The 106652-nt window shown below is 44.9% G+C and overlaps 3 protein-coding genes across 10 annotated transcripts; 2 read left to right on the top strand and 1 right to left on the bottom strand.

Annotated features, from left to right (window-relative positions):
- Window positions 1-26792: 26792 nt before the first annotated feature.
- Window positions 26793-55238, bottom strand: LOC136577246 (golgin subfamily A member 6-like protein 7). Its single transcript, XM_066577062.1, has 7 exons — window positions 55109-55238; window positions 45124-45392; window positions 43349-43579; window positions 40992-41038; window positions 35749-36076; window positions 35459-35665; window positions 26793-29172 (listed from the first exon to the last, which is right to left on the bottom strand). The coding sequence occupies exons 1-7, from the start codon at window positions 55117-55119 to the stop codon at window positions 28010-28012; spliced, it is 2256 nt and encodes a 751-aa protein (XP_066433159.1). The 5' UTR covers window positions 55120-55238; the 3' UTR covers window positions 26793-28009.
- A 217-nt stretch (window positions 55239-55455) lies between these two features.
- LOC136577247 (uncharacterized) lies at window positions 55456-66811 on the top strand. Of its 8 annotated transcripts, XM_066577065.1 has the most exons (7): window positions 55498-55583; window positions 57443-57470; window positions 57597-57884; window positions 59962-60147; window positions 61864-61901; window positions 65079-65143; window positions 66507-66811. In XM_066577065.1, exons 3-7 carry the CDS (start codon window positions 57605-57607, stop codon window positions 66550-66552), a joined length of 615 nt encoding a protein of 204 aa, XP_066433162.1. In that variant the 5' UTR covers window positions 55498-55583; window positions 57443-57470; window positions 57597-57604; the 3' UTR covers window positions 66553-66811. The 8 variants fall into 8 exon arrangements, with proteins under 8 accessions (XP_066433161.1, XP_066433163.1, XP_066433160.1 ...); XM_066577064.1 differs by lacking the exon at window positions 57443-57470 and having other exon boundaries at window positions 55456-55583; XM_066577066.1 differs by having other exon boundaries at window positions 55485-55583; window positions 57443-57884; window positions 66510-66811.
- A 5354-nt stretch (window positions 66812-72165) lies between these two features.
- Window positions 72166-89962, top strand: LOC136577245 (uncharacterized). The gene is made up of 5 exons (XM_066577061.1): window positions 72166-72462; window positions 80744-81004; window positions 81983-82180; window positions 85066-85127; window positions 89631-89962. The coding sequence occupies exons 2-5, from the start codon at window positions 80758-80760 to the stop codon at window positions 89733-89735; spliced, it is 612 nt and encodes a 203-aa protein (XP_066433158.1). The 5' UTR covers window positions 72166-72462; window positions 80744-80757; the 3' UTR covers window positions 89736-89962.
- Window positions 89963-106652: the final 16690 nt, after the last annotated feature.

The raw sequence follows: 106652 nt of genomic DNA, 5'->3' as shown, positions 1-106652 counted from the left end.
CCGGGGATGGTACAAACACTCACCTGGAGTCAATGCCTAAGAGTGAGGCGCATTGTAGAGGAGGAGTGGGCAAATCAACGTCTAACAGAAATGTGCGAAAAATTTACCCAGAGGGGCTATCCCACAGCCACACTGGAGAAATTTAAAAGGAAAGCTCTGGATATGACTAGGGAAGATCTGTTTAAGAAGAAAACAATTGCTGATGATCCTGTACAGATACCTTTCGTTACTACGTTTGGGCCCATCAGCAAGTCCATCAGGAATATACTTTATAAACATTGGCACATAATGTCAAATAGCCATCCAGAGATAAAAGAATTCCAACAGCTACCTTTAATGTCCTTCCGGCGTGGACGCAATCTGAAGGATGAGTTGGTCCACACAGGGCGGACAGAAGGTCCGAGTTCCAGGCAGAGCAGATTGCAACCTCTGAGACGGGGGAATTTCCCCTGTCATAGTTGTAGTAACTGCAACAATCTAATTAGGGGTGAAAGTTTCCCTCATCCACATACGGGAAAGATCTATAATATCAAGAAACATTACTCATGCCGTTCGGTTTTTGTAGTATATGTTATCACTTGTCCGTGTGGTTTGTACTATGTCGGAGAAACTATTAATGAAGTCAAAGATCGAATCATGGCACATAAGAGTACAATCAGAATGGTGAAAAAAGATCTACCGATCCCAAAGCATTTTTTGGAGGCTGGCCATACAATCAGTCAGCTTAGGTACAGAATAATTGACTCTGTAGAAAGAAATATGAGGGGTGGTGATCGGGAAAAACGGCTAAAATCTCTGGAGACGAAGTGGATCTTCGAGTTAGGTCACAGCCTACGTAGATCCGACAGCTGGATCCAATTCCCATCTCTAAGTATTCACCTCCGACACAATTCATTCGGACAGTCTCCTTGAATGAACTTGAATTAATTTCTCCTTTGGACACATTGGATTGTACCTATTAAGGGTTGAATAAATAAAGTATATTTTGTGAACGGTTGAACCTGTGAGTGTGGTCACTATAATAGATATATAAGTTGGAGGGTAGTAAGGAGAGTATACTTGCCATGACAACAAGAGACATCTAGGGATGCCTGCTTGAGTTTATAACTATAACTATTTTTTCTTTTCTTCTCCTTCTATTCCCTTGCTTTTTTTCCCCCCCCTCCTTTCCTTCCCCTCCTCTCCCCTCCTTCCTCCCCCCCCCTTCTTTCTTTCCCTTTTTCCCCTTTTCCTCTTTACTCCTTTTCCGTCTCCCTCCTCTTCTTCCCCCCCTCCACCTCCCTCCTCCCCCCCCCCTTTGTGTAGGTGGTGTTGCACCTTAATATGTGGGACAGTTGTTTTAGTGACATATAATCTTAGGGTTGATGACCCAGAAAAAAGATGAGAGGATATGCAGTCTGCTGGGATTAAGAAATGAGCGATACACAATAACAGGGGACCTTTCATATATAAACATTTAAAAATAAACTTTGGATGTAAAAGCAATATGTGGTGCATATATACTGACTGGCATATAAATGACTGGGGCGCTGCTGTTGCTCCCCACGGAGTAGGAGAGATGTCAGGAGGACAGGGAAACACAGGAGTGACGTCTGACATGGGTTTGCCTGATAGAGGAAGAAACCACGCCTACAGGGACTCCCTATGAGTGATGTAATCAGTAGGGGGAGGTCCAGATCACATGACTACTGGACTTAGGACGAAACCACGCCCAGGGGGCGTGATCACATGAGCCAGGTCTCTCAGTTCACCAGGAAGACGCTGATAAACATAGGACGCAGGTGGATGACATGATAACCACAGGGACGCAAGGCACTGCAATACCCCTCCTGAGTGGATATTAGATTCAGCTGCACGGATCTGGGTCTGACCTATGGAGTGTCAGGTATTACATCTGCAGGCTGTTGATTTTTAAAGTCACTGATTATTGGTGTATGGGGTATGTGTTATACTATTTAAGGGCTGCACTAGTAGATGGTATCATAGATTGGCTTGATAAAGACTGGAGTTTCACCAGTCGAAACGTATTTTACTATGCAAGATGAATTAAAGATGGGATTTTAGTATCCATGAAGATTTTCTACTTATCTTACTGACACCCCTGATGCTGCTGGTTTACTATTTATCTGAAGCAAGTATATTGGATGTGAGGTCCACATCCGAACCCAGCTTTGCATCTAACGCCCGGTTACAGCTCTAGTGAGTATACTTATTTCTCCTATTGTGGAAGTGCCGCAACAACCTGCTTTTTATCTTGAACGGTAACATTAATTGGGACAACATCCTCAAAAATATCAGTACAGAGGAGAAATGGGAAAAGTTTAAAAGGATCCTAATCACCTCATGTGAGCAGTTCATTCCCTTTAAAAATAAAAAAACTTCGAGTAAAATGAAACCAATGTGGCTCAACAAGACGGTAAGAGGGGCAATAAACGAAAAAAAGAAAGCAGCGAAAAAGCGCTAAAATCGTACAGGGAAAAAAACTAAATATGCAAAGATAAGATCAAAATTGCTAAGGAGGAGGCAGAAAGACTGATCGCCAAAGAGCAAAAACAACCCGAAACTATTTTTCAACTATATTAACAGCAAAAGGATTTGCACTGAGGGTGCTGGCCCTTTAACAAATAATGCAGGGGAAATCATTCAAGATGATGGAGGGAAGGCAAATCTATTCAATAGTTTTCTTTCAAGCGTGTTCACAAACGAAAAGGAAATGCCACACGAGATGCAGGGGAATAAAATGAACCCCTCACAAAATATCTCATACCTAACGCAGGAGGAAGTGCAGAATCGGTTAAAGAAGATTAAAATCGATAAATCGCCAGGCCCAGATGGAATACACCCAAGGCTACTAAGGAAACTAAGCGATGTGATAGCTAGGCCGCTATATCTAATATTTGTGGATACTATCAAGACCGGGGTTGTACCATTGGATTGGTGCATTGCCAACGTGGTTCCAATTTACAAAAAAGGGGCCAAAAGTGAACCTGGTAACTACTGGCCAGTAAATCTCACTTCAGTAATGGGAAAAATATTTGAGGGGTTTCTCAGAGACGCCATCGATGAGTACCTCAAGGAGAACAGAATAACTGCTCACCAGCATCGGTTCATGAGGGGTCGATCATGTCAGACTAATCTGATCAGCTTCTACGATGAAGTAAGCTCTAGGCTGGACCTGGGAGAGTCTATTAATCTCGTATATCAGGACTTCTCTAAAGCATTTGATACTGTGCCGATATAGGCGGATATATAAAATGAGGCAGCTCGGACTGGGCGAAAATGCGTATCTGGGTAAAGAATTGGGTCAGAGATAGAAAGCAGAGGGTGGTAATAAATGGTTCATACTCTGATTGGGCCACCGTCGCTAGCAGGGTGCCACAGGGTTCAGTATTGGGCTTCATTCTGTTCAACATATGTATCAATGACCTGGTAGAGGGGCTGCACAGTAAAATATCAATATTTGCAGATGACACAAAATTATACGATATAATGAATGCAACGGAGGACAATGTGCGGCTACAAACGGACATAGATGAGCTGGGGGCTTGGGCAGAAAAATGGCAAATGAAGTTCAATGTTGATAAATGTAAGGTTATGCACATGGGCAGGAGAAACGGGTGTCACCAATATTCACTAAACGGGGTACTGCTAGGAAAAAGTGATATGGAAAAAGACCTGGAGTACTAGTGGATTGTAGACTAAACTGGAGTAACCAATGCCAGTCAGCTGCTGCAAAAGCCAATAAAGTCTTGGGGTGCATTAAAATAGGTTTCCAAAACTATATATAGAGCGGAGAGCAATCCCAAAACTATATATAGAGCAGAGAGCAATCCCAAAACTATATATAGAGGGGAGAGCAATCCCATAACTATATATAGAGAGGAGAGCAATCCCAAAACTATATATAGAGGGGAGAGCAATCCCAAAACTATATATAGAGGGGAGAGCGATCCCAAAACTATATATAGAGGGGAGAGCGATCCCAAAACTATATATAGAGGGGAGAGCGATCCCAAAACTATATATAGAGGGGAGAGCGATCCCAAAACTATATATAGAGGGGAGAGCGATCCCAAAACTATATATAGAGGGGAGAGCGATCCCAAAACTATATATAGAGGGGAGAGCGATCCCAAAACTATATATAGAGGGGAGAGCGATCCCAAAACTATATATAGAGGGGAGAGCGATCCCAAAACTATATATAGAGGGGAGAGCGATCCCAAAACTATATATAGAGGGGAGAGCGATCCCAAAACTATATATAGAGGGGAGAGCGATCCCAAAACTATATATAGAGGGGAGAGCGATCCCAAAACTATATATAGAGGGGAGAGCGATCCCAAAACTATATATAGAGGGGAGAGCGATCCCAAAACTATATATAGAGGGGAGAGCGATCCCAAAACTATATATAGAGGGGAGAGCGATCCCAAAACTATATATAGAGGGGAGAGCGATCCCAAAACTATATATAGAGGGGAGAGCGATCCCAAAACTATATATAGAGGGGAGAGCGATCCCAAAACTATATATAGAGGGGAGAGCGATCCCAAAACTATATATAGAGGGGAGAGCGATCCCAAAACTATATATAGAGGGGAGAGCGATCCCAAAACTATATATAGAGGGGAGAGCGATCCCAAAACTATATATAGAGGGGAGAGCGATCCCAAAACTATATATAGAGGGGAGAGCGATCCCAAAACTATATATAGAGGGGAGAGCGATCCCAAAACTATATATAGAGGGGAGAGCGACCCCAAAACTATATAGAGAGAGGAGAGCGACCCCATAACTATATAGAGAGAGGAGAGCGATCCCAAAACTATATATAGAGGGGAGAGCGATCCCAAAACTATATATAGAGAGGAGAGAGACCCCATAACTATATATAGAGAGGAGAGCGATCCCATAACTATATATAGAGAGGAGAGCGACCCCATAACTATATATAGAGAGGAGAGAGACCCCATAACTATATATAGAGAGGAGAGCGTTCCAATAACTATACATAGAGAGGAGAGCGATCCCATAACTATATATAGAGAGGAGAGCGATCCCATAACTATATATAGAGAGGATAATGTTTTTACAACATTAAATCAAAAGGATAATTTATTGCAGAAAACCGACCCCTTGTAAGGAGGCTCTAGTACCCTGTTGTACCGCCTCTAGCTTGGATATAAGATGTGATGTGGATGGGCATGGAGGCTCTAGTACCCAGTTGTACTGCCTCTAACTTGGATACAAGATGTGCTATGGGTGGGCATGGAGGCTCTAGTATCCTGTTATACCACCTCTAGCTTGGATACAAGATATGATATGGATGGGCATGACGGCTCTAGTACCCTGTTGTACCGCCTCTAACCTGGTTACAAGATGTGCTATGGGTGGGCATGGATGCTCTAGGATACTGTTGTACCACCTCTAGCTTGGATAGAAGATGTGATATGGATGGGCATGGAGGCTCTAATATCTTGTTGTACTGCCTCTAGCTTGGATACAAGATGTGCTATGGGCGGGCATGGAGGCACACAGGTTCCGTATGGTATCCTGTGGCATATTGTTCCACATTTGTGTAGCTGAGTCACTAGATCGTGCAAACTTGGAGGCTGTCAGAGTTGGCATCCCAGATGGTTTCATATATGTCCTATTGGCAATAATCTCTCGACCGGGTAGCCACGGAAGGGTGACAATGTTGTGGGGACATACCTGTGACCCCCTAGTACAGTGATGGTGAACCTTTTAGTGACCGATTGCCCAAACTGCAACCCAAACCCACTTATTTATAGCAAAGTGCCAACGTGTCAGGGGGCGGGGCTTATCGTTTGATTTTACCGCCGTTCTAAAAATGACAAGGCCGCTTCAAAATAGACAGGGTGAAGATTTTGACTGCTTTCTGGATGCGGAAATGCTGCAGAATGTGCTCAGCGGAAAATACTGTGGAAAATTCTACAACATTGCCACATCCAAAAAGCAGTCAAAATCTGCACCTGGTCCATTTTGAAATAACCCTACCATCCCACAGCAGCCCCCAGAATAATAGCATGTAGATAGGATAAAAACGCCCGCGCTCGTCTCAACAATTCACCAGATATGTACAACGCGTTTCGTCGCTGCATGGCGACTTTTTCAAGCAGCTTGAAAAAGTCACCACGCAGCAACGAAACGTGTTGTACATGTCTTTCTGAATAAATTTTAACTATAAGATCGGATCCTACCCTAGTGAATTGTTGAGACGAGCGCGGGCGTTTTTATTCTATCTACATTCCATTATCCGTGTGGGTCTAACCAGACAGTTGGACACAGAAGCTCTGCAGCCGACTCCATATGCCAGAGAGATTGACAAGTACTACTGAAAGATCCGTTGTGATCTTATGAGCCCACTTGGATTTGGAGGTGTTAGTGGGGCTCCTACCCAGGGGTTCTCACTATACACCGGGTGAGTCCTACCATTAATTTCTTTTTTATATTGGTTTTATTCCAATGACTTTTCTAATGCGCCTCCCTTACGTATTCTTATGTTGCCAGAATAATAGCGACATCCTACAGTGGCCCCCAGAGTAAGAGCGGCAATCCACAGCGGTCGCCAGTGTGACAGCGACACCCCAAAGCGGCCCCCCGTGTAAAAGTGACATTCCACAGCAGCCCCAGCGGTAATAGTGACATCCCACAGCGGCCCCAAGTGTAATAGTGACATCCCACAGCGGCCCCAAGTGTAATAGTGACATCCCACAGCGGCCCCAAGTGTAATAGTGACATCCCACAGCGGCCCCAAGTGTAATAGTGACATCCCACAGCGGCCCCAAGTGTAATAGTGACATCCCACAGCAGGCCCCAGTGTAATAGCGACATCCCACAGCAGCCCCCAGTGTAATAGCGACATCCCACAGCAGTCCCCCAGTGTAATAGCGACATCCCACAGCAGCCCCCCATGTAATAGTGACATGCCACAGCAGCCCCCCATGTAATAATGACATCCCACAGCAGCCGCAGTGTAATAGCAACATCCCACAATGGCCCCCAGCGTAATAGTGACATCCCACAGCGGCCCCAGCAGTAATAGTGACATCCCACAGCGGCCCCAGCAGTAATAGTGTCATCCCACAGCGGCCCCCAGTAGTAATAGAGATATCCCAGAGCGGTCCCCAGTGTAATAGTGACACCACAGCGGCCCCAAATGTAATTGTGATACCCCACAGTAGCCTCCAGTGTAATTGTGACACCCCACAGCGGCCCCCAGTGTAATAGTAACATTCCATAGTGGCCCCCCCTCCCCTCCCTCAGTCACAGTTGTGGTGCGCTCTCCTCCTGTGCCTCAGCCTCTCCCGCCGCAGCTCCCAGGGTCGGCGTTGTCCTCTGTCCCAGTGCTTCCAGCCTCGCCACTGTCCTGTATGCAGGGGCCCCTGCCGGTATTCACAAGTGGTGAGCAGCCGATGGCGGCGCGTGCCAGTAGGGAGGGTTCTGCGTGCTGCCTCTGGCACGTGTGCCATAGGTTCGCCACCACTGCCTTAGTGTGTGCGGCTGAGCATTATCCTGCTGCCTCTTGGAAGCCGTCATGAGAGGAACACATGTGGCTGCAGGATGTCCTGAACATATTGCTGAACTATCATTATCCATTATACCACTACTAGGGGTGACCGACTGTCATATGCGATGGCCCCCCAGTCCATCACAAGCATGGGGCAGTGTGCCGCTCCACAGCAAAGGCAGATTTGAGCCGCTCACCCCGAGGACTGCAGACGGGAACCAATTCAGTTCCACTCCATGTAAGTCTAGTTTAGACATTCACAACACCGCTGCAAATGGAGGTGATGCTATTGGGGTATCAAAGGTAGTGCACATAACGGGTACCATGAGGCCAAATGTCATTCAGCCAAGTACCTGGAAATGTTTCTGACAGATGAAGGGGCATGTAAAGATGGTGCCATCTGTGTTTGGATGGCAGATAATGAAACCGTTAAAGCTGCTCATTAAGTGGATGAACAGACGATCCTTTCTACAGGTGGTCAATTGAGGGCATTCTGAGCCCAGTCACCTTCTGTGTGACCTCATGTATTCATTGGTCCCAACACCTCCTAACAGCCCAGGTGGGGGCAATTTTTTGACATGACAATCCAGCTTCTCACATTTCAATAATGCACCCCTTCTTTGAACTAGACAAAATCTCTGATTGCGCCACAGAGGCGCGTCCAGTGGTCAGTAAGGTCTACACAAGCGGAAAAAGAGGTCACTACACACAAGGAGCCTCTGAGAACCTTTTTATGGGCCAAGGGTAGAACCACTTTTAGGATCTCAGGAAGCAAGACCGTTCATCTAATCACACCACATCTCTCATCATTTATACGAGGGGCTGCTGATAAGTTTTTGGCATTGTGTTCTTCTTTTGTTTCTATGGTAACGAATGTTACATCACATGAATACCTTATGTGTCTAATATAGGTTTTCAAAATGTTGTGTTTGTAGCTTATGGCAACAGTGATCTAGGCATGCGGGAACACAGAATCACAGAGTCTAAGGCGATATTCACAGCAAATCAGAGCAGAGGAGTGATAAAGTCCGTGAAGGATATTCATGGTGATATGTCACAGACATTGGGGTATCAATGCCCTTCCTATTCTACAGTTAAGAACTGGGTTGCCAAATTTAAAACAGGCCACTTCAGCACCAATGATGAGGAATGTCCTGGACGACCAAGAGAGGTTGTTGTTCCGGAGATCGTCGATTCTGCGCACAACCTCATACTGGAGAATCGGCCAATGTCAGCTGCAGGAATTGCAGACATCATGGGGATTGTGAACTTGGAATACCGATGTAAGACGTGTGTTGGCATCAGTGGAGTGTATATGGAAGAAATGTAAAGTTTCATCTTCCTATCTCGTTTCTTTCTGGGTAAAGCCAAAGACTTATCAGGACCCCCTCGTATATCTGCCTAAGATGGAACTGTATATCAAGTTTTAAAGAAAGTGACAACTTCTATGTGCTTGATTATTTTGGACAAAAAGTGTATGTCATGAATATAATGCAGGAACAGATAGCTTGTCCGAAGCGAGAAACTATTTTTATAAAGTGTTTTATGGAGCAACCAGTGTCAGGCAGCTGCTGCAAAGGCAAATAGGATCATAGGATGCATCAAAAGAGGTCTAGGGGCCGATGATGAGAACATTGCTCTTCCTTTTGAGGCTGCCTTCACACTTGCATGAAATCATGTGATATTTGTGTGTTGTGAGATGCACAAATCTTACACATATATGAATCCCATTCTTTTGAATAGCAAAGAAATCGCAGCATGTCCTATTTTTCTACGAGAACGTCCATTGTCTTTAACCCCTTAATGACATGGCCTATTTTGGCGTTGAGGACCAAGCGATTTTTTGGTATTTTTCCATCTCCATTTTTCAAAAGCCATAACTTTTTTATTTTTCCGTGGACGCGGCCGTATAAGGGCTTGTTTTTTGCGTGGCGATCTGTAGTTTTTATCGGTGCCACTTTTGGGTACATAGACAATATCGTAAAATTTTTTTTTTTTTTTTTAATGATAACAGGGAGAGAAAACGCATCAATTCTGCCATAGATTTATTTTTTTTTTTTACGGCGTTAATCATGCAGCATAAATGACACACTAATTTTTTTCTGCGGGTCGGTACGGCTACAACAATACCAAAATTGTTATATTTTTTTTAGGTTTTTACACTTTTTTGCAATAAAACCCCCTTTTTTTGGAAATCTTTTTTTTTCTCTATAACTGCATTCAAAGTCCTGTAACTTTTTTATTTTTCTATGTACGGAGCTCTTTAAGGGCTTTTTTTTTTGCGAGACGAGCTGTAGTTTTTATTGGTACCATTTTGGGAAATGTACGGCTTTTTTGATCACTTTTATTGCATTTTTTGTGAGGCAAAATGCTAAAAATTAGCATTTTGCCTCTGTTTTTTAGCGTTTTTTTTTACGCTTTTTGTCGTACAAAATAAAAAGCGTGTTCAACTTTTTGTACACGTCGTTACGGACGCGTCAATATCCAATATGTGGGGTTTTAGTTTTTTTTCCCCTTTTTTATGCTAATATTAGAAAAAGCATAAAAAAGGGGTTTTTTACATTTTTTTTTTTTACATTTTTCTTTTTTTTATACTATTTGAGTCCCTCTGAGGGACTTACATCACTATGCCTATGATCGCTGTCATAAGGCATGGCAGAGCTACTGCTCTGCCATGCCTTATCGCTTGTACAGCGATTATAGGCACAGGCAATACAGGACGCCAGTGTCTGGCGTCCTGTTGCCATGGTGACAGGCCGGGCTCTCGCGATAACATCGCGAGTTCTGGCCGGAGACACACAGGGATCGCGATCCCTCTGTGAACTCTTTCCCTGCCGCGATCTACTTAGATCGCGGCAGGGAAGGGGTTAACAGCGGGGGGCGCATCTCCGATGTCCCCCCGCTGTTGCAGCGGGACGCCGGCTGTGACTGACAGCCGGCTCCCGCTGCGGGATAGCGCGGGATCTTATGTGATCCCGTGCTATCTCCAGGACGTACCAGGTACGTCATGTTGCGGGAAGTACCAGGCTGCCATGACGTACCAGGTACGTCCAGGAGCGGGAAGGAGTTAATGGTGCCTACGGCAGCAGCGCTCGCCCCGCTGCAAGCAATGGGAGAACTCCATGATCCTTCATCCCCAAAGTGATGCAGGGCGGTTTTCACATGAAAATGCCTCGCATCCATGGGGCTTTCACATGTTGGCAAGCTGTGATTCATGGCCCCATATTGCCCTCTCCAGTGTGAAGGAGACCTAACAAGTCAGGGTCAGATTACACATGGAATCATGTGTACAGTTTTGGGCACCGGTACTCAAGAAGGACATATCATAGCTTCAGTGGGTTCAAAGGCGGGCAACCTAAGTAATAAATGAAATGGATAGACTACAAGACCCAGAGGGGTTATCAAAATTGGGGTTTTTAGTTTAGAAAAAAGACGTTTGAGAGGTGACCTAATTATGTATAAATATATCAGAGATCTCTCCCATCATCTATTATACCTAGAACGGTAATAAGGGGGCACTCTAATAACTATGTATAGATATATCAGGGGTCAGTACAGAGATCTCTCTTATCAGCTATTTATACCCAGAACTGTAACATGGGGGCTCTAATTACTATCTAAAGATATATCAGAGGTCAGTACAGAGATCTCTCCCATCATCTATTTATACAGGAGACTAACAAGGTAGCGCTCTAATAACTATGTATAGATATACCAGGGGTCAGTACAGAGATCTCTCCCATCATCTATTATACCCAGAACTGTAACAAGGGGGCGCTTTAATAACTATATAAATATATCAAGGGACAATACAGAGATCTCTCCCATCATCTATTTATACAGGAGACTAACAAGGTAGCGCTCTAATAACTATGTATAGATATATCAGAGGTCAGTACAGAGATCTCTCCCATCATCTATTTATACAGGAGACTAACAAGGTAGCGCTCTAATAACTATGTATAGATATACCAGGGGTCAGTACAGAGATCTCTCCCATCATCTATTATACCCAGAACTGTAACAAGGGGGCGCTTTAATAACTATATAAATATATCAAGGGACAATACAGAGATCTCTCCCATTATCTATTTCCGTGCATTCAGCGTGTTTTTAATGTACCACATCACCCACTACAGTGATGGGGCGCGTTAAAAATGTAGTTCTAAGGCCCCCTGCACACGGGTAGAAATTCCGTGGCGGGATTTCCCACAGAATTCCCACCCGTGCCCGCCTGCATAGCATTGCATTAGATAACGCAATCCTAGGCAGATGGCCATGATTTGTTTGCGTGAAAACTCACGTGGAAAACAAATTGCATCAAGTTCTATTTCAAGGCCCGCACAGAAACGTCAGTGGTGATGGGCCGGCTCCGCTCTGCGCATGCGCCGGCTGGCCGGCAGCCGGCACATAGAGAATGAATATGCCAGGAGCTGGTAAGCCACAGGGCTATGCAGGGGCGCGGGTCCATATCCCGCTGTGAGAATTCTGTCAGCGGGATCCGACCCGGCCGTCTGCAGGCGACCTACAACGTGGTAAAATGCTGTGTTTATAAACGCCTGTGTGGGAGTGGCCTAAGAAATGCTCAGTCTGTCTCTCCCGGCCATGAGGGTCTTTCTCTACTTCCTGCACAGCAACCTCTCCAGTCTTTCCTCAGCCAATCAGTCTTTTCTTTTACATTTACTCCTCTTCCAGAATGAAGAAGATTGCAGAAGCAAGGTGTGCTGGGAATTGTAGTCCAGTGAACATCAAATAAAAGAACCGCTGATGCCCACTATGGTGATTCTCTGCTTAGCTTCATCTGCATACAATGCTCCCTTCCTGGGGTTACATTGGGTTTTATTCATATCCTGCATTCTGATCAAAACATAAACCTGATATCATTTACTTGGAATATAAATGCTTGCGCGTAGCAGGCGGCCCGAGACCCTCATATACGGACAGATGGGATCTGGTCTGTTAAATCTCATAGGTGCAGTTTACTGAACCCCCCATGAAACTTCACACAGACAGCAGAACATCAGTGTACACAACCTCACATAATACCTGATTGGCCATTTACAATGATGTATCCTGGCAGCACATAGCCTGTCTTCCTCTTACATTATGCATCACGGCCCCTTTATGTTATATCAAAGCAGGCAAATATACAGAATGTTAACAAAAGTATTGACCCCCCCGCCACACACACACACACCCAATCATGTGCTGTTTGGTGATGTGTGAGCATTAGATATAAGGGCTTTACCCACTAGCGGGGGTTTTTTTCGCTGCAATTTCGCAGTTTTTTTTTCCAGATGTCAGTGGGACTTTAAATGTTAAAATCGCATCGCACAAAAATCGCAGCAACGCAAACTTGTGATTTTTATGCAATGTGATTTTAACATTAGAAAGTCCTATTGACATTTGGAAAAAAACGCTGCGAAATCGCAGCGAAAAAAAAAACGCTAGTGGGTAAAAGCCCTAAAAGAGTATCACACAGACATATCCCAGGACAGAAACTGCGAAGATATATAAGGTTTCCTTTGTTTTGTCATTCACATTACATGTATAACCTTAGTTGTGATGCATGCGCTCCCTTACTTACACAACACTTCTGTGTGAATGGGTGTGAACGCTTCTTTGCTTTTCTCATTAGGCTGGCCACCTAATGCTTGATCTATCCCTTTCTTTTCCTGGGAACCATGTACTACAGCTAAGGGAATGTTCTGAGTAAAATGTATTATGTTTGTACTTACCTGCACTGGAGTGGCTGCAGCGGGGTGTCTGCTCTGAGGATATAGAGGCAGACCAGCAGCCAATGAATGACTTTATAGGACTCCTGAAAAGGATTGTGGGAGGATTCACTGCTATAAAGGCTCACCTGAGCAATTAGTGTGGAGGTCAGTGCAGTGCTTTTGTTGGTTGTGCCAGGACTGTGTGAGGAACATGGCTATGGACTTTTCTGTTTGCCATGTAAAGATGGACTGCTTTAAGTAAACGCCTATATGCTTTGGAAGAACCGGGTCTATGACTCCTGGAATTATCCATCCTCACAGAAACCATCAGATATTACCAGATGTAGAGCTGACAATGGAGTCTGGTGGTCGGATGTCACCAGATATAGAGCTAACAACGGGGTCTGGTGGGGGATGTCACCAGGTGTAGAGCTGACAACGGGGTCTGGTTGTGAGATGTCACCAGGTGTAGAGCTGACAACAGTATCTGGTGGTAGGATGTCACCAGGTGTAGAGTTAACAATGGGGTCTGGTGGGGAATGTCACCAGGTATAAAGCTGACAGCGGGGTCTGGTGGGGGGCTGTCACCAGGTGTAGAGCTGACAACGGGCTCTGGTGGTGAGATGTCACCAGGTGTAGAGCCAACAACGGGCTCTGGGGGTGAGATGTCACCAGGTGTAGAGCCGACAACGGGCTCTGGGGGTGAGATGTCACCAGGTGTAGAGCCGACAACGGGCTCTGGGGGTGAGATGTCACCAGGTGTAGAGCCGACAACGGGCTCTGGGGGTGAGATGCCACCAGGTGTAGAGCCGACAACGGGCTCTGGGGGTGAGATGTCACCAGGTGTAGAGCCGACAACGGGCTCTGGGGGTGAGATGTCACCAGGTGTAGAGCCGACAACGGGCTCTGGGGGTGAGATGTCACCAGGTGTAGAGCCGACAACGGGCTCTGGGGGTGAGATGTCACCAGGTGTAGAGCCGACAACGGGCTCTGGGGGTGAGATGTCACCAGGTGTAGAGCCGACAACGGGCTCTGGGGGTGAGATGTCACCAGGTGTAGAGCCGACAACGGGCTCTGGGGGTGAGATGTCACCAGGTGTAGAGCCGACAACGGGCTCTGGGGGTGGGATGTCACCAGGTGTAGAGCCGACAACGGGCTCTGGGGGTGGGATGTCACCAGGTGTAGAGCCGACAACGGGCTCTGGGGGTGGGATGTCACCAGGTGTAGAGCCGACAACGGGCTCTGGTGGTGGGATGTCACCAGGTGTAGAGCCGACAACGGGCTCTGGTGGTGGGATGTCACTAACCAATGATTATGGGACATAGCAGTGCTTTAGGACCTTCCAAAGTCTTCTGTTAGAAAATACATGGTGTGTACGGTATAGCCACGTTTGGGGTGACCTTGTAAACTGACAGAACATGGATAACAAAGCCTTGTATGAGCTGTGAAGGCATCACACACATTATCTACCAAAAAACTTGATCTCACCGGCCATTGGAACATCCAATAGCACCAGAACTATCCATAGGAAATTGTAAGTGAAAGGTTATGGACGAGCGGCTGCATGCAAGCCCAACATCACAGCAGTGAATGCACAGAGGGATCTGTGAGAGTGCTTGGAGAGTTGTTCTTGGACTATAAATGAGTGGAAGCAAGTGTTATGGACAATTTAACCACAGTACACCATTTATTGAGCAGATGACTGCACTTGAGTGAGGCAGTTGCCTGGAGAGTGTCTTACCAACAGTGACTGCATCCCAACAGTGAAGTTTGGAGAAGGTTCTGTTCTAGCGTGTGTGTGTGTGGGGGGGGGGGGGGGGGGGGTCTGCTGCAAAAGACTAGGGCCACCCAACACCATTGAAGAAAGAGAAATTCTTGACAATGAGGCATTACTAACCTTGTGGCAATTCTTTGGTACATCTCTGTGTCTCCACCAACATGACTGAGCACCATGTCATACAGCAAGCAGTGTAGAGGCTGGATTTGTGGAGCCGAATATCTGCAAAACTCATTGGCCAGCCGAAAGTCTGCATCTCAATCTAATTGTTCATCTTTGGGACAAACTAGAATGCCATGTCACAATCTGAAGATCTACTCGAGGAATGGAGGCAAAACCCTCCACACATCTATCAGAATTTGGTGGAGAGCAGGCTAAGGGGGTTACTGTGTAGTGGCCCAAAACACCATCCTGGTCCCCTCCATAAGTGTCATATATGTTTGTCTTATGTAGGTGCACTGTGCAAAGCTTGTCCTGTCATATCCAGTGTGTGTTGCACAGCTGTGGCACTTGAGAAGTTAATATTAATAAAATCATTGCCTTCATGTAGATGTATGTTTGTCATGTGAATGTGTATATATAGAAGTGCTTGAGAGTGGCAAGAGGTCTTCAATCTGTGTTTAGAGGGCTCCCATCTTGTCTACCTGAGAGAGTGCTAACACAGAGCCGCATGGAAGCACCTTCAGCTTCCATGTAGGTGAAGATAGAGGAAGAACAGCAACATCTTGGAGTGTTTGGAGAGTGGATGTGAATGGAATGAGTCCCACCATCAGAGAGAGAGCCCTACCAAAAGTTGTACACAGGTACCAGTTCACACTAAAGGCTTTTCCTGTGCGGCCGTCCATAGTTAGGATCACCGCACAGAGGTACTTTACTGAGTCACACCCACACGCCTGCCATGCAGGGTGTTTATTGTTTAAGCCTTGCCTGATAACAGTCTGCCAGAGAGTCTGCGGAGTGACCCCTACCCCCCTTCCTTCTCTGGAGTGTTCCCAATCCATGACCGGTGAAATGCAGATAACATGGACTGTAGAACCGTAGTCATCCTGTGTATCGTCCCTACCTCTAAGCTGCAGCCTGCTGTGCTTAAAGTGAATTTCACCTGCATTACTTGTTGTAAAAGTTATACCGAGCCCTAACCATTCCTGGGGACCCGAGGTACTATACACAAGTCTCTGTGTTCATTTGTCTGCCGCGTAGAATACCGGTGTGTGGGAACGATGGCATCACGAATGATTAGTACTACTACTCCCCCATGCCATTTATTGGCATTACCTATCATGAGTGAAGATATAAATAGGAGTGCTTGAGAGCGGGAAGAGGTCTTCAATCTGTGTCCAGAGGGCTCCCATCTTGTCTACCTGAGAGTGCTAACACAGAGCCGCATGGACCAGGAGTGTCGAAGCCGATCTGCAATCCTGCTCTGGCCTTGACTACGTGTCATCCCTCCAGGACCAGAGCCTGGTAAGTGCCACCGTGACACATCAGCACTTATCCCTACCAGCTCTTCATGTTTGCCAGGTGTCTGGGGTCTCCCCTCTGGGGTGTTGCAACTGCAGTCACGGAGGCCCCACACCAGATTGCAGAAATGTCATCCCAATACGTTTGTCATCATAGTGTACTCCAGGTACGTGAGAGTAGCAACACCTGAGTATTGCATTATAGACAAGAGAATAGTAAGGAAAAAAAGACCAAGAGGCTGATCTTTATTTACAGAAGCTCTAAGACCTTAAGAAAATGCCTTAGTATCTTCTATCTGTTTATACAGATGGGTGATTTTTCTCTCGGTCCAAGAGTTCAAGAAAGAAAAATTGCAGCATGTCTTATTTTTGGGCAATATCTCCCATTATTTTCTATGGGAGTGTGATGTGATTTTTTTTTTTCCTATTGAAACAACATGTCATTTTCACACAAGTGAAAACCATGTGTGAAAATTGAATGTGTATAGTGTTATAGTAATAAGAAATGTGTTTCTAACATCAGCCTAGGCAAACTATATATCTACCTTCAAAGGAAATAGCTAGCAATTAAATGGTTAATTGGTTCAATATTGTACACTGGTGTGTTTTTGGTTCATTCTTATGCGCTATCTCCAACCTCCCCCCGCTACACATTCTTCTGAGCACTGTTTCCAGATGTGATTCTCACAGAAAACTCTGGGGCGCTCATTCCCAGAGGGGTAGCTGCTTCTTATCTCCTCTCCCGCATTCCTATGGTTGAGGCAGGGATATTAATAAAGTTTATGCTACTTGAGTCTTAGAAATTACGTGTTTGGTAGCGGCATACATCATTAGAGTCATTATATACTAAGCCAATCATGAGTTGTTACAATGTTGGGGCGTACATTTGTATTGATGCGTCTTGTCCAACTATTTCTGTATTGTTATGATGTGAATAAACCAGAAGTGTATTAGAGAATGACCAACGACGGGCTCAGACTCAAATACATCTGCATGCATGCAACTTCTCATTATAACCAGTTTGGAGCAGACAGTGAAGTACATGGAATATGATATTATTCCGATAATATCAGGAATTGCAGTCGCAGGTAATATCACATTCTTAGGAGCTCAAAACTCAGTTTGATATCGCACTCACCTGTGTAAATGTGGCCGAAGACTACATGCCACCACTTTGGGACACCGGCTGTAGACATATGTGCGGATGTCTAGTCGTATATTACTTGTTACCTACAGAGATTGCTGTCACCAAGGTCAATGCTTGTCCCCACTGGGGTCGGAATCTAATATCTAAGATCTCAAACTTACACTCACAAGGGATAATTTTGGGGGAAGCAATTTTTTTTTTTTTTCTTTTTTGAGTGTAGGAGGAAATAAGCTCAATAATGGTCTGTTAACGTCTGTGTTTGGGCTCCATTAGGGCTTTCTGTTTCTCTGTTCCATTTTTGCAGCAGAGAAGCTGCAGTTAAACTGAATTTAAACCGATCCGCTTTTTCCTTTTAAATTTAATGATAAAAAATTTTTTAATGCTTCCATTTGACTTCGTTTTTTCCCCAGGCCCAATCGCCAGCAGACTGTAGAAGCACTGTAGATCCAGAACGTCGGTAATATGTTCTGGATGAAGTGAGACGCTCTGCACCTCCATCGTTGTACTCAGAGCTGTAAATTAACCTTATTTTACAATTTCTCTGAAATTTCAGAATTTAATGATTCAACTTCACGGGAAGAGACGGCTGCAGACACGTAACTGAGCGTTAGGATTCTCAGACTGCGCACTTTCAAATCAAGTGTCTTTCTTTGCACTGGAAATGGTCTTACCATCCTGATGGTGACGCCGGACAAGCGTCTCCACACCCCGATGTACTTCTTCTTACACAATCACCATTGAGTTATGTTCTGAAGGTGGTCCAATGGGCACTGGAGAACTTTATGTCAGAGAAGAGGTCTACCTCCTTCACAGACGTAGGTTTACTTCACCTTTACCATTTCGGAGTGGCCATTCGCCACCCATTACAATATATAGGGGTGGACAGCCTACGCAAGGATCCTCTGTCACTCAGCGCACATTTCTGTCCAAGCTGATATTTGTCGGATGCATTTTTCCCAGTCTTACTCTATGCAGTCATAATCTTGGATACTGCACCTCGGGGTACAGAAACAAATTCCGCCCCCACCATACGGCCCCAACAACTTGACTGCATTGGAATTCCGCCAGCTCTGCCACGATACCTTCACAACGGCACGGAACGCTGTCTCAAAGACAAATGACACTTACCACATGTTCCAAATCACACTGCAGAGCAGCACACAGGGATTTTTTTTTAACATTCAGCATCATAAGGGCTTTTACCCGCTAGCGTTTTTTTTTTAACTCTATGAGATTGCTGCCTTTTTTCAATGGGGCTTTCTAATGTTAAAATTGCATCGCACAAAAATCGCAAGTTTGTGCTTTTGCGATTTTTGTGTGATGCTATTTTAACATTAGAAAGCCCCATTGAAAAAAAGGCAGCGATATTGCAGGGTTAAAAAGACCGCTGGTGGGTAAAAGCCCTAAGGTGCCGCCTTTATTATCGCTCCATAAAAATCAGCAGCGTTTCGGCCAAATCAAGGCCATTGTCAAGCACAAACCAATACACAGCAGTGCATATATATATATACTAGCTGATATACCCGTCTTCGCCCGAGTTAATTTGGTACTGGTGTTTATCTGGTGTTCACACGGAAAATCATCTGAAGCCGTGGTTACTTTAGAGATACCGGAAAAACATATGTTCACCATTTTGCATAGTTCTCTGCGTTACCTAGGAAACATCACGGGGAGGTAACCATGCGAAGTTTCCTTTATATAAAATGACATCAGGAAGTGAGAGAATTAGATTTCATACGTAAAATTTGGGTGCTAATTCTTTTGCACTTAGAATTGAATAATCGAGTTGGGACCCATTAATGTTTCCTATTTATGACATAATCAATGCCCGTGCCAAATTTCACATTTCTATGACACCGGAAAGTGAGAAAATTACATTCCGTAGGTAAAATATGGACGCTAATTCTTTTGCGCTTAGAATTGAATAATCGAGGTGGGATCCATTAGCTTTTCCTATTTATGACATAATCAACGCTCGTGCCAAATTTCAAGTTTCTATGACATTGGGAAGTGAGAGAATTAGATTTCGTACATAAAATGTGGACGCTAATTCTTTTGCGCTTAGAATTGAACAATCGAGGTGGGACCCATTAACTTTTCCTATTTATGACATAATCAATGCCCGTTCCAAATTTCATGTTTCTATGACACCAAGAAGTGAGTTAGATTTCGTACGTAAAATTTGGACGCTAGTTCTTTTGCGCTAGAATTGAATAATCGAGTTGGGACCCATAAGCTTTTCCAATTTATGACATAATCAATGCTCGTGCCAAATTTCATGTTTCTATGACACCGGAAAGTGAGAAAATTACATTCCGTAAGTAAAATTTGGACGCTAATTCTTTTGCGCATAGAATTGAATAATCTAATTGGGACCCATTAGCTTTTCCTATTTATGACATAATCAATGCTCTTGCCAAATTTCACGTTTCTATGACACCGGAAAGTGAGAAAAATACATTCTGTACATAAAATTTGGACGCTAATTCTTTTGCGCATAGAATTGAATAATCGAGTTGGGAACCATTAGCTTTTCCTATTTATGACAATCAATGCCTGTGCCAAATTTCACGTTTCTATGACACTGGAAAGTGAGAAAAATACATTCCGTACGTAAAAGTTGGACGCTAATTCTTTTGCGCATAGAATTGAATAATCGAGTTGGGACCCATTAGCTTTTCCTATTTATGACATAATCAATGCTCGTGCCAAATTTCACGTTTCTATGAAACCGGAAAGTGAGAAAATTACATTCCGTGTGTAAAATTTGGACGCTAATTCTTTTGCGCATAGAATTGAATAAACGAGTTGGGACCCATTAGCTTTTCCAATTTATAACATAATCAATGCTCGTGCCAAATTTCACGTTTCTATGACACCGGAAAGTGAGAAAAATACATTCGCACGTAAAATGTGGACGCTAATTCTTTTGCACATAGAATTGAATAATCGAGTTGGGACCCATTAGCTTTTCCTATTTATGACATAATCAATGCTCGTGCCAAATTTCGCGTTTCTATGACACCGGAAAGTGAGAAAAATACATTCCGTACGTAAAATTTGGACGCTAATTCTTTTGCACATAGAATTAAATAATTGAGTTGGGACCCATTAGCTTTTCCTATTTATGACATATTCAATGCCGTGCCAAATTTTAAGTTTCTATGTAAGAAAATTACATTCCGTATGTAAAATTTGGACGCTAATTCTTTTGCACATAGAATTGAATAATAGAGTTGGGACCCATTAGCTTTTCCTATTTATGACATAATCAATGCTCCTGCCAAATTTTGAGTTTCTATGACACCGGGAAGTGAGATAATTAGATTCCGTACGTAACATTTGGACGCTAGTTCTTTTGCGCATAGAATTGAATAATCACATTGGGACCAATTAGCTTTTCCTATTTATGACATAATCAATGCTCCTGCCAAATTTCGAGTTTCTATGACACCGGGAAGTGAGATAATTAGATTCCGTACGTAAAATTTGGACGCTAATTCTTTTGCGCATAGAATTGAATAATCGAGTTTGGACGTATTTACTTTTCCTATTTATGACATATTCAATACCCGTGCCAAATTTTAAGTTTCTATGACATTGGGAAGTGAGAAAATTAGATTCCGTACGTAAAATTTTGACGCTAATTCTTTTGCGCTAGAATTGAATAATCTTGTTGGGACCCAATTACTTTTCCTATTTTGGAGATAATCTATGCTTCTGCCAAAATTCATGTTTCTACGACATCGGGAAGTTGGAGAACTTTTGGCAGTCAGTCAGTGAGTGCGTCAGTGAGTGCGTCAGTGAGTGCGTCAGTGAGTGCGTCAGTGAGTGCGTCAGTGAGTGCGTCAGTGAGTGCGTCAGTGAGTGCGTCAGTGAGTGCGTCAGTGAGTGCTTTCAGCTTTATATATATAGATAAACAACCAATCAGATACACACACACGATTAGAGAAGGAGGAAGCATCTGGTCTGGAGTCCATATATGGAAACAACCTAGCAGCTGTTCATGGCCACTGATCACTTACAGAGGCAGCATCACAAGCCCTCAGAGGTCACATGATCCGTGACTCAGCCCTCCAGCATAGTCACATGATCCGTGACCCAGCCCTCCAGCATAGTCACATGATCCGTGACCCAGCCCTTCAGCATAGTCACATGATCCGTGACTCAGCCCTCCAGCATAGTCACATGATCCGTGACCCAGCCCTCCAGCATAGTCACATGATCCATGACCAAGCCCTCCAGCATAGTCACATGTGTACTAACGCACATAGGTCTGTGTTGCTAGTGTTGTTATAGTAACAGACAGCCAAGCAGAATAGTTGCACATGCGCTACTGATAAAGATGAGCGAGCATACTCACTAAGGGTAATTACTCGAGCGAGTATTGCCCTTAGCGAGTACCTGACCGCTCGGAAGAAAAGATTCGGCTGCCGGAGGCGGACAAGGAGTGGCGGGGGAGAGCGGGGAGGAATGGAGGGGAGATCTCTCTCTCCCTCTCCCCCCCTGCTCCCCTCTGCTTACTGCTGCAACTCACTGCTCACCCGCGCCGGCAGCCGAACCTTTTCTTCTGAGCAGGCAGATACTCGCTAAGGACAATGCTCGCTCGAGTAATTGTCCTTAGCGAGTATGCTCGCTCATCTCTAGCTACTGAGCTATAAATGTTTTATACTTGAGTGCTGTCAGAGCTATGTATATATGCTGATATAGCAGGGCTGTAAGTGAAACTTTACACTTAACTGCATAAAAAGACCACAATAACCCATGAAGAACGGTCCACAAGCTGTTAACCATTAACTCCTCATTGTCTGTGGACAATTAGTCCAACCAGCGAACAATGGTCTATATCAGTGGTGGCGAACCTATGGCCAGAGTCAGCCCTCAGAGCCCTCCCTGTTGGCACGTGCCACCATCGCACACCACAATGTTGGTGAATATTGGCAGGGGCTGCCCTGCCGGTATTCACTCAGCTGCGCTGCTAGCGGCGCTGATCCTGGCGCACACTATAACATCAGTGTGCAGCCGGGATTCTCCTGACGTCTCCTACTTGGTTCCGTGAGAGCAGGGGGAGGAGGCATCCGGCAGCACACTGACATCCCAGTGTGCACCTGGGATCAGCAGCAGCAGCAACTCCAAGCAGAGGAGGAGGGGGTAAGTATATGGGCCTCAGGGGGGCACTATTACTACTGACTGCTGCTGTGGGCTGTCACTGTTACTACTGGGGCAACTGTGGGATGTTACAATTGCCGCTGGGGCCACTGTGGGATGTCACTATTGCCGCTGGGTCCGCTATGGGATGTCACTATTGCCGCTGGGGTCGCTGTGGGTTTTCACTTTTGCCGCTAAGGCCACTGTGGGGGGGGGGGGGGGGTCACTATTAATACTGGGGCCACTGTGGGATGTCACTATTGCCGTTGGGGCCGCTGTGGGATGTCACTATTGCCGCTGGGGCCACTGTGGGATATTACTATTGCCGCTGGGGCTACTGTGGGATGTCACTATTGCCGCTGGGGCCGTTGTGGGATGTCACTATTGCCGCTGGGGCTGCTGTGGGATGTCACTATTGCCGCTCGGGCTGCTGGGGGGGGGTCACTATTGCCACTGGGGCCGCTGTGGGGGGGTCACTATTACCACTGGGGCCGCTGTGGGGGGTCACTATTGCCACTGTGGGAGGTCACTATTACCACAGGGGTATCTTTACATGTGGCGGAAATGCTGCATAACATCCTCAGAGGAAATTTCCATAAATTCTGCAGCATTTCCGCATCCATAAAGCGGTAAAAATCAGCACGCTGCCTATTTTGAAGCGGCCTTGTCCTTTTTACAATGACAGAGGTAAAATCATACGTTGTGATAAGCCCTGCCCCCTGACATGTTGGTACTTTGTGATAAATAAGTGGGTTTGGGGTTGCAGTTTGGGCACTCAGTCTCTATAAAGTTCGCCATCACTGGTCTAGATCATGTGAATGGACCCAGTCTATTCACTTTGCTAATTTAGACTTACGTAATGCAACAACGCCGGAGTGATTGGGTGACATGTGTATTTGGATAAACATATAGTATAAATTGCATCTTGTTAATGGATAGAGATGAGCGAGCACCAAAATGCTCGAGTGCTCGTTACTCGAGTCGAACTTCCTGCAATGCTCGAGGGTTCGTTTCAAGTAACGAACCCCATTGAAGTCAATGGGCGACTCGAGCATTTTTGTATATCGCCGATGCTCGCTAAGGTTTTCATTTGTGCAAATCTGGGAAATTCAAGAAAGTGATGGGAACGACACAGAAACGGAAAGGGCAGGCGAGGGGCTACATGTTGGGCTGCAATCAAGTTCCCAGGTCCCACTATTAAGCAACAATAGTGGCAAGAATGCCCCCCCCCCGCACTGTCAGCATAAAGATCGTTCTCCTCTGCCACAGCTGTAACAGCTGTGGCAGAGAAGAACGATGTTAGCCCATTAAATTCAATGGAGCCGGCAATACAGCCGGCTCCATTGAAAGCAATGGGCTGCTGGCGAGCGCGGGATGAATTTTCAGGAAGGGCTTAAAAATATAAACCCTTACCTGAAAATCATCCTAAAATGTGTAAAAATTAAAAAAAAATGTATACTCACCTTTCCACTGAAGCCGGAGTTCAGCCGCGTCCGGCCGGCAGTTCTCCTGAACTGCTCTGTGTAGTATTCAGCAGCTGGGGATTTAAAATCCCCGCCTGCTGAATGAGCTGCCTCTGATTGGTCACAGCCTCACCAATCAGAGGCAGCTCTCACTCACACCCATTCATGAATGGGTGAGTGCTGCCTCTGATTGACAGCTGAGAGCTGCCCCTGATTGGTCCCTGCGCTGAGCCAATCAGAGGCAGCACTCACCCATTCATGAATTCATGAATGGGTGTGAGTGAGAGCTGCCTCTGATTGGTGAGGCTCTGACCAATCAGAGGCAGCTCATTCAGCAGGCGGGGATTTTAAATCCCCGGCTGCTGAATACTATTTAGAGCAGTTCAGGAGAACTGCCGGCCAGACCCGGCTGAACTCTGGCTGCAGCGGAAGGGTGAGTACACATTTTTTTTTATTATTACACATTTTAGGATGATTTTCAGGTAAGGGCTTATATTTTTAAGCCCTTCCCGAAAATTCATCCTGCGCTCGCCGGCAGCCCATTGCTTTCAATGGAGCCGGCTGTATTGCCGGCTCCATTGAATTCAATGGGCTAACATCGTTCTTCTCTGCCACAGCTGTTACAGCTATGGCAGAGGAGAACGATCTTTATGCTGACATAATTTTTTTTTTTTTTTTTTACACATTTTAGGATGATTTTCAGGTAAGGGCTTATATATTTAAGCTCTTCCCGACAATTCATCCCGCGCTCGCCGGCAGCCCATTGCTTTCAATGGAGACGGCTGTATTGCCGGCTCCATTGAATTCAATGGTCAGTGCTCGTTTAATTGAGACGAGTACCGCGTGGTGCTCATCTCGAGTAACGAGCATCTCGAGCACCCTAATACTCGAACGAGCATCAAGCTCGGACGAGTATGCTCGCTCATCTCTATTAATGGGGAATGGTGTACTCCAAGCCGGCAGATATGGCCACCAAACCACTGCAATTGAATTAAAGCACAATGTGAACGGTCATGCATACTTGCTGCATGCCAACAATCCCCAAAAATACATCTTGTTGTGTATGCGTGCATAATACGTGCCATGACAATGCATGCTGCAAATTTTTCTTTGCGCACATGCTTTTCGTGCTGTGTGAGGCCCAGTTAGTTTATGTGAGATTGGCACTGTGTATTACGCGTGCAAAAATTGCGCCCCTAATACGCAGCAGCCTGCGGTCGTGTGAGAGAGCCCTTAGCGTTCATCATGTGTTGTGCAGCACTGCCTTCTCTCTGCCCCTACACAGGTGCCCCGAGCTCCATCCCCATTGTCGCTCCGGAGGGGGAAGACTTAAAGCTCTATCCATCTGTGCTTAAGTGTTTCCATCTGAAAACAGTGTTATTTTTTGCAGCGTCTTAAGGAGAAATATTTATCTGTAGGAGAACCTCTTCAATGCCCTCATAATGTGAACAGTGATGTAGATGGTGATGTCTCAATGATAGCAATGACCCACTGGAGGCCACGGCAGGAAGTGTTGTCATAGTAACTAAACCTTTATTTGCATCATTAATGCACAAAAACTTTTATAGAACGCCTTCCATCTGCGATGATGGTGGAACATTCTGGAAAAGCCTAAAACTAGAGAGAACAATCAAAGCTTCATGTGGAAAACATCTCCGTCCTACAGCAGATAACAGAGTCATGTCGTAAGCTGGTCAATCATTGGGAGAGTCCAATGGAGGTGCAGTGTGGACCCTTAGCAGGTCACGAACATTAACCCTAAGAGCCTGTTCCGTGTGACCAGATCCCAGCCGATCCCTGCATGATCCTCTCAGACTTTCAGCATTTTTTTTTATATTGAATTTGTGATTAAATGGCCATTTTCTAGTCATTATGTAGCTATCCCCCAAAATATATAAGTGGGCTAGTGTTACCTTAGTTAGTTACTCCTTCCTGTATGTATCTCCCAGCCTCTTTCTTTCCTCAGATGGTCATGTGATCTCTATTCTGACCAGTTCCGATCTACTTGGGGTCATATGTTCAATTTCTAGTTACTTTCTTAGTCTATGTGATGCTATTACATGGACCTACAACAGAAACCTCCTAGAGGGGGACACAGACTCTCTTATCACAGCTACTGATGATAATCACACAGGTATAATAGAGGAGGTCACAGCTCATCCTCCTGACTATACACTTAGGTTATGTAGCTTATTTAGGTGAATATAGAAGGTACTGATAATTAACCCCTTAGTGACCACGCTATAGTGTTTTTACGTCCTGCATCTGCAGGACGTGTATGGAGGGAGGTAGCGCCGCTATCTCCCTCCATACAGCGCGGGCGTCAGCTGTTTATTACAGCTGACACCCACGGGCAATAGCCGCGCTCGGCCATTCGCAGCTATTAACCCTTTAAATGCCCCGAACGCTGTTCGGGGGTCCCGCACGGCCCCCCCACGGTGAGATCGGGGGAGCCGTGCAGGTGTCATGGCAGCCGGGGGCCTAATGAATGGCCCCAGGGCTGCCTTAGCAGGCTGCCTATCAAGCTATCCACACAGGGTGGCTTGATAGACTGCCTGTAAAAAAGCAGTATGACGTAATGCTATAGCATTACGTCATACTGCAGGAGCGATCAAAGCATCGCATGTTAAAGTCCCCCAGGGGGACTTCAAAGTAAAGTAAAAAAAAGATCAATAAAGTTTTTTAAATTGTAAAAAAAAAGTTATAAAAGTTTAAATCACCCCCCTTTTGCCATATCAATTACTAAAAAATCTAAATCATAAAATAAAAATATGTGTTTGGTATCGCCGCGTCCGTAAAAGTCCGATCTATCAAGGTAGTGCATTATTTTTCCTGCAAGGTGAACGTCGTCCGAAAAAAAAAATAAAGAACGCCAGAAATACACTTTTTAGCTACCCTGTCTTCCAGAAAAAATGCAATAAAAAGCGATCAAAAAGTTGTATGTATTCCAAATTGATACTATCGGAAACTACAGGACATCCCGCAAAAATTGAGCCCTTGCACAACTACGTCGACAGAAAAATAACAAAAGTTATTGCGCGCACAAAATGACCGCAGAAAAAAATTGAAAAAAATTAAATATCTTAAAAAAAATACAAGTACTACAGCAAAAAAAACTATATAAGTTTGGTATCGTAGTAATCGTACTGACCCATAGAATAAAAATATCAGGTCGATTTTGTTGCAGTTTGTGCGCCGTAGAAACAGGACGCACCGAAAGATGGTGGAATGTCGTTTTTTTTTCCCATTTCTCTCCGCTAAGAATTTTAAAAAAGTTTTTCAGTACATTATATGGTACAATAAATAGTGCCATTGAAAAGTACAACTCGTCCCGCAAAAAACAAGCCCTCATACAGCGACGTCGATAGATAAATAAAGGAGCTACGATTTTTTAAAAGGGAGGAGGAAAAAACAAAAGTGGAAAAAAGCAAAAAAGCCTGGTCACTAAGGGGTTAAACTGTTCCCCCAGCAGAATATAGCCTCAGCTAATGCTGTCCTGATGCATCATGGAATTGATGGGAAACTGAAAGTAAAAAATCTCAGCCTAAAGATGATGCCTGATAAGTATCAGGAAGGGGGCTGCACTGCAGGAAAGTGACTGCAATATACAAAGGAGAAACCAGAGTGTGTCAGGCAACCATTTGAGGAAAAATGTGTTGTTGCTGAATGGCCCTTCAAAGCATTTGGAGAAAACATCTTCTGTGTACGTGGGGGATATTCAGGTTGTGGTTTCTTCTAGTGAAGACAGTATACAAGAGAAGATTCAGAATTCCGTAATGTGGCGTCCATACAGCTGAGGCTTTGATCCACTTGCTGCTTTCTCTTTTCCGCTCTCTGATGCACTCAGTAGTTCTTCTATAAATTTAGTATTATACTCCAATATAGAGTTTAGCCTCCGGATCTCTTTATCCTTTTTCTGTATTGTACAGTTCAGCTGCTTTATCAGGTTATCCTCTGAGATTGGGCTTTGTATCTCTGTAGGGTTCGGCCACTGATTACACACTGTATCCCGATGCCTTTGGGTTCTGTCCCAATTAGACTCTCCATGCTTCGTGTCTTCACTGCAGCTTCTGTGTTCACATGGGGTCATTTCATCATCTTCAGGCCAGGATATTGGGCTCTTCTCTTCGTATTGTTGTGATTCTTGGTTTTCCATCCCATGTCTCCAGTTCTGTCCAGCTTGTTCTTGCCTGGATTTATCTTCCATTTTTTGAATACAGTTTTTCAGTTGTTGATTTTCTTCTTCCAATTTCTGGATTCTTTCACGGTTTTCCTCTAGGGTCCTGTCATCCAGATCTTTTTGAAATGTATCCCCAGTGAGTGGGGTCTCCTTTCTGGCTTTTCCTTCTTCCTTTTGTAGTTCTTCTTTCTCTCTTAGTTTCTTCTGCAGTTCTTGAATTTCCTGTTCCATTACTTGCATTCTTTCATCTCTCCTTTCTATGATCCTGTCCCTGTCACTCAGATCTTTATGAAGCCTCTCTATAGTGTGCTGTTTCTCTTGTATGGTCTGGCTATTTGCTTCTAGTAACTGATTTTGAGCATCTTCACTTTCTCTTTTCTGCTTCAGCAGGTTGCTATTCGTTCTTTGAAGGTCCTCATTTTGACTTTGCAACTTTTGCATTTCTTGCTCCATCACTCTGTAATCTGCTTGGAATGCTTTCTTATAGTCCTCTAATTTTGTATATGTTGTATTTAATTTCTCAGAAAATGAAAAAAACGAAGAACGTGCATCTTGGAATGTTCTTTCCACCTCAGCAAGAGCTTGGGAGCTACAAGCAGCCAGCATGCTGAGGTCTACAAGAAGCCTTTTGGCTTTTGGTTCCCCTAAATCACTGGAATCACTGCAGGATAAACCTTGAGCACTGTGGAAGTCCTGCTCTTTACTGTATGTGTCAGATTTCCTTTCAGCAGTATCTTGTCGAAAATCTACATGGAAGGAATAAGCATGGAGTTACTTTATGTTGGGTGCTTCTATAAATTAAGGCTAAAACAATTTTTTCTGTCTTTGGGTCAACATCACCCCGAAAAACCAACTGAACCTCAGAAAAGCAAGAGAGAGCACCTCAAGTTAAAAGGGTTGTGCCAAGATAGACAGTCATAGGCTATCCATAGGATCAGGTTAAGTATCTAATCAGTGGGGATCGACCGTTGAGATTCCCATTGATCTCAAGAATGGTGGCCCAGCTCATCAAGGAATTAACAGAGCAATAGTCACATTTGTGAGCTGCCTCTCCATTCATTTCAATGGGAGTGCTGAAGATAGGCAAGCTTAATGGCTTGGTAATCTCCAGTGCTCCCATTAAATGGAGCATGCTCACCCAGTGGTGCTCTATTCATGCAGGTACCCTTCAGATCCCCATTCCTGGGATTCTGGGGTTCCCAGCAGTCAAAGAAGTCTATGTAAATTCCTAAACAGTTCTAGAAACTCCAGTAAGGAGAGCACCTGTTACGGCACTCTGCTCCCCAGAGCGCCAGGTGGGGTGCCCTGATCTTCCCGCACCCCACTGTCCCTGCCTACTTGCCTCGGTCCTGGCTAACCCCAGGCGGACAACTGGGCGGCAGTCCCTGCGCTGGCTAGGGACCTGGCGACTACCTAGATGGAACTACTAACAGGGGACAGAGTGCCGACAGAAGAGGCAGGTGGAACAAACCAACAAACCTTACAAGCAGAGTAAGTCTGGAGATGGAGCTCACAGGTAAACAGACAGGCTACTGACGAGCAACTAGCACAGACTGGGACAGACCTGACTAGAGGCTAGCAGAACCAATAACTGGCAGTGAGCTCAGGTCACTGCCAGCCTTTTAACTAAAAGCCTCCGCCCAGGGGCGGAGAGTGGGAGGAGCCGACTCTCCCACTGTTGCATAAGGAAGGTGGAGGAGAGCGGGCGGCACCCTACGGGCGGACACGCCCATGCCGCTGCACGCTGGCTGCTCCACGCCGCCGGGAGAGCCCCGACAGCAGAGCTCTGGGACGCCGGAGCCGACATCGGAGCGCCGCGCGCCGGCCGTGGGAACCAGCGCCGCCCTGCATGGTAACATTACCCCCCCTCTGACGGGGGACCTCCGGGCCCCCGGAAACTCGACCAGGCTTATACAGAAAACGACGGTGGAACCGCCGTACCAACACGGGAGCGTGAACATCACGTGCGGCCACCCAGGAGTGATCTTTTGGTCGAAACCCCTTCCAGGCCACCAAATATTGTAGGGTTCCTCGACACCGACGAGAATCCAGTATCTCCTGGACCTCGTATTCAACTTCATCCCGGACCAGGGTGGGCGGAGGGGGACCGGAGGTGGGCATCACCGAGGGGACAAAAGGTTTCAATAGCGACTTATGGAATACCCTGTGAACCCTCCATGTGGGTGGCAGCCCCAGCTCGTAGGCGAGAGGGTTCACCACATGTGTGATGGCAAACGGCCCTACGTAACGTGGCGCCAGCTTCAAGGACGGAACCCGCAATTTGAGATTTTTAGAAGACAGGTATACCTTCTGTCCCACCCTGTAAGGTTCAGACACAGACAGACTCTTCCCACTACGCAACTGCATACAGGCCCCCGTTGCCTCCAAGTTCCTCTGTACCTCTTTCCATACCCCCTGAAGCGTATCTGTGGCGACATCCGCTGCAGGACAGACCGACGGGGTAGGGACTGCTGTAAGGAATCGAGGATGCTGACCGTATACACAAAAAAATGGAGACACCCCAGTGGAAGAACAAAGGCGGTTGTTTAGTGCAAACTCTGCCAAGGGCAGGAACTCTGCCCACTGATGAGCCTTTTCGCTAGCAAACAACCGTAAATATTGCACTAAATCTTGGTTCTTCCGCTCAGTCTGACCATTAGTCTGCGGGTGGAACGCTGAAGAGAAGGAAAGCGACGTTCCCAGGTTTCTGCAGAAGGCACGCCAAAACTGCGACACAAACTGAACCCCGCGATCAGATACAATATTTTGGGGAACCCCATGTAGGCGAATTATTTCCTTTACAAAAATCGTGGCGAATTCTTTTGCCGAGGGTAGCTTTTTTAACGCCACAAAATGTGCCATCTTGGAGAAACGGTCGACCACCACTAAGATAGTGGTGCACTTCTGGGATTCTGGAAGGTCAGTGATGAAATCTACTGATAGGTGCGACCATGGGGTGGAAGGAACCGGTAGCGGTCTCAGAGGACCCTCCGGAGGACGCCGCCGACTCTTATTGCGAGCACAGACCGAGCAACCCCTTACAAAGTTGCGGATCTCCTGAGACATGCCTGGCCACCAGAAGTGTCTGGAACAAAGCTCCAGGGTCCCCTGGAACCCTGGATGCCCGGCGAGAACCGACGAGTGAGACTCATCCATGACTCTAGGGCGTAGGGTCTCAGGCACAAACCATCTGCCCTCCGGCACTCCCGAAGGAGCGTCCTGCTGAGCATCCTGTAGTTGAGGGACGAAGTTAGACTCCACAACTGCCACCACCACGCCGGGGGCTAAGATATTCTCGGGAGTCATGGTCTCACTATCCGGTACCCCGAAACTCCGTGACAGGGCGTCCGCCTTCACGTTCTTCTCTCCTGGGATATATGTCACGACGAAATTAAACCTGGCGAAGAACAGCGCCCACCTGGCTTGACGAGCTGTGAGTCTTTTAGCATTGGCGAGATATACCAGATTCTTGTGATCAGTATATACGGTAATTGGGTGTCTAGCACCCTCAAGATGGTGTCGCCACTCTTCCAGGGCCCATTTGATAGCCAATAGTTCGCGGTTACCCACGTCGTAGTTGCGCTCTGCTGAATTGAACTTCCGCGAAAAGAACGCACATGGGCTATACCCAGACCTCCCACTGACTTCCTGCGACAATACTGCTCCTGTCCCCACTTCAGACGCGTCTACCTCAATAAAAAAGGGTAGTTGTGCGTCCGGCTGTATTAGCACCGGGGCAGTCGTGAATGCCTTTTTTAGACGGCTAAAGGCCTCAAGGGCTGCAGGCGACCACTTACCCAAGTTGGCCCCCTTCTTAGTCAGGTCGGTCAGAGGTTGAGCAATAACTGAGTAATTCCTAATGAATTTGCGGTAAAAATTTGCAAAACCTAAGAACCGCTGAAGAGCCTTGAGGTTGTCTGGTCTGACCCATTGGGAGATTGCTGCTACTTTATCAGACTCCATCTGAATCTCTGTGGGTGAGATTACATAACCAAGGAAGGATATTTGTTTAGAACCAAACGTACATTTCTCTAACTTGACGAAAAGTTGATACTCGCGCAAACGGGTCAGGACCAACCTCAGGTGCCGCACATGTGAGTCCCAGTCAGGCGAGTACACCAGAATGTCGTCAAGATAGATGACCAGAAATACCCCCAGAAAGTCGTGGAAGACCGCGTTCATAAAACCCTGAAACACAGCGGGGGCATTACAAAGTCCAAAAGGCATGACCAGACATTCAAAATGTCCTAACGGGGTGTTGAACGCCGTCTTCCATTCATCTCCCTCTCTAATGCGAATTAAATTGTAAGCCCCCCGCAAGTCCAGTTTGGAGAACCAGTGGGCCCCTACCACCTGATTATACAAGTCAGGAATTAGGGGCAAGGAGCACTGGTTCTTCACAGTGATTTTATTCAGGGCCCGATAATCCACACAAGGCCTTAGTGTCCCGTCCTTCTTCTCTACAAAGAAGAGACCCGCCCCGGCAGGGGACCTGGACGGCCGGATATGCCGGTTGGCCAGAGCCTCCGAGACATAGGACTTGAGGGCTTCATGCTCACGGCCTGACAAATTGAAAATGGCTCCCTTAGGGATGGGGCTGTCGGGAATCAGATCAATACCACAGTCCCACTCCCTATGAGGAGGCAGAGCCTTAGACAGTTTTTTGGAGAATACATCCTGAAAGTCTGACAAATACTCCGGAATGAGCACCGTATCTGCGGAGCACACAGCTATAGTAGACAGGTGGTCATGACAGGATGATCCCCAATGAGTCAATTCCCGGGTGGACCAATCAAATTGGGGATTGTGCAGTGCCAACCAGGGCATACCAAGCACCACATCAACCGACATTTTCTCCATAACCAGGAAGGACAGTTCTTCCGAGTGGAGGATCCCCACCGTGAACTGTAATCTTGGGGTCCTCCATCGTACCAGGCCTGTAGAGAGGGGGGTAGCATCAATACTGGTAAAATGAATTGGCGTCTTCAGCGCCACAAATTCCGCCATCAGAGTACGGACAAAACACAGACTTATCAAGTTGGCGGCTGCTCCAGAATCAATAAACGCCCGCCCTGATCGGGAAAAATCCCGGAATTTAACATGACACGGTACCAAAAGTTTAGGAAGTACCTGAAGTCCTAGGCGATCCTCCCTGCAATCGCCTAGGACTCGGAGTTTTCCGCCGGTTCCGGCTGCGAGCGTTGAGCCCTCAGTGGGCAGGTTATCACCCGGTGTCCAGCTTTCCCGCAGTAGAGGCAGAGACGGTGCAACAAACGGATCCGGCGTCGCTCTTTGGGGTCCAGCGGATCCACCTCCATCGGCTCGGACACAGGGACTGGTAAGGAGGAAGAGGGACCGGGATAACCGACCTCCCTGACTCTACGGGTTTGCCTGTCCTGCTTCCTAGACCTGAGCCTCCTGTCTGCCTTCACTGCTAGCTCCATAGCCTCCCTTAAGGACCCAGGAACGGGATGGGAAATTAACAGGTCTTTAACTGCGTCCGAGAGGCCCTGCAGAAAAACGTCTTTCAGCGCGCTATCGTTCCATGCCGTATCCCCCGCGTAGCGTCTGAAGTTGGAGCAATAATCCTCCACATAAGCCGACCCCTGCCGCAGCGCCAACAACCGCGAAACCGCCAACCCCACTCGGTCCGGTTCATCAAAGATACCCCCGAGTTCCTGAAAAAAGGAGTCCACAGACTGCAGGCAGGGGGAACCCTCGGGGATGGAAAAGGCCCATGTCTGGGCAGAGCCCCGCAGCAGGGACATTATCAGCCCGACCCTCTGAGCCTCTGACCCGGAAGAACGGGGACGCATCCGAAAAAACAGGCGGCACGCCTGTCGGAAAACAAAAAACTTGTTCCTCTCCCCAGAAAACGCCTCGGGAAGAGGGCACTTGGGTTCGGGGCTGGTTGCGGTGTCCAATCCCTGCAACACCCCCCGCTGCTCCTGGGCCACCATGCGGGCAGATAAATCCTGGATCACAGGCACCAGGGCCTGCAGCTGGTTTGTGAGGGAACTGATCGCCTCCATGACAAACGGTTTTTAAGGGCCAGTTATTATGTTACGGCACTCTGCCCCCCAGAGCGCCAGGTGGGGTGCCCTGATCTTCCCGCACCCCACTGTCCCTGCCTACTTGCCTCGGTCCTGGCTAACCCCAGGCGGACAACTGGGCGGCGGTCCCTGCGCTGGCTAGGGACCTGGCGACTACCTAGATGGAACTACTAACAGGGGACAGAGTGCCGACAGAAGAGGCAGGTGGAACAAACCAACAAACCTCACAAGCAGAGTAAGTCTGGAGATGGAGCTCACAGGTAAACAGACAGGCTACTGACGAGCAACTAGCACAGACTGGGACAGACCTGACTAGAGGCTAGCAGAACCAATAACTGGCAGTGAGCTCAGGTCACTGCCAGCCTTTTAACTAAAAGCCTCCGCCCAGGGGCAGAGAGTGGGAGGAGCCGACTCTCCCACTGTTGCATAAGGAAGATGGAGGAGAGCGGGCGGCACCCTACGGGCGGACACGCCCATGCCGCTGCACGCTGGCTGCTCCACGCCGCTGCACGCTGGCTGCTCCACGCCGCCGGGAGAGCCCCGAGAGCAGAGCTCTGGGACGCCGGAGCCGACATCGGAGCGCCGCACGCCGGCCGTGGGAACCAGCGCCGCCCTGCATGGTAACAGCACCTTAGGTGTAACAACAAGCTCATACAGCTGGTTAAAGGAAAGTTACCTACAGCCTTATTCCTGAGTCTGAGGAGTGAGCAAGGTGCTAGAAACAACATTGTGTGAGTCTTCCCAGGGCTTCAGTGAAAAACCTGGATAAGCAGCATGGGAATATTGTGTAGAAACAATGGTACCTCCAGTCACCATCTCCTCAGCTGCATGTATGGAAATGGACTGTATAATTCCTCCTATACAAGTGATGTACTTATATAAGACCTAGAAATTTTGCCTGTTGCATTTAATTTGTACCAAGCTGTAGTATAGAGAAAGTATGAATGTGACACCTTATTTCCAGATACAGAATACATACCGGGGTTCATGACCTCATTCTTCTGCATCTTCCTCACTATGCTTCGCTTTATATTTTCCAGGTGCTCACTGTTCTTAATTTTTTTATTGAACAGGTATAGATCCTGGGCGAGTCTACCAATGCTGGGCTGGCCTTCCAGTATCCGATTTTTCTCGGTTGTGTTGGCGTTCTGCAGGTGATCGATCACCACAATGACATTGTCCTTACCTGTAGAAAAGTAAAAACAGCTATTATCTCCATACTTCATGAGAGCCTGACTCAGCACAATTCACGTGAGATCTCTTACTCACCAAGACGGTTGGAGAGTTCCTTGAGCTCCTCATTGTACAGGGCATCAGTGACGTCCGTGATATTGAGTCGTCCTTGATTCTGGGTGTGATACAGGATGGCAAATGAGCAGTTCCGGAGCTCAGAGTAAAAGTTGGTGGAATTATTAGTGATTTGGACAGCACAGATGTCGACTGATCTCATCATATTCATCTTCAGACTATCCATCAACCACTCATAATTAGTTGGCGCAGACCTGGAGAAGATGCTGATTTTCAGGCTTGATTTGTTGGGTGGTTTAGACTTTGTTACAGCTTTCTGTTTGGAATGTGAAGACGTTTCGCTGCTTTTCTGAAAATAAAACAGGATTTATAAAATAATTTCCACGTCTATCCATATAAGGCCGGGCTCACATGTAATTAACCCCGCAGTGTTTTACAGTGTTGGGGCCAGCCAAGACCCTGCGAATGGCGGTGAAATTGCAATGTGCATGAATGCCTACTCACGCATGCGCAGTACATCTGCTCTTTTTTTTGCTTGTTTATATTTCACAAGCCGTCACTTAGCGATGATGTGTATACCCGCAGCCCATATGCAATGTAATTGTGTATTGGCGCGTGTACATATGCGCCCATAGAAAGCAATGGGCTCTATCTTGCTGCGTTCTATTTTGCGCTTGCATACTACACAATTCTGACATGCTAATGTGAGCGGAACTGCGTAAGGCAATGTGATTGATTGATTGATTAATTGATTGCTTGCGAGTTACCAGGCATCATACGGGCGTACAGAGCCAACGTAATACGTGGTAAACATACGATCATGTGTGCCCGGCCTAAGAGTCAGATGAAGGACTACTAATGATACTAATGTGTCTAGAATGGAGAAATGAGCAAAATTATATGAAGACCGAAGCATGGAGATGTACACTGAATGGTCACTGTATTAGAGATTCCCCTCTAGTAGCACACTAGATCTCCTTTAGAAGCACATATATTCATCATGTCTGTCCATCAACCCAGGTGGGCCAAGGACTGGGGGCACACTAATCTTAACTGTATGCTCACTTACCTATACCAAACATATACTTACAACTTCTTGCTTGAAAACGTGGGTTGGCCACAGCTTTATTAGCTTATTTAAAACATATTTTAATCTTCCGTTTCACTTAATTTAACGTAATTTAACTATCTTCTGTCTAACACCTTCCCATGCCTTAAACTGCTGAAATTCTTAAAACCGTAACGGCCACAGGACGTTTGTAAGCCCCTGTATCTCCCTTGGGCTTGAAAACCATCCTCTACGCCGTAGCCCGCATGGGAAGCTTCCGGCCTACCTTCACCAGCTGTGACAACTTCCATGAACAGTCCTTTACTCCCGCAACAAGTCCTTATTGCCCTCAATCTGCCAGGGCGGGTGGGTGGGCGTCTGCTCTTCTGCGTCCTTCTTCTTCACTGTCCAAGCCGTTTGTGCTCTTTCCCGCTCTCTGGCCGTCTCCTTCCTGTCTTAGCTCCACCCCCTTTACCTAAGCTCGCTCTTTAACCCTTTCCTTCCCTGCCCCCAGTCCCACGCCGCATCGTTATCCACTTTGCGGCATACAAAAACCAGCAAACGGGAAGATGGAACGATACCTCTGCAGCACCAGTAAGTCAGCATTCCTGCAGATCAATGTAAGACTTTTTAACCCCTACCCGATGTGGGGCGTACATTTACGTTGCAGCGTTAGGGTATGTATGCTGTGGGCGCTGGCTGTTTCTTACAGCCGACACTCCCCAGCAACAGCTCTGTTTAGCCGGCTGATCAGAGCTGTTAGCCCTTTAAACGCAGCTGTCAATTGTGATAGTGGCATTTAAATCCCCCAAACAATGTTCGGGGGTGCCATACGGCCCTCCGCGATGAGATCGCAGGGAGCCGTGTGGGTGTCATGCAAGCTGGGGGCCTTCTGAAAGGCCCCAGGGCTGTCCTGTCAGAATGCCTATTAAGCCGTCCCCGTGGGGTGGCCTGATAGACTGCCTGTTCGATCGCAGTGTGATGTAATGCCATGGCATTACATCATACTGCAGGAGTGATCAAAGCATCGCAAGATGTTGCCCCTTCTGGGGACTAAAAAAAAAAAGTAACAACAAGATTAATAAAGTTTTACTAATTGTAAAAAAAAAAAAGCAATAAAAGTTTAAATTGCCTCCCTTTTGTTATATTTATAATAAAAGAATCTATATCGTTGCTTCCAAAAAAAGGCCGATCTATTAAACGAATGCATTATCTACCCCACACAATGAATGTCGTCAGAAAAAAAAATAAAGAACGCCAGGAAAGCTACACCGATGGATAAAGAAAGGAGTTATGATTAAGGTAATAAGGGGTTAAACAACTCTTGTAACAATGACTAGGAATTGTGAGCCAAAGCCAGAAATCATACACAGACGGCGGTTTGGGGGTGATTGCCCCTCAGTGTGCAGCAGGCTTCTGGCTTTTCCAGTGAGAGGCTTATAGACATGGGTTAGAAAGGGTTAATCATTTTTCCTTAAGGAGAGCGTCTAGAAGGTGTGGGAAGAGACTAAGGGCTTCTACCCACTTGCATTTTTTAACTCTGCGATATCGCTGCGTTTTTTTTACGTGATTCTCAATGGGGCTTTCTAATGTTAAAAATGCGCGAAGTGTGTAACATTAGAAAGTCCCGTTGACAATCAGATTAAAGATGCAGTGATATCGCAGCGTTAAAAAGACACAAGTGGGTAGAAGCCCTTAAAGGGCATCCATGCTCCTCTGGTAAAACATGCAAATGGGAAAATGGAAAATTAGCTCTGCAGCGCCACTTATTGGAAGGCAGCATTCCTGAAAATCAATGTTAGAATTTTTTAAGCAAGTCTAGTAACAATGACTGGGAATTGTACGCCAAAGCCAGAAACCATACACACAGCAAGCTTCCCAGAGGAGCATGCATGGCCTTATAATTTATCCTCATTCACCTTCTAGGTGCTCTCCTTCTGGGCCTCCAGCTCAGCTAATACACCTTTTCCGAACACTGCCCTATATAGCTGACCTGGGCCTTCCATACAGTGCTTCAGTGTTGTTGTGAGTCCTGCTCCATGACTTCATGTTTAGCAGCTGCTCCTGCCATTATTTTGGTATCATCCTGTGTTCTGTGCTTTATTGTTCTTCTGTTCGTGTATTCTGCTGTCTGTTCTTCTTGTGTATCTACTTCTCTGTTTATCCTGGTCAGCTTGTTCCTCCTTTGTTTCCGTACTCCCCGGTACTGATCTGTCTTTTGTTTTATAGGTGTTCTGTTCTGTCAGGGTCAGTCAGCACCTAGAGAAGAATCGCAGGGTCGTGCTTATAGGAAGGGTCTTCCCTCTCCCTGTAACCAGCTCAGGCCACGGTACTTTCCCTGACTCTCATCTTCATATGGGTTTTGTGCATCAAGTACCTTACCTCTGACACCGGGGTCAGCTGTCAGCCCTGCATATTTGGGTCATCATCTACTCAGTAGGTTGACACAGTGGTTCGTCATCCACAGTCAGTACACTCCTTAAGGAGAAATGATACCCTTCCTGACCTATGTCTATAGGCCTCTCACTAGCCAAACCAGAAACCTGCTGCACACTGATGAGGAGCAAGCACCCCGAAACAGCTGTCTGTGTATGGATTCTGGCTTTGGCTTATAATTCCTAGTCATTGTTATAAGACCAATTTAAAAAGTCTAACATTGACTTGCAGGAATTATGCCATCCAATAGGTGGTGCTGTAGATGTATTGTTCCATCTTTCCATTTCCATATTTTCCAGAGGAGTATTTATGAGTTTATGTCTCCTCACACATCTTCTAGGTACTCTCCTTAAGAAGAAAGTATACCCTTCCTGACACCATTACTCCACCTCCACCACACTGACAGGAAGGGCTCCTCATTTCATGATGCTTATGTCAAATTCTGACCCTCTCATCACCAGGTACAAGAGAAATCTCAATTCCTCTGACCATGGGAAGTGTTTCCACTGTTCAATGATCCACATTTTGCACTGGTTTGCCCCCTGGAATTTCGCCTTTCTGTTTCTCTTGGACAAAATGACGCTGGAACTGGTCATTTGCTGTTATAGTCCATCTGTACTAAGGAATGGTAAGTTGTGTATTCAGACACATTAGTTGGAGCACCAGAGTTGTATTCAGCTGCTCCTGACTGTACATTGCCGGTTGGTCAGAATGATTCTTGATATCCTCCTCTGACCCCTTTCAGCAATGAGTTGTTTCCATCCACAGGATCCCCTTCCGCTGAATGTTTTTCCTTGATCACACCATTCTTGGTATACTCTACACCATTCTTGGTATACTCTACACCGTTCTTGGTATACTCTCCACCATTCTTGGTATACTCTCCACCGTTCTTGGTATACTCTCCACCGTTCTTGGTATACTCTCCACTACTCTTGGTATACTCTCCACCACTCTTGGTATACTCTCCACCACTCTAGGTATACTCTCGGTATACCATTCTTTGTATACTTTCCATTACATGAGAAAACCCTGCAAGGGTGACATTGAAATCCTACCTCCAGTTAGTCTAACACCAACAAGCAGGCCTCATAGGAAGTCGCTCAGCTCACTGGATTTTCCCATCTAATATGGATTCACACTGAAACAGATCCATGGAAAACGTTTCACCTGATTTTATGCTGCACTCCGGGGTCACGGGGAGAATTTGCATACGGGCAAGCACTAATCGTGAAAGTGCTGAGAGTTCTAGCAAAGTGGCCATTCAGTGCACATCATACCTTTTAATGTTTGGTGTAACTATAGTGTGTCTCACAAAGAGAGCGCAGTCAATAGCGGCAGCAGTGAGTGTATCACTCCACCATTTGTGGTTGTTATTGAGATAGGTGGATACCCAATGTCTCTCCTCTGGTGAACAGACATTCTCGTGATCGGCACCAGTAATGTTTTTCCTAGCTGGTCAATTTCTCAGCCACAAGCAGAGAGATATACTCAATGCCGCCGCTATCAGCTGTATGCTCCTCATGAGGCAGACTACAGTACTTGGCTTTGGGTTGCATGTATCACCACAACCCCGTATGTATGCAGCCCCAATGTAGGATTCCCCAAGTACTAATTTAGAGGACATCTCAGATGATATAATGTCACAACTCTCAGGCTGACAATCAGCTGGACGACCATTCATGATAAAGTGAGACCCTGAATAAGTGTATGAACTTTATAAATGTTTCATTATACCAATATAGAGGACAGAAAGACATTTATATTTTATAGGACTTACGTCAAATGTAAATATTGATGGTAAGCTAAAAGGGAGTGAAAATGAACCTGCGGAGAAAGAGAGAGATAAAACTCAACATTATTTCAGTCTCCTGAATGATGAAGTTATCGGTGATGCCGGCACCAAGGACATCCACCAGCCTCTCCGTATGTCTTGTCTCTAACAAAATATATAGATCGGTAATTAAAGAGGAAATTTTATGCTGTGGACCTCCACTGAGGAGGTCCTGGCCACAGCGAGGAGGTCCTGGCCACAGCGAGGAGGCCTTTATACCTCACAGTATGGAAAACGGTGGGAAGTAATTGCGAGGCTGCGATCAGCCTAGTGACTTCTGAATCAGTATTTACAGGATTGAGAGAAAATGTCTTTGTGATCAGTGGAGTTCAGGTTAGAAGACCGATGCGACACAATTATCTGTCATCGCATCCCTCCCAAAAATCTACAGTAAAAAAGAACCTTTTAAAACACATCTTTGTGAGCTCAGCCATATGGGTTGGTGTTCCGGAGTAGGGCATGAGGATGTCCACAAGCCACTCCACCTTGGCCAAGGACTTTAAGGAAATTTATCAGAGCCAATGAAGCTCCTGAAGCAGCCCCAACAATAGGCAAGAACACGAAAGAGAATCTTCAGATACCTTATATCCATTTGATAATTTAGCACTCACAGAGAAATCACGCCTTTGCCACACCACATGCATTGTGCTAATGAGCTGCTAACCGTCCAATGGGCAGCCTTGTAACTTATACTTGTATTGGCTTTCTGGCTGAGTCTTCGCCAACTCCTCACCTTTTTTAATGATTGACTTCTACAAGTTTCCTTGAGAAAGTCAGGATCAGTACCTGCTTCAAACCCGCCCATTGGATAGTTTGCAGACCCTCAGTATACACGACACAATGTGGCAATAAGATGAGATTCTTCACCTTTTCTATTTGAATTCTGTTTCCTTTAGCTGATTGGAATGACTATGAATAGATGGAAAAAAAATGATTGATGACATTCCATGCTCCTCATCCTCTGAATGGACATGATGAGTCCATCTATCATCTTCATCACTTTATAGTTACTGACTGAAGATCTCTAACAACAATGATAGCCATCTATTAAGGCCAACCACTTTATAAGGACTGGAAGGAAATCTAAAGAAAGTTGGCCCCTCATATGTTTAAAAGAAGTACTTCCAATAAGCAGTTTTATTTAATTCTTACAAGCTATAGTTCTTGCTTGTCATAACTGTCTCCTGAGACCTGTGGTTCTACGGGTGCTCTGAAGTTCTCCTGCTCAGGTGTGGGCGATTCTGCTAGCTGGGCGTGTGTGCGTCAGCCAGTCAGCCTACAGTATTTGAGCCAGTCAGCCAATCATGCTAGGTCAGGACACATGAAGCTGACATCCCTGGTGTGGGTGTGATCAGTGTTCTCTGTTCTCATTCTCTCTCTGTCTGTGGTTGAGCAAGTTCTATGTGTGGTGGCTGCAAGAAAGGTTTTTTTTGTGTGTGTCCTTTGCCTTTTGGGGTACATGCATTCAATAGTGTGTGGTATGGTGACCACGAAGGTCCTGTACTGTGTGGTATCTTTTGGAGGAGTTGCAATTTTTTTTTTTATGCCTTGAGGGTCCAGAGGCCCTTATTTAAAGGGGGTAGTGTCACGTCTGTCTCCTGAGATCTGTGATACTACAGGTGTTCTGGAGTTTTCCTGCTCAGGTGTTAGGGACTGCTGGCTGGGTGTGGGTGTGTCTCCTGCCAGCCAATCGCTCTGTGTCAGTACACATGAAGCTGTCTTCCTAGGTGGGGATGTGGTCAGCTGTCTGTGGTGTGATCAGGTTCTATGTGTGGCGGCTGCAAGAAAGGTTTTTGTCTTGGGTTTTGTTTGATTGTGTCCCTGAACTCTTGGTTAGTATAGTGACTAGCAGTATAGCCAGGAGCTGTGACGTGGCCTGCTGGCTTCCATATTTTGATCAAAATGTCAACTAATACCTGGCATTTATAGTTTAACACTTGCTACTAGTGTTTGCATTTTGGCTGCTGTATGGTGTGATTCTGGCTCTGTGTGTCAGCTTACTTTGTCCAGTTGTCCCTGTCATGGTGGCATGTTTGTGTCCTATCCTAGGTGCGTGGATTCCTAGGAAGAGCAAGAGCCCAGATCTGAAGACCGCTAGGCCGCCCTTTATTGGGGTGAAGTCCCTGCTCAGGTAGGTCTGTGTCACCAACCCTAGTAGATGATAGGGAGAGGTGCTAATCTGTTGCAGTACCCCTGGTGTTCCCTATCCTTCTTAGTAATGTTCATGTAGGCTTGATGCTCAGTTTCCCACATGAACGTAACACTGGCATTGTGTATATGTTATTTTCTCCATTTTAAATTACCTATAGACTTTGCAGTGTTGGCTTGGGGAATTCGAGGAGCTGCATTGTTACCAAGGATCTTAAGAAATTCTTCCTTCCTCTTATAGGCTTTTTCATCTTTGTCTTTTTCAGGGAAGAGAAGGAGCTGAGATGAAAAATGTCTCAGGCTAGGTTGTGCATCCAAAATCCTCTGTCTCTCACTGTCAGGACAATTCTCTAGATCATCCAACACGACCAGGACTTTACTTTTGCCTATATAAGCAATTAAAACAAGGTGAAGATCATACAATAGAAGACATCGTGAAAACTAAAATCTGTGTGGCAAATAGCTGCTCTATTCATATAAAGGCATCTTATATATGATCATTGGTAATCATTATCAAGCTTGGCGAGACTCACATACACTGAAGAAATCAAAACTGCACAAGTGAAATCAAGACTTGGACAGAGAAGACCAGCACTGCACAGAAGAAGCCAAGACTAGACATAGGACACAAGGACTGCCCAAGAGAGACCAAAACTGGATTTAAAAAAATTAAGCATTAGTTAGGGGAGCCCATGACTGTACAGAGAAAATCTAGAGTGGACAGGGGATACAAAGACTGGACAAGGTAGCTCAAGATAGGATAAGTATAATCAATACTTGGACAGAGTGACAAACACTGGACAAGGAACATCAGGACTTAACAGTAGAAACCAAGACTGTACAGAGGACACCAGCACTGAATAGGGGACACCAGGACTATACCGCGGAAACCAAGATTGGACAGAGGATACTAGGAATGGACAAAGGACTCCTAGACTGAATAGGGGAGATCAAGATGGGACAAAATAAATCAAGACTTGGATAGAAGAGACGAAGACTGCACAGGGACAACCAGGATTGGACAGGAGATACCGGAACTTCACATGGAAAAATAAGACTGGGCAGGTGACACCAGGAGCAGACATAAAGACCAAGACTGGAGAGAGGACACCAAAATTAAACAAAAGAGAACAAGGCTGGATATGGTAAATCAAGACTGGATAGGTGACCTCAGGTCTGCACAGGGAATACCAAGACCATGACTGAAGAGATCACCAGTACTGCACAGGGAAAACCAAGACTGGGCAGGTGACACCGGGAGTAGACAGGGAAGACCAAGCCTGTAGAGAGGATACCAGTATTGGACAGGAGAGACCAAGACTAGACAGGAAAACCAAGACTGGACAGATGACCTCAGGTCTGGATAGGGAAGACCAAGACTGGACAGAGGAAACCAAGAATGGGCAGGATAGACCAAGACTAAATAATGGAGACCAAAAGTGAACAGGAAAAACCAAGACTGGATAGGAGAAACTAACTTGACATAATAAACCAAGACTGGACTGAGGAAACCAAGATTGCTCTAAGCATCTAGGCTTAAGTAAGTAATGTCTTTAGGAATTGACTAGTAACTTCAGTGAAGGTGACAACAATTCATTCATCATAACTCCTTTTTCTGCCCCCACTCTACCAGTTAGGATCATTTCATGCTGAGAGACACAAAAACACCAATTTAAAAATATTCTCCTACAATGTATTCTTGTTCTATTTACAGTTTAGTTGTATGACATTGATGGTGGTGATTGGGAGGTAGTAGAAAAATAAATCCTAATACCAATTACACACATAGAGTGTGAAATTAGAAATCAAGTCCACAAAGACTTGTCATTCGAATGGTGAACAACATTTCATAAACTCAGTCATAAAGTTTCATTATTGCATTAGTCCAAATGAGGACCAGGTGTAATAAAAACTGAGATGTGACCATTACCTAGAATACGGCAGAGTGATTGAAGTTCGTCATTATATAACGCTCCATCTACATCAACAATATTAAGCCGTCCCTGATGTTTGGTGTGATACAGGATCCCAACCGAGCATCTCCGTACTTCTGCCTCCCACTCTATCGCGTTCTTGTTGGTGATTGGCAGATAGCGCACATCGGACACAACTTCCCAAAATGTCCTCCTGATGAAATCCATTAACCATTGCAGATCCTTCTGTGACGATCTGGAACTGATCCCCACAACAACCTTGTTACTGCAAAAGAAAGACTCAAACTGTGACCAGTATCAATGCTGTCTTCACAATAACTGCACATTCACCATCATCTCACTATGACTATGGCAAATATTGGTGCAAAATACCTAAAAACAGAAGTGCGGATGAGACTTAAAGAGCAGCCATCTGCTCAAAACACATAAGCAGTAAGTTTGTATTTTTCCTTTGTATACACTATTTATTTATTCATTAAGGACATGGGGGGGGGGGGGGGACAAGGAAGCTGGAATTATGGTAGGGGAGTAATCACAATGGGAATCATTCAAACCAACAATAGACAAACAATGGACAGCTTTGTTGAGATATGCAATGTAAAGTACCAGGGGAGTATACAAAGATTAATGCATTAATAGAGTAAAATCAAATGGTGGGAAGAACGTAAACCAGGAGTTAGGGGACAATAATAGCTTTTAATGATGAACGGTCTTCATTGAGGGTGAATCAAAGCCTCCAAATATTCTGGAATATTTGTCCCCTTCTAATCTGATTTTAATCTTTTCAAAGGAGCAGATAATATTCACCTTGTTATACCATTCAGGAACAGAGGGGATTGTACTATCTCTTCAATGTCTAGGGATCAAGATTTTAGTTGCACCCATAAGGAACGGAAAAAAAGATTTGTTCTTAATTAGGAAGTCTGATGCATCTAAGTTTAAAAGGATGATCTCAGAGGAGAGAGAGAGATTAGTTTTGAGAATAAGGCAAATAATTCTTTGTATGTCCTCCCAGAATGATGGTATAAGCGGGCATGAAAACTAAATATGTGTGTACGAACCAAAATTATTTGAGCATCTCCAGCAGAGGAAGGAGTAGTCTGGATCTATTTTGTTAAGCCGTACTGGGATTTGTACCACCTAGATGCAATTTTATAACTTAATTCTTGGAAACTAGAGGTGGTAGAAGTCAATGTGAGTTACGTACAATTTTCTTTATATTGTCTGCGGTACAAGTGGTATTTAACTCTGTCTCCCATCGGTGGATTAAGGTGGGTTTTTCTCGTTCTGTGTCAGAGTCCTGTATATTTTCAAGATTATATTTTTAACATGTTGGGGATTCCAGAATCACTTGTGAAATAGCAAGTGCTGATCTGTATCAATGATGTCTGCAGAGGTAGTCATGATTGTGTCCCTAATAATGTCTAGGTCTTCATACTTGAAGGTGGTCTTCCCCAGATCATTTATGAACCAAATGTCCTGGGGTCCAGAATCATTAGTTACAGAACAGCGGGACTGTAATGAAGACAGATTGGTGTCTTGTATAATGTTTAGTTTAAGTGCCTTAAATTTGTTGTGGATTAATAAGAGGAGTGGAGTAAAACTGCTAATCCAGGGGATGCGTTTGTGTTTTTTATTGGTTTTATGCCAAATATTGAAGGTCAGTTGGGTAAAAGGGTTTTGGATCTCTTTGAGATTAATTCTATTGTATGGAGTGGACCCCAATAGATGTTTCTAGTTATTCTGTAGAGAGAGAGAAGTTCCAGCTCCACCCAAAGTTTGGGATTTGATTGGCGGGTCAGATCCACTAGGCGGTTCAAGTGTGAGGCAATCCTATAAATTTCAAAGTCTGGAAGACCTATGCCACCAGAGCTTTTTACTTTAAGGGTTTCATGCTTAACCCCATGACCCTTTCTCTGCCAAATGAATTGGTAAGGTTTGAAGTAAATATAAGATTTTTGTCAAGCATATCATTTTAACTAGATTCTTTCTGCCGAACCAAGGGATGGGCAGGGAGCTCCAAGAGATGAGATCTTTTTCAATTTTCTCGAGCAGGGGTACAAAATTTAAGTTGTAGAGATCTGCGGGATTCTGGGGTATTCTTGCCCCTAGATGTGTAATTTGTTTGCTCGTGTTTGTACAAGGTAAAATTTCCTATCAAAGAGCCCATTTAGCAATTCTGATTGGCAGAGGTTTGAAATTAGATATTTAGTCAAAATGTTTAAACTCTTGTAAAATGGAAGGGATTGAGGTTTTAGAATCTGTGAAAAAAAGAAGCAAATCGTCTGCGTAGGAGGCTGTTTTGTGTTCTCTGGGGTCGCAATTCATACCCATAATTTAGTTAATTTGTCTGATTTTTTCCAGAAGCGTCTCCATAGTTAGTACAAATACTAAAAGGGAAAGGGGGCATCCCTGTCTGGTTCCGTTATTAATCTGGACTGTGGGGGAAAATTCAATGTTCATTTTGATTCTAGCCGAGGGACAGGTATACAAGGCTATAATCTTATCTGTAAATAGATCTGGGAAACCACATTTTTAATAGACATTTTGAGGAACGACCAATCTACCCTATCAAAAGCCTTCTCGGCATTGGTGGTGAGAAGGATTAATGGTGGTTTGTTCCGATGAACTAAGTGAATCAGATTGAGTAAACCAACCTGTTCTGAGTTCATTTAACTAGGCAGAATTCAGTTAATTCTGTTGACTAGAATCTTAGTGCACAATTTAACGTCCTTGTTAATTAAGGATATTGGCCTATAACTACAACATAAGGTGGCATCCTTTCCCCCTTTGGGGATTAAGGCTATGTGAGCTGTCAATGCTTCTTTTTGGAAAGGATTTTCATTGCTAATGGAGTTAAAATATTTTACTAGATGCAGGGAAAGGGTTTCTTTGAAAGTTTTGTAATATAGGGACTGAAACCATCAGGGCCTGAGCTTTTCCCATTTGGGCTTGCCTGGAAACTTTCCTCCACTTCCTGAGTTGTAATCGGTTTATAGAATAGTTGATTTGTGGGTATACTAATCGAGTCCAGAGAGTTGCAGATTTTCTGGCGTTTATCTGCTAATGACTCTATGAGGATTTGGATATTATATAAATCGGTATAATAGGCATATAATATTTTTGATATGTCCGATTGTTTTATGATGTAGTTTATCATGTAGTTTTGGAATTTCAGGTGTACGTTTTTTGAGAAATTTTTCGCTTTTAAGGGGTCTGATGGGCGTTTTTTTAATCATTTTTGTTTGCTTCTGTATTGACAACTCTAGTGTTTTTTTGGAGAACAAAAAGACCATAGTAGAGCAAACTATATTACGAGTTGAGCTGGGAGGTTGGACTTTTAGCATTATTGGGTAAAAATTGTGTATTATAGCATAAAAATCTGCAGCAAATCCACACCAAAATATGCAAATCCCCACATGTAAACATACCCAAACGTGGCCAACTACTAATGGGCCAGTGTTCATGCTTGCCGTTCAGGCTATACTTCACCAGCCCCTAAAGAGCTGCAGCCTCTCTGCTGCCTGCAGTGATGTCACAAGATTGTTTTACCTACTGCTTCTTATTATGATGGGAGTTGGGGGAGGGGAGTCAGCAGAGGGCGCCATCTAACCTCGGGCGGCCCTGGATCTGACTATATATCAATACCCATCAGCTTTATATTTGACTTTCTATCTATATGTATCTGCTATATATGTGACTGCTGGTCTGTATATATCACTACATGTTTCCATTACATATGTGACTGCTAGTCTGTATATATCACTATATGTACCCTCTGTATATGTGACTGCTGGGGTGTATATATCACTACATGTACCCACTATATATGTGACTGCTAGTCTGTATATCTATATATATAAAGACGAAAGCCCTCACTGACTCACTCACTGACTCACTGAATGACTCACCAAAAGTTCTCTAACTTCCCGATGTCGTAGAAACATGAATTTTGGCACAAGCATAGATTATCTCCAAAATAGGAAAAGTAATTTAGTCCCAACTCGATTAATCAATTCTAGCACAAAAGAATTGGTGTCGAAATTTAATGTACATAATCTAAATCTTTCACTTTCCGGTGTCATAGAAACGTGAAATTTGGCACGAGCATTGATTATGTTATAAATAGGAAAAGCTAATGGGTCCCAACTCGATTATTCAATTCTATGCGCAAAAGAATTAGTGTCCAAATTTTACGTACAGAATGTAATTTTCATACTTTCCAGTGTCATAGAAACGTGAAATTTGGCACGAGCATTGATTATGTCATAAATAGGAAAAGCTAATGGGTCCCAACTCGATTATTCAATTCTATGCGTAAAAGAAGTATCATCCAAATTTTACGTACATAATCTAAATCTCTCACTTCCCAATGTCATAGAAACATAAAAATTTGCCATAAGCATTGAATATGTCATAAATAGGAAAAGCTAATGGGTCCCAACTCGATTATTCAATTCTAGCGCAAAAGAACTAGCGTCCAAATTTTACGTACGGAATCTAATTCTCTCACTTTCCAATGTCATAGAAGCATGAAATTTGGAATGGGCATTGATTTTGTCATAAATAGGAAAAGTTAATAGGTCCCAACTCGATTATTCAATTCTAAGTGCAAAAGAATTAGCGTCCAAATTTTACGTATGTAATCTAATTTTCTCACTTCCTGATGTCATTTGATATAAAGGAAACGTCGCATGGCTACCTCCACGTGGTGTTTCCTGGGTAACGCAAAGAAGCATGCAAAATGGTGAACATATGTTTTTCCCGGTATCTCTAAAGTAACCACGACTTCATAAGAATTTCCGTGTGAACACCAGATAAACACCAGTACCAAATTAACTCGGGCGAAGCCGGGTATATCAGCTAGTATCACTATATGTATCCACTGTATATGTGACTGCTGGTCTGTATATATGACTATATGTATCCGCTCTATATGTGACTCCTGGTCTGTATATATCACTATATGTATATACTGTACATGTGACTACTGATCTGTATAAATCATTATATGTATCCACTATATATGTGACTGCTGGTCTGTATATATAACTATATGTATCCACTGTATATGTGACTGGTCTTTATATATCACTATATGTATATACTGTACATGTGACTGCTGGTCTGTATATATCACTATATGTACGCACTATATATGTGACTGCTGGTCCGTAAATATGACTATATGTATCTGTTCTATATGTGACTCCTGGTCTGTATATATCACTGCATGTATCCGCTGTACATGTGACTGCTGGTCTATATATATCACTATATGTATCCACTATATATGTGACTGCTGGTCTGCATATATCACTATATGTATATACTGTATATGTGACTGCTGGTCTGTATATATCAATTATTCAATATCATATTCAATTCTATGCGCAAAAGAATTGGCGTCAAAATTTTACGTACATAATCTAAATCTCTCACTTCCCAATGTCATAGAAACGTGAAATTTGGCACAAGCATTGATTATGTCATAAAAAGGAAAAGCTAATGGGTCCCAACTCGATTATTCAATTCTATGCACAAAAGAATTAGCGTCCAAATTTTACGTACGGAATGTAATTTTCTCACTTTCCGGTGTCATAGAAACGGGAAATTTAGCACGAGCATTGATTATGTCATAAATAGGAAAAGCTAAAGGGTCCCAACTCGATTATTCAATTCTATGCGCAAAAGAATTAGCGTCCAAATTTTACATACGGAATCTAATTTTCTCACTTTCTGGTGTCATAGAAACATGAAATTTGGCACGAGCATTGATTAGGTCATAAATAGGAAAAGTTAATAGGTCCCAACTTGATTATTCAATTCTAGCGCAAAAGAATTGGCGTCGAAATTTTACGTGCGGAATGTAATTTCTTCACTTTCCAGTGTCATAGAAACAGGAAATTTGGCACGAGCATTGATTATGTCATAAATAGTAAAAGCTAATGGGTCCCAACTCCATTATTCAATTCTATGCGCAAAAGAATTAGCGTCCAAATTTTACGTACGGAATCTAATTTTCTCACATTCCGGTGTCATAGAAATGGGAAATTTGGCACGAGCATTGATTATGTCATAAATAGGAAAAGCTAATGGGTCCCAACTCCATTATTCAATTCTATGCGCAAAAGATTTAGCGTCCAAATTTTACGTGCGGAATGTAATTTTCCCACCTTCCGGTGTCATAGAAACGGGAAATTTGGCACGAGCATTGATTATGTCATAAATAGGAAAAGCAAATGGGTCCCAACTCGATTATTCAATTCTATGCGCAAAAGAATTAGCGTCCAAATTTTACGTGCAGAATGTAATTTTTTCACTTTACGGTGTCATAGAAACAGGAAATTTGGCACGAGCATTGATTATGTCATAAATAGTAAAAGCTAATGGGTCCCAACTCCATTATTCAATTCTATGCGCAAAAGAATTAGCGTCCAAATTTTACGTACGGAATCTAATTTTCTCACTTTCCGGTGTCATAGAAACAAGAAATTTGGCACGAGCATTGATTATGTCATAAATAGGAAAAGTTAATAGGTCCTAACTACATTATTCAATTCTATGCACAAAAGAATTAGCGTCCAAATTTTACGTACGGAATCTAATTTTCTCACTTTCCGGTGTCATAGAAAAGGGAAATTTGGCACGAGCATTGATTATGTCATAAATAGGAAAAGCTAATGGGTCCCAACTCGATTATTCAATTCTATGCGCAAAAGAATTAGCGTCCAAATTTTACGTGCGGAATGTAATTTTCTCACTTTCCGGTGTCATAGAAACGGGAAATTTGGCACGAGCATTGATTATGTCATAAATAGGAAAAGCTAATGGGTCCCAACTCGATTATTCAATTCTATGCGCAAAAGAATTAGCGTCCAAATTTTACGTGCGGAATGTAATTTTCTCACTTTCCGGTGTCATAGAAACGGGAAATTTGGCACGAGCATTGATTATGGTTTAAATAGGAAAAGCTATTGGGTCCCAACTCCATTATTCAATTCTAGCGCAAAAGAATTAGCGTCAAAATTTTACGTGCGGAATGTAATTTTCTCACTTTCCGGTGTCATAGAAACGTGAAATTTGGCACGAGCATTGATTATGTCATAAGTAGGAAAAGCTAATGGGTCCCAACTCGATTATTCAATTCTATGCGCAAAAGAATTAGCGTCCAAATGTTACGTGCAGAATGTAATTTTCTCACTTTCCGGTGTCATAGAAACGGGAAATTTGGCACGAGCATTGATTATGTTATAAATAGGAATAGCTAATGGGTCCCAACTCGATTATTCAATTCTATGCGCAAAAGAATTAGCGTCCAAATTTTACGTGCGGAATGTAATTTTCTCACTTTCCGGTGTCATAGAAACGGGAAATTTGGCACGAGCATTGATTATGTCATAAATAGGAAAAGCTAATGGGTCCCAACTCGATTATTCAATTCTATGCGCAAAAGAATTAGCGTCCAAATTTTACGTGCGGAATGTAATTTTCTCACTTTCCGGTGTCATAGAAACGGGAAATTTGGCACGAGCATTGATTATGGTTTAAATAGGAAAAGCTAATGGGTCCCAACTCCATTATTCAATTCTAGCGCAAAAGAATTAGCGTCAAAATTTTACGTGCGGAATATAATTTTCTCACTTTCCGGTGTCATAGAAACGTGAAATTTGGCACGAGCATTGATTATGTCATAAGTAGGAAAAGCTAATGGGTCCCAACTCGATTATTCAATTCTATGCGCAAAAGAATTAGCGTCCAAATTTTACGTGCAGAATGTAATTTTCTCACTTTCCGGTGTCATAGAAACGGGAAATTTGGCACGAGCATTGATTATGTTATAAGTAGGAATAGCTAATGGGTCCCAACTCGATTATTCAATTCTATGCGCAAAAGAATTAGCGTCCAAATTTTACGTGCGGAATGTAATTTTCTCACTTTCCGGTGTCATAGAAACGGGAAATTTGGCACGAGCATTGATTATGTCATAAATAGGAAAAGCTAATGGGTCCCAACTCCATTATTCAATTCTATGTGCAAAAGAATTAGCGTCCAAATTTTACGTACATAATCTAAATCTCTCACTTCCCAATGTCATAGAAACATGAAATTTGGCACAAGCATTGATTGTGTCATAAATATGAAAAGTTAATGGGTCCCAACTCGATTATTCAATTCTAAGCGCAAAAGAACTAGTGTCCAAATTTTACGTACGTAATCTAATTCTCTCACTTCCTGATGTCATTTTATATGAAGGAAACGTCGCATGGTTACCTCCACGTGGTGTTTCCTGGGTAACGCAGAGAACTATGCAAAATGGTGAACATATGTTTTTCCTCAGTATCTCTAAAGTAACCACGACTTCATGAGATTTTCCGTGTGAACACCAGATAAACACCAGTACCAAATTAACTCGGGCGAAGCCGGGTATTTCAGCTAGTATATGTATATATTGTATATGTGACTGTTGGACTGTATATTTTACTAGATGTATCCGCTGCATATGGGACTGCTGGTCTGTATATATCACTATATGTATCCACTATATATGTGACTGCTGGTCTGTATATATCACTATATGTATATACTGTATATGTGACTGCTGATCTGTGTATATCACTATATGTATTCACTGTGTATGTGACTGCTGGTCTGTGTATATCACTAAATGTATCCGCTATATATGTGACTGCTGGTCTGTATATATCCACTATATATGTCACTGCTGGTCTGTATAAATCCCTACATGTATCCACTGTATGTGTATTTTCTGTACATTTTCTCTCCTCTATATTATGTGGCTGCCCCTCATCCTCTCTGACACCAATCATTAACCCCTTAATGATATGGGATGAACAGTTACGTCTTGTGCATTCTAAGTTTGTATGGAGGGAGATCTGGAGCCGATCCCACTCGATAACTGACACCAGCCGGCATCAGCTGTGAGCAGTGGCTTTTTAAAAACACGATGGAAGTTCGGGAGTCCCGTCATCGCATAGCTGGGGGGGGGGGGGGGGGGGGGGGCTGTGTCTTTGCAATGGGAGCCCGGGGCCTTCTGGAGGCTGTCATTAGAGATTGCCTATTAAGTCATGCCTGTGGTGTGGCTTGATAGAGCGCAGTATAATGTAACACTGTGGTGTTGCATTATATTGCATGAATGATTAAACAACCACAAGTTCTTGTCCCCTGTGGGGACTTCAAAAAATGAGTTAAAAAATCAATGTTATTAATTAGAAAAGTAAAACACTAAAAGTTTACAAATAAACACATTCCTATATTTATAATAAAAAAACCAAACAATAAAATTCTAAATCATATTAGCTACCACTGCGTCCGTAAAAGTCTGATCTATTAAAGTAACACATTATTTACGCCTCATAATGAATGTCATCAGAAAAAAAAGTAACACAACGCCACTTCACCTCCAAGAGAAAATGTAATAAAAAGCAATTAAAAAGTCACATGTATTTCAAAATTACTACAGGACGTCCCGCAAAAAATGGGCCTCATAGAACTATGTCAACAGAAAAACAAAAAGGTTATGGCGGTCAGAAGATGACGGCTGAAAATAATTTCATTTTTTTCCAATTGTAATAATGGTACTGACTCACGGAATAAAGTTATTATGTCATTGTTGCTGCAGTGTGTCGCCATAGAAAGAAGACGCACCCAAATACGTTTATTTCTGATTCACTCCAGTTAAAAAAAAATTAAAAGTTTTTCAGTACATTACGTGGTACGTGAAATAGTAGTACTGAAAAATACAACTGGTGCAAAAAACAAGTTTTCAGACGGCGACGCCGATGGATAAATAAAAGAGTTAGGATTTTTTATAAAGTCGGAAGAAAAAAGCAAAAATGAAAATGGAAAAAGGAGCGGACCTTAAGGGGTTAAAGTAAAAAGATGAGAAAAGGCAATAAGAAAAACAGCTAAGAAGCAGGAGACCACAGAGATATAAGATGAGTGCATGCAGCCGCTCACCTGTAACTCATGTCTCCTCTTGGATAATGTTGTCTTCTTCTCTCTGTCCCTCTGTGTTGTATCTTCTTCCCTCTCTCTCTGGGTTGCTGTCTCTCTCTCTCTGTGTCTGTCTCTCCCTCTCTCTGGTGTTGTCTCTGTCCCTCTGTGTTGTATCTTCTTCCCTCTCTCTCTCTCTTCCCCCTACTCTTTCTGGTTTGCTGTCTCTCTCTCTCTATCTCTCTCTCTCTGAGTTGTTGTCTCTGTCACTCTATCTCCCCCTACTCTCTCTCTCTCTGTCTCTCTCTGTCTTTCCCTGGGTTGCTGTCTCTCTCTGCCGGCTCTTGTCTCCTCTTCCTATAAGTCCCCGTCACTCTCTCATTCCCCCTCCCTTTCTTTCTCTTCTACTTTCACTTTTCATTTCTGTCACATGTTTCTGTTCTGACTTCACCCAGGAGGGCGAGAGACGGCGCAGAGGGCAGGACCACCACACGTCAGGGTAATGGAGGGGGGCATGTGTACACCCAGGGGTCATACATGACAATCCGCCATGGGTACGGCTGGTGAGCTCAGCCTCAGGCTTCCTCCTAGTGAGATGTCTGTGGACAGGTTCTCCTAGCAGTTCCGGTATTAGTTGTAGTAATTGTGTTACTGTAGCTCTTCTTACTAGTAGCAGTTATAGTACTTATGGGCGGTGGTTTATGGCGCTGCATGGTGGCGGGTGGAGGCAAACACGTCTTTACCATACAGCACTTATACACTTCACTCTGCAGAATGTCACTATTACATTAACGGGGGGTCTCACATAAAATCCATAATGACCATCCGTGCGAAGGATCTGCGGCAAAACGCTGGCATTGAAAAGCATGAACTTTCGCTTTTTCTTTCACACTCGCAGATACAAATTGCGTATTCCACTAGCAGAAGTAAAAATTGCAGCATGCTTAATTCTGCCATGGACTCCGCGCGGACTGTCTCCATTGAAGCCGATGAAGGCTGTCCAACCAGCAGACCGTATGCAATTAACATTGTGTTTGAGCTGCGGGTACCCGCGTCATCTCTTAGCAACGGCATGGGTAATACAAACATTGAAAGAACTGTACTGCGCATGACTGACAGCGAGCCCCCGCGGTCATCCGCAATACAGGAAAATGAGGTACGCAGGATGACCGGCCGGGCTCACAGCCGGAAACCGCTACAGGCCTCTGACATGCGGAATCCAATCCGGTCATGTGATCCCACCCTAAAGGTTATAAACAAACAGTCACTGGTGACAGGTCACAGACCTTACAGCCTCAAGGGTTAAAGGGGCATTCCGTAGTCTTTCAACTAATGACCTTTCCCTTGAATCTAGGAATCCGATACTCAAAATCCCTGTCCATCAGCTGATCGTCTGGCCCGCTGTCACTGCAATGGGACAGATGTCATCATCAGTGGTCAGTGCTGGCTTCACTCCATTGTAATCAATAGGAGCGCCACACTACTACTCCACTCCCAGGACTAGACATCCTGTCCTGACCATGGCACAGCAGATTTTAATGGAGCGAAGCTGATGATCCCACTTCCTGCCTTGACCACTGATGACAACAGGCTGGATGATTAGCTGAGCTGATGGACGAGGATTCCAAGCGGCAGATCTCCATCGATCAACTACTGATGACCTATTCAGAGGAAAGATCATCAGATGAAAAAGCCCAGAATACCCCTTTAACTATATACAAAGTCCAACCAAGACAGTCTCTGATGCAGTTCCAAGGAAGACCTACTGGGTACAGGGACGATGGCAGGAGGCTGCTCTGGCACAGGGTCTCCTCTCCACACAGCAGCGTCCACTCACCTGGGAAATTATCCATCCTGCAGCTCCATGGCCATAGGGCTGACACATAACATAAAGCACTGACTCTTGTGACCCCGATGGCACTAACCCTGTTGCTGCCTTCTTCCTGGAACCAGCACTCTCTCAGCAGCATTCATCTGGCACTTGGATTTGGAGTGCGATCTGGTCATGGCGAGGGGGCAGACTTCCTCTCCTCCCACATGAATGCTCTTGATGGGCCTTGGGCTGCCACCCAACCGGAGTCAGTGATCAGTAGGTTGTTAGTAGGTGTCCTGGGCTCTGAGATAATCGTGTTTCTGATAATATCATATACTGATCCCAGTTATTGTCAGTCCATGTCCTGCAACTAAGATGCATAGTGATCCAGTCACAAGATGTTCCTCTGCCTTCTATCATCTATAGCTGCAGGATCTCAGGACACACTGGAATTTGTAGTTGTACAACTGAAGAGGCCAGGTTGTAGATCAGCGACGTATTATGTATATATGCAGATGTACATACTCATAATGTGTTGTCTTTAGGAAGAAAAGAAGGTGCCATATACATGACGTAAGTTGGGATGGACCTCCTTGAGTTCTCTCCTTGTCACTTCAATCATTAACACAATGACACCCAGAGATCAGCAGCCACTTACATGAGAACTGACCAGCTTCTCTTCTTTGCATAATCCATTAGCTGCCAATATGAAATCAGGAAAGCTGGATGTAGCAGTTACCTCCCGGGCAGCAGAAGCCAATGCTCTATGGATGATCAACCACCTCAGGTCCCAAACTTACCGGGATCTACTGGGAAGAGTCACCTACCTGCCTATAAGTAACACAAACCAAGCAGAATGGAGATCAGAGATGCAGAAGCAGTCCTTCTCCATCCTCTATCACAGCAGGCACCAAGGAAGGATCAACCTCACCGACGTCACCGACTCCTTGTATGACCGCGAGCTGCAGGAGCTCTCTGATACATTAGGTAAAGTGTAAGAATCTGGAGTGGAGGATATGACTTTATCACATCATGACTGATTGTCCAATGATGGCCACAGATGAGACTGTTGTACCTCAGATTATGAGTGGGATCTGACATTTGCCGTTGGGTAAAACAAGACTACGGCTTGTTTTACCCAATTCTCCCCTGACATAAGTGGCCACCGAGGTGTCACTAGAGTATACGAGTCTGCATTACTCTGTGACATATGTAAGTAGAAGATGGAAAAGAAACTCCAGAGCAGCACCAATTGGAAGGCAGCGTCCCTATGAGCAAATATCAAACCCTCAAACAGGCCTTGTAATCTGTGTAAGGCCGGGTTCACATGGCGCATTTGTACTGCGAATTACGTGCGCAAAATGTGAGTGTGTAATATGCAGCAAATAGAGCCTACTGATCTCAGTGAGTTCTTTCACATGAAAAAATCCCCAATATACTCTGTTTTGGGCACATTTGTGCAGCGCAAGAGCCAATTGAAATGGGCTTTTGTGGTGCTTGCGTAAATGCACAGGACTTATACAGAAATACGGCATATCCGTGGCGCATATATACACAAAATTTATGTGATTTTGTGTGGATTTCTTTGTGTGCGCAAACACGTGGTGTGTTTTAACACAAATACATGGCAAAGCGGGCAAAGCACACGGGTGTAGTCATGTTTCGGCTGCACAAATACGCCACGTGTTTGCGTGGGAAAAATGCGCTTACATCTATTCAAATGAGTCTAAAGGACATAAATTAAACCAGAGTCCTCTCCATATACGAAGTGCTGTTGGGTTTTCACCCCTCTGTATAGATGCACACCCTCTTCCAACATTTAAACGTTCTCATTGCAAGAGACGGTTGTTTGCATTCAAGCAAGTTGCTTCCATTTCATAGTCTAACCCAAGGGCTGAGGCTCTGTGCACATTGGCGTTATGCCCAAGGTGTAGCCACAGGGGTGCAGAGGAAGCATTCATACCCAAGGCTGGAAGGGGCCCAAACGTCTGTTGTCCACATAACAAGACACCGGTGATGCACGTGCAAGGTGAGAGGCCATGACGGCCATGCTAGATCCATTCTGAAGCCAATCCTAATAAACCATGATACATTTACAAACTTAGACCGTATTCATTAACCAGAATGTCCGTTTCAGTAAAAATGGTCTCATGTTAACGAGCAATAGATCAGTCAGGGAGCAAACGCTCACTCATCGTCTGATCTGCTCATTTATGCAAGTGTAAAAATGCTATATGGCCGTCTGCACATCTTCCCGTGTGAATGCAGAGAAGCCAACAGAGCCTCCAGAAGCAGAGCCTTCTTCGCATCCCCAGAGCTGTGCATCTAGAAACTTCTGGCTTTTCCTTAGAACTTTCTAGCCTACCAAAAAGAAAAGGAGGAGTAGAAATAGTCCTGCGCCGGTGCAGACAGGATCACCGATCTCGTTGCCGTCGCTGCAGCCAGCGTAGGTGGTGACGGATATATATTATTTATGGAGAAGAGCTCTATCAAAAAATATATATCTATATATCACCATCACGGGAACAGCTGGGTGAATTTAGGTGAGCGTAGAGTGTTGAGGCAGCGAAAATGCAGTCCTAAGCTCTAGCTCAACTTGAAGTTTGCAAGTTCAATCCCCGCATGCTTCAGGTAGTTGTCTCAAGGTTGACTAAGCCTTCCATCCATTTGATGTCGGTAAAATGAGAACCCAGCTTGGTGGGGGTAATAAATAAATTACCAGAAAGTGCTGCGTAATAAGTTGGCGCTATACAAATATCAAGATTTTTACATTTTAATTTTGACAAGGGACCAGGTGACCATGTGTGGGGCCATGGAAACCCAGGTGAAATGGCAGGCCGAGGAAAAGTGCAGCTTACCAATGACAGCTCTATGGGAATGAATGATTGTAGTAACAATCATTCATCCCCATAAAGTTGATCGTCTACCTGTGTAAATGGCTATGAACGAGTTGTGCTGCTTCGCTTATCACGCTCATTAGATAGTTCTCGGGCCAAGTCATGAGGCCTTGACCTGTGCCTGGCTCAGAGTATAAAGCTAATGGTAAGATCTTTTATCTTCCAAGGCCGTGACAATGTAATGGTGGTAGTAGATGACTTACTAAAGAGTGATGAGGAGGAGAAGAAGCGCATTCTTAAGAACCAGACGAGCCTCGACCGATGGGCCTCACAACTTGTGCTCTTTGCGGAGAATGAGAAGAACCCGATTCCTGCTCACAAACAGCAAGTCCTTCTACAAACCTTCCAGAGAGGTAACAGAGACACTTGTGGCTCCTCCGTCCTCTCCACACACTTTTTTACCACTTGACTGTTCATTATGATGATTGGTGGCCTCCTGCCAGAATTATAGAATGGTAGAGTTGGAAGAGACCTCCAGGGTCATCGGGTCCAACTTCCTACTCAGTGCAGGATTCACTAAGCCATCCAAGACAGATATTTGTCCAGCCTTTGTTTGAACACTTCCATTGAAGGAGAACTCACCACCACCCGTGGTAACCTGTTCCACTCATTGATCACCCTCACTGTCAGAAAGTTTTTTTCTAATTTGTGTCTCCTTTCAGTTTCGTCCCTAGTCTTTCCTTGTGCAAATGAGAAAAGGGCTGACCCCTCTGCACTGTGACAACCCTTCAGATATTTGTGGACAGCTATTAAGTCTCCTCTCAGCCTTCTTTTCTGCAAGCTAAACATTCCCAGATGCTTTAACCGTTCCTCATAGGACATGATTTGCAGACCACTCACCATCTTCGTAACTCTTCTCTAAACTTGCTCCAGTTTGTCTATGTCTTTTTTAAAGTGTGGTGCCCAGAACTGGACACAGTATTCCAGATGAAGTCTGACTAAGGAAGAGTAGAGGGGGATAATGACCTCATGTGATCTAGACTCTATGCTTCTCTTAATACATCCCAGAATTGTGTTTGCCTTTTTGGCTGCTGCATCACATTGTTGACTCATGTTCAGTCGCAGCCCACTGTGCAAGCTTTTCTAGATCTTTTTGAATACTCTCTCTTCCCTAGTGTTAGCTATCCCTCCTAGCTTTTTGTCATCAGCAAATTTGATCAGTTTCCCATCAATTCCCTCCTCCCGATCACTTATAAAAATGTTGAACAACACTGGGCCTAGGGCAGAGCCTTGTGGTACCCCACTTGACACATTCTTCCACTTGGATGTGGAGCCATTTATGACCACTCTTTGAGTATGATCACTCAGCCAGCTGTGAATCCACCTAACAGTTGCCTTGTCAATCCCATATTTGGTCATTTTTTCAATAAGTATAGTATGAGATACTTTGTCTTATTCTTTACTAAAGTCAAGATATACTATATCCACCGCATTTCGCTGATCAACCCAGTCGGTGATTCTGTCATAGAAGGAAATTAGAATCGTATAGCATGACTTATTTGTTACAAACCGATCCTGGCTCTGGTTAATTACTCTATTCTTATCCAAGTACTTGCATACATGCTGTTTAATAATTTGTTCAAAGATCTTTCCCAGTATAGAAGTCAGGCTCACAGGCCTGTAATTTCCTGGATCCACCTTCTTCCCTTTTTTGAAGATAAAGACGACATTTGCCTTTTTTCAATCTTCTGCGACTTCTCCTGTTCTACAGAAATTTTCAAAGATTATGGCGAGTGGTTCAGCAATTACCTCTGCTGCTTCCTTTAGTATCCTAGGATGTAATTCATCTGCACCTGGAGACTTGAATTCATTTAAGTTAGCCAAGTGTTCCTTCTCCATCTCTTTGCTTATAGATAGACTGCATGCTTTTATTCCCCCAATAGCACAGAGACGATCAGTTGATGTTACATCTACATTCTGACAGAAAACAGATACAAAATAGGAATTTTAAAGTTCGGCCTTCTCAACATCATTCTTAACCAATTCACCATTTTCATCTTGTAAGCATCCAACAGAAGATGTGACTCATAGAGGATGTTCTTGATTCCTTTTTGTCTCTTCTCTTCCAGCGCATAAGAAAAATCCACAGCAGCAGCACAATATACTGGTAAGTAGCATGTATACAACAGAGGAAATGGTTCAGTATAAGCAGATGGAACCCATAATCTTACCGAGTGTAGATGTGTAGCTGATACAGGAGCCAGTGCTAAATCTAGTGGGACAAGCAGTATAGATTTACTGATTGGGATTTTGTAGTTATAGACCACCATGGCAGCAGTAGAGGGATATAAGGGGGTTAAAAATTGAGCTTTACATTAAAATAGCTGAACTTTATATACCTTTTATAGACATCTGAGCCATGGAGGCCCTATAGATGGGGCCACACAGATCCCATGCCAGTGCTAACCTTCGTTAGAGAATTGCCTCTTCATTACATCATAACAGCTTTTATCCAATAGTCTCCTGTCTTTGAAACATACACTATCCTGCCAACAGTTAATGGACACTTGAGCAAGACTAAAAAGTAGAGCCTATTTTCATATGTTATACTAAGTGGGGCCTCCTTTGGCCCTGATGTCATCTGATACTCTACGTGACATACTTATTAGTCTGATGCACTTCAGCTGGTATTTCCCTCCATTCATCCTGCAAATGTTTGTCAAGTTCTCTCTAAGAAGATGCATTGGCCTGTCTACAATGGTGAAGGAGCGTCATCATTGGACAGTTGAGCAATGTAAGAACATTCTATGGAATGACAAATCACACTACTGGTTATACCTGGGTGTGGAGGATCCTGGGAAACGTCTTTTAACTGAGTGTGTTGTGCCAACACTAAAGTATGGTGGCGGTTCCGTTACAGTCTTGGTCTGTTGCACCTTCCTGTTGGCACTTTCTGGCCTTGAGAACATACATGTGTGTTTATTCTCCTGTCTAATTACTTATTACATTAGGCCGACTTCACACGGGTATATTTGCACATGCAAAATTTGCATGGGCAATATGCAGAAAATGGAACCTAGTGATTTCAATGGGTTCGTTCACTTGCTCTATTTCCCTGCACATTTGCGTACCAAAAGACTCTATAGAAATCAATGGGCATGCGCAAATACGCTCGGAGATGCGTGAAACACTGCACAATGCCGCAGGAAAAAGGACACATCTGAAACTCATTAATTAACTATTTCAATCGGTGTGGGGTTTTTCCTGCGCACAAATACACATGACTCGCGGGCGCAAAAAGTCTAGTAAAATATGCTGATGCACGTTAAAAAACTTTGTTCATTTCTTAAAAACATTACGCTCGTGCGCACGAAAATACTCCTACACTCATGTGAAGGGGCCTTAGTGTGCGGAGTGCTCTGCTGTAATATGGTATCTACATACATGTATTGGTGATATTGTATGCAGTGTATGGGATTAGTGATGGCCTGTGACATGCTGCCACTAATAATACCAGAGCACTGGTCCTCATATACGTGTCTGCTGTATAATACCTGATGCACCTTATTTGTGTGGCAGTCAGTATTACCCTAGTGGACCCCCGTCTACATTTTACAACCAGCGCCAGCATAGGGAAGATTCAGACGTTTGTTTTTATCCGATGCTCTATATTCAAATGTTCTACTTTTTGAACTTTATGATCTGCGACAAGCTGCTGGCTACTTATTACAGGACTCTGGTCCTTCTGTATATACATGTCTTCCCGATTCACCCTATTTCAATCTGTGTGGTACTCACAGTTACCCTAGTGGACCCCCGTCTGGAATTCCATATCCAGTGTTAGCATTGGGGAAGATTATAAGTCCATCCGTACAGGAAGCGGCGATCTATACTCATACATGTCTTTATGTCTGGAGCCTCACCATAGACGTTAATATGCAGAACGCTTATGTTAATTGAAGGTTGTGACACGCTGATTTGCATAAAGTTGATGAGGTGAAGGTTCCCTGATAAGGATGAGCGAAAGTACTCGTTTCTAGTAATTACTCGATCGAGCACCGCGATTTTCGAGTACTTCAGTACTCGGGTGAAAAGATTCGGGGGGCGCCGGGGGGCTGGGGGAGGCGTGGCGGCGCGGGGGGTAGCAGCGGGGAACAGGGGGGAGCTCTCTCCCTCTCCCCCCCCACTCCCTGCTGCAACCCCCCACTCACCCACGGCGCCCCCTGAATCTTTTCGCCCGAGTACGGAAGTACTCAAAAATCGCGGTACTCGGGTGGAAAAGGGGCGTGGCCGAGTAGGCTCGCTCATCTCTATTCCCTGATATTAAGTAATACCGAGGATGTGGCTTGATTTGCTATGAAGGGAAGCGAGCCTGAAGTGAGCCTCATTAGGTTGGCCATATACAGATGGCAACCAGGAAAAAGTGGCTTAGAAGCTCGGCAATGGTCGTAAATGACTTAAAGTGAAAACAAACGCCTCCAAAGTATAGGAAACGTGAAATATATGATGACAATCAGGGGTAAAAGGTCATATATAAGAAAATGGGGAAAAATTAATCAGGTGATACACCTGAATGCAGGTGAAAAACTACCCTAAGCTCCCTATGAACCGAGTGGAAGACTCAAACTCCCTCCTCAGTATCAAGGGGAATCATTAGACAAGTGCTCATGGTAGATGGCAAAAGGCAGCCAAGAAAACTGTGCTAACAACACTGCTGTTGGCCTCCCAGCATGTTTCACCAGCTCCCTCGTGTCCTTGGGGGAATATCAAGTCGGTTTTTGAGTATTGCTTGTCTTTTTTTTCATCCCATCCGCACTATCAAGTACTATTTCTCTGCTAATCTAGCTGTATTCCAGGGCTACTTTATAGTTAATGGAGAGCTCCCTTTAAGGATCATTTATTCCAATGCGCAGACTGTTACGGTGTTCTGTATTTTATCGGCTTTCAGCGATGGATTAGTAAATCATGCAGGAGACTGTCCCCTTTTTGATATAGAGCATGCGTTATTGTCCCCAGCAATGCATGGGCAAGTAAATGTGTGCTTTCTCCTAATTATCTTGGTGTCAGGTTGTGATTCTGGCATCTGTTGTTCTACGGGTTTCCGTGACCTTCACAGGTGTGGGGTGATTGAGTTGGCTGGGTGTGGAGTTTCTCCAGCCAGCCAATCCCCCTGGTCTGCAGCACATAAATACCAGCTCCTCTGGCTAGAGGATGTTGGTCATTTTATCTATTCTGTGTTATTCACACTCAGAGCTGGATGTTATGCATATTAATCTGAAGTGTTTCTCTCACCTTCCCTGAGGAAGGTCTGGACACTTTTATTCCCTGTCTGCATCTTATGCAGACCCCCTTTCCCTTCCCCTTTTACAGGTGCGGTCTCCAGGCATCTGATGTCTTGTGTGTTGTCAGGTAGGTGATGACTGACGCTGTTTCCTATATGTCAGTTTGGTGCCTAACCTTTACCCCTTGGTGTGAGGACACTTGCACTAGTAATGGTTTGATATCTGTATGCATGAGAGTTCTGAATGGGGCTTCTGTGCTGGGTTTCCTTCACCCTAGGGTTTAGCTTGCATGCATTATGTGTGGTATGTGTCTGTGCAGGTGGCCGGACACGTGTGAACAGTGATGTGTTCTGTGGGTCTGTGCATGGGGCCAGACAAGATGTATGAACGTCCTGTTTTGTGTTGCATGCAATCCCTAGTGTGTTGGTGTGAACAGGCATGCTCAGTGTTTGTGTAGGTGTCCTGACTTGAGGTGTGAACAGTCCTGTTCTCTGTGTTGCTGTGAACTGTGTTCTGTCCTGCTTTGGATCGTTTTCCATCTAGGGTGAGGTAGGTCCCTAGGTTCCAGCCAGAAGCCGTCTTTATGTTCGTCCCGCTTGCAGGCAAGTCTCACATGGTGTTTGTCTCGTTAGATCAGGGACCCTTGAAGTGGGCTTGCAAGCTTAAGTGACTTAGCGAATTCATGAATTAATACCTCATACTTTTATAGCTTTTCCATCTGGTTATGTGTACAGGTATTTATGGTGTGTGCTTTGGTCATCAGTTAGGTCCTTATGTTATGCCGGCCAATTAGTTCAGTTCCAGTTCACTGTCCCTTAGTGTTCCATGTGTTCATTTGTGTAGTATCTCAGGTTACACAGCCAGCATGTCCCGTGTGGATGAAACACTTGGCTTCTGCATAGTATCAGCTTGACATCTCTGGAGACTAAGTGTCTCCTTTTTGTTACTGAGCATGCTTTTCTATTGGCTATAGTTTACTAGAAGTTCCCAGCTGTGATGTAAGCCGGGTTCCACTCTCTTCTCATCTGGTTGGTTATAACGAAGTATGACGGAGTGGGGGAGTTCCAGCCAATCATTGGCCGGGGATTGTGGCACAGGGTTGGTATTGGTGGTTGAATATACCTGCCTTTTTGTGTGATAAATGTGTTTACAAGCTGTCCAGCTCAGTATTGGCCCTGAGTATGCCAAAGAGTGTAGTGTTCCAGAGTTGGACACTACATAAGGTCAATGTAGTAATCGTTTATGTGGTGTATGTTCCTTTGTTGATAGAATTCCTGTTAGAACAGTTAGTCTAGTTCCAGAGAAAGAAGAAGAAACATCAAGTAAAGAGCAGGAGGGAGAAGGAGCTTACAGTGTGGTGAGAAGGAGAGGTGTAGTGAGTACCAGCCAAGTTTACAGACATAATAACAGGAAAAGGCAGAAAAAGAAGATATTTATGAAAGTAAATCCTCTAAGGATGCGCCAACTTAATCTTTTTAATTCTCTTGTAGAAGAAGATGGTATTCATCGTGGGCACTGGTATTCTGCTGTTCCTAGTGGCCCGAAGATTATACAGGAAGAAGGGAACCTTGTAGGCACCACGGATATCAGATCTGGGACCGCTCTTTTGTGGAATCTCATAAATGGAGCAATGCTGATAATACAGGACACCCATAACTGCTATAAACCTGATGACGCCACATAGAGAGGCCATGGCAGTATATATTCATAGGGGGAGATGTATGATGTAGACGCTATCCTTAGAATACCCTGTCAGTTATATTGTGTTAAGATGTAGTAAAATGGTTAAACCTCACTGCGTTGTTTATTATGGGTTGTTATAGTTGGAATATATATAGAAAATGTAGATTGTACCAGGAGCAGATATATCTGCATTGATACAGCAGTGTAGTCAGACCCAGCCATGTCCCCAGAGCGTGCGGAAAGTGACGGAAGCATCTGGATGGGAAGTTAGCAAACAAAACTTTATTAATGTAGCAATAATAAAACACAGTGTTTTGACTTACGTAGGGGGCGTTTGATGAAGACTCCTATACAGGTCGAAACGTTGTGCTGGATTATTAAAGATCATTTGATAAGTCCACACCCAGGTGAATGCTGTCACTTTCTATTCCCTAGTAATAAAGTGTCCATATGAGGCTCCTCATGGAAACCTGATGGATTTCTTGTGATTGTTAGATTACGGTAACTTGTGAATAGCAATTTAACTACATTTACTTACGCTAGGATGCAATGTAGCAGGAACATAGTGCAATCGTATGTTATATGTTGTGCCTACAGTTGCCATATAGCGCTAGCCTCAATATTAAGAAGCCACATTGTGAAATTACAAACGTGCTGATATTTCAGTGTGAGGTGTGACAACAGTATTACGTCATCAGAATTGGCGTTGTTGGGTGGTTAGGATACATCTGCATTAATGTCAATTACGGCACATGTGGTCATAATTCAGGACTCTCATGGCCAGCCATATGTGGCTGCTGAGCTACTAGTTGAGGTCCACTGATTTACAAGATGATATCCCCATATAGTGTGACATCAATATATACACTGTGTGACATGGTCATATACAGCCTGCTGCCACTATGCAAGATTGAAGTGAGTAGATATATGAACTATCATTTGCATCAATATCAAACAGCTGAAGAGGTGAAAGCGTCCAATCAGTGATTGTAGTGCTATCGTCTTCAACCCTAACATGACCCCATCGACTTCTCCTTACCATGGCCAACAGTGTGGGGAACTTTCATTACCGTCAGTAGACAATCCAACCAAGGATCTTCCAGTCTAAGATACAAATAATATTAAAGTTGCCCTCCATCTAGGGACAACATTTTGTCCAAGTACCAAAGGATGGGATTATATTACGTTGTGCGCTTTCCATGCAGCCATCCATCTGCTGGGTCCTGTGGCCTCGGCTCCAGTGATCCAAAATTTTGTCCCTGGACCAGAGGATAGCTTTAACTACTATGAAGTTATCACAACATGAGTATCGGACGAGTTTCGGAGGTTTACACTTGGAGAAGATGGTGGCTATAGACATTGCTACCATCAACCTAAGTTCCTTTTGTGAACAGGGCAAAAAAAGTTTTGCATTGGGAGGGCTTAGTTTCAACCACTGGGCAGAGATTTAGAAGACATTACAAGAAATAATACTTCTGTAACTAGCTTTATCATTTAACGTTCTACTTGAAGGCATAATTTTGCCAAAACAAGCACAAGAAGCTGTTATGACACTTATCCACAAAGAGGGGAAAGACCCTCTGCTCTGCGACAGTTATAGACCCCTTTCTCTCCTAAGCTTAGATTAGAAATTATGGGCAAAACTCCATCCTTATATACTCTAAGGTCATCTATATGAGGGTCCTCTCAGAGAAGAAGGTCAATATTTATAGGATGTAAAGGAATCACAGAAAGTTCTTATCAAGGATGGTCCTCTCAAAGAGGTGGTCTCTCATAGAAGATTCATTGTATTCAGTCTTCTCCACAGTGATGGGATTAGTTTTCTTCTTTTTTCTTTCAGCATTCGTCTTCTTCTTTCTTCTAATTTTACCTGTTTCTTCCCACTTCCTTTGTATTTCTTCTTCATCAGTCTCCTTTCTTCTTCTTCCTTCTCTCTTACTTTCCCCCTCATTTTTCTTCTTTCTTGCTGGGACTCTCGCTCATATTTTCCTTCTAGGTTTGTTGCTCAGACAACTTTTTCCCCTCATCTTTCTTTTTTCCATCTACAGATTACTGTAGTGAATATAGGTTAGTACAAGCTCTTTCTGCTCCAGGATCTCCTCCGTAGTGTTTGATAACTGCACATATGAACCTCAGGACTTTCTCATGTTTGGATGTTGTTTTTTGTGACCCTCAGAAGTGTAGTTTTCCAGGGTACTCCTAAGTTTTGAAGTCTGCCATAACTTGCCCCCTGTTTCTGTGGCTCTAGTGCAGGGGTGTCAAACTTATTTTAACCAAGGGCCACATCAGGCTTATGGTGACCTTCAAAGGGCCGATTGTAAGACAGTACAGTAAGGGCGTGTTCACACAAGCGTATTTGCGTACATAATATGCAGTGAATAGAGGCCATTGATTTCAGTGAGTTCATCCACATGATGTATATTGTCACACAGCATGACCTATTTTGTTGCGTACTACGCACCCCAATAACCCACTGGAGTTAATGGGCCGCGCAAATACCTGGTGAATGCGCAGGAAACCTATGTTTTCACTGCATATTTGCGCACCATTTCACCATCTGCGTTCTTTTTTGTGTGCCCAAGTATGCAGGCATAAGCGATTATCGATTGCGCAAATACGCAGCGTATTTGTACAACCAAAATACGATTACGCCCGTGTGAACGAGCCCTAATAGCGACCCCCATAGTGGCTCCAGTAGTAGCAGGGTACCCCACAGTGGCCCAGTAGTAATAGCCCCTAAGCAATATTAACCCCCCCTCATCAAAATTAACCCTCCCCTTCAGCAATATTAATCCCCCCCTTAGTAATATTAACCGCCCCAGCAATATTAACCCCCCATCAGCAATATTAACTCGCCCCCCCCCCCCCCTCAGCAATATTAAACTCCCCCCTCGGCAATATTAACCTACCCCCCAGCAATATTAACCCCCTCCTCAGCAAAATTACCCCCCCCCTCTGCGATATTAACCCTCCCCTCAGCAATATTAACCCCCCTCAGCAATATTAACCCCCCCCCCTCAGCAATATTAACTCCCCCACCCTCCCTCAAAAATATTAACGCCCCCTCAGCAATATTAAATCCTCCCCCTCAGCAACATTAACACTCCCCTAAGCAATATTAAACTCCCCCTCAGAAACATTAACCCCCCAGCAATATTAAACTACACCCCTCAGCAACATTAAACTACCCCCCTCAGCAATATTAACCCTCCCCTCAGCAATATTAACCCCTTCAGCATTATCATCCCCACCAGCAATATTACCCCCCCTCAGCAATATTAACTCCTCCCCTTCAGCAATATTAACCCCCCCCCAGCAACATTAACCCCCCCAGCAATATTAAACTACCCTCCTCAGCAACATTACTCTCCACCCTCAGCAACATTAACACCCCCCCAGCAATATTAAACTCCTCACCCCCCAACCCATATACTTACCTCCTCCTTGCTGTCAGCGCCGCTCCCCCTCTGCTCGCGCTGAGCCCGGATGCACACTGACGTCAGTGTGTGCGCCCAGCACGCTTCCTCCCTGAGTCCTCTCCTGCGGAACGGAGGCACAGGGGACTCAGGGGAGGAGGATCCCGACTGCACACTGACGTCAGAGTGTGCGCCGGGATCAGCAGTAACAGCGTGATTACCAGTGGGTAGCTGCGGCACCCCAGCTGGTAATCGCTGCAGTAGTGAGCGGCCGTCGGCACGTCGCGGGCCGAAGAAAAAAAGGCAGCGGGTCGGATTCGGCCCGCGGGCCTTGTGTTTGACACATGTGCTCTAATGGGTTAGTACAACGATGCACATCATATTCTTTAAATTCTTTCATCAGTCTTACATGATTTCTATCATTTCCCAGGAAAGCAGTTGTTTCAGTTATTCACTAAGATTTCCTTATTGCTGTTCTTGAGGTTTGCACTTAGGGGTCCCCTGGTTTTCAAATTTGAAACCCTTTTTGAGAGATCTGGTTTAGCTGCAGGGCCCCCAGGCCATTACCCCAGGGGTCGTCTCAGTGTAGTAACATGGATATGGATGGGTCAGAAAAACCATAGCACAGTACTGGATGGGCAAGTAGTGACGTAGACATTATAACAGGCGGAGGTAAATACAGGCAGAGTTCATGCAACATGGAGAGACAAGTTGAGGGCATTCAAGTCAACAAAACAGGCTGACCAAGATTACAAAAGGTAGAATACAGGAAAGCTGGGTACACAGACACAGGTTTAACCAGGAGTAAAATCACTTTCACATGGAACCGTTTACTAAAGCAAGTGGGGAATGGTGCCTTAAATAACCCAAGAAACACCAGATGTTAGGACTTCAACCTGAGACCTCTTACACTCCAGTCAGCAGCTCTCCCCCCCTGACCTATCCAGGGTTTGGACAGTTCCTTGCTGAAACCCAGCCTTGTTCTATGTTTTCTTGCTTTTGCTAAGTCCACTTCATGTCTCCCTGCCCTGGCTCCACCCTGCTACTAATTAGGACTTCCTATAAAAGCCTGACCATACCTCAGATCCAGTGCATGATTATTGTGCTCCACCGCTTTGATCAAGCTCCTCTTCCTCCTGCTCCTTTGCAATTGCACCAATACCTCCTGCTGCTGACCTCTGACTTCCATTTGATTATGCTTCCATCTCATCCCATTGTACAGCATACTGATACCTCCTGCTGCTGAACTCTGACTTCCATTTGATTATGCTTCCATTTCATCCCATTGTACAGCATACTGATACCTCCTGCTGCTGAACTCTGGCTTCCATTTGACTACGCTTCCTTCTCATCCCATTGTCCAAATCACAGAAGATAGAGAATCACAGATGCAGAGGGAACTAATTTATAAAATGCCCAAATCACAGAAGATGAGAATCACAGAGGCAACTAATTTATAAAATGCCCATTGTACTGCATACCATGACTTCCCAAAAATGACTCCTGGCTATCTTGGCTACTCTTCAGTGACCGGCACGGCTACTACACCTGCGTCTCTATTCCAGCGCCGGTAAGACAAAGCACCAGAATTGGCCAGGGAAAGGAAAGCTGGGTGTGCAAGCCAACTGCCCTGTGGGAGACACAGATAGCTGGAGGGATGTTGCGGCATCTGCCACACAGAAGGGACTAAAAACGCCCCTGGAAGTGACTGGCCTGACTCACCATGGATGAGATTTGTCTATAATTGTGACTTAGATACAATAAGACCACATTTTGGTAACAATCAATGAAGGAATCCTGGAATCCCAAAGGAGTCACTTACTTTTCCTTGCAACTATACCAAATGTATATGAATTCAGAAATCCTGGGAGTCCCAAAGGGTTCACTTTCTTTTGTTTTCAATTTTACCCAGTATATATAAGTATAGAAGCCTTCCTGTTGTCTTAAGCTGTTACATGTTCCTCCTGAAGTGCCTAACTGTATGTTATATGAGAAGTAAGTGCAGCCAAGAAAAGGAACAATATTTCTGCTCTATGCGGATATCCTGTCAGCTTCTTTAACCACCAGTGTTGTGAGAGTGGAAATGGTAGGACTGTGATAGGGTTGTGTACGACCGACTTCACATTGTGCTGCTTGAGACAAACATAACAAGGAAGCAAAATAACCCCAGGACCCAGCAAGAACTGCGGAGGCCGCAGGAATAACCCTGCTGCTATGGATGGAAGTCTGCGCGGACACTGAAGAGTTAATGGAAAGTTTTGAAACTGAAAGTAACTTTTGTCTGTCAGCACGTGATTTCTTATTAGTGATTGTCTGAGATCTGCTCGGTGACAAGAAGTGGCACTAGGTGAGAGGTTTTTCTACTTCATCCTGCAGATTTGCTGTTGTTTCCCCCCAGTGTGTGTTATACTATGCGCAGTGCGGCCACCACTGCGCCCATCATCCTCTCCGTGTCCGTGTGCCATATATGCCCTTCTATTTGCCTTAGCTGACGACAATGGTTTTGCTTTGTTATTGCTGATTTCATGTTGGCCATTACTTTGAGTTTGGTGAAAAAAAATTGCGGCAAAATTGCGTCTTCATTCCCGTGATTTTTGAGCGGCAGCGCTGTTTCTTTTTACTAAAACATCGCTGTCGCTCACGATTTTCTTGCACATTTTTTATTGTGCAACTTTGCCGCAATTTTCTAAGGGTAAACACACTTCACATCGCACGAAAATCGCATGTCCGCGCTTTGCGATGTGATAAAAAGGAGGCTCCACGGGAAAACATGGGCATAAAAAAAAACGCACATCGCAGAAAGATGACACCATTTTTTTTATCTCACAACGTGGCATGAGTGAAAACATTGCAAATGCGAAGGAAACACCTGAAAATCATTGGTTTCATAATTCTGCATTTTTAGTCACTCTCGCATTGTGCAAAATCACATGATTTTCCCGCCAGTGTGAAGGCGCCCTAAGGTGACCAGATTTTCCCAAGGCCAAAGCGGCACAGAGGAGTGGTCAGGGGGCGGGGCTTATCACAACGTATGATTTTACCCCCTGTTGTTATAAAATGTAGGTTTCCCGCTGTCAGCGCTCCCTGGCTTCTAGTTCCTAGCGGCCTGTAGTGCCCTCACCTGACCAGCGGTGTCGCACCTGACCAGGCCACTGCCAACCGGAAGTCGGGGAGCACTGCCGGCAGGAAACCGTAGGAGGTAAGAGACAGCACTGCATGATATGAAATAAGCTGTGATATGCGGCTGATTTCCAGTCACAATTCGCACCAGTGGTATGATTTTGACTCTTTTTTTGGGTGCAGAAATGCTGCGGAATTTGCAGCGGAAATTTCAGCTTTGGACATTCTGCAGCATTTCCGCCACATATAAGCATACCATAAGTCAGCTTGATATATGCTGCCACGTGCAGAGTGGCCCCAGTAGTAATAGTGACCCCTACAGTGGCCCCAGTAGTAATACTACTAATAGTCTCCCCTATATTGACCCCCAGTAGTAAGTGACCCATACAGTAGTACCAGTAGTAAGAGAACCCCTCTCCCCTGAGACTGATATACTTACCTTCTCCAGGCATCCATAAAATCACAATTCCTATCTGTGGGGAATAGATGTTAACAAAGCAACGTGAGAGTTGTACAACAGCAGTGAATCAGGTTGGAACCCTCAATTTCATGCAAGTTATGGCGCCCATTCAAAATCATTCTCTCCATAGTCTAACCATCTGGACCCTCCTTAATTTCCACAAGAATTAGGAGGGTACCACCAACTTCGTCATTGAGCTCAAGGCGACGTTTCCTATAAGACACTATAATAAACGTTTCAGCAGCAGTTGGCATAGAATCAGGCTCTGGGTTTCTTCAAGTATTGGCTGAGGCTCAAGTGGTACTGCAGCAACAGTGGCAGGTAGATGTTTTGGAGAAGGTGGTATGGGCTGTATATATGCCCTAGACCCTGGCTAAGGGGCAGAGGTGTTCAGGCATAAAGTTCGGGTGCAGCGATTGGGTGCTCATATGGGCACACTACACCCATAGCCCAGGGACCTCTTTCCTCCTCTATTCAGGTATATGATCTTACCCACCTGGAGGTTGTGAAGGTACTCTAGGAGGTCAACCCTTTTTATAGATTAACTAACACTAAATACCCAGTGTCAGTCTGCCTAATAAAGCCAAAGCACCACTCTACTGAAAATTAGGTCACTGTCCCCTGTACCTTTTGGACTTTGATGTCCTCTGCGATAGCCATTTGCTGCGAACTTCTGCTGCTTCAACCTCTGTCGCTTCGTGAAGGGGATCTGCAGCAGTTGGAGTGGATCCGTCCAGGGTCAGGTCTCAGTGCAGGTTCAGGCCTAGGCGACAGTACAACTTCTGTCGTAGGCCTCGGTCTCGACTGGTGCCCCAGTCATCTAGAGGTAGTCTAGCAGGTCACAAACCACAGGGTACCACTATCCATGAAGCCAACGAAGGCCTTGGTGATCGGACCGCGGTAACAGAAGATGACTAGGCCGCGGCAGCGGTGGGCGCAGCTTCAGGTCCTGGCTCCCCTGGTGGTTGGGCTGAGGCGGTGGTGAACACAGCACTAAGTCCATATAGGAGGTACTCCTGGAGCTCTAGTTCATCGCAGAAGAACCATTCTGTGGCGGGTAGCCTGCTGGCCTTTTGCCCTCATGCACTACAGTGTTGGGAAGTGTAGCAGGTCTTTTCTTCTCACAGTCTTCTACTCTACCGTGCGCTTCCTGTGTGTTCGTGGCACCAAGCAGCATCCACCCCGGATGAGGCTTCCCTTCCTACACGGAGCTAACTTTGCAAGGGAACAGCATCTCCCCTTTTTTAACTGTAGTGATAGTGCAGTAAAAATCGTTGCATGCACCAGCGCCATCTTGGGGATCTATGGCGCACTAAAAATTAGAAAAAAAGAGTCTCGGCTTTTAAAAAAAACAAAGCAGAAAACAGTTTTTTTTTATCATCTCAACATGTCATCAACAACAATGCTGGTCATCTTAATTAACCCCTTAATGCCACAGGACGTAAACTTACATTCTTTGGATAGCGCTGGATCAGATCGCACTGTTCCAGATAGCCAGACTCCCGCTGCAACAGCAGGAATAGATAAGAACAGCTATCCCGCTGTTAACCCTCTACATGCCGGGATCTACGCAGATAGTGGGTTCACAGATAGAGCGCTATCCCTCTGTTACATCATCGGCCCTCTGTGATGTAATCATGGAGGGCCTATGGGTTGTGAGTACAGGGTTTGGTGGCTAGAGATACAGCTTTTCCTAAAACAATCCTGCACTGCTTCTCCGGTGTCTCACGGGGCCCTGGGAAATGATAAGCTTTTTATCTGGCGCCTTTTCCTCTTTCCTGAGACTCGGGGATGAGGCTGTAGGTAGCTGTCACGGACCCAGCTGTCTGCACGTCTGGCTGCACCCATCCTTCACCAGGCGCTGTAGGTAGCTGTCACTGAACCAGCTGTCTGCACTTCTGGCTGCACCCATCCTTCACACAGGCGCTGTAGGTAGCTGTCACTGACCCAGCTGTCTGCACTTCTGGCTGCACCCATCCTTCACACAGGCGCTGTAGGTAGCTGTCACTGAACCGGCTGTCTGCACTTCTGGCTGCACCCATCCTTCACACAGGCGCTGTAGGTAGCTGTCACTGAACCGGCTGTCTGCACTTCTGGCTGCACCCATCCTTCACCAGGTGCTGTAGGTAGCTGTCACTGAACCGGCTGTCTGCACTTCTGGCTGCTCATCCTTCACACAGGCGCTGTAGGTAGCTGTCACTGAACCGGCTGTCTGCACTTCTGGCTGCACCCATCCTTCACACAGGCGCTGTAGGTAGCTGTCACTGAACCGGCTGTCTGCACTTCTGACTGCACCCATCCTTCACACATGCGCTGAAGGTAGCTGTCACTGAACCGGCTGTCTGCACTTCTGGCTGCACCCATCCTTCACACAGGCGCTGTAGGTAGCTGTCACTGAACCGGCTGTCTGCACTTCTGGCTGCACCCATCCTTCACACGGGCGTATTTTACATCAGTATGTTGTAAGCCAAAACCAGGAGCGGATTCAAAATACGGAAGAGATGCCAATCTTTCTATTATACTTTCTCCCTCTACATGCCACTCCTGGTTTTGGCTCACAAAATACTGACGTGTGAACAAGCCTCAGTGACGGAGCTTTTTTTTTTCCCCCCTTTTTTTTTTTCCTTCTCCCTTTTAAAAAATCCTAACTCCTTTATTTATCCATCGCCGTCGCTGTATGAGGGCTTGTTTTTTGCGGGACGAGTTGTATTTTTCAATGGTGCTATTTTATGTACCATATAATGTACTGAAAGACATTTTAAAAATTCGAAGTGGAGAGAAATAGAAAAAAAACCAAAAACGACATTCCTCCATCTTTCGGTGCGTCTTTTTTCTACGGCACACAAACTGCAACAAAAATGACATCATACTTTATTCTATAGGTCAGTACGATTACTACGATACCAAACTTATATATATATTTTTTGCTGTAGTACTTGTATTTTTTTTGAAGATATTTAATTTTTTTAAATTATTTTCTGTCTCCATTTTCTGCGCACAATAACTGTTACATTTTTCCGTCGACATAGTCGTGTGAGGGCTCATTTTGTGCGTTACGTCCTGTCGTTTCTGTTTTGAATATATATCACCTTGTGATCGCTTTTCATGACATTTTTTCTTGGAGACAGGGTGACCAAAAAAGTGCATTTCTGCCGTTATTTACTTATTTATTTTCGGACAATGTTCACCGTATGGAGTAAATAATGTGTTGATAGATCGGACTTTTATGGACGCAGAGATACCAAATATGTATTTTTGCTTTATTATTTAGATTCTTTTATTGTAAATATGGCAAAAGTTGTTTTTTTTTTTTTAATGTATTACTTTTTTTTAATAATTAGTAAAATGTTATTGTTTTTATTTTTACATTTTCTTTTAGTCCCCAGGGAGGACCACAACTAGCAATGCTTTGATCACTTCTGCAGTATGATGTAATGCTACTGAGATCTGACAGGCAGTCTATCAAGCCACCCCGTGGGGATGGTTTGATAGGCACACTACCAAGACTGCCCTGGGGGCTTTCAGAAGGTTCCCGGCTGCCATGACACCTGGACGGCTTTGCTGATTGCAGGGGGCCGTACAGGACAATTCTGTCGCCTCATCAACCAGGGGAATTGGCATACTTGCAGTATAGGGGACCGTGGTTGAAGGACCTGCGAGGGGCGTAGCTGGCTCTACTGAAGCTGGGAATTGGGTCGGGTTAAGAGCTTTGGGGGTGGGTTTTTCTATGATGCGATTGGTGGGCGGGGCTTTGGAGCGGAGCTTGGATGAGGCAATCACTTGGGCGGGAACCTACGTCCCATAGTGACAGAAAAACGTGTGCATAAGCGTAAATGAATGTATTTGAAATGAATGGGGTTTGTAAGGATGATTTATCAGCTATTGAATATTTGCGCAGCCACAAAAGTCTGGAAGGTAGAATGTATTCCTTGTCAACGGGAAGACTCAAATAAAAGATTCCAGTAAACTTAGTGGTTATGTGTGGAGATGTCCCGGCCACAGAAGCAAGCAGTCCGTTTTGAAAGATAGTTTGATTGAAGGAGCCAAAATTGCGCCCGCCAAATTCATCTATTTAGTGTTCTATTGGGCGACTGAAACGCCTCAGCAAACAACAATGCAGCATTTGGATATTGCGGCGCATACTGCAGTGGACTATTATCAATACTTCAGAGATGTATGCTCCTGGAAGTTATTAGCAGAGCCTCTTCAGCTTGGCGGTCCAGGAAAAGAAGTGCAAATTGACGAGTCTCTTCTAGTGAAAGCAAAGTGTCATCGCGGCCACAACTTGCAACATCAGGACCGATGCATTGTTGGAGCCGATGATGTTCAGAATCGAAAAGGTTTCATCACTTTTGTCACGAGAAGAGATGCAGCGACTTTGCTGCCAATAATTCAGCGAGTCATCGCTCCAGAATCCATTATCATGTCTGACGAATGGGCAGCGGATCGAAACGTCACACAACTGCCACATAATGACTCTCATCAAACTGTCAATCACAGCAGACATTGTATCGATCCGCTCACGGGCGCTCATACCAACAGTAAAAATTGTTGGAAACGAGCAAAATCAGTTTTCAAGCGCATGAACGGTGCACAAAGACATGATTCCCAGTTACCTGGATGGATTCATGTGGCGTGAAAGATATGCTGCAACATGTGATTTAGCGTATTTTAATACATTGACTCAGATTTCTGAATTCCAACCATGTTAGCTGCTGTCCTCGTATATTATCTGTTAGCTGCTGCCGTCGTATATTATCTGTTAGCTGCTGCCGTCCTATATTATCTGTTAGCTGCTGCCGTCCTATATTATCTGTTAGCTGCTGCCGTCGTATATTATCCGTTAGCTGCGGTCGTCGGATATTATCTGTTAGCTAAATACATGGCTACTACTAATCTACGAAACCCATTAAGCCCACCTCATCCCTTTCATTTCAAACACATGTATTTTGCCTTAGCTGCACATGGCACAGCCTCAGCTCATTCATCTTGCGGGTGCCCGCCCCACCAATCACATCATACAAAAGCCCCACCCCTAAAGCTCCTAACCCAACCCAATTCCCAGCTTCACTAGAGCCAGCCCCCCCCCCCCTTCCCCCCCAGGTCCTTCAACCAGGGTCTCCTTTACTGCAAATATGCCGGGAAATATACCGTAATGCCTCCCGACGCACAATAACTGATTCGGGAGACCCAATCTCCAACAACTGCCTCCCGCCGCAAGCAAACTGACTCAGAGACCCAGTATTGCAACTTGTTTCCAGTCGCCTACCTCCGGACTCAGAGACCTACTAGCCATTCCAAGGCTAGCCACTCTCACCATCTCTGAAGGGGTTCCGGCCTGTCAGAGACAAGAGGCGACAGACCCACCATGATCAATAATTAATAAATGGGCAAGGTGGCTATCCAGCCCCTGGCTTACCTCCACTCTCCAACTCCAAGGACATTCCCCCTAATGCTGCCATGACAATGCACATCATCCCTTTTTAAATACTTTAACCAAAACAACCCCATCATCTTCCAGTAGGGCGGGTGGGTGGGATTTCCATGCTGTCTTGCTGTACTCCCCTGCCCCCCCCTCCTCTTTGTTAACCCTTTTACTCTCTGTTAACCCTGTCATGGGCTGTCTACTCCTACAGCCTTGCCGGCCTCGGTTCTGCCGCTACTAACGCATCACATTGTTAACATTGTACTAGTATTAACACAGTCTATTGAAAACACAGCAAATGAGTTCTGGTTAAAGTGTCTCTATTATGTCAGCTTTCTGTATTATCTCAGTCCACAACTGCAAGCAGTATACGTTAGCTAGCAAGTCCTTCAGCGTAATACCTACTTATGCAACAGGCCTGTTACTCTACTAGTTCCATCCCTAGCAGTGTAAACACCTAACACTAGAATGAAGGTCATCCTCACTTACGGCTTAGATGGACAGAAGTTGCCACAGCTACCAGCCCAAAATTGTCCAAAGTTGGGAGTGCACCTCTACCATGCTATCCTCCTTCGTTTCTGGTCACCATCCATTTATCCCCCACGAACTTGGGGTACTACTGCAACTAATCTGCTTCTCTTTGCAGAAGGTTGCCTTTGGTTTCTGCATACAATGTCCAAGATGCTACCCAAGCAGTGCTCTCCCAGGTAGCATCTTCCTGCGCCTCTCTCCTAAGCTCTCCCGCAGCATTTCCAGCTCACTTACATCAATCCTACACTTTCCTAATGTGCAGCAAGAAACTGTCTCTTTTATCTGTGAGCTTTAGGCAGTCAATACAAATCCTCCGAGTATGCTCAGTCACCATGTTCGGAAATTTGGAATAATTTTTGCGCATCTCATAATCTATCACCATAGTGACTTTTTAACCCTTTAGGGTAGCCCCTTACACATGTACTGGGGAGTGACCCCCCCGAGAGAACTTTCTGAGACCCTATAGTAAAGTGCTTGCCTATCACCAACAATAGGATACAATACAAGGACTGAAACTTGAGGAATAGCGGAACGTCACATTTTGGGTGGAGTTATGTTCATAGAATGTATGAAAATTGTCTAAAGGCTGCAGAACGATTACGGTTCCCCAGTGTTTCCTGCCCGCCACCATCTTTTTAGAAAAATTTGATTAATAGGATGCAGGTATTATCAGGATTTGTGACTGTTCTCTAACCTCCCCCATTTACATATATCAGTGTATGTCAAATTTCACTAGCCATGGCTACTAGACAGCAATGGAGATACAATGAGAACAGGGGTGTTAGTAATTGGGTGGCAGGTATATATATATATTATATAGACCAGCAACTAGGGGAATCCAGCCCCACTAAAAAGTGAGGCGTAGCTACAGATCACAGTGGATGATGGACGAGGGAGAGGCAGCGGCAAGCAGAATGTTAGTCCCTGGAAGACCCAACTCTGCAAGAGCCCTGATGATCACTGATGACTCCAGAGTGATAACCCCCATGAAACCCCCATACTGCCATGTTTGAGGTCTTTCTATTGTCATTGTTGTAGTTCTTGTCAGTCCATATGATGTAGATACTTGGAATAATCTCTCATCTTCTGCAGACCGGACACAAAAGATGGTGACGGTTGGAATCATCTCCAGATGCAGTATAGAGAACTACCGATGGCTGCTACATTTCCTTTACACTTTCCTTCCCGAGGTCAACGTCCGAACCGTGACCATCACCAATCATTCTGCTATGTCCATCAGTGGGATCTCATTTGCTATTTTATATCATTCAAAGACAAGAGGCCGACTGAATGTCATCGATGTAACGGACTCCTTATACGACTCGGAACTGAAGGAATTATCATATACTCTGGGTGAGATCAATAGGGCATATTTACAGGGACCATGTATTCCTGTCTAACTAAACTATCCTCCAACATCCCTGTGACAAGTGTATTAAGGGGAACAAATTGCAACTTTTGTACATCTGAAAACTGGCGTACAAAAGATAATGAATATGTCCGAACGTGCCTGTGCCACATGGTCTGAGAGGTTGGATCCTGAATCCTTATGTTCAAGCCTTCAGTTATCTTAAAGGGGTTGACCAGTTGTAAACCAAACCACTGATGGCCTATCTCTTGTGTAAATAGTTAGAAAAATTAGTAAAAAATAAATTCAGAATAAAATTAAAAATAAATAAATAAAATAAAATTATATATATATAAAGAGAAAATGCCACCGCCAACCAAAACCATCGTCATATGAACCCTGCAATCCGAGACTATACAAATGATATATCAAAACATCCAAAACAAAATAGAGAACCCGTTCCTGTACTTTATTTTAGCATAAATATACTAAATTATAAAAATAAACTATCAATTAAAAAAACAACTTTTTTAAAAAAAATTTCCCCTAATAAAATTTAAAAAAACTGAAAGAAAAAGTCAGTGAAAAAAGATACTAAAAAAGCTCTATATAATGTCATGGGGAAAAAACTCAGCAAAAAATAATTTTGGCAGCTGAAGAAAATAAATAGGGCAGTAAAACCACCACATGGGTAAAATCCCTAAAAAGTGTCTCATCCTTTAGGACAAAAGCACCCTGGTCCTTAAGGGTTAAAGTGGTTATCCTATGAAAAACATCACCTATCCACAGGATAGCTGATGAATATATGGTTGATGAGGGCTCCCACCAATTACTAGAATGGGGGTCCATAGCCCCCTGTTCTTCCTCGCTACATTTGTCACAATGTCCTCTGTTTCTTTCTATACAATGTAAGGATGAGAACAATCATCTCAGCTAGAAGTCAAGTGCTTGTTTCAGTCTTGGCTCTGCTTATTCATGTGCAGGAGCGGAGAATGTGATTGTGGTGATGGATGATCTGGATGATAACAGCGAGCAGGTGAAGAGCAAACTTCTGGAGAACCAGCACAGTATCGGGATTCTGGCTCGTGAGCTGTTCCTCTTCAGTATACAGGAGAAGCAAGATGGAGACATCAACCCAACCAATGTAGCCAACAAATCCAAGATCAAGGCAATGATTACAGGTAAGGCTCTGCCACGTGTTGCTACCTGTCCTGGAGACTCTTCGATACATTGTTCTTTCCGTTGATGGGAGGCATCACAAGTGACGCCTTTCCATCATTCTGGTGCACAATCTGGACTCCATCTGCAGAAGCCACAAGTGGGAGTCCAAGCATAAGCTTGTGATATATATGACTCTGTCCAAAACCAGTAATTGGGTTAGTTCACCAGTAACATAGTAACATAGTACATAAGGCTGAATGAAGACAATGTCCATCTAGTCCAGCCTGTTATCCTCCTGTGTTGTTGATCCAGAGGAAGGCAAAAAACCCCAAGAGCAGAAGCCAATTAGCCCTTCTGGGGGAAAAATTCCTTCCCGACTCCCTAATGGCAATCAGACTAATCCCTGGATCAACCTCAAATAGTTCCTACCTGTCTGTATACCCGGATCAACAACCCAATGTTGGAATGGATGGATTCTAAACAGGGTGGACCATGATGCCAGGTATGAAGGATGTAGAGGGAGGCCTTATATGGTGTATTCCTGCCTGTCAAAGAAAGTCTCCAATCATAAAGGGCAAACTGCCCATCATATTTCTGGGAGACGGACAACACTTGTCTTCTCCATCCAGATATATCTATCACTAGTTATATCTCATCCAGATATATCTATCACTAGTTATATCTCATCCAGATATATCTATCACTAGTTATATCTCATCCAGATGTATCCAACACTAGTTTTATATCATTCAGGTATGTCTAGCAATAGTTTTACATGATCCAGACATATCTATCCCTAGTTATATATTATCCTCGTATATCCAGCAGAAGCCATATTTTGTACAGATGTAGCCAGCACTAGTTATAAGTCATCCACATATATCCAGCACTAGTCATATATTATTCACATAAATTCTGGGAAATGCAGTAAATATAGTATTTTTTTTACTTTAGTAAAGCATTTGACAAAGTATCTCATAGCATACTTACTGAAAAAAATGACCAAATATGGGATTGAGAAGGCAACTGTTAGGTGGATTCAGAACTGGCTGAGTGATCGTACTCAAAGAGTGGTCATAAATGGCTGCACATCCAAGTGGAAGAATGTATCAAGTGGGCTACCACAAGGCTCTGTCCTGGGACCAGTGTTGGTCAACATTTTAAAAAAGACATAGACAAACTGGAGAAAGTTCAGAGAAGAGTTACCAAGATGGTGATTGATCTGCAAATCATGTTCTATGAGGAACGGTTAAAGGTTCTGGGAATGTTTAGCTAGTAGAAGAGAAGGCTGAGAGGAGACGTAATAGCTGTCTACAAATATCTGAAGGGCTGTCACACTGCAGAGGCACCTATTCTCATCTGCCCAAGGAAAGACTAGAAGCAATGGGATGAAACTGAAAGGCAGGAGACACAGATTAGATATTAGACAGTGAGGGTGATCAATGAGTGGAACAGGTTGCCACGGGAGGCGGGGAGTTCTCCTTCAATGGAAGTGTTCAAACAAAGGCTGGACAGACATCTGTCTGGGATGACTTAGTGAATCCTGCACTGAGCAGGGGGTTGGACCAGATGACCCTGGAGGTCCCTTCTAACCATTCTATGAGTCTAGTTATATAGCATCCAGATATATCTAGCACTAGCTATATATCATAAAGATACATCTAGCAGTAGTTATAATTCATCTAGATATGTCCAGCACTAGTTATATATCATCCAGATGCATCCAGCAGTAGTTATATGTCATTCAGATACATCTATCACTAGTTATATATCATCTGGATACATCCAGCACTAGTTATATATCATCTGGATACACCCAGCACTAGTTATATATCATCTGGATACACCCAGCACTAGTTATATATCATCCGGATACATCCAGCACCAGTTATATATCATCCGGATACATCCAGCAGTAGTTATATATCATCTGGATACATCCAGCACTAGTTATATATCATCCGGATACGTCCAGCAGTAGTTATATGTCATTCAGGTACATCTATCATTAGTTATATATCATCCGGATACATCCAGCACTAGTTATATATTATCCAGATACATCCAGCACTAGTTATACGTCATCCGGATACGTCCAGCACTAGTTATACGTCATCCGGATACGTCCAGCACTAGTTATACGTCATCCGGATACGTCCATCACTAGTTATACGTCATCCGGATACGTCCAGCACTAGTTATACGTCATCCGGATACGTCCAGCACTAGTTATACGTCATCCGGATACGTCCAGCACTAGTTATACGTCATCCGGATACGTCCAGCACTAGTTATACGTCATCCGGATACGTCCAGCACTAGTTATACGTCATCCGGATACGTCCAGCACTAGTTATACGTCACCCGGATACGTCCAGCACTAGTTATACGTCATCCGGATACGTCCAGCACTAGTTATACCTCATCCGGATACGTCCAGCACTAGTTATACGTCATCCGGATACGTCCAGCACTAGTTATACCTCATCCGGATACGTCCAGCACTAGTTATACCTCATCCGGATACGTCCAGCACTAGTTATACGTCATCCGGATACGTCCAGCACTAGTTATACCTCATCCGGATACGTCCAGCACTAGTTATACCTCATCCGGATACGTCCAGCACTAGTTATATGTCATCCGGATAAGTGCAGCGCTAGTTATACGTCATCCGCATACGTCCAGCACTAGTTATATGTCATCCGGATACGTCCAGCGCTAGTTATACGTCATCCGGATACGTCCAGCACTAGTTATACGTCATCCGGATACGTCCAGCACTAGTTATACGTCATCTGGATACATCCAGCACTAGTTATGCACATACTTTATTTCTATGGGTTTATTCATATATTGTTGATTTATTCTTTCTAGTTTCATCTCTTTTTTCCTATCTTCACAGGACGAGCTGCGGACTCTCACATCTCTCATATCTACTCAGATTACACTGAAAGTAGCTGTAAGGTAAATGAATGCAAAAGGTGTATCATCATGAAAGTGACTCTCACTGGGACCTGGCACATGAGGTGTCATGTGGATGAGCGTCTACGCCTTTATGTTCACCAATAGGCATTATGGAGTATGGGCACTAATCCTCCGAAGCAGAGGACCATGGGGCAGTGAACTTGGAATCAAGTGGCATCGAGCTCACCATAGGGGGAAGCCAGATAAAGCGGTGGGCGGAGGAGAATGCACACCTGAGTCGTGGTAATTAGGCACAACATAATGGACATCTTCAGGCTATGTGAAGCGGCCAAAACGTCCAAATGAAAGTGAACTTCCGATACTTGTGGAGTTTGGCAGCTCTTCAACACACCAGGTTTCCTCCTTAGGGTACCTTCACGCTGGCTTTTTTCTCACACCTTTTTTTTACACGAACGTCAATAGGACCTTCTAATGTTAAAAATGCACAAAAATCACAATACATTTTTATTAAAGATGAGCAAACCTACTCGGCCACACCCCTTTTTCGCCCGAGCACCGCGATTTTCGAGTACTTCCGTACTCGGGTGAAAAGATTCGGGGGGGGTGAGTGGGGGGTTGCAGCGGGGAGTGGGGGGGGGAGGGAGAGAGAGAGGGCTCCCCGCTGCTACCCCCCGCGCCGCCACGCCGCCCCCCGGCGCCCCCCCCCCCAATCTTTTTTACCCGAGTACGGAAGTACTCGAAAATCGCGGTGCTCGATCGAGTAATTACTCGAAACGAGTATACTCGCTCATCTCTAATTTTTATCATTAGAAAGTCCTATTGACGTTCGGGTTAAAAAAAGGTAGCAAAATCGCGTGAAAAAAACGCACGAGAAAAACGCCAGTGTGAAGACTCCCTTAGGGATATGTTCACAAGTAGCTGATAGAGCCTTTCACAGGATGATGGGAGTGGCCTTATAGGAGCCTGGCCAAGAGGGTGTGGCTAATCTAGAAGGTGTGGCTAACCCATAGCAAGAAAGAAAATGAGAGAGGCAGAGGCACAAGAGAGAAAGAAAGAGGTTGTGGTCAAGTTGTGTTGCCAACAATGTTTTAATATGCTCAGTACACCAAAACATTATTGGCTGCCCATCGTGTGCTATGGAAGGTTCTACCATGTGAAACTACAACTCCCAGTGTGACCTTGACAAAGGAAAGGACATGCTGAGAGGTGTAGTATATCAAACTGGAATGCAATACTGATGTAATCAGAGAAAGAATACACAATGACACTGAGGTGCCCACAGGTAATGTCCTCTGGACTTCCTTTTCATCTCCATATGCTCCAGACCTTCATGACTTCTCCAGCTTGTTCTTGCCTCTGCAGAGTTGGTGGCCCAGATGTCTTTGGCTCCTCAGAAAATAATGACAGCATACACTGTGTCACCTGAAAATAGTGCTGCTCATCGCGCCCCAGAAATAACTTATTCTACACTGATCTCCTAGAAATACAATATGTTGTCCACCCAGAAATAGATTATTCTACACACTGTCCACAATGGGGCCTCCACCTTAATGCAGCATCCCTCAAGTGGCCCCGACAGTATTAAGATGTCCCCATATAGCCTCTACAGTAAAAAGGTGTCATCCATGTGGTCCCTATAGTAATGAAGTATCTGCCATGTAGTTCCCACAGTAAGAAGACGTCCACATTGTGACCCCCACAGTAATAAACCATCCCCCACCATAGCCTCACAGTAGGAAGTGTCCCCAACATGTCCCCTTAGTAATTAAACACCTCTCATTAAGACGCCAATAAATTAAAGTAAAAAAATACTATAAAAATACTATATTCACCTCTCTGCTCTCCATCTTTGCCACTCCTAAAGGGGCCCTAAATCCGGGGGTGTCTGGAAAATCTGGATGACTTGACAGCTCCGAGCCGATCTGCTGCGGGTTTTGGTATAGATCCTCAGCAGATTTCACCCTTTAAATTGAAGGAGTTAGATCTGCATGACAATCCACAACAAAATCTATGCATAAGCTCGTCTACAGAAGCCCTAACACAGTACATATGGAGGCAGCATGAGGCCATATAGTGGCCAGTGAACTCCAGGAGATGATGTCCTTCACCCGGAATGAGTACAGGTATGCACACAAATAATGGTGGCGTACATAGAACATAGGGAGCCCTGTGACAAAGAACAAAAGTCGCCCGCATTGTGCTGCCAGGCAGATGGGTTACCCCTTGTCTGCTAGCACTGCTTATGAGCAAGAAGTCCTGCACAGGGTCACCTACCAACAAAGAGAACGTGACCAACGAGGATTGTACTGCTTGTCTCCAAGAGCCGCATAGCAGCTGCATGATCTGCATGGCAAGGTTCATTAAAAACTGTGATCTGTCTGGCGTTCTCCTTTAAATATATGAATCAAGCATTTTCCTCTAAGCTATAGGAGATGTAAAAATTGTCCATGTCTAGTAACCTTAATTGGAATCCATCTGTGGTGGGTGCATCTAGTGTAGACCACACTAAGAGTGAAGGCATCTATGTAGGACCCATCTATGGTGAATACATCTAGGGGAGACCTGACTATGCCAGATTCCCCTATGTAGGACCCATCTATGGTGAATACATCTAGTGGAGACCGGACTATGCTAGATTCCTCTATGTAGGACCCATCTATGGTGACTACAGCTAGTGGAGACTGGACTATGCTAGATTTCCCTATGTAGGACCCATCTATGGTGAATACATCTAGTGGAGACCGGACTATGCTAGATTACCCTATGTAGGACCCATCTATGGTGAATACATCTAGGGGAGACCAGACTATGCTTGATTCCCCCATGTAGGAGCTATCTATAGTGAATACATCTAGGGGAGACTGGACTATGCTAGATTCCCCTATGTAGGACCCATCTATGGTGAATACATCTAGGGGAGACCGGACTATGTTAGATTCCCCTATGTAGGACTTATCTTTGGTAAATCTTTCTAGGGGACATTTATGCTGACTGCATCTATAGCAGATATAACTCAGAGGGGGGCTAAATTTATGATGAATGTGTGCACATGGGACCTATCTATGGTGTATGCATCTCTGTAGGGCCAATCTATGGTAACTGCATCTGCATAGGGTCCATTTATGGTGGATGCATGTAAATACCATGTTTCCCTGAAAATAAGACCCCATCTTATATTAGTTATAACCAATCACAGCCATCACTTCCTGGAGGTTGCATTTATGAATCCAGTAACCAGACAGTGATCTGTTAGTGACCGAGGACTGCAAGAAACGCATCGGAGCTCCGGAGATCAGTGTGCGGGACCTGGACTGAGCCTGCTAGGAAATGTATTCTTTTTTTATGTTTCTTTTTGTAATGCAGCTAGGGCTTAATTTTGGGTTATGGCTTATATTTCAAGCCTTCCTGAAAATCAGGGTAGGGCTTATTTTCAAGGAAACAGGGTAGCACCTATCTACAGAATAATCAATGCATCTATGTAAAACCTGTTTATGGTGGATGCAGTTACATAAAAGTATCTATGGTGCATGCATATACTATATGTGTAAGGCCTATCTATGGTGGATGTATCTACATAGGGCACATTTATGGTGGATGCATATAAATAGGACCCATCTATGGTGGATGCATCTATATAGGGCCAATTTATGGTGGATGCATATAAATAGGGACCATCTACGGTAGACACATCTACACAGGGTTCATCTATGGTGGATATATATATATATATCTTCGCAAGTCTCATCTATAGTGGATACATCTATGTAGGGCTTATCTATAGTGAATATATCTTAGTCCTTCTCATCTATGGTGGATACATCTACACAGGGCTTATCTATGGTGGATACATCTACACAGGGCTTATCTATGGTGGATACATCTATGCAGGGCTTATCTATAGTGGATACATATACACAGAGTTTATCTATGGTGGATATATCTACACAGGGCCTATCTATGGTGAATACATCTATGCAGGTCTCATCTATAATGGATACATCTATGCAGGGCTTATCTATGGTGGATACATCTATGCAGGGTACATCTATGGTGGATACATCTACGCAGGTCTCATCTATGGTGGATACATCTACGCAGGTCACATCTATGGTGGATACATCTACGCAGGTCTCATCTATGGTGGATACATCTACGCAGGTCTCATCTATGGTGGATACATCTACGCAGGTCTCATCTATGGTGGATACATCTACGCAGAGTTCATCTATGGGGCATATATCTACGCAGGGCTTATCTATGGGGCATATATCTACGCAGGGCTTATCTTTGATGAATCCATCTAGAGAGGCATCAATTTTGGGTGCATCTAGGGTGTCTTAATCTACTAGTATAATGAATGTATGTATATAGGACCCATGTATAGTGGATGCATGTATGTAGGACCCATCCATAGAGGAACCGTCCATGGTGGATGAATTTGTAATAGGTTAATGATCAGTTTATTATCACACTAGTTCAGACTGAATCTGCTAAAACTGCTTACGACTGATTAACATAACTGTGGCTTTCTTGTCCTTACAGATGTACCCCAACAGGTTAGTGGTCTCCAGCTTCATCATACCCGTCATGCTGTGTCTGTTCCTATTCGCATTGTATTGGTATAACTGCAGGGTCCTGCAGTGCTGACATCACGGATTATTCCCCATCCTGAGGCTTTGCATTGTATTTCCAGCATCTGTATCACTATTGAACTTTGTCTCCAAGTTGACCCTGAAAGACATTTTTGTCCGTCTGTAATTTTCCTGTTGCTGCTTTGTACGAGCTGCAGTGTGGGAATGGGGTGAGAAATGACTGGATGTGAAAGGGTTACACGCTGTGACCCTGTGCATATAATAAATGCTACTGCAATCCTCTATGGTGGTCTGTGTATGACGGGGGCCTGCAGGGTCACTATAGGGCGTATTATACTGTACATAGCACATAATGGTCTGGGTATGACGGGACCAGCGGGGTCACTATAGGGCGTATTATACTATACATAGCACATAATGGTCTGTGTATGACAGGGCCTGTGGGGTCACTATAGGGCGTATTATCCTATACATAGCACATAATGGTCTGTGTATGACGGGGGCCTGCAGGGTCACTATAGGGCGTATTATCCTATACATAGCACATAATGGTCTGGGTATGACGGGACCAGCGGGGTCACTATGGGGCATATTATACTGTACATAGCACATAATGGTCTGTGTATGACAGGGCCTGTGGGGTCACTATAGGACATATTATACTATACATAGCACATAATGGTCTGGGTATGACGGGGGCCTGCAGGGTCACTATAGGGCGTATTATACTGTACATAGCACATAATGGTCTGTGTATGACAGGGCCTGTGGGGTCACTATAGGGCATATTATCCTATACATAGCACATAATGGTCTGTGTATGACAGGGCCTGCGGGGTCACTATAGGATGTATTATACTATACATAGCACATAATGGTCTATGTATGACGGGGGCCTGCAGGGTCACTATAGGGCATATTATCCTATACATAGCACATAATGGTCTATGTATGACGAGGGGCCTGCAGGGTCACTATAGGGCATATTATCCTATACATAGCACATAATGGTCTATGTATGACGAGGGGCCTGCAGGGTCACTATAGGGCATATTATCCTATACATAGCACATAATGGTCTATGTATGACGGGGGCCTGGGGGTTACTATAAGGCGTATTATCTTGCATATATAAAGCCAAAGTAGCCGGATGGCAATGTGAAGGCTTGTGAGTATACCTGCTTATGGGACCAAGACTGCAGCGCAAGAAAGCAAGGTGGGACAGTTTATTTTTTGTTTCATATATCTTGCATATAGCACATAATGGTCTGTGTATGACGGGGGCCTGAGGGTTACTATAGGGCGTATTATCTTGCATATAGCACATAATGGTCTATGTATGACGGGGGGCCTGCGGGGTCACTATAGGGCATATTATACTATACATAGCACATAATGGTCTGGGTATGGCGGGGCCTGTGGGGTCACTATAGAGCATATTATAATATACATAGCACATAATGGTCTATTTATGACGAGGGGCTGCGGAGTCACTATAGGGCATATTATCTTGCACATAGCACATAATGGTCTGGGTATGACGGGGGCCTGCGGGGTCACTATAGGGTGTATTATACTATACATAGCACATAATGGTCTATGTATGACGGGGGCCTGCGGGGTCACTATAGGGTGTATTATACTATACATAACACATAATAGTCTGTGTATGACGGGGGCCTGCGGGGTCACTATAGGGCATATTGTCCTGCACATAGCACATAATGGTCTGTGTATGACGGGAGGCCTGTGGGGTCACTATAGGGCATATTATGCTATACATAGCACATAATGCACTATGTATGACGGGACCAGCGGGGTCACTATGGGGCATATTTTACTATACATAACACATAATTATCTATGTATGACAGGGACCTGCGGGGTCACTATAGGGCGTATTATCGTATACATAGCACATAATGGTCTATGTATGACGGGAGCCTGCGGGGTCACTATAGGGCATATTATCCTATACATAGCACATAATGGTCTATGCATGACGGGGGGCCTGCGGGGTCACTATAGGGCATATTATACTATACATAACACATAATGGTCTATGCATGACGGGGGGCCTGCGGGGTCACTATAGGGCATATTATACTATACATAGCACATAATGGTCTGTGTATGACGGGGCCTGTGGGGTCACTATAGGGCATATTATCCTATACATAGCACATAATGGTCTATGTATGACGGGAGCCTGCGGGGTCACTATAGGGCATATTATCCTATACATAGCACATAATGGTCTGTGTATGACGGGGTCTGTGGGGTCACTATAGGGCATATTATCCTATAAATAGCACATAATGGTCTGGGTATGACGGGACCAGCGGGGTCACTATGGGGCATATTTTACTATACATAACACATAATGGTCTGTGTATGACAGGGACCTGCGGGGTCACTATAGGTCATATTATACTATACATAGCACATAATGGTCTGGGTATGACGGGGCCAGCGGGGTCACTATGGGGCATATTATACTATACATAACACATAATGGTCTGTGTATGACAGGGACCTGCGGGGTCACTATAGGACATATTATACTATACATAGCACATAATGGTCTGGGTATGACGGGACCAGCGGGGTCACTATGGGGCATATTATACTATACATAACACATAATGGTCTGTGTATGACAGGGACCTGCGGGGTCACTATAGGGCATATTATACTATACATAGCACATAATGGTCTGTGTATGACGGGGGGCCTGCGGGGTCACTATAGGGCATATTATACTATACATAGCACATAATGGTCTGGGTATGACGGGGCCAGCGGGGTCACTATAGGGCATATTATACTATACATAGCACATAATGGTCTGTGTATGACGGGGGGCCTGCAGGGTCACTATAGGGCGTATTATGCTATACATAGCACATAATGGTCTATGTATGACAGGGACCTGCGGGGTCACTATAGGGCATATTATACTATACATAGCACATAATGGTCTGGGTATGACGGGGCCAGCGGGGTCACTATAGGGCGTATTATACTATACATAACACATAATGGTCTGTGTATGACGGGGGGCCTGCAGGGTCACTATAGGGCGTATTATGCTATACATAGCACATAATGGTCTATGTATGACAGGGACCTGCGGGGTCACTATAGGGCATATTATACTATACATAGCACATAATGGTCTGGGTATGACGGGGCCAGCGGGGTCACTATAGGGCGTATTATACTATACATAACACATAATGGTCTGTGTATGACGGGGGGCCTGTGGGGTCACTATAGGGCGTATTTTTCTATACATAGCACATAATGGTCTGTGTATGACGGGGCCAGCGGGGGATTAAGTTGGCGCTATACAAATAAAGATTATTATTATTATCCTGCACGTAGCACACAATGAGCTGCATTTCCTGACAAGTTTCACTTTTGGCTCTGAGTCGGAGGCGGCACTACTCTGCTCCTTCCTGCCTTCGGCTCGTTGTACTACAGTCCACCCTCCTGATCTGGGCTTGGAGATGCAGAATAGCTCGGCTCGTGTGATGTGAGTGAATGGCCACAGATCAGGTAAGTGGGCAGGTACAGGGACCACCAGAGCCGGGGGCACTGTAGTCGCCAAGAGACCGCAGCCATTCTTCCCTCTTAAGCTTTGCGCCCTGGAAGTGATAGAGTTAAAGAAGAGGATGAAAGCTTAGACTGGTATATCTGTAACTGGGCTTGTTGACCTCATTACTGCGTCCTTTAGGGCGGCCGCAAAATCTGCGCGCTGAAGTGCAACAAACATAACCTATTGATTTCAATGGGTTCCTTTACACTTGTTTTTTTTCCGCACACATTTAGAGCACGAGGAAAAAACATGACATGCACTGAATTGCGCAATTTCACAAGGTTAAACAAAAACACCTGGGTGTACCAAGTCAGCTGACCCGCCTACGGGGCTCAGCAGCCTAATTAGTCCCCGGTGTTATCAATTAACACTTCAAAATTGCGCAGTTCTGTGCGCACAAAAGATAGAGCATGTCACATATTTTTTCACGCGGCGAATTTCACTCTCAACACCGCACATTTGTAAAGTGCATTTTTGGTGCATGTGTAAATGCACACGAAGACTCTTCTCTGCGGCAGCGGCCTCGGGCCTGATTCGCACGGCGCATTTTTCATCAGTATTTTCTGAGCCAAGACCAAAAAAAAAAAAGTATAACGGAAAGATTCACATTTCTTCCCTATTCTGGTTTTGGCTCACAAAATGCTGATTTATGCGGATTTATTGTAGACACCATTGTTCTATTTCACTCCACATGGACCAGTACTACATCGGCACTTCACTGGTGTAGACCTTCTCCTGCCCTTTACCGGATGGTTCCGTGATGGGGCGATCCCTCCATCTCATTCTGTCTTCTCTTCCACCAGTCATGAGCTTTCTGGGGAGAGGAGTAAGTGTTGGGATTTTCTCTCGGGATGATGAGAGCTGCTACCAGTGGCTGGCCGGTTACCTGTCCACCATCCGCCACGTGCAGAGCATCTACTCTGTCTACGTGTCTGAAAAGAGTCTAGTGAGCTTCAGAGAGGACGCCAGGAGGTGCTCATTCGCCATCTTGTATCACACGAAGAAGAGGGGACGAATCAACATTACAGATGTGACCGACTCCCTCTACGATGAGGAGTTGAAGTATTTATCATCAACGAAGGGTAAGTCCAGCGGTATCCATCATGTACTTCTCTGACCGTCAGTGGTTTGGGTCTAGAACCTACAGCGCATCAGTGTCATACATTCATCTGTGGCCTGCACTGTATAGCACTATTTTTGGGAGCTTTATAGTACTATTTTGTGGTCACTGTATAGCACTTTTATGTGGGCACTGTATTTATAGTTTTGAGGATGTATCCAATTAAAGGGGTTTTCTGACACTCAAGAGAAAAGTGGCTGAGGACTTGGGATGGCACAAAATAACAAAATCAAGGCATATTTACTGGTCAGATGTCCTCAGGTTCTTCGCAACTGCTTCAGTCCCCATCACTCTGGAACCAGGAGATTGGTGCAGTGGTCAAAATCCATTTATTAGGCACATGACCACTCAGCCAATGACAGCCTTCATTGGTGATTCTACCATGAATGGCATGTGACCACCAAGGGCAGAGATTGTCTGACCAGTCATATGTGCAGTACCCAGCAGGTGACCACTGCAGCAACCTCCCGGTACCCAATAGGTGGGCCTGGAGTGGCTGCAATGGACCCATGGGCCATGTGACAACTGAATATGCCTTAGTTGTTATTTTACGCCCTTCCAGCCCTCAGCCGCTATTCTCAAGTGTCTAAAAAGCCCTGCCCATATATATGAGTCTCCGTGCTACATCGCCCCCTGCAGTCACATCTGTATCTACCAGCTATGATGAATTGTTTTCAGGTAAGGAAAATGTGATGGTGGTGATTGATGACCTGGAGGATGAGGGAGACAACAGACACCGAATCAGAATCCTTCAGAATCAGCCCAGTCTACAGCGACTGACCTCAGAGGTAATCTGCTTCACCCTGGAGGACAAAAAGATTCTGACCAGAAACTATCCAGCTCCAGAGACGGAGGCAAAACTGAGACGAATAGAGAAGATGATTGAGGAACAAGGTGAGGATGGAGCTTGGGATATGAATGGCGAGGAGCAGCATTTGTCTTTGGAGAACTTCTAACTGTTGGAAGGGTTCCACAAGGATTCTGCAGTGTTCTGCAGTTGGGACCTTCTGTGGGGGGATTTGGAAATAACTGTTTAAGCTGCCTGCTGTGCCCCCACAGGAGAAATTAAGCATTACACAATTCTCATTGAAATCTGTAGTCGCACCGTCCAATAGATGGACATTGTCGGGTCCTCCAGAGTCAAAGGTGCTTATATAAAATCACAGACTCCTAGCTTCTATTTCAAATCCCGTATTTTGCCTCACGTGAGACACATGCAGGTTATTTAGATAATTCTGGTAGCTTTTAGGTCAGAGCTGCTCTGTAGATGTGATGCTCTGGTGACATGTAGTAATATTAGGAGCTCACTGAGATTTCTTTGTCTTTTCAGCTTGGAGGCGAAAACGGCCACAGGTAAGAACAATCACTGATAGCTGCCTACTATCTGATCACTCAGGGAGGGTTTGGAAGATGTCTGGACAAATATGATGTCACTGGCTCCTCTCCTGGCCATCGTTCAATGACTGTCTCAAATAAAGTGACCAGACAATCCCAATTTAGGCGGGACAGTCCCGCTTTGGGACGCTGTGTCCCGCTTTCCTCCAAGACCCTAGTGGGACACCTATTTGTCCAGCTTTCAGGATGTCAGGTCAATATTAAGTGATTACCAGCCAGGGTGCCACAGCTCCCTGGCTAGTAATCGCTTTACTAGGTCGTGGCCGGATGCACACACTGGCGGCAGTGTGTGCATCCGGGATCTTCGTCCCCTTCTCCCCTGACCTCTCCTCCTTGGTTCGGCAAGAGGAAAGGAAAAGGGAGGAGGCACTGCTGTGGGTGCACACACTTCCACCCACAGTAGCGCTATAAAAAGGAGCAGCAGCGCTTTGAAGACTAGGCGGAGGGTGAGTTTATGGATTTAAGGGGGGGTGCTCTATTAGTACTGGAGCTACTGTGGGGGTCACGGTTACTACTGAGGTCGATGTAAGGGTCACTATTAGTAATAGTGTCTACTATATCAGCCTCAGTAATAATAGCAGTACTACTGGGGCCACTGTGGGGGACACTATTACTACTGGGACCACTGTGGCAGTCACTATTACTATTGGGGTCAATATCAGGGACACTATTACTACTGAGGCCACTGTAGGAGACACTATTACTACTGAGGCCACTGTAGGAGACACTATTACTACTGGGACGATATAGGGGACACTATTACTACTAGGGCTGATATAGGGGACACTTACTACTGGGGCTACTGTTAGGGTGCCTATTACTACTGAGGCCTCTGTGGGGGACACTGTGTTGGTATGCATTGTGTGTGTATTGTAGCACTGTATGGGCATTGTGTGGTATTGTATAGCTAAGCACTGTATGGCACTCCATAGGCACTGTGTGGTACTATTTGTCTAGGCAGTATATCAGTGTTTCCCAACTCCGGTCCTCAGCGCCCCCAACAGGTCATGTTTTCAGGATATCCTATAGTAAGAACACCTGTGGCAATGTCTGAGGCACTGACAATAATTACATCACCAGAAGAAAAAGAATCCAACCAGCAGCACCAAATATATCCCACACTGGGTCAGGCTAGAACATGCAGTAGCCAGGAAAGGAATTCAAACCAAGGAAATTCCAAAATGTAAGTCATTCAATAGAGAGAGAGCTGGCAGCATAAGCGGATGTGGTGAAGAATGTTTTATTGCCCCCTCACCACAGAAGTGACGTTTCGGGCACAACGGCCTTCTTCAAGCTTCTCTATTGAATAATTACATCACCTGTGCAATACTGAGGAAATCCTGAAAACATGACCTGTTGGCGGTCCCTGAGAACTGGAGTTGGGGAACACTGCACTATGTGGAACTCTGAGCATTGTGTAGTATTATCTAAGTACGGAATGGCACTCTCTGGGCATTGTGTGGTATTTATCTGGGCACTGAATTACACTATATAAACACTGTATGGCATTCTCTGGGCATTGTCTGGTATTTATCTGGGCACTGAATTACACTACATAAACACTGTATGGCACTCTCTGGGCATTGTGTGGTATTCATCTGGGCACTGAATTACACTATATAAACACTGTATGGCACTCTCTGGGCATTGTGTGGTATTTATCTGGGCACTGAATTACATTATATACACACGGTACGCCACTCTCTGGGCATTGTGTGGTATTTATCTGGGCACTGAATTACACTATATAAACACTGTATGGCACTCTCTGGGCATTGTGTGGTATTCATCTGGGCACTGAATTACACTATATAAACACTGTATGGCACTCTCTGGGCATTGTGTGGTATTTATCTGGGCACTGAATTACACTATATAAACACTGTATGGCACTCTCTGGGCATTGTGTGGTATTTATCTGGGCACTGAATTACACTATATAAACACTGTATGGCACTCTCTGGGCATTGTGTGGTATTTATCTGGGCACTGAATTACACTATACAGACACTGTATGGCACTCTCTGGGCATTGTGTGGTATTTATCTGGGCACTGAATTACACTATATAGACACTATGGCACTCTCTGGGCATTGTGTGGTATTTATCTGGGCACTGAATTACACTATATAGACACTATGGCACTCTCTGGGCATTGTGTGGTATTTATCTGGGCACTGAATTACACTATATAGACACTATGGCACTCTCTGGGCATTGTGTGGTATTTATCTGGGCACTGAATTACACTATATAAACACTGTATGGCACTCTCTGGGCATTGTGTGGTATTTATCTGGGCACTGAATTACACTATATAGACACTATGGCACTCTCTGGGCATTGTGTGGTATTTATCTGGGCACTGAATTACACTAAATAAACACTGTATGGCACTCTCTGGGCATTGTGTGGTATTTATCTGGGCACTGAATTACACTATAAAAACACTGTATAGCACTCTCTGGGCATTGTGTGGTATTTATCTGGGCACTGAATTACACTATACAGACACTGTATGGCACTCTCTGGGCATTGTGTGGTATTTATCTGGGCACTGAATTACACTATACAGACACTGTATGGCACTATCTGGGCATTGTGTGGTATTCATCTGGGCACTGAATTACACTACATAAACACTGTATGGCACTCTCTGGGCATTGTGTGGTATTTATCTGGGCCCTGAATTACACTACATAAACACTGTATGGCACTCTCTGGGTATTGTGTGGTATTTATCTGGGCACTGAATTACACTATATAGACACTATGGCACTCTCTGGGCATTGTGTGGTATTTATCTGGGCACTAAATTACACTATATAGACACTATGGCACTCTCTGGGCATTGTGTGGTATTTATCTGGCCACTGAATTACACTATATGCACACTGTATGGCACTCTCTGGGCATTGTGTGGTATTTATCTGGCCACTGAATTACACTATATAGACACTATGGCACTCTCTGGGCATTGTGTGGTATTTATCTGGGCACTGAATTACACTATACAGACACTGTATGGCACTCTCTGGGCATTGTGTGGTATTTATCTGGGCACTGAATTACACTATACAGACACTGTATGGCACTATCTGGGCATTGTGTGGTATTTATCTGGGCACTGCATTACACTATATAGACACTATGGAACTCTCTGGGCATTGTGTGGTATTTATCTGGGCACTGAATTACACTATATAGACACTATGGCACTCTCTGGGCATTGTGTGGTATTTATCTGGGCCCTGAATTACACTACATAAACACTGTATGGCACTCTCTGGGCATTGTGTGGTATTTATCTGGGCACTGAATTACACTATATAAAGACTGTATGGCACTCTTTGGGCATTGTGTGGTATTTATCTGGGCACTGAATTACACTATATAGACACTATGGCACTCTCTGGGCATTGTGTGGTATTTATCTGGGCACTGAATTACACTATATAGACACTGGCGCTCTCTGGGCATTGTGTGGTATTTATCTGGGCACTGAATTACACTATATAGACACTATGGCACTCTCTGGGCATTGTGTGGTATTTATCTGGGCACTGAATTACACTATATAAACACTGTATGGCACTCTCTGGGCATTGTGTGGTATTTATCTGGGCACTGAATTACACTATATAGACACTATGGCACTCTCTGGGCATTGTGTGGTATTTATCTGGGCACTGAATTACACTACATAAACACTGTATGGCACTCTCTGGGCTTTGTGTGGTATTTATCTGGGCACTGAATTACATTATATAAACACTGTATGGCACTCTCTGGGCATTGTGTTGTATTTATCTGGGCACTGAATTACACTATATAGACACTATGGCACTCTCTGGGCATTGTGTGGTATTTATCTGGGCACTGAATTACACTATATAAACACTGTATGGCACTCTCTGGGCATTGTGTGGTATTCATCTGGGCACTGAATTACACTACATAAACACTATATGGCACTCTCTGGGCATTGTGTGGTATTTATCTGGGCACTGAATTACACTATATAGACACTATGGCACTCTCTGGGCATTGTGTGGTATTTATCTGGGCACTGAATTACACTATATAAACACTGTATGGCACTCTCTGGGCATTGTGTGGTATTCATCTGGGCACTGAATTACACTACATAAACACTATATGGCACTCTCTGGGCATTGTGTGGTATTTATCTGGGCACTGAATTACACTATATAGACACTATGGCACTCTCTGGGCATTGTGTGGTATTTATCTGGGCACTGAATTACACTATATAAACACTGTATGGCACTCTCTGGGCATTGTCTGGTATTTATCTGGGCACTGAATTACACTATATAGACACTATGGCACTCTCTGGGCATTGTGTGGTATTTATCTGGGCACTGAATTACACTACATAAACACTGTATGGCACTCTCTGGGCATTGTGTGGTATTTATCTGGGCACTGAATTACACTATATAAACACTGTATGGCACTCTCTGGGCATTGTCTGGTATTTATCTGGGCACTGAATTACACTACATAAACACTGTATGGCACTCTCTGGGCATTGTGTGGTATTCATCTGGGCACTGAATTACACTATATACACACTGTATGGCACTCTCTGGGCATTGTGTGGTATTATTTCTTTTGGCATTATGTAGCATTCCTAGGCATTGTGTGGTGGTATACACACTATGTGGACAAAAGTATTTGGACACTGCAGAAAATTAGCAAATATGCAGATACTGGATTTGCCGAACGGTATGCTGGGAAGGGCATGGGGAAAATAAAAAGCTGCTCATTTTGTAATAACTATTCATTCATTAGATGGAGCGCTTGTGGAACAAACTGCAGCGACGGGTACGAGAAAAATCGCAGAAGCACAAACTTGCGATTTTTCTGCGATGCGATTTTACCATTAGAAAGTCCCATTGACATCTGCATTAAAAAATAGCATCGCTATCACAGCGCTAACAACCCGCTAGAGGGCAGGAGCCCTAAATGGGCTGACAAACATTTAGTATGAATTCTGAAATCTATATTAAGCCCCTGTATTTGGCTCTCAGTCCGGTCACTGCTGAGCGCTCCGGCCGCGGGTCCGGTGATGGGATCTCCTTGGGACATTCTTGTAGCAGTCTCTTCTTCTCTTCTAGAAGCTTATTGGGTGGCTGATCCTCATCGTCCTGGGAAGCATCGCGCTCTGGAAGCTGCAGAATATGTTGGCGCCAAAGGAATAAAGCCTGTAGTGGAATGTCGCTGTGCGCCGCTTGTGAGAAGATTTTCCAGAAAACAACAGAATTTTTAGCAATTTCCTTGATACGGATTTTTTTTAAACCGGTTGTTAAAATAAAATGAGATGATTTACTGTAAGCTGCATATTGTCCATGTGTATATCACCTATATATGTGTAGTACTGGTATATCTGTGTAGCATCGATAGATCACCTACATATATGTCGTATCAGTACATTACCCACATATATGTAGTATCGGTACATCACCCATATCTGTGCAGCATCGGTACATCACCCATATCTGTGTAATATAGGTACATCACCTACATACCGTATATGTAGGATCGGTACTTCACCCATATCTGTGTAGCATCGGTACATCACCCATATCTGTGTAACATAGGTACATCACCTACTTACCGTATATGTAGTATTGGTACATCACCCATAGCTGTGTAGCATCGGAACATCACCTATATATATGTAGTATCGGTACTTCACCCATATCTGTGTAGCATCGATAGATCACCTACATATATGTCGTATCGGTACATTACTCATATATATGTCGTATCGGTACATCACCCATATCTGTGTAGCATCGGCACATCACCCATATCTGTGTAACATAGGTACATCACCTACATACCGTATATATAGTATTGGTACATTACCCTCATCTGTGTAACATCAGTACATCACCTACATACTGTATATGTAGTATTGGAACATGACCCTCATCTGTGTAGCATTGGTACATCACCCACAACTGTGTAACATCAGTACATCACCCAAATCTGTGTAGCATCGGTACATCGCCTATATATATACAGTATGTAGTATCGGTACTTCACCCATATCTGTGTAGCATCGGTACATCACCCATATCTGTGTAACATAGGTACATTACCTACATACCGTATATGTAGTACCGGTACATCACCCATATCTGTGTAAGATAGGTACATCACCTACATACCGTATATGTAGTATTGGTACATGACCCTCATCTGTGTAGCATTGGTACATCACCCACAACTGTGTAATATTAGTACATCACCCATATCTGTGTAGCATCGGTACATCACCTATATATATGTAGTATCGGTACTTCTCCCATATCTGTGTAGCATCGATAGATCACCTACATATATGTAGTATCGGTACATCCCCCATATCTGTGTAGCATCGGAACATCGCCTATATATATGTAGCATCGGTACATCATCCATATCTATGTAGCATCGGTACATCACCTATATATATGTAGTATTGGTACTTCACCCATATCTGTGTAGCATCAATAGATCACCTACATATGTCATATCGGTACATCACCTATATATATGTAGTATTGGTACTTTACCTATATCAGTGTAGCATATAGATCACCTACATATATGTTGTATCTGTACATCACCTATATATAGGTAGTATCTGCTCTTGCTAGTATGTATCTGCTCATTCTCTTATCAGTGTGGAGAAGTGACCATTTATGCAAAAGCAGCCACCCCTTATGTAGATGATGCAGGTACCAGTATGGATACTGTACATTATACTCATATACTACCAATGAGACACCGTAGTGTATAGAGGGCTGTGTGGGGAATGTAGAGTTTTGTGAGGAGTGTGCAGGATATATATATATACCCCACACACTCTACAATAGGATGGCTATGGGGTGTGTAATGCACCACACCCTCCCTGACAATGAAAATGCTCAGTCACTCATAATCAGTACCAGATGGCACCATTTAGTAGAAGCCTTCTAGAAGCTGTGTGTGAATAAGGACCTTTGAGCCCGCCCCCTCCATAGGGGATAATGCAGGGTGAGCCCCCCCATAGGGGATAATGCAGGGTGAGCCCGCCTCCTGCATAGGGGATAATGCAGGGTGAGCCCGCCTCCTCCATAGGGGATAATGCAGGGTGAGCCTGCCCCCTCCATAGGGGATAATGCAAGGGTGAGCCCACCCCCTCCATAGGGGATAATGCAGAGCTGAACCCGCCCCCTCCATAGGGGATAATGCAGGGTGAGCCCCCCATAGGGGATAATGCAGGGTGAGCCCGCCTCCTGCATAGGGGATAATGCAGGGTGAGCCCGCCTCCTCCATAGGGGATAATGCAGGGTGAGCCCGCCCCCTCCATAGGGGATAATGCAGGGTGAGCCCGCCTCCTGGATAGGGGATAATGCAGGGTGAGCCCGCCTCCTCCATAGGGGATAATGCAGAGCTGAACCCGCCCCCTCCATAGGGGATAATGCAGGGTGAGCCCGCCCCCTCCATAGGGGATAATGCAGAGCTGAACCCGCCCCCTCCATAGGGGATAATGCAGGGTGAGCCCGCCCCCTCCATAGGAGATAATGCAGGGTGAGCCCGCCCCCAGTGCAGGTCCTGTAAGGTCACTAGCAGGTCTGTGGGGACAGTATAAATAGAACCAAAGCGGCGTTACAGATTCAGTCTGTGAGTGGGAAGGCCGAGTGGCCATGACTGTGTGCGACTCTGCATTATACAGGAGCCGGCCCAGAGACTGCTGAGACATGGCGACCGCCTTTGGGAACAGCTACCAGGGTGCTGTCCTCCTACTGGGGGAACAGCACAACTTTTAAGTATGCCGGCGTCCATGAGGGCCTGATGGACCAGAGGCCTACGGTGACACTGACAAGGGCCAGATACTGTGGACAGTGGAGGGGCCCTGATGACCAGGGGGCCATGAAGTCCAGGAACAAGCCATGATTCAGAGAAGGACACAGACCACGTGGAAGGTGAGGGAGGCTCCCGTCCTGCAAGGGACTCGGTCCTAGAAGAGGACAGGATGGTGGACCCATCTGCAAAGATGCCAAATGACTGATTTAGTAACATAGCTTGTAAGGCTGAAAAAAGACACGTCCATCCAGTTCAGCCGATTACCCCCAATGTTGGTCCAGAGGAAGGCAAAACACCTCAGTTAGGTAGGATACAATTTTCCCCATTTAAGTAAAAAAAATTGTACACTTTATGGACTTTGCAGTCTTTAACATCGTCAATCAGATCTGCAGATCAGAGTACCCCCAAATAGTCACACAAACACGTGTCACCTACATAATGGTATTGAGCACGCTGGCGATATGTAAGTGAGGTAGGCCCTCAGGAAAAGGCTTCACATGTGCACACAGGTTGTGACTTAAACTCAGGCTTGCCAGTTAAAATATGAGCTCAAGCCGACACCGGAGGAAAGCATATTCATCGGCCCGTTGCAGACAACATACTGGACAACACTTGTGTTACTATCGGACGGCGTGTGGGCGACCGCCATTGCTGCGTTGAAGCGTTTCATGCTACTCCCACGAGTTCCACAGTTTAGTGTGTTGTGATGTTTGTGATTTATCACAGATTGTTACCATCCCCCACTCACATTAGAGTTAAAGGAGATGTCTCGAGGAAGCAGTGAATTTTTTTTTGCCCAGTCCCCCTAATTAAACATACATTACTAATTACCCCTGTAAATTACTTTCCTAGCTGGTTTCTACTTACCGTTCCAGCGTTTCAGCAACTTATAAAACTTTTTCCCAAGATGGCCGCCAGCTCTTTTCGCATCGCTTGCTGTAGCCCGACGTGCGCGCTCCCGAGACGCTACCAGCTGTGTCTCCATGGCAACCAGACGCCCCGCAGCCGCCGACCAGACCCCTGGAGTGAACACGGCCGACCTGTCACCCACCGCCAGGCAGAAGGTAACCGGCGCAGCCCCCCCCCCCCCCCATCACAGCGGCAGCCCCCCCGGCCCAGCGCTAGTTCCCCCATCACAGCGGCAGCCCCCCGGCCCAGCGACAGCCCCCCCCCGGCCCAGCGCTAGTTCCCCCATCACAGCGGCAGCCCCCCCGGCCCAGCAACAACCCCCCCCCCCCCCGGCCCAGCGCTAGTTCCCCCGGCGCAGCGACAGCCCCCCCCCGGCCCAGCGACAGCCCCCCCCCCCTGGCCCAGCGCTAGTTCCCCCGGCGCAGCGACAGCCCCCCCATCGCAGCGGCAGCCGCCCCCCGGCCCAGCGCTTGTTCCCCCGGCGCAGCGACAGCCCCCCCCATCGCAGCGGCAGCCCCCCCCGGCCCAGCGCTAGTTTACCCCCCCCCCCCCCGGCGCAGCCCGGCGCAGCGGCAGCCCCCCGGCCCATCACTTACCAGGACAGCTGGATGGCGGGACAGCTGGGCGGCTTCTCCGGACAGCTCGGCAGCTCTGCACCTTCCTCTAACAGAGGAAGGTACAGAATGGCCGCTCCAGCGCGCTCCCGAGCAGTGACAGCTCGTCTGCGCATGCGCAGAAGAGCTGTAGCGGGGAGCACACTGAAGCGGCTCGTGCTGAATGGAGAAGACCGGACTGCGCAAGCGCGTCTAAAAAAGCAAGCTGCCGGCGAATTTAGACGGAACCATGGAGACGAGGACGCTAGCAACGGAGCAGGTAAGTGGAATAACTTCTGTATGGCTCATATTTAATGCACGATGTATATTACAAAGTGCATTAATATGGCCATACGGAAGTGTATAACCCCACTTTGTTTCGCGAGACCACCCCTTTAAGCATGCTCTTAATTGGGTTATCCAATATCTCTGGACTAACTTCATACTGCTTATCTATTACCGGACGTTTTGATCGCCAACTTAAAATCCAAGTTTTTTCATTAGAATATATATATTTTTGTAAGCCTGGTGCCCGCATCGTACCCCGATTCCTGTGTTGCCTGCCCCTACATCAACATTAATTTGGTGCAGTGAGCAGCAGGATACAATTTCGAAACAGAGGCGCAACGCGCAAATGCCGACAATGGGCACAAGATTATGCTCACGGACTGGGTAGCGAAGGCTCCGTCTGTACATAGTAGCTCCGTTGCGCAGACAGAATTGGCCCTGAATGCATTGGAAGGGGATGTGTCAGTCATAGCCCAACCCTTAACATGTCATGATTCCGCTGACACAGGAGTTACCATGGGAGAAACTTGGCCCGATATCTCGCCTGGGGTTTTCATTCAAATACGCCTTGCATCACTTCTGTGACGTTGCGATCCTCAAGCACATGTTTCAGAATTGCAAGTGATTCCCATTGATTTCAATAGGAAACACCACATTACACTCGCATTCCCATCGCATGGCATGCGAGATCCATGCAGTGTCTTTGACCCCTTAACGCTGCAGGGCTTACAGTTACATCCTTCAGCGTCGGGGTATTATGAAGGGAGATCACCGCACGGGCATACAACGTGGGCGCTGGCTGTTTCTTACAGCTGACTCATTACAGCTATGGCATTATATCATACTGCAGGAGTGATCAAAGCATCGCATGTTGTGGTCCCCTCTGGGGACTAAAAAAAGGTAAAAATAAGGGCCATGTCCTTAAGGGGTTAAAAGTCCCATTGAAAAGAATGGCCGATGCGTTCTGAGGGAATGCCACAAGATAGGACATGCAGCGATGCTTAGCCTTGCAGCACTGATGTGAGAGAATAAGAATAAATAAAGAAAATCGCTTGTGAATAACCAATCAAAAGAATGCAGTTCACATTCGCAAGAGTTTGGTGCATCTCGCATCGCACAGAGCTCTCGTAAGGTTCTCGCTCGTGTGCATGTTACCTTAAGCTACATTGTAAGAAGTTAAGAGCGGGGATCGGTGTTCTC

The sequence above is a fragment of the Eleutherodactylus coqui genome, chromosome 8 (genome assembly GCF_035609145.1).
Source record: "Eleutherodactylus coqui strain aEleCoq1 chromosome 8, aEleCoq1.hap1, whole genome shotgun sequence".
Classification (NCBI taxonomy): Eukaryota; Metazoa; Chordata; class Amphibia; order Anura; family Eleutherodactylidae; genus Eleutherodactylus; species Eleutherodactylus coqui.
Note: the sequence above shows the minus strand (reverse complement) of the source record. Positions and strands in the feature narration are given on the sequence as shown.

What these genes read in the sequence shown, in the direction of transcription:
- LOC136577245 (XM_066577061.1), top strand. Translation starts at nt 80,758, where the DNA reads ATGGTGACGGTTGGAATCATCTCCAGATGCAGTATAGAGAACTACCGA. An exon ending in GATCAAGGCAATGATTACAG is followed by an intron (nt 82,181 to 85,065) that starts GTAAGGCTCTGC and finishes CTATCTTCACAG; the next exon opens with GACGAGCTGCGGACTCTCAC. An exon ending in ACACTGAAAGTAGCTGTAAG is followed by an intron (nt 85,128 to 89,630) that starts GTAAATGAATGC and finishes TTGTCCTTACAG; the next exon opens with ATGTACCCCAACAGGTTAGT.
- LOC136577247 (XM_066577064.1), top strand. Translation starts at nt 57,605, where the DNA reads ATGAAATCAGGAAAGCTGGATGTAGCAGTTACCTCCCGGGCAGCAGAA. An exon ending in GGAGCTCTCTGATACATTAG is followed by an intron (nt 57,885 to 59,961) that starts GTAAAGTGTAAG and finishes TTATCTTCCAAG; the next exon opens with GCCGTGACAATGTAATGGTG. An exon ending in GATGTCTTGTGTGTTGTCAG is followed by an intron (nt 65,144 to 66,506) that starts GTAGGTGATGAC and finishes ATTCTCTTGTAG; the next exon opens with AAGAAGATGGTATTCATCGT.
- LOC136577246 (XM_066577062.1), bottom strand. An exon ending in ATCACTCTGCCGTATTCTAG is followed by an intron (nt 43,580 to 45,123) that starts GTAATGGTCACA and finishes TTGCTTATATAG; the next exon opens with GCAAAAGTAAAGTCCTGGTC. An exon ending in CAACACTGCAAAGTCTATAG is followed by an intron (nt 41,039 to 43,348) that starts GTAATTTAAAAT and finishes CTTTCTCCGCAG; the next exon opens with GTTCATTTTCACTCCCTTTT.